The sequence below is a fragment of the Urocitellus parryii genome, chromosome 12 (assembly GCF_045843805.1).
Source record: "Urocitellus parryii isolate mUroPar1 chromosome 12, mUroPar1.hap1, whole genome shotgun sequence".
Taxonomy (NCBI): domain Eukaryota; kingdom Metazoa; phylum Chordata; class Mammalia; order Rodentia; family Sciuridae; genus Urocitellus; species Urocitellus parryii.
In genome coordinates this window covers 50,820,503-50,954,157 of record NC_135542.1, presented here as the reverse complement: position 1 = coordinate 50,954,157, position 133,655 = coordinate 50,820,503, and the positions used below count along the sequence as shown (strand labels likewise).

At 38.5% G+C, this 133,655-nt stretch overlaps 1 protein-coding gene, 1 long non-coding RNA gene and 1 other non-coding gene across 3 annotated transcripts; 1 reads left to right on the top strand and 2 right to left on the bottom strand.

The window, feature by feature from the left end:
• Positions 1-20,035: 20,035 nt before the first annotated feature.
• On the bottom strand, positions 20,036-106,716 carry Rab10 (RAB10, member RAS oncogene family). The gene is made up of 6 exons (XM_026391118.2): positions 106,048-106,716; positions 51,647-51,707; positions 34,512-34,650; positions 27,862-27,951; positions 26,578-26,679; positions 20,036-22,498 (listed from the first exon to the last, which is right to left on the bottom strand). The coding sequence occupies exons 1-6, from the start codon at positions 106,172-106,174 to the stop codon at positions 22,415-22,417; spliced, it is 603 nt and encodes a 200-aa protein (XP_026246903.1). The 5' UTR covers positions 106,175-106,716; the 3' UTR covers positions 20,036-22,414.
• On the bottom strand, positions 72,983-73,087 carry LOC113175531 (U6 spliceosomal RNA). The gene has a single exon (XR_003299989.1). It is a non-coding gene; the product is annotated as a U6 spliceosomal RNA (small nuclear RNA).
• A 239-nt stretch (positions 106,717-106,955) lies between the features above and the next one.
• LOC113192790 (uncharacterized) lies at positions 106,956-108,150 on the top strand. Its single transcript, XR_003302063.1, has 2 exons — positions 106,956-107,027; positions 107,901-108,150. It is a non-coding gene; the product is annotated as an uncharacterized LOC113192790 (long non-coding RNA).
• The last annotated feature ends 25,505 nt before the right edge of the window (positions 108,151-133,655 follow it).

Sequence of the window (133,655 nt, the reverse complement as noted above, 5' to 3'; positions counted from 1 at the left end):
TAGGGTGACCATATGTCATCCAAACTGGGATGCTTTAGAGAGTAAAGGAGGTACTCACTGCCTCCCTGCCCTGCCAGGACAACAGGCATAACCCAGACACCAGACAGCAGGTGTAAAAGGGAACTGGGCCATGTGGTCCCCTTATCGCTGAGCCCTAGATGGAGACACCATATCTGCAGTGGCCTCTATTACTATGTACTGCTGACTTAGTGATAGACCCCCAACTCCAGCTGTGTCCCTCACATCCCCCAAGACATTTGTAGGTATCTCCATCTCAACAGTCACACCTGAGCTGGGTCCTCTTATCTCCTATCCAACTAAGGTCATCACATTCTACGTGGTCCCCCAACCTGGAAACATTCTCCCTAGCCCTTACTTTCAACTAGTAATCAAGCCTTGGCAACTCTGCTTCTACCACTTGCCATGGGGCCCCGCCTCCAAAGCCGCTGTCTCAACCCAGCTCTGAGTCCTCCTCCATTCTTCTCTCTGTCAGGCCACCTTTCCTGTAATCCTAGACTTTGGCTAAAAGGGACAACAGAGATGTGAGCCATCAGGCAGATCCACCTAACTGGATGAACTCATTGCCTCAGTGTTGTAGAACATTCCAGTGCCTCTCCAGGGCTTTTTGTTGTTACTGGGATTGAACACAAGGATGCTTAACCACTGAGCTACATCTCCAGAACTTTTAAATTTTTATTTTGAGACAAGTTCTCGTTAAGTTGCCTAGAGCTTTGCTAATTGCTGAGACTGGCCTTGAACTTGCAATGCCTCAGCCTCCCAAGTATCTGGGATTACAAGCACATCCCACCATATTGAGCACCAGGGCTTCTTAATTGTTGGGGACCTCCAGGGCCCTGACACAGTGCCTAGACACATATGTCCCTTCATTTGCCCAAGATTCAGGAGCCCTGTAGGAAGCAACTTGACTTCATTTGGAATCAGAGATGAATCCGTCTTTACTGGAACTGTCAGGAAGGAGGGCCCGGAAGGCACTGTGGGGGTGGAAGATATTTGGAAGAAAAGCAGGACTGAGCCACTGGGTATAGCAGTGAGGGAGCTAAGGGCCTTGGTGGCTTATTCTGTGCTTGCCCTTAGGGAGGGTCTGTTAGGGACAGAGAGGGTCTGTTGGGGACAGAGAGGGTCCAAGGCCAAGGAAAGGGCTGGGCCACTGGTATCCTAGCTGCGCTACTGTGAGCTCCCTCTGATGTTCAACAGTGACAAGAACAAGGTGGTTCCCACTGGGAGAGGGGAGGAGGAGGCAAGAGTTGTCAGCCATCTGAGGAGGGACCAGGGAGGAGTGACCACCCTAGCAGAGCCCTCTGTTAGTCCAGAGGCTAGGCTGTGGCAGCGCTGGCCAAGTTCTTGTGTCTGCAACACTGTGGTCAATGGAAGGGGGGACAGTGAAAGCTGCCAGTGGACTCAGGTTATATGTCAAATACTTGCCACACCCTGGCTAGAGGACAGATGTTCCTTTCTGGGCACATGAACTGGGGGAGGCCAGGGAACTTTTGGGTGAGCACTTGGGAGCACTCTAGGAAATGTTATATTTAATTTTTATTTCAGAAAACACAAAATGTAAATAAATGGAGACAATAGCATTATGAATACAGACATAGTCATCTCCCACCTTCAACATTTAGCAAACCCACAACCAGTCTTATTTCCATATACCTGCTCACTCCCTCTCCTCATATTTGTTGTGTTTTTTCTTTATTTGCTGTTGTAGTGCTGAGAACTGAACCCATGGCCTCATGCATGCTAGGCCAGGGCTCTCCCACTGAACTACACCCCCAGCCTTCCTCTTAGAATTTTTTAGAAATAACTTTAGCCGTGGCACATGCCTGTGATCCCAGAGGCTCAGGAGGCGAGACAGGAGGATTGGAATTTCAAAGCCAGCCTCGGCAACAGCGGCAACAGCGAGGTGCTAAGCAACTCAGTGAGAATCTGTCTCTAAATAAAATACAAAATAGAACTGAGGATGTTTCTCAGTGATCGAGTGCCCCTGAGTTCATTCCTGGTACCCAAATAAATAAATAAATAAATAGCTTTAGTGAACTATAATCCAGAGCATGCAATTCATCCATTTAAAGTGTACAATTCAGTTCTTTTAGTATACTCCTCATATTGTGCAAACTCCACCCCAGTTCAAGTTTTAAATATGTTCATCCCCCCCAAAGAAAACCCATGCTCAAGAGCAGTCAGCTTTGTCCCATCCTCTCCCCCACGCCCTAAGCAATCACTGATCTACTTCCTACTTCTATGAATTTGCTGAATCCATACATTTTCATATAAAAGGGGTAACAAAATATGCAGTGTTTTGTGGCTAGCTTCTTTCACTTAGCATAAGTATCTTCAAGGTTCATCTAGGTATCAGTATTTCACTTCTTTATAGTAACAAAAAGCATCCCATAATATGGATATATCAAATTTTATCTGTTCATTAGTTGATGGACATTCGGATTGTTTCCACTTTTCTAGCTATCATGAATAACGCTTTTGTGAACATTTGTGCAATAGTTTTGGTGTGAACAAGTTTTCATTTCTCTATCTAGGGGTCTTCTAAGAGTTTCATAGTTTTAGATCTTATATTTAGATCTATAATTCATTTTGAGTTTTTTTGTAATATGGCCGTGAGGTAAAAACCCAACTTATTCTTTTGCCTGTGGATATCCAGTTATACGGTACTATTTGTTCTTTCTCCCATTTAGTTGTCTTTCATTTCCTTGTCAAAGGGCAATTGAAGCAGAGTATGGTGGCTCTCACCTGTAATCCCAGCTACTTTGGAGGAGGATTGCAAGTTCAAGGCCAGCCAGACAATTTATTAAAACTCTGTGTCAAAATTAAAATTTTAAAACTGTGCTCAGTATGTAGTTCAGAGGTAGAACATTCCTAGGTTCAATCCCCAGTACCACAAGAATAAATGAATAAATAATAAAAAATTACAAATAAACAAACCATATTAAACAACCAAAATAAGAACTCAAAATTCATTATTACATCTTACTATTCTATGCTCTTGAGATTATTTGTGTTTTATATTTGTATGAAAGAAAACCTATATAATTGTATGCTACTGTGCATCTTTTACTAACTCTGTGTTCAGTGATGTGATGTTGACAGCTTGAAATAGATCTTGGTGGGAGAATTTAAACCATAAACATTGGCAAACATTACGAATTATCACCTTTACCAGCACATACTGTTGCTCCTTGTAAAATCAGAATAAAAATAGCACCCATTTCATGTAGGTTGTTGTAAAGCACTCAGCTCACAGTCTGGTATACAGAAAATTGTAGCTATTATTATTTGTCTCCTCATCTCTAGTCTGGGTAGCAGAAGCCCGAGATTACTGTCATTACTGTTACTGTCATTAAACATTTCTAAGATATGGGCTGGGGTTGTGGCTCAGTGGTAGAGCACTTGCCTCACATGTATGAGGCCCTGGGTTCGATCCTCAGCACCACATAAAAATAAATAAATAACGGTATTGTGTCCATCTACAACTAAAAGTATTTTTAAAAAAGCATATTTCTGGGCTGGAGATGTGGCTCAGCGGCAGCGCGCTCGCCTGGCATGCGTGCGGCCCGGGTTCGATCCTCAGCACCACATACCAACAAAGATGTTGTGTCTGCCGAGAACTAAAAAATAAATATTAAAAATTCTCTCTCTCTCTCTCTCTCCTCTCTCACTCTCTCTTTAAAAAAAAAAAGAATTTTTTAATAGTGAGACTCTGTCTCTAAATAATATACAAAAAAGGATAGGGGATGTGGCTCTGTGATCCAGTGCCTCTGAGTTCAATCCCTGATCAAAATAAAAATTTTTTTAAAATGTGCTCAGTATGTAGCTCAGAGGTAGGACATTCCTGGGTTCCATCCCCAGTACCACAAAAATAAATGAATAAATAATAAAAAGTTATAAATAAACAAACCATATAAAACAACCAAAATAAAAACTCAAAATTCATGCCTTCATTATTACATTTTACTATCCTCTGCTTTAAAAAAAAAGGTGAGGGGGGCAGAGCAAACAAGGGAATGAGACCTGGAGGTACCTGAGGCCCTGCCCAGCTCTAGCATTCTGAAATTTGAATATTCTCCAAGCAGGTGTTTCACTGCCCAGCAAAAGGACAGTGGGGCCGCCACAGCAAACCGGTCCCCACTGGGGCAAAGGCCTCTGGACACACTCCTGGGGAAACCGGGTCAAGATGATGGTTTGAGAGGATCATAGGTCCTTCATTGCTGGGCACAGCCAGCTTTTCCTCCTCAAAGGGTACCTGTGGAGGTGACTACCCTGTGCCCTCATTCGACTTAAGTTTCTTTGATAATTTTTTTTTTTTTTTTTTTTTTTTTTTTTTTTTTGGTACCAGGGATTGAACCCAGGGGCACTTAACCACTGAGCCATATCCCTAGCCTTTTTTTTTTTTTTTTTTTTTTTGAGACAGGGTCTCACTAAGTTGCTTAAGGGCCTCACTAAGTTGCTCAGGCTGGCCTTGAATTGCAATCCTCCTGCCTCAGCTCCTGAGCCACTGGGATTACAGGTATGTGCCACTATACCTGACATAATGAATTCTTTCACTACCTCTTTATTTCAAATTTAGGCATCTATGGAAGGCACCTGTAGTTTTATTAGACATTTCTAAGGCAAATATTCTATGGAGTATTACACATTCATTAAAAATGACACAAGGCTGGGCTTGGTGGCGCATGCCTATAATCCCAATGGCTCTGGAGGCTGAGGCAGGAGGATCATGAGTTCAAAGCCAGCCTAGGCAAAATTGAGGCACTAAGCAACTCAGTGAGAACGCTGTCTCTAAATAAAATAGAAAATAGGGCTGGGGGATGTGGCTCAGTGGTTGAGTGCCCCTGGAGTCAATCCCTAGAACAACAAAACACATAAAACTTGCATTAAATGTGCATAACTTTTGATTTGTTTGAAGTTCTTTCATTTCATTCACAATAGCTAAGTCATTTCAATGGATATAGTTTCAACATTTGTTCCAACTATGTTTTCTATTTTCCTTCAGGTTCTCTTTTACGAGATTAAAGATCAGACAATTTATGGGGCATATGAATTAGGCGATAGTTATGCCATTTAGCAGCACCCGTTGTGTTAAACAGAACTGTGACTGTGTCCTCTGACGTGTGTCAGCTGGACACCCTGCGGGTGGGCAGCAGGGTTGTAGGCATGTCACTCCCGCTGCAATGGGTATACAAAAGGAATCATGTATGGACACTCAGGTTAAGTGGCATTGTGGCGCTTATTTATTCCTGTGATGTTTAAGTGCCTACATATAGAGTACTATCTATGTATTTATTTATTATTGAGCAACATGATAATGTATATCAGTGGCCTTAAAAACGTGTTTATCCTTCAAAATGGGCTATGATGTTAGCTGAAGGTTTTGGTAGGTGACCTTTATTGAAAATGATCTTGACTGAGGGTGGTATAGAGATCAGGGAAGTTCCCTGGAATTCCCACTATTTATTATTGTTTTGCCTCTGTTTTTTTTTTTTTTTTTTTTCTCTTTGATCTTCCTTGACAGAAGATCTTTTGTGGTACTGGGGATTGAACCCAGGGGGTGCTTTACACTGAGCTACATTCCCAACCGCAATGATGGTGGTGGTGGTGGTGGTGGTGGTGCCTCCCTAAATTGCCCAAGATGGCCTTGTACTTGAGATACTTCCCCCTCAGTCTCCTGGGCAGCTGGGATTTACAGGCATGAGCCTGGCCTCATTTTTTTTTTTTTTTCCTTGATACTGGGGATTAAACCCAGGGCCACTTTACCGCTGGGCCACATCCCAGCCCTTTTTATTTTTTATTTTGAGACAGGCTCTCACTAAGTTGCTTAGGGTCTCACTAAGTTGCTGAGACTGGCCTCAAACTTGCAATCCCTCATGGCTCAACCTTCTAAGAGGCACTGGGATTACAGGCGTGCATCACTGCACTGGCTTTTTAAAAAATTCCATTTTATTTATTTTTTATATTGGCTTTTTAGCTCTACTTCTTTTCTGCTATGTTTTTAGTGATTGCTCTAGCGATTACATTACTCATTCTTAAATTTTCAGTTTCTGTAGAGTTAAATGTTGTGGGCCAGGCAGAGTGGTGTACACCTGTAATCCCAGCAACTCTGAGGTTGAGGCAGGAGGAATGCAAGTTCAAGTTCAACTTCAGCAACTTAGTGAGACCCTATCTTAAAAAAAAAAAAAAAAGAAAAAAGAAAAAGAAAAAATAGGCTGGGGAGGCTAAGGCAAGGGGATCATAAATTTGAAGCCAGCCTCAGCAAAAGCAAGGCACTAAGCAACTCAGTGAGACCCTGTCACTAAATAAAATACACAATAGGGCTGGAGATGTGGCCCAGTGTTCACATGCCCCTGAGTTCAATCCCCGGTACCAAAAAAAATAAAAAATAAACAAACTCCACCAGGTACTGTGTCACATGCCTAGTGTCCCAGAAACTAGGAGGCTGAGGCAGGACGATTTCAAATTTGAGGCCAGCCTGGGCAATTTAGCTAGATCCTTTTTCAAAAAATAAAATAAATAGAGCTGAGGATGTAGCTCAGTGGTAGAGCACCCCAGGGTTCAATCCCCAGTACCCAAATAATAATAATAATAATTTTAAAAATAAAAGTTAATGAACAATAGATAGAATCCGGGTAGTATTTATGGCTCTGGGAGGTTGTTTAGCTTCCTTCTTCAGATTTAAGACCTGACATTCTGAAGAAGGCTGAAAATCCTAGGAGCTGACGTACTGGAAAACCATTTGAATCAGGGGAGCAAAAGGAGAGGGCAGCCCCATTTTCCGGGAAGGAAATTGTTCCCAGAGCAAAACCACAACATGGTTGAAACGTACATTCAGTCAGACCAACAACAAATTTGCTCTCACCACCCACTCTGCATCTGTTAGTACCAACCTCGTCACCACCAAGCAGCCAAACCTGGCAGAAGGGACAGTGGTCAACAACACAGAGCCCTGGGCTTGCTGCTTTCCTCATGCCAAGAAGTGTCCAGGACTTACAGGAGAGTCCCCACCCAGTTGCCTTCACAGTGACTGGACAGCTGTCAGGAACACCTTCACATTATGGTCCTGGCCTGACAAGTCTATCCAGTGTGCAAACTCAAAATAAATTCTCTGAAATCACTGGTTGTTACATGGCCTGAGAATTTCTAATGTAGTTGTCTTTTTTTTTTTTTATACTAGGGATTGAACTCAGGGGCACTTGACCACTGAGCCACATCCTCAGCCCTATTTTGTATTTGATTTAGAGACAGGGTCTCACTGAGTTGCTTAGCACCTCGCCATTGCTTAAGGCTGGCTTTGAACTTGGAATCCTCCTGCCTCAGCCTCCTGAGTGGCTGGGATTACAGGTGTGCATCACTGCACCTGGATATTTATTATTATTATTATTTTGTGGTTCTGGAGACTGAACCCAGGGCCTCACACTTGCTAGGCAAGTGCTCCTTCACTGAGCTCCACCTTCAGACCAGAAACAACTGGTTTTTGAGTGTTGGTTGTATATCCTGCAACTTTACTGAATTTATTTATTTTTAAGTTTTTTATACCTTTATTTTATTTATTTATTTTTATGTGGTGCTGAGGATAGAACCCAGGACCTCGAATGTGCTAGACGAGCGCTCTACCACAGAGCTACAAACCCATTATTTATTAGATATATTATTTATTATTTATTAACTCTAACAGTTACTCTGTGATCTTTAGGGTTAACTTCATATGAGACTGTCACCTATGATTAAAAGTAATCTTACTTCTTCCTTTCCACTTTGGATGATTTTTATTTATTTTTCTTGCCTAATGAATCTGGCTAGAAATTTCTAGTGCTATGTTGAAAAGATCTTAGAGGGAAAACTCTGTTTTTCACCAATAAGTATGATATTGGCTGTGGGATTTTCATATATGACCTTTACTATCTGGAGATAATTTCCTTATATTTCTAATTTGCTGAGTATTTATATCATTAAATGATGTCAAATATTGTCAAGTGCTTTTCTTCTGCATCCTCTGTGATGATCGTGTGATTTTTGTCCTTTGTTTTGTTCATGTGGTGCATTTATTTATTGATTTTAGTATGCTAAAGCATTCCCAGGGATAAATCCCACCTGGTCATGGTATATGATCCCTTTTCTTCTTAAGGTACTGAGGATTGAACCAAGGGATGCTCTATCACTGAGATAGCTCTAGCCTGTTTTTGTTTTTTGTTTTGTTTTGAGATAGGGTCTTACTGAAATGCCCAGGCTCCAACTTTCCATCTTCCTGCTTTGGCCTCTGGAGTATAACTGGGATTACAGGTGTGTAGCACCAAGCCCGGTGGTGGACAATCCTTTGATGTACTGTGGAATTCTGATTGCTAATATTTTGCAGAGGGTTTTGGCTCTGATATTCTTCAGGGATATGTCTGTAGTTTTCTTTTCTTGTGGTATCTTCCCTGGCTTTAGTTCAGGGTAATGCTGGCCTCCTGAAATGAGTTTGAAGGTTTTCCCTCTCCTTTCAATTTTTGGAAAGAATTTAGGATCGCGGTTAATTCTTTTTATAAATGTTTGGTAGGATTCTCCAGTGAGGCCACATGGTCCTAGGCTTTCTCTTTGGGGAGGTTTTTGATTACTGATTCAATCTCCTTTCTAGTTGAAGTTCTATTCAACTTTTCTATGTTTCCAGGAAGTTAGCCATTTCTTCTAGGTTACCCAATCTGTTGGTGTATAACTTCAATAGTCTCTTACAATCCTTTTTGTTTCTGAGGCATCCATTGTAAGGTCTTCTTTTATTTCTGATTCTAGTTATTTTAGTTTTCATCCACCTATGGGACTTGGGTGGGTATTGGGGCTTGTGTGTAGTATGTTATGTTATAGTTTTCATTTACCTCAAGAAAAGTCTAATGTTCCTGTGATTTTTTTTGTCTTTGATTCATGAATCATTTAGGAGTATGTGTCTAATTTCCATGTACTTGTAAAATTTTCAGTTTCCCTTCTGTTATTGTTTTGTAGTTTCATTTTATTATGTTCAAAAAGATACTCTATTTTTCCTGGTGCTAGGGATTGAACCCATGGCCTTGAACATGTTAGGCACATGCTCTACCACTGAGCTACAATCCCAGCCCCAGAGGAGATACTTTATATGTTTTCAGTATTTTTAAATTTATTGAGCTGGGCATGGTGTTACACAAAACTGTAATCCCAGTGATTTGGGAGGCGGAGGTAGGAGGATTGCAAGTTTGAGCCAGCCTCAGTAACTTAGTGAGGCCCTGAGCAACTTGGTGAAACTCTGTCTCAAAATAAAAAATAAAAAGGGATGAGGATGTAGCTCAGTGGTAAAACGTTCAATCCTCCGTATCAAAAACAAACAAACAAAAAACTTATTGAAACTTGTTTTATAGAAAGCTATTTTATAAATGACAATAGTCTTTTTTTTTTTAACTCCCATAGTAAGTGAAACTATCATAGTACACACACTTCTTTTTTTTTTTTGTACAGAGGCTTGAACTCGAGGGTGTTTAACCACTGAGCCACATCCCCAGCCCTTTTTTGTATTTTATTTAGAGACAGGTTCTCACTGAGTTGCTTAGGGCCTCACGAAGTTGCTGAGGCTGGCTTTGAACTCATGAGCTCCTGCCTTAGCCTCCCAAATTGTTAGGATTACGGGCATGCACCACCGGGCCCAGTACACATACTTCTTATATCCTAAAGTATTGCTTTATACTTATTACAAATGTTGCCAGGTGCAGTGGCACATGCCTATTATCCCAGGCATGTTATCCCAGGGAGGATGAAGCAGGAGGATCGAAAGTTTGAGGACAGGGCTGGGGATGTGGCTCAAGCGGTAGCGCGCTCGCCTGGCATGCATGCGGCCCAGGTTCAATCCTCAGCACCACATACAAACAAAGATGTTGGGTCCGCCAAAAAATAAATAAATATTAAAAAAAATAAAATAAAAAAAAGAAAGTTTGAGGACAGTCTGGGAAACTTAGTGAGACTTTGTCTTAAAATAAAATGGACCAAGGAGGTAGCTCAGTGGTAAAGTAAGTGTCCCTGGGTTTGTGAAAAATAGAAAGTCCTGTGATCCATTTGCAGGATACAGTATTTAGTCTTAAATGTAAAATTACTGAGGATGTAAGAAAAAATCTGCTGAAGAGGAAACAGAACAAATGGTTACCAGCAGTTAATACGTGAATGTGACAGATTCACAGCCCCTCGACAAACAGTGGGTCAGGGGAGGGGGCCAGCCTGACCAACAAGATAAACTGCAAAATGCACTCAATCCCAGAAGGGCCTCCTACCACCAGAGAACAAAGGGAGGCGGGAACCACTAAAGGTATATTTCTTTAAATAACCCAATGGAGACAGTGAAACCTAGGCGACATTCTTCAAGAAGATTGTGCACCCAACAATCTCAGTACTCAGCCAATGAGGAACAAGGGCAGGACCTTGCGCTCTAGGGGATAAAATTTTGATTTTAACGGGGGGGGGGGGGGGGGTGTGCCTGCTCCCCTAGACACCTGACCTTGCAAGACTATCAGTGAAGCCTCCCTTTTTGCTCTGTGTGTGTCTCCTAGTCCATACTTTGGGTTTGTACAGGTGAGCTGTGTTTTCCACAGGTTCAATTCCCAGTACCCCCACAAAAACAAAATAACCAATGTCAAGGAGTGAGAGCAGCCCTTCCTAAGGAGAGGTGAATGCCCAGGCCTGGACTCGGGCCATCTGGGGTTAAATCTGTTTTTTCCTTCCAGCTAGTCCTATGATCCTGGCAAGTAATATACCTTTGCTAAGCTGCTATTTATTCATTTGCAAAATGAGGACACTAACACATACCTCCTGGGGTATATATGCTAAATCAGGATTAGCTGAAGTCTGATTATAAAGTGTTGTCTGGGCTCTTCAATTTGAAGGTTCAGGCAAACATCTCTGGGAACACTAGGAAGCCTTCCATCACCCTGAGAAAATGCTGCAAAAGCTGGGCATGGTGGCACACTTTAATCCCAGCAATTTGGGAGGCTGAAGCAGGAGGACTGAAAATTTGAGGCCAGTCTCACCAATGTGGTAAGACCCTTCTGAAGCAAATTAAAAAAAAAAAAAAAAAAGAAAGAAAGGGCTGGAGATGTAGTTTAGTGGTGAAGCACCCCTAGGTTTAATCCTCCCCCCTCAAAAAAAAAAAAAAGAGAGAGAAAGAAAGAAAGAAAATGTCTTCTTTCCTCCTTGTGGATTTCCCAGTAAGGAGGTAGGGAAGGGCAGGAGAGATCAGGTTCATTCATTCAACAAGTACTTAAGGAGTACCTTCCAAGCCCCAGGTATCATTCTGGGTGCTGGAGACAGCAGTAAACAAGACAGAGCTCCTGCGCACCGCACGGAACCTCTATCCTAGTAGGAAGGCAGGCAGTAAACAAGGGAACAAATTGTTGTTGCTGTTGTATTATTTTGCAGTTCTGGAATGGGCCTTGTGCGTGCTAGGCAAGCACCTACCACTGGGCTTCATCCCCGCCCTGAACAAGTAATTTTTAATGTTAGCTGGTGGTAAGAGCTATGAAGGGGGAAAAAGAGAGCCAGGTAGAAATGATAGGGAATCCAGAGCTGGGGAGTGTCACTCCTATTCTATTTGGAGTGGCCAGGGAAGGCCTTGACACTAAGGGGCCATTTGGGTGAGACCCAGAAGGAAGTGAGAATGAGCAGTCTGTTATAAGGAGGGTGAGCATTGCAGACAGAAGGCCCACGAGGGCAGAGGTTCTGCAGCAGAGCGTGTTTGGTTAGAGTCAGAATAGCAAAGGAGGAGACAAGAGCAGTTTAGGACTTCAGATTTCATTGAGATAGATTTCAGTGTGTCCCCCAGAATTGTTACATAATCTAAATGTTTTCGGGTTTTGGTACTGAGGCTTGAACCAGGGGCACTTTACCAGTGAGCTATACCCCTAGCCCTTTTTATATTTTTCTTTTAGACAAGGTCTTGCTAAGTTGCCCAGACTGGGCTGGAACTTGTGATCCTCCTGATGCCTCAGCTTCCTGATAATTATTTTCTATATTAGTCTGTTTTGTATTGCTATCACAGAATGCCATAGCCTGGGTAACTTATGAAGAACATAAGTCTATTTCCTCACACTTCTGGAGGTTGGGACTTCCAAGTTCATGATGAAGGCTTTCCAGCTGCAGCATCAACTGGGGAGGAACATCAACATGGCAGAAGGGTAAGAGAGAGAGCAAGAGAGACCTCTCCTTCCAACTTGAGCCCTTTCATAAAATGCCTAATCCTACCCATGTAGGTTGCTGCCTCATGACCTGAGCCCCTCTTAAACCTGGGCTCCCCTCTAGTGCTTGTTTAGCATGCATCAGGCTCTGGATTCAATCTCCAGTTCTGAAAAAAAAAAAAAATGGCCACCCTTAATAACATCATTTCAGTGACCAGGTTCCCATACATAAATTTCTGGGACATGTTCAGGTGGCAACACTTTCCTTCCGCTTTCCAATTTTTAGCTTATTTCCACATGCCCCACATGCCTGGATTTTTCACATCACCAGGACCTACAAATACTGAAACTTATGGGATCCTTCAGGGCTTTTTTTTTTTTTTTTTTTTTTTTTTTTGTACCAGAGATTAAACCCAGGGGTGCTTTACCACTGAGCTACACTTCCGGCCTACCCCCAACCTCTTTTTTTCTTTTGAGATAGGGTCAGGGACTTGCTAAGTTGCTGAGGCTGGCCTGAAACTTGTGATCCTCCTGCTTCAGCCTCCTGTGTTGCTGGGATTATAGGTGTGTGCCACCATGCCTGGCTTCCATTTTTCCTAAATACAAAAATATAAAAATTATTAAAAATTATAAAAATTCTAATTATCACCTGCAGATGTCTCTGCCCTCTTCCTCCTTCTCTTTCTTCTTTTTCTTTTTTTCTTTGTAGGCTTATACTTATTTAGGGCTGGAGATGTAGCTCAGTGATATAGTGCTTGCCTAGCATGTGAGGCCCTGGATTCAATTCCAAGTACTGAACAAAAAACGCCCTCTACTGCAGTTTTAGTGGTGGTTGGGGGAGAGTATTCAATTTCGTGTGGCTGTTTATCATAAATTCTTAATAGGTTTACAGCAAGTCTCTCTCCAAATATTGAAAAATGCAGTCCCTAGTAAAGGCCACAAGGAGGCAGATTGGCCCTATATTTAAGAGCTGGAGTTTGTGTCCTGGTTAATCCAGTAAGGGGAACCACTGAATTGGAGAATATTTCCATTGGACTGAGTCTTGAAGGGCTTTCTAGTCCGCTTTTTTGGGTATCTGTGTATGGAGCTGGGAATTGAATCTAGGACCATGTGCATGCAAGGCAAGCACTCAACCAACTGAGCTCTCTCCAGCCCCTCTCTAGTTCACTTTATGGAAACAAAGAATCAACCTAGCACAGTGGTTTACACTTGCAATCCCAGCAACACTGGAGGTTGAGACTGGATAATGGAAAGTTCAAGGCCAGCCTCCCTAATCTACAGAGACCCTGTCTCAAACATAAAAAGGGATGGGATTAGGGGATGTAGCTCAATGGTAAAGCACCCCTGGGTTAATCCCACCTACAGGGGAAAGAAAAAAAGTGTAGGCAGCCCTACTCAAACTGTAATATGAGTAGGATTCACCTGGGTTCCTGTTTAAATGCAAATTATAATTGTGCTGAGATTCTGCATTCTAACAATTTCCCAGGTGATCCCAATGCAGGTGATCTGGGGAACCCTCCTTGAGCAGGAAGGGTGTAGGCCCTAGTTCACTAATGTGGCTGCACATGAGAATCACATAATATGTTAAAAACAACATTGGAATCTCATCAGAAACTCTGTTTTGGTTACAATGGGGTGTAATTTTGGCATTGTTTTTAAAAGCATCTCCAGCTGACTCTAACGTGCAGTAAAATTTGAGAACAACTGGCTTTGGGGACACTTATCACTCTTTTTGTCCACTCAGCACCTAAATCCTGCCATTTTAGGCGAGAGCCCACCTCCCACTATTAACAGGAAAGTCCAGAGTCTCCCTTTCTCCACTCCCCTGGGCACAGCAGCATGCAGTTGGGGCTTCACCAATCAACAAAACCATAAGTCACTGAAATAAAGAAGTGGAGGACACACTGTGTGCACTTTCACAGAGTTCTGGCACTGGTGGCAGCCACATGGCTTTCAGGGGCAGTAGAATCAGTTCCCAGAGCCTGTTGTCTCTGCCCATCAGCAGTGACTGGCTTCAGACCTCTGAGCATTGGTCCTAGCTGCACAGCTTTTAAAACCAGTGCTGAGCCCCGGGCAGTGGCGCATGTCTGTAATCCCAGTGATTGGGAAAGCTGAGCAAGGAGAATCAGAGTTCAAGGCCAGCCTCAGAAATTTAGTGAGGGCCCTAGGCAACTTAGTGAGGCCCTGTCTCAAAATAAAAAAGTAAAAACTCTGGGAATGTAACTCAGTGGTAAAGCACCCCTGGGTTCAATCCCCAGTACTAAAAAACAAAAACAAATACAAAAGAATGGTTCTGGAGATTGGAAGTTACTTGATATAATTGTGGACACATGCTCATGGCCCTTTGGTTACATTCATAATAGAAAATTTAAAACTCACATAAGCTGGGTGTGATGGCACATGCCTGAAATCCCAGCGACTCAGGAGGCTGAGGGTGGGGGATCAAAAGTTTGAGGCCAGCCTGGGCAATTTAGTGAGAACCCTAACTCTAAATAAATAAATAAAAAGTGCTATGGATTTAGCTCAGAGGTAAGTGCCTCTGGGTTCAATCCCCAGTAACATAAAATAACAATGACGAAAAACTAAAAAATAAGCGTATAGATCAATGAATTGTTATTCGTCAAACACCCTTATAACCAATACCAGTAACCAGAAGATAGGATTTGGCATCCTGGGGACCCTCCATATGACCCTTCCAATTATAATGCTCCCTCTCTGGAAAGAAGATCCTCCTGCTTTTAGGGCAAACATTTCCTTAATTTAAAAAATAATAATAATATATGACCTATGTACCTTCCTAAACACACTATAGTTTTGTTTGCTTTTCTCTGTCTCTCCCATTGAAATTTAACTGTTGAAAAGACTGGATCAATTGTCCCATGAATTTTACCAGTCTGGATTTTGTTGATTGATGTAGTTAAATATGTTTCTCTGTCCTTGGATTTTTTATAAATTGACACTTGGATTCAGACTACAGATTTGATTCCTTTTTTTTTTTTTGCATGGCCTCATTATAAGGAGTATTGTGTTCCTGGTATTTCCATGTATATTTTGTTAGATTTCTCTTTTTGTGATGTTAATAGCTATTGACTTTGACTAAATCCATTAATTCGTTAGAGGTTACAAAATAATAAGATTCTATCATCTCTTCTTTCTTTGTTGGAATACTTCTCTATATAGAAATTTCATCTAGTTTACTATTTAGTTACCTAGTAGTTCATATAAGGAGGGCAAGATAAATTCTTGATTCTTTACTCACAGGGGAGGGTATGTGGGGAGAACATTTCTCTGACATCCTGTGATAGTGATTAATTAGATGTGTGTATGTGGGAGGGCTCATTAATTTGTGGGTCTAAAAAAATTTTTTATAGCAATTCTGGAATTGAACCCAGGACCACTGAGCTATATCCACAGCCCTTATATTTTTCGAGACATGGTTTCATAAAATTGCTGGCACACACCCTGTGATTTAAACACATTTAATATGGTCTAACTGTCTGTCTTTGGCCAAAGTGGGCATCTTCAAGGTAGTTCCCAAGCCCTATTTTTATGTCCTTACATTCTGAGTTTCTTTGTCGTCTGATGTGACAAGTTATTTTGGGCCCAGCTTACACATTTCCTATCACAAACTTGGAATCTGCCATTTCAAGCAACTCCGGATTCTTATAGTGGGAAAAGGAATTTCCTATTGCTCAGAATGCTACATCCTTCATAGTTTATTGCAGTTGCCTTGCACTCACTTACATGGGGTTGCAAACCTTGCCCAGTTCCAGCGCCTGCTCAGTTGGCCTGCAGAGTGTGGAGCAGCAGCAGGCTGTTGCGGATGCCCCACGGATGTTTCCCTTTGCTTTTCCCTGTGTACATGCTGACTCTGAGCAGCCTTTGTTTGTATCCAGGTTTTGGCCCTGCTTGTATTTGGGGCTTTGTGGGAATACCTTGTCACTCACTACTTTTGCTGCACACTGCCCATGTTATCCTAGTTGCTGTGTTTTTATGCAAGGACTTGAGGAAAATGGAACATTATGCCATTGTTGCCAACTTTTTACTGAAATCCCACCTTACTATCCTTTTAAGAAATGTCCTCCACTGCCTACATTAGCTGAAATTGGTTTTTACTGTTGGCAGCTGTGAAAAAAAAATGATACTGACAGATCTTAAGTTAAGCTAATAGGTGGCAGAAGAAAAGATTTTGTTGTGTGATCTGTTTTAAGACCTATAAATTGGGGCTGGGGATGTGACTCAAGCAGTAACGTGCTCGCCTGGTGTGCGTGGGGCACTGGGTTCGATCGTCAGCACCACATAAAAAAATAAAATAAAGATGTTGGGTCCACCGAAAACTGAAAAATAAATATTAAAAAATAAGAAGACCTATAAGTTGCCGAGTGGATATATAGCACTTTGGTCAAAGTTAAGGCTGTTATGTGCTGGGACCTCAAGAAGGACCCAGCTGCTGGATCAATTCACTGCTATTTCCCTGGAAATGCACAGTGACTAACTATGACAGATTCTTGCTAGAGGCCATGGGGCCATTGTGGATTCATGAGGAAAGTTGTATCAGGAAGATCACCCTTCTGATCTGTGCAAGATGGACTCGGGGTGTGGTGGGTAATCAGTTAGAAAATCAGTGGTGGTCCAGGAGAGAGGACAATTACCAAACCTGAGCTGTGAGCATGTGGGGGAAGACATGAATAACATACAGAAACTCGGGGCCAGGTGAACGAGGCGGGAAGACTCATCAGCAGTGCGACTTCAAGGCTGGGTAATCAGAAAACAAGAGAAACAAACGAGAAAAGAAAATTTAACTTCCCATGTGTGCAATCTAGAGTTTAAACTGAGAAAGTAATCCCTATCCCAGGAACTTATTCCTTAAACAATTCTTACCAAATATTTATTTCCCAGGTAATATTTCAGTAGTCTGTTGAGAGAAAAGTGAAGTTCAGTCTGTGTTCAGGGGAGAGTCCTTGCTCCAGTGTAAATGCGGGGACACAATAGCCAGGCTTTGGGGTTACTTCAGCTTTGTCCCTGACATGCCAGTCAGCTCACCTGCAGAGGGCGCTCGCCATGCAGCATATTCACCGTCTGGTGTTTTGTGGCAAGTCAGCCTTCAACATTTCCAGGCCCAGGACGTTTATGATTGACTATGTAACACTTCATCAGTCTTTAACGGAATCTACTACAGGGCCTTCCCAAGAAGCACAGGTGGAAAGGCCTCTCCAAGTCTTGCTGTTGTCAAAGTAACATCAGCTTTGCTTCCTGTATGTCTGGTGTCTAAGCAAATGGATCTTTTTCATTTAACATAAAAACCCTGCATTTCAGACTGGGGTTGTGGCTCATGGTAGAGGGCTCGCCTAGCACATGCAAGGCCCTGGGTTCAGTCCTCAGCACCACATAAAATAAAGATATTGTGTCCATCTACAACTAAAAATATTTTTTAAAAAGCCCTACATTTCAATGTAATATAACATTTTAAGCAATAAATTCTCTTACACCTGTACAAACACTGCTGATTTATAATCTACTCCTGCATTTCACTGGCATTCAATAAATTACAAAGGGATACAAGCAAACATGTTTGGTAAATCTCATTGGATACAGTTCACTTTGTAGTTCAAAGAGTTTTGTGCCAGATTTTTTCTTAGCTTCTATATCATAATCATAATCTTTTTTTTTTTTTTTAATATTTATTTCTTAGTTCTCGGCGGACACAACATCTTTGTTGGTATGTGGTGCTGAGGATCGAACCCGGGCCGCACGCATGCCAGGCGAGCGCGCTACCGCTGAGCCACATCTCCAGCCCCCATAATCATAATCTTAACTTTTAGGCTAATCATGTGATGGTAAGACAAGGGCTCTCTCTTCATCTTGGTGCTGCAAGTCTGACATTTAAATTCAGCATCCTGGCAAGTGCTTTGCTTGCACCCCACTCCTTCCTACAGGCTCCTTGATCTTATTTCAGGTCACACTAGTCTTCTATTACAGATCACCTCAAGTCTATCTAGGAAGCTGTCATAAACATATTCAACTGCCCTCTTTCCCTGACCTCTATTTTATCATTAGTAGTCACTGTTCTAGCCATTACCTAACAATGAAGTTCCCTCTCAAAGGATAGTTTCAAAAGCCCATTGAGAAGTGGGGTTGTGGCTCAGTGGTAGAGCGCTAGCCAAGCACAGGTGAGGCAGTGGGTTCCATCCCCGGCACCACATAAAAATAAAGATGTCGTGTCCATCCACATTTTTTTTTTAAAAGCCAATTGAGAGATTTGTGAAAAACCCCAGGCTTATTACTTTCAGTCAAGGGATGGTTTCTATTAGAAAATAAAATTGCCAAAAGCCAAGCTGGTGTGTGTGATGTGGTAAAGATACTGGGGCTTGAACCCAGTGTCATTTTACCACTGAACTATATCTCCAGCCCTTATTTTTGGAGATGGGTTTCACAAAGTTGCCCAGAAGAGTCTGGTATTTGCAATCGTCCTGTCCTAGCCCAGCCTCCTGAGTTCCTGGGATTATTCTTGGGCTGCAGCCCAAGATCATGCCTCATATGTCTATCTCTGCCTAGGCAGTCTTGGCATGTAGGCACCAATTCATTTATTCCCTTTTTCAAAAAAGTCATTTCAGCTGTTCTCCCCAACTGAACTTACTAATAATACATTTACAATCAGATCACAACTATTTGGCTCTTACATATGCTTACCTAATTACTTACTTTTGCTTTCTAAGCCAGATCATATATCTGAAGGCAAAGACCACATCCTATTTTTCCTATACCAAAGGCAGGATTATATGCCTCACCCTAGACACACAACAAACACATGGGGGGTAGGTACAAGACACCATGAAAAACATTCTAGGTTTTGTTTGGGCGGGAATTGAACCCAGGAGCACTTTACCACTGAGTTACATCCCCATCCCTTTTTAGTTTCTATTTTGACACAGGAGCTTGCCAAATCGCTCAGGCTGAACTTGAACGTGTGATCCTCCCAACTTGGCCTCTCAAGTTGCTGGGATAACAGGTGTAAGCCATCACTCCCAGATCTAGGTGATTCTTATAAGGTGGTGCACTTATAATTTCAGCAACTCAAGAAGCTGAGGCAAAAGGACTTCAAATTTGAGACCTGGAAAACCTAGCGAAGCCTGTCTCAAAAGACAAAAAGTGTTGTGAATGTAACTCAATGGTTACATTCACCATTGGGTTAAATCCTCCAGTACCACCAAAATAAATACTGTTTAAGAAAACATCTAAGTGTCATCCTTCCAGCAGAGATGATTCAACAAATATCAACTGAGGGAGCCTTAATATAGAATTAAATATTTCTTTTGCCAATATATACAGTCAAAGCTGTTGCTTTGGATCACAAAGTATGAAAAACTTCCCATTTTCATAAAAAGAAAAAAGAAAAAAAAAAACAAAAAAAAACTTCCCATTTTCAGATAAGAGGACAGTCACTGCTAAAATAAGGATGCAATTTCTCTCTAGTATGGTGAACTAACCTTGGTGTCCTGGGTTATCTACCAACTGACTTCTGCAGCTGGCCTCTGGCACATTCAACTAGACTTAATTGGAAGTGCTTAGGACTACACAGCATCTGCTACTTTATACCAGATATTGGGCTTTACTGTCCTGGAGATCCTTCTGTTTTTTAAAATAGTTCTTCACAAAGACAATTCTTGAAATTACCTTCCCATTTTCCATAAGTTGCAAAAATTTCCCTTCTATTTTTGTCCCTCAATATTTAGTTTGCTATTTTGCATTGTTTTCAGAAGAAATCTTCCATCTCCACCTCCATAAATAAATGAAAACCAAACCACACAGTTGGAAATCAAGTTTTGTTTTTATATGAACAGAAGTAGGCCATCTAGAAATATTTCAGTTTATTTAAATTGTTAAGTAGAATATGAAACCGAATTTGTAGCTAGTACCAGAGAATGGACTTAACTGTTGGGTGTTTAATGAGAACAGCTTCTACATAGGATCCCAAGAGACTTACAGAAAAGGGGCAAAGCCCTAATATTAAGCAAATAAACTCATGTTTCAAACAGATTATACAAAAATTGATTTATACTCCATTTCCCTTTTTTTTGATATTTAGAAAGTGCAGATTTAACAAAAGGTAGCCATATCCTTTCTATGTACAATGCCAAATATAATTATGCAAACAATAAACTGTCAGTCTGTTACCCAAAAATCCCAGTGTTTAGCTCTCAAACCTTAAGTCACTGAATTGAATAAAGATTAAAGAGGGTTAAAAGTAAAAAAGCTACTGCCACATTCCAGATAAAGGGAAGCAACCAATACATTAACCTAACAACAACAGGTTTAACCTAAAACTTTTCAAAAAAGCTGTAACATCATTTCATTATTTTTAAGTGAAAAATTAGGGATTATTTGGCAATGCTGCTTTTTACTAGTAAACAATGATAAAGTCAAGTGAGGGGAAAAACCTAACAACAACAACCAACGAATGAGGCATATAAAATTGTTTTTAGGGCACTATCTGAAAAATTCATGGATTTTCATTGCAGATAAGTCCCTATGTTGTTGTTTATGTGAGCCAAGAGGTCATTAAAATGCGTGTCATGACACAGAAAGACTTTCAATGGAAGCTGCTGTCCTAAACTCAGCCTCTGCTCGAAATGAATCATGCTATTCACAATTATTCCAACAAAGGTATCATCTTAGGATGCTAGCAGCATAGCAAACTTAACCTACCCTATCCTAATGATAAGCAATGAAGCCAAACTAGAAAAGATGAAGAAAGGACAGGGTTAGAAACAGCTAGAGATCTTATCTTTACACGAGAAGCCTTTTGTTGTCCTTTTTCTAAACCATGGTAATATAAGTTTTCTAAGAGGATGTGACCATAGGACTCAAATTAATAATATTCTAAAGTATTTCTAAATCTTAAGGTAAAGACAACTTAACACTGAAAAAGTGTTCTTCAGAGGCCAAATCTCAACACATTTGGCAAACATGTTAATAAAATCCACTCCTCTTTCCTTTTTTAAAAATCTTTACTGGGCTACCAAACTGCCAGAGGAGTTGCCAAAATGGAGACTACTCAAATTTAGATTAAGAGAGTTATTCTAGGAAAGTGAATAGGATATACACCTAATTAGACAAACCACAACACCCTCCAAACACTAGTGCATGCAATTAACTCTTCCATTTCATAAACTCAATGGACAGACAGGAAGAGAACAATGGAAGAAGAGGTACATAGAAGTAAAACAGCCAATGAAGAAATCTGGGACAGAGGTTTTAGGGAAGAGTATATGAGAGGAAGACAGCAATTAAGTGATCTTTGATAGTAGGCAGTTAGAATTTATCTTTCAGTTTACTTAGCAAGTTACATCAGTGCTTTATGTAAAACTTGACAAACCTACTAGTTTGCCCCTTTCATTTTTAAATAACTCATACCATGAGGTGGTAGGGGAGGAAAAGCAAATAAAGCAGCATGCAGGAAGATGAGACACAAGGAAAAAAGTGGCCAAGGAGAAGAATTGGCGGCAGGAAAAGTTTTAAATAACAAGGCCACTGAAAATGAGACTCAGCAAACCAAAGCTATCATTTCTGCATTACCCTTTGTCCTCAATTAACTACTGTGAAAATTATAGCCAAGCAAACCACAAACATCTTAATGGTTTATATTTGGATGATATGTCTCCTGCACATGCTTCCACCAAAACAAAAAAAGGAAAAACCAAATAAGTTCCTTTCCACATAAGGCACAGGACAAAATTAACCCCATTTACATATTCAAGGCGAAAATGAGTGTTTTCCTGGCTTTTGTTTCTTTTGCTATCACATGTCTATAGATTATAGGGACTCAAGCACATTATCCATGACAGAAAATTCCACTGTTGTACAAAATAAAATTGTTAATTCTAACTTTTATTCTTATACAATTTGTAGAATAGAGTTGAAATGATTGCTATAGGTTTTAATGTTGATAAGAACTGGACTATAATACAACTGAAATGCAGTGGTGAGCTGAGCAAGTACATTTAAAAATGAAGTCACAGACATGATTTTTCTATACATTTTTTTGTTTAAAGAAAATTATAATAAAGTCAGCAAGCAGTCACAGATGAAAGAACAAATAAAATAGGTGGTTTGGATAGTTATGATGAGAACAAAAATATCTGTTTAACAGAGTTAAAAATGGACAGAGTGGTTTATTTTGCAGCAAGAAGAGAAACGGGTGGTGGATGGCAACGGGTAGAACAGGAGAACGCTCAGCAACATTTGCTCTTCCAGCCTGTCACACCTCCTCCACTGCTGATATCTACATTTTCACTGTTGGGCTCTTTTACCGGGGTCTGGAACAAACACACAAGAAAAGTAACCATGAATAAATATTGCCATGGAGAAATCAAGATTTAATGTCAATTCGTGCAACAAAAGGCAATTATACTAACATGAAATAGGTTTCTTCCCCTATGCAAAGTCAAGATTGGAGGCCATGATTTTTGGTCTTTATTTAATCTGCTTCCTCCAAGCTATAAAATCTTACAGATATTTCCTGGCAACTTTTACTATAGCTTCTGAAATCATCTCTGCTCTCTTTTTAATAAATTTTGTTATCTCCTAGTCCTACCTCAGTACATTTAGTAAATTTAGAGCCCCTCCAAAAAAAAAAAAAAAAAAAAAAAAAGCTTGGTGCAATGGCACACACCTGCAATCCCAGTGGCTCAGAAGGCTGAGGCAGGAGGATTATAAATTCAAAACCAATCTCAGCAAGCTAGGCCCTACACAATTCAGTGAGACCCCATCTCAAAATAGAAACTAAAAAAGGGCTGGGGTGTGGATCAGTAGTTAAGTGCCCTTGGGTTCATTCCCAGGTACAGGAAAAACACTCATTCACAAACCAAAAACAAACAAACAAACAAAATTACAAAGCAAATTGTATAAAACAATGTTGGATCACATTTAACTTTAGATATATGAAATGACTCTTTTCTGTTTAATTATTATTTGCCTTTTTTTTTCCTGGTGGCACTGGGAATTGAACCCATGGCCTTGTGCATGTGAGGCAAGCACTCTACTGACTGAGCTATATATATCCCTAGCTCCTATTATCATCTCTGCCTTTTTTAGGCTGCAGCCTATAGTACTGTATCATACACACAGTGCATTACAGGGGAGCTCAACAATTAAACTATACCCCCAGCCCTTTTTTATTTTTACGATAGGATCTTGATAAATTGCTCAGATGGGGGTCTTGAACTTGTGAACCTATGAGTTTTGGGATTAAAGTTATATACTACCACTTTTTACTTATTATTTTAAATGTTTGAACCTTGGAAATGAATCACCTATTCAAATAGTTAAGTTTAAAATATATTTTTAAAAAATATTTTTAGTTATAGATGGACATAATACCTTAGTCTTTTTATGTGGTACTGGGATCAAACCCAGTGCTTCACATATGGTAGGTGAGCGCTCTACCACTGAGCCACAACCCAGGTCCCAAGTTTAAATGGGGGGGGGGGTACTAGGGATTGAACTCTGGGGCACTCAGCCACTCAGCCTCACCCCCAGCCCTATTTCGTATTTTACTTAGAGACAGGGTCTCACTGAGTTATTTAGCCATTGCTGAGGCTGGCTCTAAACCAGTGATCCTTCTGTCTCAGCCTCCCAAATTGCAGAGATTTCAGGCATGTGCCATTGCACACCACAAGGTTAAAATACTTTAAATTGCTTTCAATCTAAACTTAATTCTAATGTGAAGCAAAATTACATTTGATGTTTTAACACATAACTTTATTGCAAAGAATATGTATGTGTATGAAATGAACAAAAACAGCAATTAGAGAAATGCAAATCAAAACTACTCTAAGATACCATCTCACTCCAGAATGGCAGCTATTATGAAGACAAACAATAATAAGCGTTGGCGAGGATGTGGGGGAAAAGGCACATTCATACATTGCTGGTGGGACTGCAAATTGGTGCAGCCAATATGGAAAGCAGTATGGATTCCTTGGAAAACTAGGAATGGAACCACCATTTGACCCAGCTATCCCTCTCCTTGGTTTATACCCAAAGGACTTAAAAACAGCATACTACAGAGACACAGCCACATCAATGTTTATAGCAGCACAATTCACAATAGCTAAACTATGGAACCAACCTAGATGCCCTTCAGTAGATGAGTGGATTAAAAAATGTGGCATATATACACAATGGAATATTACTCAGCAATAAAAGAGAATAAAATCATGGCATTTGCAGGTAAATGGATGTAGCTGGAGAAGATAATGCTAAGTGAAGTTAGCCAATCCCCTCCAAAAAAACAAATTGTGAATATTTTCTCTAATATAAGGTGACTGACTCATAGTGGGATAGGGAGAGGGAGCATGGGAAGAACAGATGAACTCTAGATAGGGCAGAGGGGTGGGAGGGGAAGGGAGGGTGCAGGGGGGTGGCAATGATGGGGGAATGTGACAGTCATCATTATCCAAAGTACATGTATAAAGACATTATAAATTGGTGTGAACATACTTCATATACAGAGATATGAAAAATTGTGTTTCTATATGTGTAATAAGAACTGTGATGCATTCCTCTGTCATGTATTTAAAAAATAAAAGAAAGAAAGAAAGAAAGAAAGAAAGAAAGAAAGAAAGAAAAGAAAAGAAAAGAAAAGAAAAGAAAAGAAAAGAAAAGAAAAGAAAAGAAAAGAAAAGAAAAGAAAAGAAGGAAAGAACAGAACAGAACAAAAAGCTACCTGATCCCCTATCCCCAACTGGGGACTGAATTCAGCAGTGCTTAACCACTGAGCCACATTCCCAACCCTTTTTGAGAGAGGGTCTTGCTAAGTTACCTAAGGCTTCACTAAGTTGCTGAGGTTGGTTTTGAGCTTGGGATCAGCTCCTGCCTTAGCTTTCCAAGTCACTAGGATTACAGGTGTGTGCTACTGTGCATGGCTAGTCTGAGATCTTTATGCCTCTATCTATACCTTAACTTTTATATGATAATAAGGAAGCTCTTCCAACAGAACACAAATTATATAATGATAATATAATACTATTCAAAGAAATGCCAAGAAGATCAAATTTCATAGCACAGACAGGAAGAAATTAGGAAGACCAAAATGCCCAGAAACAAGGGTATTCCAGTAACTTGTGTGATGACTCCTGTCAGTCACATTCTGCCTATCTAGCCTGGACTGTAATTTTTCATCCTTACCCATCAATCTCTGAAATACCAAGTTATCTTCCACTGATTAAGAAAAAACATTTTTCTGCTGCTTTTATTCTCTTTATTTTAAATATCTGTTTTCCCTAGCCAATATAGTATTTTTCTACTCTACTTTTTCGAATTTAATTTTCACCTTCAAGGAATTCTAACAGGTTTTATCTTTACCTACTTGTTAAATATTTTTTTTTTAGATTGTTTGATGAAAAAAAAATTGGACACAGGGGTGTTCCATCACTGAACTACATCCCCAGTCCTTTATAAAATTTTTGTTTTGAGACAGGTCTTACTACTTTGCTCAGACTGGCCTCAAACTTGCAATCCTCCCCTCAGCCTCCTGAGCTGTTGTGTATGTATCACTTTAGATTCACTTCTTATCTTGAATTATCAATGGCAATACAAAGGATCCATTAAGAGAAACAAATCCACTTGGGCATAGCTCCCATGCTTGTATTCCAGCTGGGTTAGTAGGATGCAAGTTTGAGGCCAGCCTGGGCAATTTAGTGAGACCCTGTCTCAAAATAGAAAATAAAAAGAGCTGGAGATGTAGCTGTGTGCTAAAAATTCCTGGGTTCAATCCCTAGTACTGGGGGAGATGAGAAAGTGAAAGAGGGTGCATATAAAAGAAAGAAACAAGTTCAAGAGTGAAAAAGTTGAATCAAGGGGCTAGGCTGGGGGTGTCGTTCAGTGGTAGTGCTTGCCTAGCAAACCCTGGGTTTGGTTTCCAGTGCACATGCACCTGTGCACACACACAAAGCTGGAAATATGAACCCCGGGGATTGGAGAGTAGCTATGAGAGCTCAGATAGCAACTGTTGGTTCTGACTAGATCTGTCACATTTCTAATGGCTTTTAGCAATCTAGCTAGAAATTCCTTACTTCCCTTCAGAGGATAATGGGTACAGAAAAAAACACCACCCAAACCCAAATTTCGCACATAAATCAGTATTTTTGAAAAGATAAGAGGGGCTGGGTTGTAGCTCAGTGGTAGAGTGCTTGCCTCGAATGCATGAGGCACTGGGTTTGATCCTCAGCACCACTTAAAATATAGGAACTTAGGGGCTGGAATTGTAGCTCAGAGGTAGAGTGCTTGTCTTGTACATGTGAGGCACTGCATTCGATTCCCAGCACCACATATAAATAATAAAATAAAGGACCATCAACAACTAAAAATAAATAGATAAATAAATAGAACTTACCTTTCGAAGGATATCTTCAGCTAATGTGAGGAAAGCCTTTTCAATGTTTATATTTGCTTTTGCACTAGTCTCAAAAAATCTAATACCATGCTCCCTTGCAATCTAAAATAGAAGCAAAATAGCACTGTAAAATTATCACATATGGGTTGTCAAGTGGTTACAACATCAACTGATGTAACATCTTAGAAAATACTAATTTTATTCTGAAGACAACAGTCTCAGATAGAGCATATAAAGCATCTGAGTCAAACTCTTTCAAAAAACAAACAAAATAGAAGTAATCAAAATAACCCTCTTCTTACCCCAAGAATTTATTTCAGATATTCTAAATCATATATTTCACTCTAGGAGCAAACTTAAATTAGAAAGTCTGTGTGACTTATCTAATTTCTGCTTGTTACATATAGGCTTTTATTTTTTGTTCTTTTTAGTTAATACATGACAGTAGAATCTATTCTGACATAATTATACAAACATGGAGTATATCTTATTCTAATTAGACTCCCAGTTTTGTGGATGTACACAATGTTCAGATTCACTGTAGTGTATTCATGTGTGTACATAGAAAAGGTAAGTCAGATTCATTCCACTGTCTTTCCTATTCCTATCCTTCCTCCCCTTCATTTCATTCCTGTCTAATCTCTTGAACTACTTTCCCCACACATACAGGGTTTTGATTTTCAAACTTTGGAATCACACTAATTGATACATTTCTTTAAAGTGCTAAGATGAAAAACTAAGAATTCTTGATTTGTATTTTTCCTTCTATAGCTTAAACAAAGTTAAAAATGCTATATAGACACAGATCTGATTATCCTATATATGTTGGATATGTACTGAAAAATATTCACTCAAAAGATAAGCTACTGTTTTCAACAAGCAGTTTAAAAACTATGTGACTAGCTTAGTGTACTCCATCACTACCAGAATCAAGACAATCAAATACAGAATTATATCCACAATGAAAGACCAGCACTGCTAAGCATGGTGGCGCATGCCTGTAATCCTAATGACTCAGGAGGCTGAAGCAAGAGGACCACAAGTTTGAGGCCAGCCTAGCCAACTTACAGAGACCCTATCTCAAAATAAAATAAAAGGGCTGGGATGTAACTTGCCTTCCATGCACAAAGTCCTGAGTTAATCCCCGGTTCCAAAAAGGAAAACACAAAACAAACAAGTAAATAAAGTGCTGGGTGTAGCTCAGTGGTAGATTACACCTGGGCTCAATCCACAGTATTGCAAAAAAATAAAAGAACAATATGTCAATTTCAATAAGACTCTTACCTGTTCTCCTTTGCCTTTAGGCACAACTCTTTTATCGTCCATATCACATTTATTTCCTAGTAACATTCTTTCCACATCTTCATTGGCGTGCTAAAATGAAATGAAATTCTACTTTTACACACTACATGAATCATGACTTGATATTTTCCAAACATGACTTTGTTTTTCTCAATTAGTGTCATTTTCATAATAAAAAAGTTTTAAAGAAATTACCCTAAAATTTGTTAAAAGCCTACACAAACTCTTAAAATTACCTAGCAAAAGAGATACAATTCCTAAGAAATATCCATGCCAAATGTTATTTCCCCCTAGAGGAGGCTGTCTACTTTCTAGATATAGTCTCAACAAAAAAGGTGACACAGGCAAAACTGTGTCACTGGAAATCCTATACATAATCTAAACCCAAGCTGGATCATGATATTAGATTTTATAATACATACTACCTTATAAAAGTTCTAATTTAAAATTTTATGGAGTCCTTAGACTGTCAAATAACTACCACTGCTAGATTACAAGAAGCTCCCACACAGTAAAATCAGTTAAAAACAAAAGGTCACCTCCATTGAAATCACAATGCTATTTCCCCCACAAAATAGAAAGATCCATCCTAAAATTCATATGGAATCTAAAAGGGCTTCAAATAGCCCACAACAAGAAAATATATATATATATATACACATGTATAAATTAAAATACTGTAAATATGCTACAATGAAACCCATTATTTTAAAACTGTAATAATTGTCAGAGTAATTTAAAGAGCCAATTTTTTTAACCTTAAAAAAATATATATATATATAGGGCTTCGATGAAACTCAGTGGCAGAGCATGTGCTCAGTGAGGCACTGGGTTCAATCCCCAACACACACACATACACACACACACACACACACACACACTCACACACTCTCTCTCTCCCTCTCTCTCTCACTAAATCCCCGATTTCAAGACTATGTGGTATTGGCACATAGCTTCGGCACAACAAAGTATCCATCAAGGCAGGGAAAAGACAACCAGTAAAAGGAGAAAATATTTGCAAATCATACATTTGATAAGAGATTAGTATCTAAAAAACTCAACAACAAAAACCAACCCGATTAAAAAAAATAAGCAAAGCTGGGCACAGTGGCAACACCTGCAATCCCAGCAGTTTGATAGTCTGAGGCAGGAGGACTGCGAGTTCAAAGTCAGCCTTAGCAACTTTAGTGAGGCACTAAGCAACTTGGCAAGATCCTCTGTCACTAAATAAAATACAAAAAACAGCTGAGAATGTGGCTCAGTAGTTAAGTGCCCCTAGGTTCATTCTGTAGTAGCAAATAAAATAAAATAAAACAAAACAAAATAAGCAAAAAACCTGCACAGATATTTCTTCAAAAAAGAGAAACAGCTTGAAGCGGTGGTATATGTCTGTAATCCCAGAGACTTGGGAGGCCTAGGAAAGGAGGATTGCAAGTTGAAGGCCAGCCTCAGAAATTTAGTAAGTCCCTGCTCAACTTAGTGAGACCCTGTCTGAAAATAAAACATAAAAAGGGCTCTGGAGGGGCTGGGATTGTGGCTCAGCTGTAGAGCTCTCCCCTAGCACGGGCAGGACCCGGGTTCGATCCTCAGCACCACATAAAAATAAAAAGGCATTGTGTTGTGTCCATCTACACCTAAAATATATATATATATATATATATATATATATATATATATATTTTTTTTTCCCCCCCTAAAAAAGGGGCTCTGGATGTGGCTCAGTGGTAAAGCACTTCTTTTTAATCCCAAGTACAGGGGGGCGGTGGGGGGATAAGGCTGAGGTTGTGGCTCAGTGGTAAAGCACTTGCCTAGCATGTGTGAGGCACTGGGTTCAATTCTCAGTACCACATATAAATAAATCAATAAAATAAAGGTCCATCAATGTCTAAAACAAAATTAAAGAAAAAAAATGAACAATAAGCACATGAAAAGAGGCTTAAGAGGCTTAATATCAATAATCATTAGGCAAACGCAAACCAAAACCACAATGAGATGCCACTTAGTACAGTATTTAAAAAGAACAACAGAAATGAAGTGTTAATAATTAAAAAGAAAGAAAGAAAGAAAGGAAAAAAGAAAACAAGTGGTGACAGGGATGTGAAGAAATTAAAATCTATATTTAGTCTTTTTAAAAAATATATTTAGATGTTAAAAATATATATTTTAAAAATTATATTTTAGATATAAAAATTCATTTATTTATATGTGGTGCTAAGAAATCAAACCCAGTGCCTCACACATGCTAGGCAAGTGCTCTACCTCTGAGCCACAACCCATCCCCTAAAATCTATATTCATTCTGGGTGGGGAATATAAAATACTACTGGCAGTTCCTCAAAAGTTTAAACGAAGAATCACCAAATGATCCAGCAATTCCACGTCTAGGTATATAACCAAAAGAATTTAAAGCAGGGACCAAAGCAGAGATGTGTACACCAATGTTCATAGTAGCATTATTCACAAAAGTGAAAGAGTAGAAATGATCCAAGTATTCAAAGATGAATGAATAAACAAAATGTGACACACACACACACACACATACAATGGAATATTGAATTCTGACACATATCACAATATAGATGAACCTTCAAGGCTTTATGGTAAATAAAATTAACTGGTTACAAAAGAATAAATGCTGTAGGACTCCACTTATATGAGGTACCTGTAATAGTTGAGGCAGAAAAGAGAATGACAGGGGCTGAGAGAAAGGGGAAACAGGAGTTATTGTTTAACAGATATCAGTTTAGGAAGATGAAAAAATTCTAGAGAAGATGTTGATAGCTGAACAACAGTAAAATCTATTGTTAATACCAATGAACTTGTTACCAAAAAATGATTATATATATCAACCACAATAAAAGTAGGTTGTGTGGTTGGTTGTTTTTATGGTTCTGAGGATTGAAGGTAGGGCCTTGTACATGTAAGCATGTGGTCTACCGTTGAGCTCCATTCCCAGGCCTAAAAAAAGTGTTTAAAAACAAACAAAAAAACACCAAATGACTGCAGTTCAGTTACTTCATAACATAAAACAGCATATCTAAGGTTAGAAAGAAATTAATAATACAAAATATTATAAAGAAATGATCTAGGGATTCTATGGTCTTATCTTAACTCAGTATCTCCTAATTCATATTACTGCTAAAACAAAGGCAACTTGGCAAATGTCCACTAACAACCAACAATACACCAAGTGCAATGTGCTAAAATTGTTAAGAGGCACTCTTCATTTGGAATCTGTGGATGTACTTCAGGGGCTTCAAGAATTCTAAATAAACACATCACCTGAAATAATCAATAACTGATCACTTCAAAGAGTCGAGTTTCCAAGACATTAATGTGAACTTCCACTAAAACAGAAGACAGTTTCATTACGTATAGATTTAAAGGCTATTCTACTAAGGACACTCTTAAGTTAAGGCATAAGCAAGCCAATGGAAGGAAGCCAATAAATGATCAATAAAGGTCAAAAAGGGTAAAATTCCATTAAATGTAAACAGAAGAGTTAAGGTATTTTGAGCCTGGTTTAAAAAAAAATAACAAAGCTTTGGTAACTTGACCACCAATTTATAGCATAACATATCTCCATAACCATATACGTTACTATTCTGAGGATAATGAAGAAATGGTAAAATTCTACAGTGTAAATGTTTAGGAGCTTAAAAACATATTTGAAAGTAAACCTGAAAAAAATTAGACCTTAGAGCCCTAAACTGTCAACGTCAGTCCCAGAGCAGCACCATTCCATAAAAGACAGTGGTGATCACATCGTGGGATCAGGGTGAGTTTCCTTCAGGTTTTAGCGCAAATTAAAATGGACTAGCCTATGTACAAGTTCCTTTTCAACCACTTATTCATTAGCCTTGCTTCCTGATGAGGTTAGGAACCTCTTACCAAAAGAGGCCATGGGGGGAAAGTTCAAATTAGGTCCAATTCAGTTGTCATTAAAACCATTAGCAATGATCTGGAAGACTTCTAAACCATTCCTTTCTCTTTAGAATTGGTGCATATGCTTCCCGCCCCCCCCCCCCAGGAAATTTGGAATTGCATTTGTACTGACTCATGGTAGGCTGTACTTATTTATTATTTTTTTTTTAAATTCACAATACCTTTATTTCACTCATTTATTTTTTACATTGTGCTGAGGATCAAACCCAGGGTCCTGCGCGTGCAAAATGAGTGTTCTATCGATGAGACTCGCCCCTCCCCCATACTTATTGTTAAAAATTTCACTAGGAAGTTAAAAAGCTTCTGTTGCATTAATGGTGTTCATTCTTAGTATGACTAGCAACCTATATAAGCAAGGCACTGAATTTTATATAACATGTTATGACTTAGCTAGATGTTGTAATTATCAGAAATTCTTTTCAAAGTATTATATTTTAGTAACAGAACTTACTTATTAGTTCTTGGCTCCTTAACTACTTTTTTTGGTACTGGGGATTGAACCCAGGGGCACTTTTATCACTGAGCCATATCCCCGGGCTTTTTTATTTACTTATTTTTAGCTTGAGAAAGGGTTTCACTAAAGGGCTGACCTTGAACTTGCCATCCTATTGCCTTAGTCTCCTATGTCACTGGGATTATAGGTGTGTGCCAGCATGCCCATCCCCATCTTTTTAAAAAAGGTTATGTTTTCAAATTCAGAAATGAAAAACTATTAACATTATCCAAGAAAGATATATTTCTGAGTTCATTAAATAATAACACATTCCTACTAGTCTAGGAAACTAAGTATTTTCTTGGCTCATATTTTTTCCCCGAATTATTATTGTTCCTTTTACATAGTAAAAAAAAAGAGATCTATAGTGGGGCTAAGAAAAAACCTAAGGGGCTGGGATTGTGGCTCAGCGGTGGAGCACCCGTCTAGCACGGGCGGGACCCGGGTTCTATCCTCAGCACCACATAAAATTAAAGGCATTGTGCTGTGTCCATCTACACCTAAAAAAAAAGAAAAGAAAAAACCTAAAAAACAGCTGGAATATTCTTCTCTAAATAACAAACACAAGAACTTAAAAGTTCAAAACAGCATTGAACAAACCTTTACAGCTAAGATTACAGCAATACTAATGCATCAAGCACCGTGAGGTTAATGTAGGCTTCACTGCCAAACTGGGAACCATATCATTCAGGCTATACAGGACTTTTTTCATACGTTTCTTATGCCAATAAGCATTTAAATCTTTTTCATTGAAATGCACAAAACCTCTACAATCATATCAGGCAAAACCACACAAAGACAAATTGGTAGATGCACCACATAGACACATCCACAGAGACATGTTTATGAGGAGCACAAACATGTCTATTTATATATATTACACAACCAGACTATAACTAGCTTAAAAATCAACTTATTTCCTAAGATAATAATACAAAGAGACGAGTTTAGATATCAGGGGGTCTCTCAATTTCAGTACAACTGACATTCTGGGCCAGATAATTCAAGAGGTTTGTTCTGTCCGTTGTAGGATGTTTAGCAGCATCCCTGGCTTCTACCTATTTGATTCAAGTAACATTCTTCTTGTGCCCCAATTGTGGCAGCCAAAAATATCATCAAGTGTTCTCTTAAAGGTAAAACTGCCCCTAATTTGAATAGAAAACACTGTCCATCGCTATTAAATAAATTAGAGGTGCCAAGTAATTTCAAAGGATATTTAAATGCAGTAATTAACCATGAAAACATTAAAAAAAACCAACGTATGTTTACAAACATAAACCTCAAAGTTGTTTTAATATGCAAATAGTAACAAGACCCCGTCAAAAGAAAATTTTAAAGCATATGTTATAAAAATTGGAGCTAAAACATGAAACTTAAGTTTCCTAAAGAGTTGTCTAAAGCTGAGGCCTTTAGTTCAAAGCACCTCTTTGTGAACATCTCTATAGCCAAAGTAGTTATGGTAATTGAGAATTCAGTCCAAGTGTGCTTTAAAGAGTTATTTATAGTGAAATTCAAATACTAGGAGGCAGCAATAATTCCAAAAAGAAGCCATCTAAGCTGTAGAATGAACAGATATGCTTTTATAAATTTACTAAGTATCTTCACATGCAATAAAATGGCATTATTTTCTGTAAGATTTTTACAGTATTAGTACTCTGTGTATTTTTAAATGCCTAGAAACAATATAACATTTCCACAACTTAAAAGTAATTTTTAAAATTGCTAGGGCTGGGAATCTAGTTCAGTGGCAGAGAACTTTGCCTGGCATACATGAAGCCTGGGATTGATCCCCACTATTACAAAAAAAAAAAAATTGAAGCCAGGTATGGTGGCACATGCTTGTAATTCCAGCTGCTCAGAAAGATGAGGCTGGAGGATGCAAGTTTGACACCAGATGGGCAACTTAGCAAGACAGTATTAAAAGGTTTAAAAACAAACAAACAAAAAAAAGTGCTAAAGTGCCCCTGGGTTTAATATCCCCAGTACTGAGAGAAGTGTGTGTGGGGGTAATCACTGGAAAAATTTTCATTCAGAGACAAGCATTGTAGAACAGCACTGGCTGTTTCTATTTGGGGCCATCTTATAAGATAGCCGAACAGTATCTGGATAAACTAGTAATTTTGCCTTGGATGGGGTTTTAGATAGAATGGCCAAAAGTTTAAGATGGAAGCATTTATACGATTTCTAGGTCTTACCTCATCTATGTTTCTAAGCCATTTGCTGATGTTTTCAAAACTTTTACCATTGGTGATGTCATATACTAGCATGATACCCATTGCTCCTCTGTAGTAGGAGGTTGTGATGGTGTGAAATCGCTCCTGGCCTGCTGTATCCCTGAAATAAACAGTCAATAATTTTATTAAGCATTTTGATATTACTATATTACAGATAAAGGACAAACAGTAGAATAGTTTGGTAAAATAGAGATTAAAATACTCTATCTAGTCAGGCACAATTGAATGTGCTTGTAAGTCCTAGCTACTCTGGTTCCGGGAGGCAGGAAGATGGCTGGAGTCCAGAAGTCTGAGATAGCAGCCTGGGCACAGGGAAACCCCTGCTCAAAACGAAACACACACACATACAAAACAAAAACAAACAAGCAAGCAAGCAAAAAAAAAAAAAAAAACAAAAAAACAAAACAAAAAAACCCCTGAAAATCCATGATCTACCACAAAGCCAAAACAGAACAAACATTCATTTAAGTCTTAACTGGCAAACAATACGGTTCTTCATTATATATATATATATAAACAAACATCTTTTAATTGAAGGAAGTTAACGAGTTAACCATAGTGAATGAAAATCTAGAAGGGAAAACAGTAGAAAGAGATAAATAAAACTCTGGAAGTTATTTAATATATACCAGCAAGCACCATAAAAATTCTTGGAATTCCATCTTATTTAACCATTTACTTTTATAATGTAATACAAAAGCATGTGGAATTTTAGGAACATTTAAGGACAACAACATGACATTTAGGATCATTTACAAAAAGTTGTAAAGATAACTTCATTTATAAATAGTGAAAGATATAGGTAAATAACATTTTCATTATTATTTAATGCCTTCATGTCAAAGGTTTAATATATGTTTTGCTCCAGTTATGATGCCCTCTCATTTTCATTACCAAATTCTTTCTCTTCTATGGATCATCATTCTTACCACCAATCACTCTTCATCACTGAGCCACCTCTCCAGTCCTTTTTATTTGAGACATGGAATTGTTAAATTGCTGAGGATGGCCTCAAACTTGTGATCCTCCTGCCTCAGCCTGCTGAGTGGCTGGGACTACAGGTATGCATCAGAATGCCCAGCAGTCTTTTATTAAAAAGCAAAAATAAACTCTACCCACAACTCCACATCTCTCCCACTAACAATTTCTCTGTTGTTTCCAACTAACATTTTTTTAACTTTAATTTTAAAATATAATCATAGTCTTAGAGGAAGTTATAAAAGTAAGTAGAGAAAGGTCCTGAGCATCTTACCCAGCTTTTCCCAATGGATTATACACACACACACACACACACACACATAAAATAATATTTTAAATATATGACAGCAGAATGCATTACAATTCTTATTTCACATATAAAGCACAATTTTTTGTATCTCTGGTTGTATACATAGTATATTCACCCCAATGATAATATTTTATAAAATCCTAGCAGAATAGCAAAACCAGGAAATTAACACTAGTACAATCTACAGAATTATTCGGACTTTGTTTTTTCTTCACTATGAACTTACTTGTGTATGTGTGCATACATAGTTCTCTGCAATTTTATCACTTAAGAGATTTTCAATATCACCATCAACAAGCAGAGAACTGCAAATCATCACCACTCCCACAGTCCCTGAACTAGGGCCAATTACCAGTTTTTCATGTCTAAAATGTTATCATTCTTCAGAATGTTATATAAATAGAAATGACATAGTACTCTACCTTTTGAAATTGGCATTTATCTTTATTCAGCATAATATCCTAGAGATCCTATCCAAGTTGTTCATGTAATATGAGTGTGTCACATTTAATTGCTGAGCAGTATTCTGTGGTGTAGATATGCCACAATTCATTTAATTATTTCCCAATGTAAAGACACTTGAGTTGTTTCCAGTTCTTGGCAATTACAGATAAGTTCTATGAACATTCATGTACAGATTTCTGGTTGGACATGTTTTCATTTCTCTGAGATAAATATCCAGGAATGTTATTTTTGAGCCATATCTTTTTTAAAAATATTTTTATTAGTTGTTGATGGACCTTTATTTTATTTATTTATTTATATGCAGTGCTGAGAATCGAACCCAGTGCTCCACACAAGCTAGGCAAGTGCTCTACCACTGAGCCACATCTCCAGCCCTGAGTTACATCTTAAGTGTGTATAATCATTAAACTTTTCCAGAGTAGCTGCTATGTACTACCTTCACTAGCGAAGTATGAGATATAGTTTCTCTATATCCTCAGGAGCATTTGATGTTGGCATTAGTTTTTGCTTTTGTTACTTAGTTGTTTTCATCAGGTACATGCAAACGATGATAACTCATCATTATTTTATTTGTTATTTCTTTATGGCTAAGATGTTGAATATTTTTTCATGTGCTTAATTACTTGTCTTTCATATATCCTCTGTTTCTTATCTTTTGCCCATTTTCTGAAAGATGGGTTTTTGTTGTTGTTATTTCTGTGGTGATGGGAGTCAAATCTAGGGCCTTGCACGTGTCAGGCAAGTACTCCACCACTGAGCTACACTCCCATCCTTTTTAAAATTTTGAGTCAGAGTATGGTTAGATTGCCCAGGATGGCCTTGAACTTGCAATCCTCCTGCCTCAGCCCAGAGTAGCTGGGATGTGTAACCCGGCTGCTTGTTTGCCTTTTTACTGGTGACTTTTCAAAGTTCTTTTCATATATAAGCCATTTGTTAGATATGTAGTTTCTCCAGGTCTGTAACTAGTCTTTTTATTCTTCTGAACAGGTATTTTGTTGATGCTCAATTTACTGATTTTTAAAAATGAATCAAGTTTTTAATGTCATGTCTAAGAACTCTTTCTTCATCTAGTCTTTGTTAAAAATATTTTTTAGTTGTCAATGGACCTTTATTTTATTTATTTATATATATGCGGTGCTGAGAATCAAACCTAGTGCCTCACACGTGCTAGGCAAGTGCTCTACCACTAAGACACAACCCCAGACCTCTCTTAGTCTTATTTCCAAAAGATTTCTCACATTTGTATCTAAAAGTCTAAGGTTTATTAAATAGAGCACATATTTTGATTTAACTTCAATACAAAATGGTTTCACACCATACTTCTGCACTTTTGCCAAAAATCTAGAGCCCTAGTTTAGTCTAATTTTGGGTTCTTTATTCTGTTGCAATGCCTACTGTGTCCATGCCTTCCCCCCTTACCATGTTTTGGTTTTCTGTAGCTAAATAAAATGTTTTAAAGCCAGATGAATGATTTTCCTCACTCATTTTACTTTGTCAAAATTGTTTTAGCCTATGCTACTCTTTCCATACAAATTTTAAGATAAGCTTGTCAACATTTACAATAAAAGCTTCACAGTGTTGATTACTGAACCCAGGGACTTTTGCATGCTAGGCAAATGTCATCACTCAGTTATACCCTCAGTTCTCCAGCAACTTTCTAGAATACTTGTAGCTGCTGCTTCCCCATACTCATTCCTCAACCAATTCTTCTTTTTGGTGTTGAGGACTGAACTCAAGGCTTTGTCCTTGGCTAAGCACATGCTCTGTGAACTGAGAGCTGTATCCCCAGGCCCCCTCAATCAACTTTAAACAAACTCCTCTTACTAAATACCCTACACCAAGACTGCTCTTCAAAAAGTCTCCAATATCTTTCTGCTTGACAAATCCAAGAGTTACTAAGTATGATTCCACATAGTTGACCTCTTTTTCTTCTCAAAACACTTTATACTCATGACTTTCGAGAAACACATTTTTGTTCTCTGTTCTGTTACTGGCTGCTCCTTTTCAGAATTTTTGGCTGGCATTTTAAGATTCTGAGATGTAAGGCTCACATAGTAGACGAATAATTTTCTTTAAACATATTTGATCACATCATTTTTCTGCTTAAAAACTTCAAATAGTTTCAATGGGGGAAAGAATATACCTTTTTCAACAATGATGCTGGAACAAATTAACATACCCATGCAAAAAGTGAAGTTGGATCTCTACCTCTTACCACATAGAAAAATCAACTTAAAACATATTCTAAGCTAGGCATGGTGGCACATGCTTATAATCCCAGCAATTTAGGAGGAAGATCACAAGCTTGAGACCTGTCTTGGCAACTTAGTGAGACCCTATCAAAATTAAAGAAGGGTAAAGCATCCCTGGGTTCAATCTTCAATATCCACCCACCCACCCCCCCAAAAAAAACCCCCGACATAATTTAAGATCTAAATGCAAAAGCTATTAAAACTCTTAGAAGAAAACAAAGGGAGAATATTTATTCATGATTTTGAATCTAACAACTGTTTCTTAGATATGTCAAAGTAAAAAAAGAGAAATTGAGCTTCAGCAAATTAAAAATCTGTACTTCAATGGACACTATTACCAAGAAAATAAAGACAACTCAGAAAATAGAAGAAAATGTTTACAATATTTGATAAGGGACATATATACAGATATGCAGAAAATTTTTACAGTTCAACAAAAGAACAAATGAGAAAAGTTAAAAATGAGTAAAGGAAACCAGGTGTGGTGGCACATGCCTGTAATCCCAGTGAGTGGGGAGGCTGAGGCAGGAGGATCGCAAGTTCAAAGCCAGCCTCAGCAATTTAAAGAAGCCGTAAGAAATTCAGCAAGATACTGTCTCTAAATAAAATATTAAAAGGGCTATAGCCCAGTGGTTAAGTGCCTCTGGGTTCAATCCCAGGTACATCCCCCACAAAAAAAGGCAAAGGAGGCCAGGCACAGTGGCGCACGCCTGTAATCCCACGTAATCAAGAAACTGAGGGGGGCCACAAATTGGAGGCCAGAAATTTAGAAGGACCCTGACCTAATAATAAAAAGGATCAGAGGTAGAGTGCTTGCCTAGAATGTGAAAGGCCCAGGGTTCAATCCCCAGTAAGAAAGAAAAAAAAAAAGGAAAGAAAGAATAGACATTTCTCCAAAAAAAAGATATATGAACGTCCAGTAAACATATAAGATGTTAACATCATTAGTCTTAAGTTAAAAGCAAATCAAAACTACAATGAAATACCACTTCAGTTAGTCTAAGATGGCTATAAACAACAGTAACACATTAGTAAGGACGGACAGAACTTAGTACCCTTATATATTACTGGTGACAATGTAGAATGATGCAGTCATCATGGAAGTCTGGCATTTACTCAAAACACAAACAAAACTGCCATACAATACAGCAATTTTTGGTTCTAAGTATAATGAGAGAAATAAAACCATGTTCACACAAAAACTTATATATGAATATTCACAGCAACATAATTTCTAACAAAATATAGAAACAACCCATGTCTGTCAACTGATAAAGGCCCAACATGTACAAGGCCCTATATGTGACCCACAGCATCAAAAAAAATTAAAAATAAAATTAAGTACTGATACAAAGGCAATATGGACTAACCTTGACAACATTATGCTAAGTGATAGTAGTCAGTCACAAAAAATCATACACTATGTTTTCATGTGTAAAAGATGACCAAAATAGGAACATCTATACAGACAAAAAGTAGACCAATAGGTACCCTGACAAAGAGATTGGGAGAACTGAGTGTGAAAGGTATAAGGTTTCTTTTCTGGGGTGATAAAATTGTTATGATAGTTGCATAACCTTACAAATAAACTGAAACCCACTGAATTACACATTGTAAATGGGTAAAATATGTGCATGTGAAGTATGTCTTAATAAATACATTACAAAGCCAACAAACTAAAAATATAACAGGCTTAAAAACAAAAAACTTGAGCTGGGGATGTGGCTCAAGCGGTAGCACGCTTGCCTGGCATGCGCAGGGCATTGGGTTCGTCCTCAGCACCACATAAAAATAAAGAAGTTGTGTCCACCAAAAACTAAAAAATAAATATTAAAAAAATTCTCTCCCAATCTCTTAAAAAAAAAAAAAAACTTCTAATGACAACACGGCAACACATTACGAGTAGAATCAATTACAAACTCCTCACTCCAGGGTTTATAAGTCCATATAGAATCTATACCTTTCTTCAGCTCCCTTTATTTTGGGCATCCTTTACCCCAACCATAAGAGCTACATTTTTTCCCTAAATACATAAGCATGTATTTTTGCCTTTATTCCCCCCCTTGGTGCTGGTAACTGAACCCAGGGTCTTGCATTTTGCTCAACCACTGAGCTATACCCTCAGCTTTCTGCACAAGCTGTTCCCACTGCCTGTACATGACAGGCTCCTGCCCATCTTTCACATTTTAAATGGACTTAATGCATTTCATTTATCAATTTTACTCATCAACTCAAATATTCAGTATGTCTATGTGATAAGCATTATGTAAAGATACAAGCATGAGTTCAAGTTTATCCTTAGATTCCACCCCTTTTGGCTGTGTGGTCTTGAAGGTACTTAAATGCCTTTTATTAGGAAGCATATTTTCCATAAAAATAGACAAAGAGGCAATAATGTCATTATATGAGACTCAAAATTTAATTCTGTGTTTTAAAGATGTCCTAATAATATTCTAGGTCAGTTACCTCTGCACATGTTTTATTGCATTAAGAGTTCTCTAATGGGGCTGGGGTTGTAGCCCAGTGGTAGAGCGCTTGCCTAGCATGTGCAAGGCCGTGGGTTCGATCCTCAGCACCCCATAAAAAATAAATAAAATAAAGGTATTGTGGGGGAAAAAAAGAGTTTTCTAACCTGTAATCCCAATGAACTGGGAGGCTGAGGCAGGAGGATCTCAAGATTTGTTTGAAATATTTTTTTTAAGTTGTAGATGAACACAATATTTTTATTTACTTATTTATTTTTATGTGGTGCTAAGGATCGAATCCAGTACCTCACACATGTGAGGCAAGCACTCTACCACTGAGCTACAGCCCCAGCCCAAGGAGGATCTCAAGTTTGGGGCCAGCTTCAACAATTTAGCAGGACCCTGTCCCAAAACAAAACACAAAGCAGGGCATGGTGGTGGATTTCTGATATAATTCCACCACCACCAGAGGCTGAGCTAGGAGGACTGTGAGTTCAAAGCCAGCCTCAGCAAAAGCAAGGCACTAAGCATCAGTGAGACCCTGTCTCTAAATAAAATAAAAAGAGGGAGAAAGACAAAGCCTATATGCACATGCTATAGATCTTGAAGAGTAACAAAATTGGGGATATCCTCAAGAATGAAGTTTTTAAAATTAGCCAGTCAAAAGCAGAACCACCCTGTCCAGTGGACCAGGGCTGGGGAATGTGGCTCAGTGGCCAAGTGCCCCTGAGTTCAACTGGTCCAACCCACCCCAAAAAAGGAAAGAAAGCTCCAAGGCTGGGGATGTGGCAGTGGTAAAGGGTCCCTGGGTTCAACCTCCAGTACCCAAAAAACAAATAAATAAATAAAGAGTGCTCTAAAGTTAATACTTATCTGTGTCTAAGCTTCACAGGGAAAGCCCAGGCTTTGTTTGCAGTTTATTTTTATTTCAGTATTAAAGGTAAGAAAATTGTTTTCATTTAGCCACATGAAAGACCTGGCTGTACTTTTCCATATTCCTAAGAAAATATCAGCTGTCAAATGCTCATTTCATCTCAAAATATATGGGTCTACTCTTTTTTTTTTTTTTAAAGAGAGAGTGAGAGAGGGGGGAGAGAGAGAGAGAGAGAGAGAGAGAGAGAGAGAGATACAGAGAGAGAATGAATGAATTTTTAATATTTATTTTCTAGTTCTCGGCGGACACAACATCTTTGTTGGTATGTGGTGCTGAGGATCGAACCCGGGCCGCACGCATGCCAGGCGAGAGCGCTACCGCTTGAGCCACATCCCCAGCCCTGGGTCTACTCTTTAAGACAAACAGAAATCCCACTGATTCATTCTACAAGTATTTGTTGAGCATATATTATATGCCAGACACTATTCTAGGCAATGAAGATAAAGCAGTAAACAAAACAAAAATTGTTGCCTTAATGTTATTTATTCTATTGCAAGTAGACAACAAGTTAAAAAAAAACATGGAATATCAGAGAATGATTGATAAATGCCAATAAGACAAAAATACAGCAAGAAAAGAAAAAAGTTTTCTTTGCGGAAACACCAAATGGCTGATGATGCCAGTGCTGTGGAAGACCCTAGAGGAAATGAGTGGGTAAGTGGAGTCTCAATTCCGAGGCTTTAGCCTCAGTAAGCAGGCTGAGACTGCAGCTAAGGCCACAGAACTCATAGAGGAAAGGTCAAGGACAAGGAGTTCCCAGTGACTAAACCTGAGTCAAGGATATGAAGACCAAGTCAAGATCAAGTCCTTGGTGGAGAGCTATCACTTTTTCCCATCCACCAAGAGTCTTGAGATTATTCACTTTTTCCTGGGGATATCCTCAAGAATGGGGTTTTAAAACCTATGCTAGCCAAAAGCAGACCCAAACTGGCCAGTGGACTAGGTTTCAAGGTTTTTGTCACCATCAAGGACCTGGGACAGGGCTGGGGCTGTAGCTCAGTGGTAGAGCACACGCCTCGCACATGTGAGGTACTGGGTTTAATCCTCAGCACCACATAAAAAATAAAAATATTGTGCCCAACTACAACTAAAAAAAATTAGAAAAAAAAAAAAAGGTCCTGGGACATAGTTGAGGAATAAGTTAAGCAGGTCAACACAAGAGACTAATATGAGATGAGACAGATGTGGAAGTGAAACAGGGAATGCTAACTGTATAGGCTTCTGCAAGGACTCGGCTCTTCCCCAGAGAGAGATGGGAAGTCTATAGAGGGTTCTGTGAAAACAAATATATTAATGTCTTTGCGTGTGTGTTGTGGAGGATTTACCTGGGATTGAACCCAGGGTGCTTAACCACTGGGCCACATCCCCAGCCCTTTTTTATATTTTATTTAGAGACAGGGTCTCACTAAGTTGCTGAGGCTTTGAACTCATGATCTTCCTGCCTCAGCTTTCCAGGGTTGCTGGGATTAGAGGCAAACATGCACCACAGCACCTGGCTTTAAGGTCTAAATCTGGTTTTAAAACATCATTCTGTGGAGGATAGGGATGTAGCTCAGTATTAGGGTCCTAGATTTGGTCCCAGTATCACTCACTCAAACACAGCCATTTTGTGTGCTATGCTGAAAATGTGTGTGGGGCCATGGGTATGCAGAAGCAGTTAGGATAGTATTTATCCAAAAAACTGAGAAGAGAAATGTCACTTCAAAAAATTAAACATCTCAGAAGCATGCGATCAATTCTTCTAGGTATGACTCTTAAATCAGGTTAAGCCATCAAGAGACTCACATTCACACTTACATGTCTATGTTTGTATTTGCATATTTATATGCAAACCATAATTTTTATCCCATTAACTTTTAAATTTTGTCTGCTTATTACAACAAACAGTTTTTACTGATTGTTTGGGCTGGGTTGTAGCTCAGTGGTAGAGTAATTGCCGAGTATGTGTAAGGCATGGGGCTGATTCTCAGTACCCCATATATAAAAAAAAAGTCCATTTATAACTATAACTATGTATAACTATTATATATATATATATATTTTTTTTTTTTAAGTGGGGGCTCAGGTTGTGGCTCAGCGGTAGAGCGTTTGCCTAGCACGTACGAGGACCTGGGTTCAATCCTCAGCATCACATAAAAAAAAAAAAAGATATTGTGTCCACCTATAACTAAAAATAAAATATTAAGTGCCTTAAATCAAGTGTGATAGTAGGTGCAGTAGCACGCACCTGTAATCCGAGTGGCTCAGGAGGAGGTGGTAGGAGTACTAGGGAAGCAGAGACAGGAGGGTGGCAAGTTCAAGGTCAGCCTCAGCAACTTAGTGAGACCTTATCTCAACAACAACAAAAAAAAGTTAAAAGGTCTGGGGGATGTGGCTCAGTAGTAAAATGCTCCTGGGTTAAATCTTCATCACACACACAAAAAAAACCAGGTGTTGTGGTGCACACCTGTAATCCCAGTGACTCAGGAGGCTGAGACAGGAGGATCCCAAGTTCGAGGCCAGTCTCTACAACTTAACATGACCCTCAGCAACTTAGCAATAACCTTTCTCAAAATAAAAAATAAAAAGGACTGTGGATGTAGCTCAATGGCAAAGTGCTCCTGGTTCAATCTCCAATATATATTCATACATAAGTAGAATCTGATAAAACAAAGGTCAGTTTCATCACAGTAGAAATAACTTAAGTTCTTTCTGAACTGGTTTTAAAAAAATATACATATAAATCAATAATTCTTATCTTCCTCTCCCCATTTAGGAGGGGGGTGTAAAATCTCCTACTTAAAATGCAGGCTGGAAGTATACTTATCTAAGATAATTCCAGTAGTGTCTAACAGCTGTAGTGTAGGAAGCATAAGAAACATTTTAATTATTTAGAGGAATCTTCCATTGCACTCTATGAACACCACCCCCACACTTTCTGGCTATTATAGGCTTCCTTTTTGCCATTCATCACATTATACAATAAGCAAAATTATAAATACACTTCAGAGTCAAATCTATGACTAAATTCTACACTAAGAAAGAACTCACTTTAAAAGAAGCTACTTCTATTTAGCTAAACTTGTATCAACAGCACTTAAAGAAGGGCTTTTATATTAAAATGCTGGTTAGTTATAAAATACAACATAAAAGATGTTGAAATTTTTTTTTTTAAAGAGAGAGTGAGAGAGAGAGGGGGACAGAGAGAGAGAGAGAGAATTTTAACATTTATTTATTTTTTCTTAGTTCTCGGCGGACACAACATCTTCATTTGTATGTGGTGCTGAGGATCCAACCCGGGCCGCACGCATGCCAGGTGAGCGCGCTACCGCTTGAGCCACATCCCCAGCCCCCTGTTGAAATATTAATGACCCCTCCAAAAGAAAGGTAATCACTACTTTGTGTTAAAAAATAAGTTTCTTTTGATCCATGGCATATTACTCCCTCGGTTCTTTTGAGTTTTGTCTCCTTTATCTTCCAGAATCTCTTATACCTAGTTATCTTCCCTCTTTTTATTTATGATCCATATGTTAGACATTTTTAGCTTTATGTATCCTATTTCATCTATACTTTTTCAACATCTGCCCCACAACATGGCCTGGAATCCTTCATCTCAAAATTATCCGTTCCCTCAGTCCTGCCTGGATTCTCACTATACCAGTCCCTACCAACTGTTAAGTCTATCAACAATCTATTTCAAACCAAGGAATAGGGTCCTTGCCTCTCTCTTAGTTAATTGGCAACTTCTTGCCCAGGGCTAAAAATAGCCACAGATGTTTGTTCACTGGTCAAATTATTTTTAGGTTGGCATACACACTTATGTCGAAGTCTAATCCAATCAAGTAAGCAAAAGCAGGTGCTGAATATCTAAATAGTAAACATTATACATGTTCACAATTTCTTTATGTCACCATAATACAGATCTCTAAGCTTGTTTTCAAAACTATTTAGTTTTTCTGGCTATTACGTGTTGTGAAATACTCTCTTTTTCAGTGACATGTTATAAAAGGAGTGATGTGTTCCTGGGAATTAAAATAGCTTATTTTCTTAATTGCCGAAGTCCCACAAGTGGGGTCAGTGAAGCTGCTCTCATTGACAGTTATTTTTAGCTAAGCACTGATAGTGTTAGAATAGTCCTGAGGCAATATCAATCTGCTCTTCAAAGTAGAGACCCCATATTCCACAACTTTTTAAAAAATATTTTTTAGTTATGCATGGACCCAATATCTTTATTTTGTTTATTTATTTTTATGTGGTGCTGAGGATCGAACCCAATGCCTCCCATGAGCAAGGCAAGTGATCTACCACTGAGCCACAATCCTAGCCCATATATTCCATAATTTTGTGTGTGTGTGTTTTCAAATTGTATACTTTTTTTTTGAGTTGTTGATGGACCCTCATTTTATTTAATATGTGGTGTTGAGAATCAAACCCAGTGCTCACTCTCACACATGCTAGGCAAATGCTCTACCACTGAGCCAACCCCAGCCCTGTGTGTGTTTTTTTTTTTTTTTTTTTTGGTAACACAATGAAGTTATTACCTACTTTATAAATTAGGATGTCAAATTTCACATGTTGAGTATTATTTTACAAGATTTGGATTTCCTCAAAGAACTATAATTTCTCTATGCCCCAAATATCTTTGAGCTTAAATTATGCTTACCTTCATCCAAAATATAATAGTGTATTTTTTTTTCTTTTGTTTCTTTTTCTTTTTTTTTGAAAAATAAAAAGCCTGCCCTATCAGAGATTACACCAGTAGGGGCAGGAAAAAAAATAAGTAATTATAAACTGATAAAATGCTAACAAGGTAAACAGGGAGGAGTGACAGAGAATGGAGTAAGAGATTAGGATGGTCAGTGAGACTCTCACTATAGAAGTGATGCTTAAGGTGAGAAATGAAGTATGAACAGAAACCAACCAAAGTCATTCAGCCAACAAATATTCACTAAATATCTGTATTTGTCTAGCTCTGTTCTAAGTGATGGGGATATAAGCATAGAATAGACAGATGGGATCCCCAACCTTAAAAAACTTACATTCTAGTAGGAGAATAATAGCAAACACATTTTAAATATAGTAATTTCAGATACTGAAAACTACTATGACAAAAATAAACTAATCTAAATGGGATAGTACCTGGAAGGAGTAGGTTTCTATAGCTAATCATCACAAGCCTTTCTGAGGGTAATGCTGAATTGAAATCTAAATGAGAGAAGGCCTCTGAATGATGAGAAGCATTCTACGCCAAAATAACAGTCAAAGTACAAAGGTCCTGAAATGGGAACATACTTGACACGCTCAAGGTAGTACAAAAAACCATAGTGGCTAGAGCAAAATAGTGAATGATGAGTTAAAGTCTAGCTATGGGCAGGGGATGAGGGTTGGGAAGGTCCACAAGGCATAGAAATTGGGAGAGAGAAAAAAAAAACTTGTCATTTTTATGAAACTAAAAGAAAACCAGTTGGGGCTGGAAACTATACACAAGGGAAAGTGACTGGCACAAAAAGATGAAGCCAGAAAGGTGGGTGGTAAGGAATATAGATTTGGACCTTGGACTTTCATTTAAATGCAAAGTCAAAGAGACTATAAATGGGGGGATCAGAAACATGATCAGATTTATATTTGAAAAAAGGTCACTTTGATTGTTGTGTGGAAAGAGATTAGAAGAAGGCAAAGGGAAAGAACCTGTTAAGCCTACTAGAAGAGGTAATCGTGGCATGAAGTAGAGAGGTAACATTAGAGATGGAAAACCATATATGGATTCTAGATGCTTTGGAGAGAGAAACAATAAATAGGGCTTCATAATTAATTGGATATGGGGACTAAGGAAATAAGAGTCACAGATGAATATCAAGCATCTGGTACCTTAGGTAAATGGTTAATTCTACAAAACAAAACTACTGGTTTAGGATGACTATGTAAATGTAAAATCTGCTACTTGTACAACATACATTGATAGTGACATTCTTTTTTTTTTTTATACTTATTTTTTAGGTGTAGATGGACACAACACAATGCCTTTATTTTTATGTGGCACTGAGGATCAAAACTGGGTCGTGCCCGTGCTAGGCGAGCGCTCTACCACTGAGCCACAATCCCAGCCCGGACAGATATTCTTGATGGGTCACCCATTCAAAACTAAAAACAAAGAGCTGGTAGACTTGAAGTTATTTACTATGGTGATTTTTTTGGCAGGACCACTCACCATGGAAAAATCTAACAATATAGGTATATTGTGGTGAAAACTATAGATCTGGGATTTTAAAAGACACAGCTCTTCTCTGTTGGTCAAAAAACTATTTTGGCCTAGATACAAATGCCCTGGCCAAGGGAAACACATCTATCTTTACACAACAGACAGGTTGGGAGATTTCTGTTTGGAAAGAAAGCAAGACAAGAAGATAATTCAAAGAAGGAAGAAAAAGATATAAGCTCTAGCACAGACTAAAGGAAATTTTCAAGATTAATATTCAGTTACAGAACAGGCATTTTCATGATGGAACAAAAATCAAAATATATGTACCTGAATTAGGGAAATATAAAAACCACCATGCTTTCTAATAACAACGAAAAGCACTAAGGGTAAGAACAAAATTTTAAATTTCAAAGTATTTTAAGTTGTGAGTAATGGAGCTTTTCATGCTAAAAGCCTTCTTGAATTACCATAGATAGCTCTAAGATCTCTTATCTTGGATTCTTTCTCCTTGGAATGTAAACATGCACAATGTTTTATCTCAGGAATTATTAAAAATGTCTAGCTGGGGAGGCTGCAGTTGTAGCTCATTGGTAGAGTGCTTGCCTACCATTTGTGAGGCACTGGGTTTGATCCTCAGCACTACATAAAAATAAATAAAATAAAGATAAAAAAAAAAAAAAAACAAGAAAATACTTTAAAAGTCTAGCTGGGTGAAGTAGTGCAGACCTCTAATCTTTACAACTTGGGAGGTTATGGCTGGAGGATCACAAGTTCAAGGCCAGACTGGGTGACTCAGCAAGCCCGTTTAAAAAATAAATTAAAAAGCCAGGCATGGTGGTGCACACCTTGTAATACCAGCAACTAGGGAGGCTGAGACAGGGGGATCATGAGTTCAAAGCCAGCCTCAGTAATTTAGTGAGGCCCTAAGCAACCCAGTGAGACCCTGTTTCTAAATACAGTATAAAAAAGGGCTGGGCGGCTGGGGCTATACTTCAGTAGTAGAGTGCTTGCCTAGCACATGTGAGGCACTGGGTTACCCTTGGCATCACATATAAAAATAAAGTAATTAAATTAAGGTATTGTATACATCTACTACTAAAAAAAGTTAAAAAGAAAAAAGGGCAGGGGATGTGGCTGGGCACCTCTGGGTTCAATCCCTAGTGGGAGGGAGGAAGGAAGGAAGGAAAGAAAACAAACAGAAAGGGTGGGGGATGTAGCTCAGTGGTAGAGCCCCTATTTAACATGTTTGAGGCTCTAGGTTCAATTCCTAGCACTATGAAACAAAAAAGTCTAAAGCTTTAAATTAGAAATATTATACTTAATAAGCTATGCTTGCATATTAAGCAGTACAGTAGAAATCTTTTATATATTAATCTTGAAGGCCATACTGGAGGACTTACTGTTCCTAAAGGCCACCTTTAAAGGAAGATACTTCTTTTTTAAAAGAAGGGCTAGCTGTTTGTTACTGTTTACTTGCAAAAGTTACATAAAAACTAAAAAGATAAAGGGGGAGAAATATATAAATCTACAAGATCAAGGATCAGAAGAGAAAGTCTGTAGAAGGTAAGTGGATGGGGGAAAATGAGGTCAGAGTTACGACAAAAGTTTTACATATTCTACAAAACAAAATATATATGAAAAAATTGCTCTGTGAACTTTCATTTCAGTTGTATACATAAGTACATTTATACCAAGGCACATGAGTATTTAATAGTTTAATAACCCAAATACAAATAATATCCACTAAAAAATACTACTAAATTTAGTCCATGAGTCCAGGAGTGGTGGCCCTTGCCTGCAATCCAAAATTACTTAGGAGGCTGAAGCAGGAGGATGGCAAGTTTAAGGCCAGCCTGAACTATTTAGAGAGATTCTGTCTCAATTTATTTTAAAATATTTATTTTTTAGTTTTAGTTGGACACAATACCTTTATTTTATTTATTTTTATGTGTGCTGAAGATTGAATCCAGGGCCTCGCACCTGTTAGGCAAACGCTCTACCACTGAGCCACAACCCCAGCCCCCTCTCTCAAATTTTTAAAAACGGGGAGGGGAGACCACTAGGGGTGTAGCCCAGTGGCAGAGCACTTACATAGCATGAACAAAGCTCTGGGTTCAAAGCCCATTAAAAAAAAAAATAAAATAGTTGGGCATAGTGGAACACACCTGTAATCCCAGTGTCTCAGGAAGCTGAAACCGGAGGACCACAATTCAAGGCCAGCTCAGCAATTTAGGGAGGCCCGAAGTAACTTAGTGAGACCCTGTCTTTAAAAAAAAAAAAAAAAAAAAATCGGGGCGAGCAGCTGGGGACATATCTCAGTGGTAAAATGCCCTAAGTTAAATTTCCAGTTTAAAAAAAAAAGAATAAAATAAAGGCTAGGGATACAGCTCAGTGCTTGCCTAACATACAAAAGTAATGGGTCCAATCCCCAGTACCCTCACCAAAAGTTCATGATTCAGAATGAATATAAATTTAAAGAATTATATTGAATGTTTGCAGGCAAACTATAAACAGTTAATTAAAAATAATGCCTATATGGGACTGGAGTTGTGACTCAGTGGTAGAGCACTTGCCTAGCATGCGTGAGGCCCTGGGTTCGATTCTCAGCACCGCATTTATTTATTTATTTATTTGAGGATTTTTTAATATTTATTTTTTAGTTATCGGCGGACACAACATCTTTGTATGTGGTGCCGAGAATCGAACCTGGGCTGCACGCATGCCAGGTGAGCGCGCTACCGCTTGAGCCACATCCCCAGCCCCTCAGCACCGCATTTAAATAAATGAATAAAATAAAATAAAATCCATCAACATCTAAAAAAAATATTTAAAAAATTAATAATGCCTATAATATCCTTTTCTTTTTGTGGTGCTGGGGATCAAACCCAGAGCACATATGCGAAGCAAGAACTATACCCCGAGCTAAGTTCCCAACTCCCCAACTTCTTTTGTTGGGTACCAGGGACTGAACCCAGGGGTGCTTAACCACTGAGCCACATCCCCAAACCCCACTTCCCTTTTTTAAATTTTGAGTCAGGGTCTCGCTAAGTTGCTGAAGCTAGCTTTGAATTTGAGATCTTCCTGCTTCAGGAGCCAATTGGATTTCATGTGTTAGCACTGCACCCAGCTTAAAACACATTGAGAAAAATGAATAATTTAGTTTAAAATTCTCAAAGCAACAAAAGAATTAAAAAATTAACTTTTCATATTAGATGTCTGTGAGCAAAGCATAGTGCTGAAGCCTCTTCATAAATTATTTCATGTGACCCTTATAATGATCCTTTGAGAAAAGCCTTAATGGTGACTATGTAACTTGCAAGTTCATACAAGTGGAAAAAATTATACAGCCAGATCTCACAGACAACAAAGTCCTTGTTAATAATCTTTCTACTACACTGATTGTCTGTTTTAGAAAGGGAAGTCTAAAAGAATCTAAACAAGTAAGAATTTCACCACCAAACTTTAAGGAACTTGTTATTCTGCTATATAAAGTGAGTAAATTAGCATCACTTACCATATCTGTAGCTTGATCTTCTTTCCTTGTAATTCAACTGTTTTGATCTTAAAGTCTATTCCTATAACATAGGAGGAAAAAAGCATAAGTCATAATTGTGGCTTTGTGTTTGCTACAATAAAATTCACTGAAGTAAAAATGTTTACACTTGGCTAGAGATGTAAGCTCAGAGGTAGACTGCTTAATATGTGCAAGATCCTGTGTCTGATCACCAGACCACTCAAAGAAGGAAAAAAAAAAGCTTACATTTTTTAAGCTTGTTTGTGTGATTCTAGATATACAGATTATGCAAATCTTAGCAAATGGGGTCCACTATTTTAAGCCCAAGTAATATAAAATCCAGGATAACAATATAAACTATACTGAAATTTTGGCTTTTTATAAATTAGGAATAAGTAGAATTGAAAATATCAAATATAACAGTTTGAGGTTTTAACACCCCCTTTCTCAGTAACTGATTTTAAAATGTGGGCAGAAATTCAGTAATAAGAACTGGTTCATACTTTACCAACCAATTTTATTTAATTGACATAAAAAACCTATATCCAACACTAGAAAATACACTTTTAAGATGTTGGAGAATGAACATCTTTAAAAAAAAAAATATATATACACACACACACACACACACACACACACACATAATAGGCAAGTGTTCTACCACTAAGCTACATCTCCAATCCCACACTCTTTAAAACATAAGGGCCATAAAAGAAGTTTCACTATATATATTTAAAAGTACTAGAATCATACAATGTTTTCTTATCATGACAAATTAAACTGGAAATTATTAACAAAACAAATCTGGAAAATTTTCCAAATATTTGGAAATTCACAGGTCAAAAAAGAAATTACAATAAAAATTAGAAAAACTCTGTAGAAATTATAATGGAAACATAACATCAAAATCTGTGGGATACAGTCAGGCACAGCAGCACACACCTGTAATTTCAACTACTCTGGAGTATGAGGCAGGATGATATCAAGTTCAAAGCCAGCCTCAGCAACTTAGGGAGACCCTGTACTGAAATTTAAAGACAGACAGGCTGGGGGATGGGGGGTGGGTGAGATGCAGCTCAAAGTAGGGTTTATGGAGGAATTTACAGCATTAAAAGTTTATGCTAAGAGGGAACACTTATTCTGTTTTATGCAATGAAGTGTTGCCTGATTCAAGAATTGAAAATAAAGTAAATTAAGATCTTATCATAAAAGGTTTACATCAGGAAATAAAACTATAGTGAGTATTTCTTCAGAAGAATACCAAAGGAATAGTCATTTAACTCCTAAAATATACGCCAAAGATCAGAACTACCAAATTTCTAAAAGTACACCCATCCAGGCTTTACTTTGCAGAGTGAAAAAAAAATTACTAAAGAAGATAAAAGTGTGAGCTACAAATTAAACATTATCATAAGATTAAAGACACAAAAATAATATTAAAATTATGGTACACATATTTATCCTTTCTATATGAAAACTCTGAAGCTGCTCCATTGAATATGTCATCTGGCCAATGACAGTAAAATATCCCATGTATCCTGCAGGTGATAAACTAAATAATAAACAGCTAGGAAAAAGTAAAGTGGAAAGAAGGGCTAATATCTCCATTGAGAAAATACAAAGTAAGTAAATTTGTAAAGATCAAGTCATCCAATCCTGACAACAGAACAGAGTTAATAAGCTGAAATTTATTCCACTACAAAACATCTGCAAATTCTTCATATTATCAAACACATTTTCAAAAAACAAGAGAAATTCTTTGAGAAACAGAATGCTGGAACTAAGACCTTTGCCTGAAACCTAGAAAGGACTAAAGTCTTAATGAGAATCACCTAGGAAACAGAATATGCTCATTGGCAAAAAGTGATCCTAAGGAAGTTTCTCACAGCTTGTCTTGTGCATCATTCAGCTTTGAGGATGTATCTGTATTTACATAAAAAGTGGTCATGGGGGCTGGGGATGTGGCTCAAGCGGTAGCGTTTGCCTGGTATGCGTGCGGCCCAGGTTCGATCCTCAGCACCACATACAAACAAAGATGTTGTGTCCGCCGAAAAGATTAAAATAAATAAATAAATAAATATTAAAATTCTTTTAAAAAAAGTGATCATGGGTTACTAACAACAATTGTAATAACTCAAGGTATAAAATCCTTCACCAGACCTTAAGAATGCCCACAGAAGCCCTACTGAATATTAGTAATTCTAAATAAAGAACAAATAGCTGGATGCAGTGGTGCATGTCTATAAATCCCCGAAGCTCAGGAGGCTGAGGTAGGAGGATCTCAAGCTCATAGCCAGCCTGAGCAATTGAGCAAGGCTCTAACAACTTAGTGAGACCCTGCCTCTAAATAAAATATAAAAAGGGCTGGGGATGTGGCTCAGTGGTTGAGTGCCCCTGGGTTCAAGCCCCACTTCCCCTCATCCCCACCCCTAAAGAAGACACAAATAATTAATAAAAAACATTAGGGCAGGAGTAGTGGCTCTGGGGTAGAGTGTTCACTAGCAGGTGCAAAGCCCTGAGTTCAATCCTCAGCACCACATAAAAATAAATAAATAAGGTATTGTGTCCAACCTACAACTAAAAAATAAATATTTTTTTAAAAAGGAACATTAAATAACATGAAAATTATCCACCTTAAATAAGAGTTAACAGACACAAAGCAAAATTGAATTTACAAATTTTCAGAATACAATATAATTATCTGACAGGATTTAAATTACTCAAGTTTTTTGGTGTGGTGGGGGGAGCGGGGAACGAGGCTTGAACTCAGGGGCACTCAGCCACTAAGCCACATCCCCAGCCCTATTTTATATTTTATTTAAAGACAGGGTCTCACTTGAGTTGCTTAGCGCCTCACTTTTTGCGGGGGGTGGGGGGGGCTTTTTTTTTTAAGTTGTAGATGAACACAATACCTTTATTTTTATGTGGTGCTGAGCACTGAACCCAGTGCTTCACACATACTAGGTAAGTGTTCTACTACTGAGCCATAACCCCAGCCCACGAGGCTGGCTTTGAACCATCCTCCTGCCTCAGCCTCCCAAACCACTGGGATTACAGACTTGCTGTTTTGTTGTTGTTGTTGTTTTTTTAAACAAGAAAAAGTACAGTTACCATAAGTACAAAAGTACAGTTACCAAGGATCAAAAGTCTGAGATAACATTTTTACCAGTAAAAGGGTGAGAAAAACAAAACAAAGTTGCAAATTTTAAGCCTGACTTCAAAATTTATCCTTTTATTACAGGAGCTGCGGTTGTAGCTCAGCAGTAGAGCACTCACCTAGCACATGTGAGGCCCTGGGTTTGATCCTCAGCACCACATATAAATAAATAAAATAGATTGTGGCCAACTACAACTAAAAAAAAAAAAAAATGCTTTAGTGCTTTAAAAAAAAAAAAAAGATTTCAGTCACAGGGCTGGGATTGTGGCTCAGTGGTAGAGTACTTGCCTGGCATGTGTGAGGCACTGGGTTCAATCCTCAGCACCACATAAAAATAAATAAAATAAAGGTATTGTGTCCATCTACAACTAAAATTTTTTTTAAAAAATAACAATGAGGGCTGGGGATGTGGCTCAAGCGGTAGCGCGCTCGCCTGGCATGCGTGCGGCCCGGGTTCGATCCTCAGCACCACATACAAACAAAGATGTTGTGTCCGCTGAGAACTAAAGAATAAATATTAAGAAAAAAAATTCTCTCTCTCTCTCTCTCTCTCTCTCTCCCCCCCCCAAAAAAAAAATAACAATGATTTTTTTCTAAAGTGAAAAGCAGATTTACTTTCTCAATGCTTTCAGGATAAAAGTCTCTAGTGTACATGACATACCGCTGCACATCATTTTTTCATACCTCTGACTTAACATATGCTATTTATTTAAAACCTCTTTGATACCAATTTTCTTTTTCTGGTAAATCTCCATTTATCTTTTTTTTTTTTTTTTAAGAGAGAGTGATAGAGGGAGAGAGAGAGAATTGTTTAATATTTATTTTTTTTTTAGTTATCGGCAGACACAACATCGTTGTTTGTATGTGGTGCTGAGGATCGAACCCGGGCCACACGCATGCCAGACGAGCGCGCTACCGCTTGAGCCACATCCCCAGCCCTCCATTTATCTTTCAAGCCTTAGTTTCATTCCTATGGACCAAATACAAAAGAAATTTTTCTATTTGAGCCTCGATTGATAGTGAAAATTTAATGCAAAAAAAATCGTATAAAGCATATAAAGAGATGTAAAGGATACCAAGCTTCAGAAGAAAACATGTGCTACAATCTTATCTCCTCCCCTTCTCTTCCTTTATAGTAAAACTCCTTGAAAATTTACTATACATGTTGCCTCTAGGTTTTTCTTTCTCCCATCTCTTGAAGAGTTAGATAAGGGGTTGAAAATATAGCTCAGTGGTAAAGGGCTTGCCTAATATGCACAAAGCCCTAGGTCTGATCCCCCAGCACAAAGTGGGGATGGGGGAAGTGGAGACTAACAGACAAAACTGTTATAAGATTCCAGTGAATACTAGTTTGATCTGTAGTGCTAATATCATTTTTCCATGAAAAGCAGATGGGTGATAGTATGCTCCATTAATAAAAGCTTTAAACATTTAAAGGTTTCACAGCTTTTTTCAGGGACGGAATTTTTTTTCCCCTCCAAATATTTTGGGAATCTGGGAAAGAAGGGGAAAGGAAAATGACTTGAAGGGATTCTGTGGTGGAAAATGTATACCATGAAAAAGGAAGAAATGGTTTTTCTACCCATACCTTCCAAGCCCAAATCACATGGCTCCTACCTATTTCTGAACCTCTTTTACACACACACACCTTAATTGTCAAAGGACCTTTATTTTATGTATTTATTTTTATGTGATGCCGAGAATCGAATCCAGTGCCTCACACACGCCAGGCAAGTGCTCTCTACCACTGGGTCACATCCCCAATCCTTCTGTATCTCATTTTCAATAAATAATTTCTCACCAAGAAATACCTAAAACCGACACTCAAGAAAATAACACTGGCTACTTCTTTTTGGTTCAAGCCAGCCTGGGCAGCTTAGGAAGACCCTGTTTCAAAAAATAAAAAGGTCTATGGATGTAGTTCAGTGGTAAAACACCCTTGGGTTCAAACCCCAGCACCAAAAACAGCAACAACAAACTACCTAGTCCCAGAAAAGACATTCATCTTCCTCCCTTTTATCAGTTTCTCTCCCCTCCTTATTCCTATCCTCTCTCTGTAACTCCTCAACTTCATGGAGTAAAAAAGCTCATTTGTGAGCAAAGTTCCTGCTTCTCAATACTTTGGCCACTGAACAAAAACTTTTTTTTTTTTTTTCTCTCGTCACTCTGTTTCAAATCATTGGCTTTATCAAGCAGCATCAGAACCATACTTTTTGTCAGTTACATTCCTAATAAAACTCTTAAGCTTATTCTGGAGACTACCAGTCTCTCCCCTCTCCCTTTATAGTAGAAATTCTTGAAAATTTAATATACATGTTGCTTTTAGGTTCTTCTCCCATCTCTTGAATAACTATAAACAGGTTTTGTTGCTGTCAGCAATCTCCATGTTCCTAAATCTAAGAGACACTTTCATTGGGGCAGAAGAGTGCCGGGGATTGAATCCAGGGCCAAATGAATGCTGCTTAAGCATGCACTCCACCACTAAGCTACATCCCAAGACACCAATGGTCATTTTTATTGTCGTTTGGTTTTGAGGTACTTGAGGTTGAAAGGAGTCCTTTACCACTGAGCTATAATTCTACCCCCCTCTTTTTTCTCTCTCTCTGTTTTTTTTCTTTTTTTTTTTTTTTTTGGTATGGGGATTGAACTCAGGGGCATTTGACCACTAAGCCACATCCCCAGTCCTATTTTGTATTGAGACAGGGTCTCACTGAGTTGATTAGTGCCTCACTTTTGCTGAGGCTGGCTTTGAACTTGGGATCCTCTTGCCTCAGCCTGCCAAGCTGCTGGGATCACAGGCAGGTACAATGGGGCCAGGCCCTTTATTATCTTTTATTTTGAGAAAGGGTCTAACCAAGTGGCAGAGACTGGCCTTGAACTACAATTTTCTTGCTTCAGTCTTCACAGTAATTGGCACTGTAGTAATTTTTAAGACCTCATCTGAGTCAACATAATTAGCAGTAACTGAAGCTGTTCTTCATTCCTTTTTGAACACTCTTCTGGTTTTCCTACTTTTCACGCCATTCATTCTTCAATATTAACTGCTGATTTCCCTTCATCTCTGATCCCTAAAAATTGGAAATGAATTTCTCTGTCCTATCTTCACTTCCCTAGTCTTCCTGGTAGTGGTTTTCCCTACTTTCATAGAGTTTTTTATTTTTTAATTTTTTACATGTAGATGGATACAACACAATGCCTTTATTTTTATGTGGTGCTAAGGATTGAACCCGGGTCCTGCCTGTGCTAGGCGAGCCCTCTACCTCTGAGCCACAATCCCAGCCCATATAGATTTTAATTCCACATCTCTCAGCCCAGATCTTTCCCCTAAACTCCAAACTCAAGACACTCAAGTACTTACATATCCACATCCCATCTCTCACAAAGACTAAAAGCAAAAATATTTTTTTAAAGGCCCAGAAGGTACTAACACATTCTTCTCTTTTCCCGCTTTCTACACTGTCACTATACTGGCTTCCTTCTTATTGTTCCACACTTTGGGCAGCCTGCCATCTCAGGACCTGCACATACTATTCATGGCGTGGAATATTCTTCTTTTATATTATGGCTCTTTCCCCCTAGTTACAGGATCCTAAATTGCAACATTTCTCCATGTTCTCTGCTTATTGTCCATTAACACTCCCTGTCCCTGCTCTTTAAGTTTTAACATTTCCTCATTTCTTTTCAAGCATCTTCTCTTTTTTTAGTTACAGAGGGACACAATACCTTTATTTATTTATTTTTATGTGGTACTGAGGTTTGAATCCAGTGCCACACACATGCTAGGCAACTGCTCTACCACTGAGCTACAACTCCAGCCCACATTTTCTTATTTATGAAACCAGTCTCTCTTGACAAAGTTTAAGACCTACAAGATTAGGGGTTTTCTTTTTTTCTTTTTAAATCTATTTAAGTCATTCAAATTCCCAGCCCCAGAGCTATGTCTGACATATAACATGTATTCAAAAGAATATCTGTTGAGCCGTGCTCATTGGTGCATATTTATAACCCCAGCAACTCTGGAGCCTGAGGCAAGAGGATCCAGGTCAGCCTGCACAGTTTAGAGGTATCCTGTCTCAAAATTAAAAATACAAATCTTTTCTAATGAAAGTGAAAGGATCCCTGAAAAAAAACAAACATGGAATTTCACCAATAAGTGAAACTCACCATTTGATAAGCGCCCTCATCCACTTTGCTTCCAATCAGTTTTTTAGAGCCTTGGGCCAGAGACTCCAATGAGATACCAAAATACAGAAAAGCAAAAACAAGAAACAGGGTCAATAAAGTATACTATTTCTCATCTTTTCAGAATAAGATGGTATTTTTTAATGGAGGGGGGTGACAAAAAGGAAAAAAAAAAAAAGCTGAACCAGAAAACTCCTAAATATTTTTTTAAATGGCAGAGATATCTTAAGTCAACAGAAAGGTTACAAGGAAAAAATTAGCTCTCGAAGAAAATATGATAAAGTGACAAGGAACAGAATATTTCTGAGATGAAACATATTAGAAGATTAAACCAGGAGGTCTGACATCAAACACAAAAACCGAGAAACAGAAAAAAATGACACAGAAAGTAATCAAAGTTGTTATGCACAAAAACTTAATAAATCCAATCTGTTTTTGAACTAAAAGACCCACTAAGCACCTAGTATAATGAATAAAATAAAGCCTATACCAAGACACATCAGAGTGAAATTTCAGAACACCAAGAAAAGGTATAAAAGCTTTCAGAGAAACAAACTAAGTCATATTAAAGAATCAAGAATGACAACATCATCTTAATATCACCAATAAAATCCAAAGACAAAAAATGCTTTCAATCTATATCCAGTCAGTACCAAATGAAAGGCATTTTCAGAAATTAAAATCTCAAAAATCTTTAGCTACCATGTGTTGAGGCACAGAAAACAATACCCCAAAAGGTGGCACCTTAACATGCTGAGACAGATCAAGTCTCAGAATCTTTCCTGTTTCTCTGCCCACATGCAGGAAAGGGCTCTCTTTGAAGTTACCTGAGGGAACTAAAAGCAGCTCTGCCAAAAGAAATGCAACAGCCTTCAGCCCCTCTTCCCATAGGAATGGCATGGAAAGACTGACAAGGAAAAGGAGAGTAACATCTCTACCCAGACTTCTTATCTATTCTTCTGAGGGTGGTTTCCAAAGTATGACCTGAGAGATTTTATTTGCATAACAAGACAGCCTCTCAATTTCACCCCCACCCCCACCTCACCCCCACACACCCCCACACCCCTATCCCCGCCAGAGAGGTACCTTATGCCAAGCTATTGTCTGTTTTTCCAGGCACGTTCTTTATCCTAAAAAGCATTCACCGTACCTCTAAAATTGCTTATATTCCCCTCCTCCATGTCCTTCCCCCTGTGAAGAAAGTATTTAAACTTAAACCACCTACCCTTGAATCTGTATGCCTTTCTCCTGTTAGTCTACTGTCAGTTTGCTTCAGCAGACTCAAGTACTGAACCTTTGGGGGCAAAGGGCCAACTTTTGTACACATGCATCCTTTCTAAGATACCTACTTAGGAGATTGCTTTTCCAAACCAAGAAAGAGAAAGATCTGAAACATATCAAACAGAGTGATGTATAGAGTAATCTACCCTGGAGAATGATAAGAAGTTAAATTCCAAGCCAGGAGCATGCCTGTAATCCCAGTGACTTGGGGGGCTGGGGCTATAAGCAACTTAGCAAGACCATGTCTCAAAACAAAAGGGCTGTGGATATGGTTCAGCGATAAGCACCTTGGGTTCAATCCCTAGTATGGCGGGGTGGGGGGGTGGGGGGGTTGTTAGTTCCTAGACGTATGTCTCCTGGGACTAGAGGTGGATTGGGGAAGAGGAAATAGTATTAATAGAATTTGTATGAAAAACAGAAGTGTCTGATGATTCTGAGATAAACACAAGATAGGTAAATGTGGGCTGGCGTTGTGGCTCAGTAGTAGAGCGCTTGCCTAGCATGTGAGAAGCACTGGGTTAGATTCTCAGCACCATATATAAACAAATAAATAAATAAAGGTCCATCAATAACCAATAAAACTTTTTTTTTCAAGGCAAATGTAACAGTGAAGAAACTGCAAAATACAGTCAAAACAAATGGTGGTCCAAGAAAGAAAATGTAATTATAGTATACTGCTTGGCTCGGCAATTACCAAAACAACTATCATTACTATTTGAGAAGATGAAGGGAGAGGTGCCAGGAACATTTGCTGGTGTAAAAAAAAACTAAATTCTTATTTTCTATAACAAGAGAAAATTTCCATAAGGGTTTTTTTGTTTTATTTTGTTTTAAGTTATAAGCAAAAAAGTAGGGAATACAGAATTGAATAACAGAAGGAAAAAAAAAAACAGGAAAGGTAATCACAGATGGGCATGGGACAAGGACTCACTGTTGCAGCTGGTGTTGCTGTAGTCACAGCCTTGAAGTACTACCTGACCTCCAAAAATGTTACCTGTTAAACTAATAGAACTAAAAATCAGGCTAACAGAGAAGGAAATATGTTTACAAATTGATTTTCTCCGCTACTTAGATACGTCATGGCCTCAGGTTTCCTCTCCAGAATCATTCCTCCAGTTTTCCTTCTGGAGCCACAAACACAGCTTTTACAGCTCTAACTTTTTAAATAAGTAAACAGCTTTTTTTAACATGCACTTGCCTTACCCCCCACACCTACATATGGAAATTTTTTAGTTAAAGACAAAATAGAAAAGCTTATGATAAAATTTAGGGGGATCAACTGAGTGTGGTCATGCATGACTATAATCCCAGCCACTCATGAAGTGGAGGCAGAAAAACTACACGTTCGAAACCAACCTCAGGCTGGGGACATAGCTCAGTTAATAAAGTACTTCCCTCCCATGCATAAGGCCCTGGGTTCAATTCCTGGTACCTGCCCCCAGCTTCAAAAAAAAAAAAAAAACAAACCTAGCCTCAGCAACTTAGTGAGGCCTTGTCCCAGAAAAAATAAAGAACTGGGGATGTAGCTCAATGGTTAAGCATCTCTGGGTTCAATCCCTAGTTTTAGGAGAAAAAAAAATATAGGGTCAGAGCAAAATTAAAAACTCAGCTGCTCAGAGAAGCCAGGAAAACCTTAAGACTGTGATGGAATAATCAGGTTATTCAGCAACAGTACCATTTGTTAAGTTACTGCAGACAATCACAGGATTTGATCCACCGTGATTTTTTTTTCAAGGTTTTGCTTGTGTAAAAACACACTAGATAAATTCTCACCTTTGACAGATTTCTGGGATTCAAAGCTCAAGATTATTTCAATTACCACAGCCAAATCATTTATCAATTTTCAATTACTCTCTAAACTGTATTAGGCAACATATCTGACTTAATGTTGCACAAGCACCATCCAGTGGCAAGAGGAGTTAACTGCAACCTCTATCCTATAAACAGGTGTTTGAGAAAGTTTGACTCCTGAGTAACACATGAGTAACCTAATAATTAATGCAGGCAAAACAAACCATATGAAATACTCAAGACAACCAAAGGTTAACAATTTATAATGAAATAATTAGTATCTATGATTTTTACCAAGCATGGCCCTCAGTTAATCAACAGTAGCCCTCATATACACATACAGAAGATTAACATTTACTAAATAATTAGTATGCTAAACATTTCTTGAATTTCACATAGTCATAAAACATTCTCCTTTATGACTAATAATACACTGTATGTATATACAATAATTTGATTACTCACTCATCTACTATGGACATTTGGACTGTTTCCCCTTTTTGTCTCCCCCCCCCCCCCCATGGCAATACTGGGATTGAACCTAAAGACACTCTGCCATGGAGTGACATCCCAACACTTTTTACTTTTAGACAGGGTTTCACAAAGTTTCCAAGGAAGGACTTTTGTGATCCTCTTGCATCATGATCTCCACATGACTAGGATTACAAACATGCACACCATACCTGGCAGTGTTTATTTGTTTGTTTTAAATAGTCATACTAGTAGGTATGAAATTATATCAACACAGTTTTCTTTTAATTTCCTGTTTAGATGTTCAGCACTCTTTATGTGTTTATAGACCATATGTATATCGTCTCTAATAAAAGTTTATTCAAATCCTTTATCCATTTCTTAATCAGGTTGTCTTGTTGAATCATTAGATTGTATACTTAAGACACTTGGTACCCCTTATTAGTTATGTTATTTGCAAATATTTTCTTCCATTCTATAGGCTGTCTTTTTACTTTCTTGATAATGTCTTATGAAGCATTATTATTTTGACAAAGTCCAATTAGTTATCCTTCCTTTTGCTATATGCCAAAACTCCAATGATTTTCATTTTTTAAATGCCTGCGGTGGAAGAAGTTCTTGGATATTAACAAATTCCTGACAATAGAACCAAAGCTAAATTTAAATTTTGCCAACTACAACTAAGATATGTAATAGAGGGATAATACAGGCATTTCTAGTACAATATAATATGTTCTAAACAACTTAAAAAAATTTTTTTTAGTTGTAGATGGACACAATACTCTTATTTATATATATGCAGTGCTGATAATCGAACTCAGTGCCTCACACAAGCTAAGCAAGTGCTCTAACACTGGGCCACCACCCCAGCTCTAAACAACTCTTTTGTTCTGTAAAATTCACACATTAAAAATAACAAAGCTGGGGGCCCTCGCCTCACACATTCGAGACCCTGGGTTCCATCCTCAGCATACAAAAATAAACAAGTGAAATAAAGGTGTTGTATCCAACTACAACTAAAAATAAATTTAAAAAAGCTTATGAGAAAAATTAGGGTTGAGGTACACCACTCAAGTAATTTTGTTCAGGACATTAAAAAATACTAGCACTGGGGCTGGGGATATGGCTCAAGTGGTAGAGCGCTCCCCTGGCGTGTGTGCGGCCCAGGTTTGATCCTCAGCACCACATACAAACAAAGATGTTGTGTCCGTCGAAAACTAAAAAATAAATATTAAAAATTCTCTCTCTCTCTCAAAAGAAAATCTAAAACAAAAATACTAGCACTATTAAAAAGTCGTGTTCATTTCTTAATAAAGAAACAATCACAGTAAAGTGTCAAATTTTTTATGCTTAAGAAAAGTGAAGGTTGGGCTGGGGATGTGGCTCAAGCGGTAGCGCGATCGCCTGGCATGCGTGCGGCCCGGGTTCGATCCTCAGCACCACATACTAACAAGATGTTGTGTCCGCCGAGAACTAAAAAATAAATATTTAAAAAAGAAAAAAAAAAGAAAAGTGAAGGTACATTCATGAAAAGGGATATAAGGAAGGTCTGAAACTGCAGGATTATGAAAAGAGGGGTAAAATGTACAAAGATAATATATTTTAGAACTTCACAAGCTTTCTTTGGCCAAACTGCCAAGGGCAAGAGTGAAGAGTGAGGTTAGATTCTGCACACTTCTATATTCCTGTGGAGTACACTGTACTTAGCTGGGTCAGTGTACTTAACATAATGTGCTAAAGGGAAGCACATATGACCCAATAAATGGCTTCTCCATTATTCTGATAATCATTCTCTTATAATAACAAGTGGCTGGAAGCTAATTCACATTAATGTATTTCAGCAGAATATACCACACTTACTATACACATCAAATAGTAGACAAAATTCTTCTGTTGAGGGAACGTACATTGAAGTGAAGGCCCCTCCCCAGAAAATAAAATGTCAATATCAGTGGTGATAAATGCTATAACAGAACTGAAGGGAGAGCTTATTTTATATAAGAAAAATAGGAGGTAAGGAATTTAAGATGTATTGGTATTTGGGAAAAAGTATTCCAGGCAGAGAAAACATCAAGTATAAGAGGCTGAGGCAAACATATGCTTAGCACAGTCAAGACATTCACAAGGGGGCCAGGGATATAGCTCATTAGTAGAGTGATTGCTTACCATGCAAGAAGGCCTAAGGTTAATCTCCACCATGAGGGGTGAAGGAGAACACAAACATGAGGATTTTAAGCAGAGTGATGAATGCATTCTACTCCATGAACCTGATATAGCTTTACTTGAGTCATGTTTCATTCTCTCAGCAATATTTTGTAATTTTTAGAATCTAGGTCTTGCACGTGTTTTGTTAACTTTAGCCCTATTATATTTTCATTTTTTGGATGCAGTTCTAAAGGATTTTCTTTTTGAAGTTTCATTCTATAGTTGCTGAATATAAAAATGTAATTGATTTTTTAATACGACCATGTATCCTGAAACCTTTCTATAGTCACTGATTTATTCTAATTGACCCTTTTAAGCAGAGAGAGAGATTTCTTTAGATTTTCTACATATATAATCACATAGCCTATAAATATACTTTACCCTCCTTTTGAACTTTTGTGACATTCTATTTTTTAAAAATAATTTTACTGAAATATTATTTACTTGCCACAGCTTCAAGTATTTAAAGTATACAATTGAATGGTTTTTAGTATATGTTTTTAAATTGATAGCATACCTTTGCTTATTTTTATGTGGTACTAAAGATAGAACCCAGTGCCTCACACATACTAGGCAAGTGCTCTGCCACTGAGCCACAACTCCAGTCCTTGTGACATTTCTTTCTTATTTACTAGCTACAACCCCTAATGTTATTTTCTGTTTGATCTTAGTGTTAATCTGGAAGTTTTACAACTACCATATTGACTATACAACATTTAGCAGGCTAGAAAATGTCCTTTGGTTTCTAGTTTCTCCAATTATCACGAGTTGTATTTATGTTTTTTACTATACCTACCAAGATTATCATCTGATTTTTCTTCCTTATTTCTTTAAAATAGTCAATTACATTGATGTTAAATGTGGAATTAACCTTGCACCTGGTCATGATATATATTATTTTTTAAATAAGTTCCTGGATATAATTTGAAGTTATTTAGTCAAGGATTCTTACGTACATTTTCATATCTCTATGTTCTCTAGGGATGTCACACCTTTGTCTGATTATAGTATCCAAAATAAGACTGGTCCCATAAAAAGACTTGCAGAGTACCCTTCTGTATTTACTGAAAGTGTTTAAGATTGGTATTATTTCTTCCTTAAACATTTTTTAGAATTCACCAGTGAGGCCACCTGGACCTTAAAATTTCCTTCACAAAGGTTTCTAATTGACTCAATTTACATAATGTATGTCTACTTATTATTACTAAAAGAGAAAAGTTGAAATATCCAACTATATAATTATGGACTATTTCTCCTTCCAGTTCTGTCAGTTTCTGGTTTAAGTTTTTGAAATTCTGTTACTAGACATGTAAATATGACAAATTGATTATTCGTTTTGAAAAGACCCTCTTTATTTCTGGAAACATATACCTTGTTCTGAAACCTACTTTGTTTAATATATTTTAGGTTTTTGTTTTATGATGCTGGGGATTGAACCTAGAGCCTTATACACATGCTCTACCAATGAATTATACCTCCACATGATCTAACATTAATATAACCAACCACCCTCATTTATTTATCAGTACCTTTAGATATACCTAATTTGCATTAGTAGTTGCTTGAAAGTTTATGACATATATCTTTAACTAGCTGTCCACCATCAAGTGGTATTATACTAATTCTTGCATAACGTAAGAAAAAATCATAAGAGTATACATCCATTTTCTTCCTCTAGTTATCAACCTATTTTTCTCCTACAGGTAATACATCTATATTTTACTGCTAAATGCTATAAATCCTATCAAACACTAATTTTTATTTCGTTAGTTTTAAACAATCATTTTTAAACAAACTAAAAACTGGGGGAAAAGTATATAGTTCCCCATATAGTCACCCACTTTCAATCCTCTTTATTCCTTTGTGTAGGTCTGTTTCCATCTGAAAGAATTTTCTACAGGCTGAAAAACTTCCTTTAACATTTATCAAGAACACAGATTAAAAAAAAAAAAACTTACCTCAGCATTTGTTTTGTCTAGAAAATGTATTTATTTATTTAGGTAAGACATTTTAGGATTTTTTTTTTCCCTTTCAGAAGATAAAATGTTGTTCCATTGTCTTCTCGCCTGCATTGTTTTTTTCTTTTTCTTTCTTTTTTTTTTTTTTTGGTGGGGGGTGCTGGGGATTGAACTCAGGGCCTTGTGCATGCGACACAAGCATTCTACCAAATGGGCTATGTCCCCAGCACACACCCCTTTTTAATATATATATTATATATATATATATATAATATAATATATATATATATATATAGTTTGTTGCTTTGTTTTTGTTGTAGATGGACACACCACCTTTATTTTATTTACTTATTTTTATGATAAACTGAGGATTGAACCCAGTGCCTCATATGTGCTAGGCAAATACTCTACCACTGAACTACAACCCAGCCCTCTTTTATTCTTTCTGAGAATAGATTAAAGACAGTTTCTTTTTTGCAGTACTTTTACAGAAAAGTTATAAAAACAGAACAGAGTTCAGATACACCTTTTGTTCAACTTCTAATGTTAACTCATAAACAGAAAAATAACATTGGTTCAGTGCAACTAAAAATCACATTAATTCATAATTCACCAGCTTTCCCATCCCCGCCCCCATCCAATTTAGGTTCCCACTGTGCTTTTAGTTATCAAATCTCCCGAGTCTCCTCCAATTTAAATCTAAGATGGTCCCTTATTCTTTCCTTGTATAACCTTGATACATATGAAGAATACTGGTCCAAGGACTGGGGTTGTGGCTCAGAGGTAGAGGGCTTACTTAGCATGCATGGGGCACTGGGTTTGATCTTCAGCACCACATAAATGTAAAATAAAGATATTGAGTCCACCTATAACTAAAAAATAACATTTTTTAAAAAGAAGAATACTGGTCCAGCATTTTGTTTTAATTTTCCTCAGTTTGGGTTCTATCTGATGCTTTCTCATAATCAGATTAAGCTTTTGATGCAGTGTGTCAGAGGGGCTCCTCACAAATGTTATGCTTTGCCTTTCTCAGTGCACTAGATATTGCCTGCAAAAGTTATCAGTATACTATATTTCTCATTCATTTTACATTAATAATTAAAATTCTTTTGAGATTGTCCCTTATAAAGCAAAATGCAAGCCAGGCAATCCATTCAGTGGCTCAGGAGGTCTCACTTCACTAAGTTGCTTAGCGCCTTGCTGTTGCTGAGGCTGGCTTTGAACCACTCTCCTGCCTCAGCCTCCCGAGCCTCGTGTGCCACCATGCCCAGCTGACACTAATCTCTTTGCTTTTAGATGTAGATGGACACAATATCTTTATTTTACTTGTTTGTTTTTATGTGGTCCTGAGGATCAAACCCAGTGCCTCACCTGCTAGGCAAGTGCTCTACCACTGAGCAACAATCCAAGTCCCTATCACTAATCTTTTTTTTTAATATTTATTTTTTAATTGTAGGTGGGCACAATATTTTATTCCTATGTGGTGCTTAGGATCGAACCCAGTGCCTCACGAATACTAAGCAAGCACTCTACCTCTGAGCTACAACCCCAGCCCCCATCACTAATCTTATGTTCTGTAATATTAGATGTAATGATCTGCTATTAAGCCTGCTGGCTAAAAAATTCGCTTCAGATTCTCTATTTTTCATTTCCAAAAGTTCTGCTGGGTTTTCGTTTTTATTTATTGACTTTTTAAATCTTACTTGGTCTCCCCTGATTACATTTTCCTTTCAATACTTCAATGCTTTCCTGTCTTTTAAATACATCATCTGTGAGTATTCCAACTTTGTACTTATTTTTCATGGTTGTTTTTGTTGTTCTGGTTCTCTGCACTTCTACTGTCAATTTCTGCAAACAAGCTGCTAGGATTTTGTTAGAAATCAAACTGTAAGTCAATTTGAGTAGTACTGCCATCTCGACAATATTGTTTTCAGATCCATGAACACAGGGTATCTATTTACTTAGATATTTTAAAATTTCTTTCAACAATCTTTAAATTTTTATGATGCAAGTCATATTTCTTTTGTAAAATATATTCTTAAGTATGGATTTTTTTGATATTACTGTAAATGAAACTGTTACATAATTAAACAATTTCTTGCTAGTGTACAGAATCACAATTGACATATGAATATTGTTTTTATAATCCATGTACAAATTTTTAAAAATCAAACTATTCTAAAATATTTTTCTAAATGTTACACATTGTGTTGTATTAAAATTATACCACAAATTACAAGAAAAGTCAATTCTAATAAAAAATTACATGCCTGTAATCCCAGCCTCTTGGGAGGCTGAGACAGGAGGATCACAAGTTCAAAGCCAGCCTCAGCAACAGCAAGGCGCTAAGCAACTGAGACCCTGTCTCTAAACAAAATATAAAATAGGGATGGGGATGCGACTCAGTGGTTGAGTGCCCCTGGGTTCAATACCAGTACCAAAAAAAAAAAAAAAAAAAAAAAAAATCATCCCAGTAGAAGAAAAGAAGCTGATATTACATATTAATATAAAGACTTAGCCAGGTACACTGGCACACACCTATAATCCCTGCTATTCTAGAGAATGAGGCAAAAGGATCAGGGGCGGAGGGGAAAGCTGGGGATGTACATAAGAGAGAACATTCCTGAGTTCAATCCCCAATATAAAAGTGTCTCCCTACCCAGTCTTCATACCCTAGAACTGCTAAATTCAGATATAGCTAGAATCAAGAAAAGTTTTGGACTAGGGATGTAGTTCAGTAGTTGAGCACTTGCCTAGCATTGTGAAGACCTGGGTTTGGCCTCCAGAATGGGGATGAGGAAATTACTCGTTATACACTATTTTTTAATATACTAACAATGAACACATGGATGCTGAAATTAAAAATGCAATACCATTTACATAACTCTAAAAATGAGGTACAGTAATTAGATGTGAATCTATCAAAACATGTATAGGACTTACATGTTCATATTATACAATGCTAATGAAATATATCAAGCTGGTAGGTATACCACGATAATGGATTAGTAGATTCAATAAAGATGCTAATGTTCCTCAAATTGATATACAAGTTTATTATATAAAAATTCCTATAAGAAAATATAAATTATTCTAAAATTTACAAATAAAAGCAAAGAAGCTAGAAGAGCTAAACAGTTTTGAAAGTAATCAAGACTACTCAATTACCCAGCTATAGAAACCAAGACTGTGATGGGAATGAATGCATATGTAAATGTAATTTTAATGTAATTTTAATAAAGTTGCTAAGATTTTCAGAAGTAATAGAGTCATAGAAGACAACTGGGAAATGATTTGGGAAATCTGATTAATTCCACAGTATCAGTTAATAGACAATAATGGAAAAAGCAAGAGAAGCAACATTATAAGAACAGAAAATTAACATGTTTTAGATACAAAAGATGTAATGCCTTTCTCCCCATGCCAGAATAAGAAATTTTCCTATCTGAAAATTTAAATCTCCTTTATACCTATATTTTTAACAAACAAATAGCATTTTAAATATTTGGCATTTGCTATCTACCCAATTTGAAACAAGTGGAAAAAGTAACCAATTAACAACTATTTCACAAGAATTTTGAAACCCCAAAGCTCTGAAAAAGTAAAACACATCACACTTACTATGTCTGAATTACCCTGAATTCAAAATTAGCGTAATAGAAACCAATGCAGCTTTACTTCACAAAAGTCTTAAGACCTCCAGTTTCTTATGTTTCCGGTGGTAGTTTTAAATTTGGCATGCATAGTTAATTCCTTGAATTACTCATGAATTTTCTCCATTTCCACTGAACCATAAGATACTATGCCACTCTTTCTCCGTAAGTTGCTGAGGTCTGAAGCGGCTTCAAAACTTGCAAACCTCCTGGGGCTGGGGCTGGAGCTCAGTGGTAAAGCGCTTGCTTTGAATATGTGAGACACTGGGTTTGGTCCTCAGCACCACATAAAAATAAAGATCCTGTGTTCATCTACAACTAAAAAGTATTTAAAAAAAAAAAAACAAAAAACTGCTTGCAATTCTGTTCCAGCCTCCTGATTAGCTGATTTTATGTGTGCACAGCATCCAACTAAAAAAGAGAAACATTTTAGTGTAAAAGAACTGATGAAGCAGATTCTGTTGTAAAACAACACTGTGCTGACTTTTGCTGTTATTTTCACTATGCAAAACCTGAACAGTTGCGGGTATGCTCAAGAGTTGGTACATGTACACAAAAAAGCCATGGACTCAATAACCAGGACCCTCAAAAAGGAAAAAAATAAAAATAAAAACTTTGAGAACAGCTTCAAGAACCAAGCATTTTCCAGAACATGGCAGTATTTTAAGTCCTTATTTGGTAGCTCAGCATCAAGAGTAAACCTTGATGCAGGTGCATGCCTGTAATCCCAGCGGCTCAGGAGGCTGAGGCAAGATGATCACCAGTTCAAAGCCAGTCTTAACAAATGCTAGGCACTAAGTAACTCAGTGAGATCCTGTCTCTACATAAAATACAAAACAGGGCTGGAGATGTGACTCAGTGGCTGAGTGCCCTCAAGTTTAATCCCTGGTACCCCCTCACCAAAAAAAAAAAAAAAAAAAAGAGTAACCCTGCTTTAAGTAACTATTATCTCGATTCTTTGACAAAGCTACTCCAATTAGATTTTTTAAAAATGCTTTTAGGGGCTGGGGATGTGGCTCAAGCGGTAGCGCGCTCGCCTGGCATGCGTGTGGCCCGGGTTCGATCCTCAGCACCACATACAAACTAGGATGTTGTGTCCACCGAGAACTAAAAAAAAAATTAAATGCTTTTAGTTGTAGATGGACACAATACCTTTATTTTATTCATTTACATGTGGTGCAGAGGATTGAACCCAGTGCTTCATATGTGCTAGGCAAGCGCTCTACCATTGAGCTACAACCCTTGTCCTACTCCAATTAAATGTTGATGATCCGTTATGTTCTCACTACACATCAGTTTGTTCTAACTACACGTCAACAAGCAAATACTACAAGTATAATGTTGATAGTAAATTCATGTTAGAATTAGGTAACATAAAGCTTAGTGATTTAGAAGATACAGGCAAACTTAAGCTTTGACTTTGCCACATGTGGCATTAGGTGAAATTTTAACCTCTCCATGCCTCTGTTTCCCCTACCTACAGTGAGTATTATACCTTTACCTTCAAGTTGTAAAACTAAATCATGTGTAGAAAGCCTAAGATAGGGGCTGGGGATGTGGCTCAAGCGGTAGCACGCTCACCTGGCATGCGTGCGACCCGGGTTCGATCCTCAGCACCACATACAAACAAAGATGTTGTGTCCGCTGAAAACTAAAATAAATAAATAAATAAATAAAAAGCAAGAAAGCCTAAGATAGTGTTTGGTATATTACAAGCCCTCAATTAAGTTATTTGAGCTTTGGAACTAAACTAAAATTCTCTTGGTTATAGGTGCTACCCAGTTAGCTACTCAATTTCAGCCTTCTCCCAGACCTATCCTTTACCATTAGTGATTCCTAGGTAGCAACAAGATTCTCGGGTCTCCATGTTTGTCCTCAATTTACTCAGAACTTGCTTATCTTTTTAACACTTTGCTTGCCTTCACCCCTCCGCATTTTAAGGACATTCAGAACTTTTCACATTTTTCTACATCATTAAAAAATGAGGCTGTGGGGGCTGCAGTTGTGGCTCAGTAGTAGAGCACTTGCCTAGCATGTGTGAGGCACCGGGTTCAATTCTCAGCACCGCATATAAATGAATAAAGAAAATAAAAGGGTCCACCAACAACTAAAAAATATTTTTTAAAAAGGCGGGGGCTGGGATTGTGGCTCAGCGGTAGAGTGCTCACCTAGCACGGGCAGGACCCAGGTTCAATCCTCAGCACCACATAAAAAAAAATAAATAAAGACATTAAAAAAATAATGAGGCTGTGGTGTAGTGGCTCTGAAGTGGCAGAGCACTTGCCTAGCATTCACGAGGCCCTTGTTTAGATCCCAGCACTGCAAAAATAAAAAAAAAATAAAAAAAAAAAATCTGAGTTCAGGTTCTATCTCTAAAGGCCACTAAATCTTCATAATCCATAACTTGATAACTGTTTCAGCTTTATTAAGTGTTTAATGCTTACTTCCCAGATGTCATGACAATTTGTTATTATCACTATACTTCTGTATCAAACTAATACCTTGTATTATTATTTTATTTATAAAATTTACAGCCATTTTAAATTTCTGCTTCTTTACTTGACTTCCCCCAAACTTTTACCTCTTCCTCCTCCTTTCTAGCTTTTTAGCTCAGATTTTGTTTTCTCCTGTTATAATGCTTAATATGGAATGCTTCCATGAATTTGTGTGTCATCCTTATACAGGGGCCATGCTAATCTCTGTATCATTCCAATTTTAGCATATGAGCTGTCAAAGCAAGCACCCCCTTTACAAAACTTTTTAAACCTTTCAAGCAACCTATTCTTAAGCTTGTCAAAGAGACAAACATCTGCTTTCAATAAGTAAAGCCTATTCTTATCCATTCAGAACACCAATAAGAACACAAAATCATTTCATTGCAACACAGTGAAAGAGAGTAAATAAGAAGGATTTTCAAGTGGCATCAGACAATAAATGACTTTTCTCCCTCTACTTTTGGCACTAAAGAATTTGGAGGATAATGGTTTACTAAAGAAATATCAAATGTGGGGGAAAGGAGACAGAAAAGGTACTAGCAAAAACTGAACGATTTTCTCTAATTCCTTACCAATATTTGACCTTCAATTGATACCGTTTTACTGTCTTTATCCTTCAGCTTTCCAGGACCTGTGTTCTCATACAACTACATCTAGAAGCTCCAAAATTTAGAGCCAGCCCTGCCTCTCGAAGAGTTGCAAATTAATATTAGTGTATACTCACTCCCATTATACATGGGAAATGAATCTCTTTTTCCCAACTTCCTTTTTCTTTTATTTGTTCTTTTTAGATACACATGACGGTAGAATGTATTTTTACAAATTATATATACATGGAATATAACTTCCCATTCTTGTGGATGTATATGATGCGGAGTTACACTGGTTGTGTATTCATTCATACATGAACATAGGAAAGTTATATCAGATTCATTCTATCTTTCCTATTCCCATCTCCCCTCCCTTCCCTTCATTCCCCTTTGTCTAATCCAATGAACTTCTGTTCTGCCCCCAACCCCCGCCTTTACTGTGTGTATATCAGAGAGAATACTGGACCTTTGGTTTGTTGGAACTGGCTTATTTCACTTAGCATGATAGTCTCCAGTTAACATCCATATACTGGCAAATGCCATAATTTCATTCTTCTTTATGGCTGAGTAATATTTCATTGTTTATATTGCCCACATTTTCTTTATCCATTCATCTGTTGAAGCGTACTCCACAGCTTAGCTATTGTGAACTAAGCTGCTATAAACATCAATGTGTCTGTGTCACTATAGTATGTTGATTTTAACTTCTTTGGGTATATGCTAAGAAATGGGATAACTGAATGAGATGATGGTTCCATTTCAAGTTTTCAAGGAAAGATTCCAAGGAATCTCCATACTGCTTTCCAGAGTGCTTACACCAATTTGCAATCCCATAAGCAATATATGAGTGTAGTTTTTCCCAACTTCTTATCTCTCCCAGAGGTCCCCGGCTTTTGTTACTGTTTTATTAATGAACTTTATATAGTGCATATTGTACATTAGATATGTTCCCAAGATTTTACAAACATTAACTCACTTCATCCTCATAGTACTCCTTAAGAGTTCTATGGATGACACTAAGGCACAAGGCTAAGCAAATAAATAGAAGCTCTTTTATGGATGAGACTAAGTCCTTTGGTTAATAACTTACCTGGGATACACAGCTAATAAGTAACAGGACTTGCATTTTAACTCCATAAGCTGACTCCAAAGCCCATGTTCATAGTTGCAAATGCTGCTTCTCCCTTCTTTTAATATTAAAACAAGTCTGTAGCTTATAGAATGCTCATAAAACAATTTAGAGAAAAGTTTTCCTTTCTTTACAAGACAAATCCTAAATTGTTTTATAGAAGATAAAATGAGAAAGTCAAAAAGATTTAAAGGAAAGAGCTGGAAGTAGGTGAGTTGGCACACTCCTGTAATCCCGGTTATAAGAGACTGAAGCAAGAATCACAAATTTGAGGCTAGCCTGTCTCAATTTTTTTTTTTTTTAAAGGTAGGGAGGCTATGGATGTAACTCAGTGATACAGCATTTGCCTAGCATAGCATGTGTGAGGCACTGTGTTCAATCCATAGTACCACATACATTAAAAGATAGATGGGTAGACAGGAAGATAGGAAGGAAAGAAAAGGGGTTGGAGAGTCATGAGGATCCAATCTATCATTACCAGTGCTACCACACCCTTTCACTTTACTAGTCCTTCTAAAACGCCCAAGTTAAAAAACATCATTTCTGGGTGGCTCAAGCGGTAGCGCGCTCGCCTGGCATGCGTGCAGCCCGGGTTCGATCCTCAGCACCACATACAAAGATGTTGTGTCCGCCAAAAACTGAAAGATAAATATTGAAATTCTCTCTCTCTCTCTCTAAAAAAAAAAAACACAAATAAATAAATAAAATTAAAAAAAAAAACATCATTTCTGAAGTCAACTTTTCTTCCAAATCTCTTAAAGGAAAGAAAGGCTCTCTTCCCTCATCCCAAAGACCTTACTGCTGGTACACATCACTTCTCCATACACAAAATTTATAAACCATCTCTTAAATTGTGATGATACAGCAACTACATTAGCCTATTGAGAGGAAAGAAAAATTACTATTAACAAACATAGTTTTATTTCTCTAATCCAAGGTTCTGTCTAGCATTTACACTACCAAAAGGTTGCTACAGAGCTAGGTACAATGGCACACTCCTGTAATCCCAGCAACCTGGAAGACTGAAGTAGGAGGGTCACAAGTTCAAGACCAGACTAGGCAATTTAGGGAGATTATTATCTCAAAAAAATATATTTTTTTAAAGTGGTAGAGTGCCCCTGGGTTCAATCCCCATTACCGTGTGTGTGTGTGTGTGTGTGTGTGTGTGTGTGTAAAATCACTACAGAATAGAATAAAAAAATAATACATTCCAATTTATATCCTCTGAGATTGGTTTTTAAAACTAATGGTTCAGTCACTACACCCGTAATCTCTTTATCCCATAACTTTCACCACAAACCTGCTGTCTCTTTTCTACTCTTTGTGCTAACAGGATGATGATGAAAGACAAATCTGACAAGTCCAGGCCCTTTTCCAACTCATTGATTTATATCAACTTCCCTCCAGTAATCTTACTTTACAAACCTAGAATAGGGAATTGTTTTTCCACATGATAGGGGTCTTAAACAGCTTTTAAAAACAAAACTATTTATATAAAAAAATTTAAAGTTAGCTTGATTCCTAATAAAACAGAATTATAACAATATTTTAGTCAGGTCGACAAAAAAACTGACAAAAACATCCACTTTCCAACGAGTTCTTTCTTAATGCTAAATAATAAAAAGAATTAGGATTTTAACCTAAATGTTTTAGCTATGATAAAATAAATGTTTTTATAAGTATTAATTTATTCTCAACTTTTATTTTCCATTAATTTGCTAGAAAAATTTATTTACTATTTCAATGCATTCCCTTTCAGTGACTTTTTTTGGTACCATCATTTCATATATTACCTTTTCATTTTGTGTTGGTCTTTCCTGTTGGATTATAAACTGAGTTAATAGGTACCAGTGTCTGTCTATTTGTCACCTTCTCCTAAAAGTATACATAACCATGAACAAAATGATTTTAAGCCTGTCATTAAGTTTTCCATCTTATACTTTAAAAGTTTACTTCTTGCTTTCAATTTCACAATCATTTGCTTTCATAATTTGTCTACATAATTTGGTAAGAGATGAGCAAATTTAAAGTTCTAAATCATCTCTGATTTGCCTTCCATTCCACCATTCATGATCTAGCCAGTCCTCAAATCTTCATTCAAAATAAACCATATAACAAGTCTTCTCCACTGCATGCCATCATTTCATGCTCAGATTACCAATGACCTCCAAAGCAGTCTTCCTGATACTTCTCCTTCTGTTTCATCCTGCATCCTCTCACCATGCTGAACATCCTAATAGTGTATAATGTATAATCTTGTTTAAACTTCTACTAAACAAGGCCCAAATTTCTTTGCCAGTTCTTCACAGCACTCTCCTCATCTGCATATTCAACCTGACTTCTCAGTACTCTCAGAGTATAGTATTCTATCAATTTCCCCACTGAAAATTCAGCTTCGTGGCGCACACCTATAATCCCAGCAAATTGGGAGGATGAGGCAGGAGAATCACAAGTTCAAAGCCAGCCTCAGCAACTTAATGAGGATCTAAGTAACTTAGTGAGACCATCTCAAAATAAATAAGGGCTGGAGAGATGGCTCAGTGGTTAAGTGCCCACAAGGTTTGAAATCAAATTGGCAACTTAGTGAGGCCCTTAGAAACACAGCAAGACCATGTCTCAAAATAAAAAATAAAAAGGGCTAGGAATGTGACTCTGTGGTTAAGTGCCTCTGGGTTCAATCCCTGGTACCAAAACTAAATAAAAATAAACAACTTATTGCTAAATCGAACCTAGAATGCTTTCTGTTTTTCTAAAAGGATACTAACAATACAATCAATCTTCTTCTCTCAGGCTTATCTCGTGACTAAACCATGTCATCAAACCTATTATTTAGAAACAAAATATGTATATACCATTGATTTTCAAACCTTTTGTTTTGTTCATGTACTCTCAAAATTATTGAGGATCCCAATAAGCTTTTGTTTGTGTGGGTTATGTCAATTTATGTTTTACCATATTAGAAATTACAACAAGAAAAAAATTAAGTATTTGTTAACATACTTAAAAATAGTAAATTCAAGGGCTGGGGTTGTAGCTCAGCAGTAGATTAGTAAGTAGATTGCTTGCCTAGCACGGGCGGGGTGCTAGGTTCAATCCTCAGCACCACAGAAAAATAAAATAATGGTATTGTGTCCAACTACAACTAAGACAAAATATTTTTTAAAAAAAGTAAATTTAAGGATGAACATGGTAGTACATACCTGTAATCCCTGCTATTTGGGAGGCTGATACAGGACTGCCAAATTCAAGGCTGGCCTCAGCAAGACCCTGTTTCAAAAATAAAAGGGCTGGCAGGGCTAAGGTTATAGCTCAGTGATGAGTTCAATCCTCAGCATCACATAAACATAAATAAATAAGTAAAATAAAGGTATGGGGGGGGCGCTAGGAATGTTCCTCAGTGGTATAATGCTTACCTAATGTGTGTGAAGCTCTGGGTTTGATCTCCAGTACTTCAAATAAGAAAGAAAATAAATACAGAAATCTGCATGTTAACATAAAGATTTTATTTAAAAAACCCATGTATTTTCCAAAACAGAAATAAACTTAGAAGAGTAGCATGATTTCTTAGTTTTGCAAGTTTAATGTTTAGCTTAATAGATGAAACTTGGCTTATATACCCTTTTGCTTTCAGTTCACTGCAATATGCTCTTTTGGCTGAAACACAAAGAATATAGTGTTAATGAAGAAAATCTACTTGCATACAGGTATGTAGCTGGAAAAGTGAGGACTATTTTAAGAGTATTTGAATAATACTAAATATTAATTGATACTTCAAATTCAGTGACTACTTCTTAAAGATTAGATCAATATGAAACCTAAAACCCTATCAATGAACTTTTCACTATTTATTCTATTAATACTCATCAATTATTTGCATCATGAATGGATCTTATTATAGACATGTATTTTTTTTTTAAGAGAGAGTGAGAGAGGAGAGAGAGAGAATTTTTAATATTCATTTTTTAGTTCTCGGTGGACACAACATCTTTGTTGGTATGTGGTGCTGAGGATCGAACCCGGGCCGCACGCATGCCAGGCGAGCGCGCTACCGCTTGAGCCACATCCCCAGCCCTAGACATGTATTTTTATTTTATTTTATTTTTTTGGTGGTACTGGATTTGAGCCCAGGAGCACTTTACCACTGAGCTACATTCTTTTATTTCTATCACCTTTTACTTTTTGAGAGAGAGTCTAAGTTACTGAGAGTCTGGCTAAATTGTTTAGGCTGGTCTCAAACTTTTTTTTAGTGTTTTTTTTTTAATTGCACATAGATAATTTTATGTGGTGCTGAGGATGGAACCCAATGCTTTGTGCATGCCAGGAAAGCACTCACCACTGAGCTACAACCCCTTACCTCAAAACTTTTGATCCTCCTGCCTCAGTCTCCCAAGCTGCTGGAATTACAGGCATGTCCCACTGTGCTTGGCCTATGCAGGATTTTATAACATCGGGTATCGGTCCTCGTGTATCGGTCAGCTGGAATTACTGGTTCACTGAGTTACATGGTTCTTCCAAGTGTTGACACACTTCGTTATACAACATGAAAAGAGTTGTATTTTTTAATCACCATGAACCTCATCAGGAAAAACTTTTAAGTACTGGAAAGCTGTCACGTTTATGGAGGCAGACATAGGTTTGCCAAAATTCTAATTTTAAAAGCCATGAATTTTATCACTGGCAACAAACACTATCACTTCATTCATTTGAAAAAGTACATGCCAAGTATTTAAGTATGAATAATCATAGTTTGCCAGTTGTTCTTTCAAGAATAAATGGTGTTCCATGAAAAATGAGGCCAAATCAAATAATTTCACAAGTGCTTTTCCTTGAGACAACCATTACTGTCTCATAATGAGGAAGATATATTTCATATCTACTTCTTATTTTGTCATGAAACAAAAGACATATAATGTGCTCAAGAGTCAGAATTTAATAAAAATTAATTCTGCTTCAGGGAGAACATTTTCTCTAATTTGCAGTGATAGGGATTGAACCCAGGGCCTTGATTATGCTAGGTAAGTACTCTATCACCGAAAACCAAATCCCTTCAATCAAGGACACTCTTGAATAAAATTAGTTTTTTCCTGTGAATTCATGATGGCGAATATTACCCACTAGTCCAGCTTAGTGCCATTATCTTGATTCATGCTAACACCAGCAATCTACAAACTACTTCTTCTGCACCCTGTTCAAGTGCCAACACATGGTGAAAAAAAGCAAATAATATCTTGGATTATGAAACGTTTTGGCCTCCTGATCAAAAAGAGCCTCAGGTGGGAACCTGTGAGGATCCATCTATAAAAAAAAACCACCAAGACATGAGAGCGGGAAAGATGATAGAATGAGATGAACATCATCACCCTAGATACAGGTATGACTGCACATATGATTTGACACTTCAACATGTACAATCAGAGAAATGAAGTTGTGCTGCAATTGTGTACAATGAATCAAAATGCATTCTGCTGTTAGGTACATCTAATTAAAATAAATTAATAAATAAAAAAAACCACCATGATACACTAACGTTTGAGAATTCACATGTCATACTAATTTTAAAAGCATGAATTTACACTGGATGTTTTCATTATGAATTTAATTTGATCCTTACAATAATCTTAAAAACATTTCTTAAACAGAAGAAAGCACAGAGTAAACCCAATGTTTCTAATCCCAAAGATTTCCATCATTATATTTAAGACCTGATTGATATATCTGTCATGTTACCAAGGATAGGTCACTAAACTCCACTTCCTTACCTGAAAATAATGACAATTATCTACTTTGCTCTCTTTACCACACTGTACAAAATCTATAAGGAGGAAAGGAGAAGTACTCTAAATTTTTCCTAAATGTTATTAAGTATTCTGAAATGAAAATCAATTGAAGTAGAAGAAATAATCCTTGGGGTTCAAAACAACAGTCACTTAAGTGATTATGACGTTTTACATACATCTGTTTAAAACAGGTGAAAAACATATAAAACCAGATTTAATATTATTTTACTCAACATACAATTTATTATTTTCCCACTGTTTCCTATTCACTCTTAAGTCTATCATCCTTTAACAAGCTCTGATTTCTTTTTTTTTTTCCTTTTCTTTTTGCTGCTATGGATTGTGAGGCAAGCACTCTACCATCTGAGCTATATCCCAAGCTACAAGGTCTAATTTCCGAATTTAAAAAATCAAGTCCTCTACTCTGAAAAATCCAGGAAGTCAATTGTAAGAATGGGAAACTTGAGGCCGAGAAGGCCAAATCCTACGATAAAGCCAAGGATGCATACCTTCAACTTCAGGAGCACTGGCAATATATATGCAGCTTGTACATTCATTATAGTTCAAAGTAATACACAAAGTAAAGATAAATCTAAACCTGATAAACAACTACCCTCATAGACTATTATCATCAAAAATATCTAAGCAGTCCAAGTTTTTTAAATATCGTGCTATTATCCTCTAGATAGTTCTCAAAAACAATTATAAAAAAAAAAATCTGTAAGCCCTGAAGATCACCATGAACACCACTACCCATCATTATTCCTGGGACAGTTAAAAAAAAAAAAAATTCTAACTACAGAGACAGAGATGCAGTTGTACTGATGCAATAGTCAGGGACCTACTACTGTCAATGAGAACACTAGTCTCAACCACGGCTCTATTGCAGAAATTAAAACCAATCAACTTTTTAGGCATAAAGATTCCAAAGCATCTCAATGCTGTTTAGTGGACAAAGAGGCTGTATTATTAGGCACTAAGTAGGATCATGGCTCAGGAGGCTGAGGCAAGAGGATCATGAGTTCAAAGATAGCCTCAGCAAAAGTGAGGCACTAATATAGAACTCAGCGAGACCCTGTCTCTAAATAAAATACTAAACAGGGCTAGGGATGTGGGTCAGTGGTCAAGTGCCCCCGAGTTCAATCCCTGGTACCAACCCCCTCCCCCCAAAAAGAAAGTAGGATCAACTGAAAATTTTAAAACACATGAGCCAGGCCCTGGATTCAATCCCTAACATCACACACACACACACACACACACACACACACACAAAAAAAAAAAAGAGACAGACAGACAGACAGATGGTCTTGCTGTGTTCAAGCTGGCCTGAAACTGCTGGATTCAAGCCATTCTCCTCCATCAGCCTCCTCAGTAGTTGGGACCATAGGTGTGCACTACCATGCCTGACCACAAAGTTTTAAATTCAAACTGGCAATAAAATCCAAGAAAGTGCATCAGTAGTTCCTGATATATAGTATGTTCTCTCTTCTGAATAAGGAATCTGCTTAAAATAATACACTATGAAAAACTTTTATTAAACACAATAAATAAAACATATGAAACAATTATTTGCTCTGACTTCTACAGAAGAGGCATGAGGTGTCAAATATGCTTAGTTTTTAATTAAGCCTCACCCACACAGGCTGAGAAAATGACTCAGCAAAGACTCAGCCCATATGTTAACTAGAGTTAAGCGATTAACACAATTAATGTTAAACACATGTTTCTTGAACTTGCCCAATTTACAGATAAAAAAGAGGCTCAAAGGTTAAATGACTGGCTCAAGCTCAAAAGCAAAGTAACCACTATTAAAACTGTCTCCTGGCTCAACAATCTGTCTAATGTATTAAGCACTAAAAGATTATTTAAAACAAAGCTTCACTATCATAGTCACTGTGGTCACATACTCTTTCATAATCCTTAAAGGGTAAGTCATTCAATATACAATTAAGAATTTAAACACATCTTTTATAAATCTTAACTAGAAAATTCCAACTCCAATTCATTCTGCACACTGTCTAGGATGCCATCTTTTTAAAAATGAATCTAACCACTTCATATCCTTGCTCAAACTTTCAATGGAATTCAAATCCTTAGCATGAATTACCAGGTTCTGCATGACTGGGCCCACACCTATTTCAACATCTACTGCTTCTGCTTGCCTCATTCCAGTCACCACTTCAACACACAGCATCTTTCAATTTTCTGGTCTCATAAATTTCCTTATTGACTTTTTGTTTAAATATTTCCTCCTTTCTGAATGTTCTTTCTCCTCTCCCCTCCTTTCTCTTATCTTCTACTTAATTTCTAACAAATATATAACACTAAAGATAGAAACTTTAGTTTTGGCAGTAAGAATACAAATTCTGATGAAGTAGTTTCATGATAAAAAGAATTATACTTGGGGGCTGAGGTTGTAGCTCAGTAGTGAAGCGCTTGCCCACACATATGAGGGACTGGGTTCGATCCTCAGCACCTCATAAAAATAAATAAAGTCTAAATAAATAGACATGGTCAATAAATAAATAAAGCCAATAAATAAATAAAATCAATAAAGTGTCTATCTACAACTAAAAATATATTTTAAAATAAAAGAATGTGAAATACACATTATTCATAATTACATGCAAAAGGCTACAATATTCTACCAACTGAAAGATACTTTTGGATGTCAAATTGTAGAAATACACAGTAAATAAAATTTGTGATCAACCTGATGATTCATATGCATACCATAAATAACATATGAATATTATATCTACATATATGTGAATGGCAGCATGTGATTTGTGTTACATGTTAAAAATTATTTTTAAAATGTACACATACACACACAGGTTTTTTGGTGGTGCTGGGGATTGAATCCAGGGCCTTGTGCATTCTAGGCAAGCACTCTACCAACAGAGCTATATCCCAGCACTTAAAAATGTACCTTTAAAGAACATTTCATAAACCAACTTAAGTGTCCTACAAAGGTATTGAACTTTTTCATAAATGAGTTTTCTGAATTCTAGCTGCATCTTTTTTAAATTAGAAATATTTAATCAAGCACTCAGTGAATCAAAATTTTTAAAAAGCTTAATTTTTGAAGTCTAGCAAAATGCAGTTCTTAAAAATAAAAGCTAAAATAAGGAATAGAGATGTAACTCAGTGATAGAGAGCTTGCCCAATATGCGCAAGGCCCTGGGTTCAGCCCTGAATAAGGTAAAGAAAATATAATAATAATTCTGCACAGGTCATTTAAAAAAAAAAAAACTTCCATTTTTTAAAAAAAGTTTTGCTTTAACGAATACAGGCGTGTGTGTGTGTGTTTTGCACTGCTGGGGACTGAACCCAGGGTTTCACACATGGCAGACAAGCACTATACCACTATGCTACATTCTCATCCCCAAACATTTATTTCTAGGATATAGCTATTCTTCAAAGTAGTTACTGACTAGATAAAAACAAATCAAATATTTCAATAAATTATGTAACTATTTTTAGTACTCCTTTCACTCTCAATAGTATTTTAGTTTGAATGAAACTACAAGGTCACTCCAGCCATTAGACATACTAAGTTTTGATCATTGTCTTCCCAGGACCTAGAACAATGACCACAGTAGACATAGATACATCTGACAACTGACTGAATAGCTCATCCCTTTAACCTTTTCAACAGGGTCATAGAAATGAATACAGACTTCACATGGATGAATTTACACATCAAGGGGAAAAAAATCCCCACTTCATTCTGTCTCTCACCCACTATCAACAATTTCAGTTAAAGATTATCATCAGTGACTAGTTGTCCAAGTTGGAAACCTAACTCATTTCTTGCTTTCACCAATCTTGTTCCCAACATATAATCATACTAAATGAAGTTTACTTCTTCAGTATTCTTTTTTTTTTTTTTTTTTTAGAGAGAGTGAGAGAGGAGAGAGAGAGAGAGAGAGAGAGAGAGAGAGAGAGAGAGAGAGAGAGAGAGAGAATTTTTAATATTTATTTCTTAGTTCTCGGCGGACACAACATCTTCCTTGGTATGTGGTGCTGAGGATCGAACCCGGGCCGCACGCATGCCAGGCGAGCGCGCCACCGCTGAGCCACATCCCCAGCCCTCAGTATTCTTAATTCTTGCCTTTCTAGAGCAAACATTCATATCTCTATATATCCTCTTCCCCTGCTCTTCTACCTAGTGTTTTCCTTATTTGTCTGCTTCCATTAAATTCCATGTTAATAGTTTGGTATGTAGCTCTTCAATGTTCTTTTCTAACACACACACAAAAAAAACATAGATAATCACAACTTTTAAACAGGATAAGAAGGTCATATTAAATTTGAAGTCACTGTTGACATTTAAGAAAACCCAAACTCTTTAAATAGGACTTTAATGCCTTTCTACAATCTCCCTATCTTATTTCCTGCAACACTGCCCTTTCCAGCCACTATGTAATACCTGCAGTCTCCACAAACACCATGTACCAATGACTCCATTCTTATGCATTTCCCTCTACCTGAAGATGTCCTCCAATCCCCTGAACCTTATTCGTTATGCTTTAAAGATCAATCTGCTTACAGGAGGTCTATATTTCCAGTCAAAATTTACAAGTCCTTCCCTTATGGTTCCCACACACATATCCTCCATACATTTTATTAAACAGTTATTTTTTGAGTGACTGGAACACCAAAGTGTGAACCCTTAAAAAAAAAAGTTTCATATTTTTTCTTTCATCTCTATATAAACTATTATGTTCTTTACACACGTCCAGTAAGTACTTATTGAGAAAATCAAAATCCCACATGCCACTGATTGAAAAAGTCTATTTTTCACCATAATTCAGATTTCAACTAGCATAACTCACCCATTTTCTACACGCAACAATTTCCTTTCTTCAATATACCATTCAAACAGTGTAATAAGCCATTAAATAAAGTTTCCAGGCCATGCCCATAATACCAGGAACTCAAAAGGCTGGTGCAGGAGGATCTCAAGTTTGAAGCCAGCCTCAGCAACTTAGTGTCTCAAAATAAAAAATAAAAATAACTTGGATGCAGCTCAGTGTTAGAGCATCCCTAAGTTCAACTGAACTCCAGCACAAAAAAAAAAAAAAAAAAAAATTCCAGGAATAAGAATATAGCTCAGTGCCAGAGGAACCTTGGGTTCAATCCTTAGTACCCCCAATTTTAAAAAATTTAAACTCAGCTTAAAATGTTAATATCATTATTTGACTTATTACAAATCAAAGAAAGTAAAGAGGACAATTAAATCCAGTACATGAACCTGAACTGGATGTACCCTGGACACACCCTCCACTACCACCATTACCCTAAACACACAAGAGTTGAGGAAGTTTGAATAAAGACCATAAAGCATATTTTTTAAAATATTTATTCTTAAGTTTTAGGTGGACACAATATCTTTATTTTACATTTTATGTGGTGCTGAGGATCGAACTCGGTACCTTGTGCATGCTAGGCGAGCGCTATGCCACTGAGCCACAACCCCAGTCCCCACAAAGCATATATTACTAATTTTACATTTCTTGAGTGTAAAATGATATGGTAGAGCACTTGCCTACCATCCACAAGGCCCTGATTTCGATCCCCAAAACATCAAAAGAAAAATGGCATTTTTTGGTACCAGGAATTGAACTCGGGGATGCTTAACCACTGAGCTACATTCTCAGCCCTTTTTATTATGAAACAGGGTCTCACTAAGATCCTTACATAGGGCCTCACAAAGTTGCTGAGGCTGGCTCTGAACTTGTGATTTTCCTGCCTCAGCCTCCAGAGCCCCTGGGATTACAGGTGTGCACCACCACACCCAGCTGAGAGTTCTTGTTTTGAAGTGATATTATGCTGGAATGTTTAGGGATCAAGTTTCATATAACATCTGCAGCTTATTTTCGAATTTTTAAAAGGTCTAGTAAAAAGAAAAAGGAAGAAGGGAGACCACTTAAAAAATTACAACAATCCAGCCAACATAATAATGTCAGAGACCCAGATTGATAGCAGGGAGAAAGTGAGAAGTAGGAAAATTCTGAAGGTAAAGCCAAAAGAATATGCTCTTTATGGGACATGAATTAAGAAAAATCGGGGCTGGAGTTGTAGTTCATTGGTAGAATACTTGCCTAGCATGTGTGAGGCACCAGGTTCGATTCTCAGCACCACATATAAATAAATAAATAATAAAGGTCCATCGACAACTAAAAAAATAAAATAAAAGAAAAGAAAGAAAGAAAAATCATGGACAACTGCAAGTTTTTAGTTTTTAACATCTGAGTATCTACTATGGTCCAGGTCCTGTACTACTTGTTACATTATTCCATTTAATGAAATAATTTAATCCTATTCTTTTCTTTGCATTATTCCCCCACCACTCTATTGCTTCTTAATTTCCTTGCAGAATTTCTAACTTGTCTACACCTTAAATGTTGGTCTTTGGGAGATCTCCTCACTCCATACTCCAGTTGACAGAACTCCATACTCACTGAAGCAACTAAGACCTCAAGTTATTTTTGTTTCCCAGGACGAGATTCTACTCTTTACCTCTTGGACATGATATATTAACACCTATTGTATGTGCTAACTTAGATATCCTACAGGAACATGTTGCAATCCCAAAAGTTCATTATCACACTTCTTTTTTTTTTTTAATATTTATTCTTTAGTTCTCGGCGGACACAACATCTTTGTTGGTATGTGGTGCTGAGGATCGAACCCGGGCTGCACACATGCCAGGCGAGCGGGCTACCGCTTGAGCCACATCCGCAGCCCATCACACTTCTAAAGATCTGTTCCTACTCACTTATTCCTAAGCTAATGGCACCAATTCACCAGGAAGTGATGATACCAAAAATATATGGCAGAGATCTGATTCTACAACTCACTATACACTTCTGTAAAATGAAATAAAAGATCAGACAGGGTCCTTTCAGTTGACAGAACACAATTTCTAAACACCTGATGCTAAACTCAGCTCCAGATCCAAATGCTGATTCACAGAGGACTGGTTTTGAATACTGGTTATGATACATCCAATGGAACACTATAAAACAGTTTTTTAAATGAAAGAACTATTTAATACTGATAAAGAATGATCTCCAAAATAACTTATATAAAAACAAAGAATAGAACAGTGTAAAAATATCCTACAATTTGTATGATGAAAGAGGGAAGAGAACTATGCCTATTTATTTTCATACATGTAGGATACCCTTGGAAGAACATAAATAGTAACTTTTTGCCTCCAGCAAGGTAATGAAGAATAATTCCAAATTTTTTGACCTTTGAACCCCTTCCCAACTTATCCAGTCAAAAAACAAACAGGATGGTGTGTGTGTGTGTGTGTGTGTGTTTTGTACTGGGGATTAAACCTAGGAGTGCTCTACCACTGAGCTTACATCTCCAGATCTTTTTATTTTGAGAAAGGGTCTCCCTAAATAGCTGAGGATCCTGCTAAATTAAGACAGGCCATGAACTAGCAATTCTCCTACCTCAGCCTCAGAGTCACTAGGAAGACAGGCTTATTCCACCATGCCAAGGTACCAAGAAGATTCTAATGACTCGTCAGAGGAAAAACTATAAGAACAGCAAAGGAACTGAGCAATAGGTACATCTCCAGGAGAACAAAATTCTAGAAGTTATGTCCAGACAATAAATTAAAGGGGTGATGAGGGCTGAGTGTGTAGCTCAAGAGGCAGAGCACTTACCTAACATAGGGTTAAATCCCCATGCAAAAGGGAAAAAAACAAAAACAAAATATACACACACACACACACAGTATGGCTAGGGGTGTGGCTCAGTGGTAGACTCCATATTCTGGGTTCAATCCCCAGCACTGCATAGCAAAAACAAACAAAAATGTGACCAAGGGCTGGGGATGTGGCTCAAGCGGTAGCGCACTCGCCTGGCATGCGTGCGGCCCGGGTTCGATCCTCAGCACCACATACCAACAAAGATGTTGTGTCCGCCGAAAACTAAAAAATAAATATTAAAAATTCTCTCTCTCTCTCCTCTCTCACTCTCTCTTTAAAAAAAAAAAAAATGTGACCAAAAAAAAAAGTGACAAGGATCAAGGAAAACAATGACACAGAATCAATTTTTAGGTTTTTTTCAAACCCCTAAACTTAAAATGTTAACTAGTGATGTTTATTACAACATTATTTATAAGAATATCTTTAGGGGCTGGGGATATAGCTCAGTTGGCAGAGTGCTTGCCTCACATGCACAAGGCCCTGGGTTCAATCCCCAACACCAAAAAAAAAAAGAATAAGAGGGCTGGGGATGTGGCTCAAGTGGTAGCACGCTCACCTGGCATGCGTGCAGCCCGGGTTCGATCCTCAGCACCACATACAAACAAAGATGTTGTGTCCGCCGAAAACTAAAAAATAAAGATTAAAAAATTCTCTGTCTCTCACTCTCTCTTTAAAAAAAAAAAAAGAATAAGAATATTTTTACAAGAAACTACATGTTCGGCATCAAGTTTTCCTTAGTACTAACTATTTATGTGACACATTTAATAGTTCTCAATCTTTAATTTTGTATCAAATCACCTGGAGAGCTTGAAAGAAACAGATGGGTATAACCAGGCATGATGGGGCATGCCTGTAATCCCAGTGGCTCGGGTGGCCACTCATCACCAATGACTTAAAAATGGTATCTACTAAAAAGCATAACCTAGAAAAATCAAAATCAGCTACACAAAGTGTTGGGGGCTAAAGAAAGTTTAAGTCAGCTGTGGTGGCATACGCCTGTAATCCCGTCTACTCAACAGGGTTAGGCAGGGAGATTGCAAGTTGGAGGCCAGTCTGGACAATTTAGCAAGACCTCGTCTCAAAATAAAAGAACTAGGAAGATAGCTCAGTTTCAAAGCACTTGCCTAGCATGGGCCAAGGCCCTGGGTTAAATCCCCAGTATCAGGGGAATAAAAAGTAAGTTTAATATGACTTATTTAAAACAAAAAAAAAAAATCTGTTAATTTGTGGCACTTACATGGAAGAACTTTTTTCTTTTTGCCCCCCATCCTGCCACCTGCATAATACTGGGGATCAAACCAAGGTCCTCTTGCATGTATAGGTGAGTACTCTACACACAAACATCTCCCACCAACCGCCCCAGAAAAACATCTTAAGGAAAATTATTCCAAAGAAAAGCTGCAGAAAAAAATAAAAAATGGAATGTCATGACATTACAGTCTACAGTTTAGTTACACTGGAATATCAAATTAACATTGAAATTATTTTTATTCTCATAAGCATACACTAACCTTTAGCCATAAATATTCCCACAAAGTAAAGTCCACATGTTGCTTAATTTATAATTATTTTTATAAGATGCTGCTATTTAATATTTTTATTAGAATATCTTACCAGATAAGTACAAACTGCTAAGCCCTGACAAGAACTACAAAAAGCCCACTCTTCTGAGGGAGGCATATTAAGTAAGAGCATGGCTGAGTTCCTGGAAGTCCATTTTAAAGGTTAGGTATAAGCAAGTTTCATTAAGGTGCTATCTATGTCTCTGAAATTGATACATATGTGCAGACTCTTTTGGAATCCATTTAATAGAGAAATTATTCCTTTAAATGTATTATTCAATAAAATCTTTTCTCTCCAAAACTAGTTCACTCAAATTTCAAAGAATAACCTTCTAGCAATCCTAGTTCTTAATACATATTAGCCAAGATAGTGGTGCACACCTGTTACCCACCAACTCAAGAGGCTGAGGCAGAAGAATACAAGACTAAGGCAGAAGTTCAAGTCCATCTCAACAACTTTGGGAAACCCTGTCTCAAAATAAAAAATAAAAAGTGCTGAGGATGTGGCTAAGTGCCTCTGAATTCAATCCCTGGTTTAACCTCCCCCTCAGGAAAAAAAAAAAAAAGGGAAAAAAAATCAAATGTAGCAAAATGTTGACAACTGGTTAATCTAGCAGAAGATTGCAGGAGATTTATTGCTGGTACCTGAATTTTTCTGTAGGTTTAAAAATTTTCAAAGGGAAAAAATTTTTATAACTTTTGAGGATCAAACCCAGTGCCTCACAAATGCTAGGCAACATTCTACCATTGAGCTACAACCACAGCCCCTTAAAGGGAAAAAAATGTTAAGCTCTTATTTAAACAAAGAGTTAATGTTTGAACAAATATACTGATACTTACCTTCCATAACACTCTTACCTGTTTATTATGCTGAACATCTATCCCAAGAAATATAAAAAGATACTACTGGGTTTTCAAAAAGTAACAATGGGTAATTTCAAGAAAACAAATCACTTTACTGAGACAAAGAATATACAGAAGCAACTGGGTGTAGTGGCACATACCAGTAATCCCAGCTACTGGGGAGGCTGAGACCAGAGAGGATTACAAATTCAAAGCCAGCACTGACAACTTAATGACACTGTCTCAAAACAAAAACAAACAAACAAAAAAACCTAGAAAGGTTTAGCAATAGGAAATTATCAGACATCAGGCATAAAGTGAGGGCCTAACAAAAGGTCTATATAAAGACACCCTAAGACTCAGCTTTCATCTCACATAGCCATTTCACTATCCATCAAGACCAAGCATGAGTCTAAAGGTTTATTCTTCAGAGTATCTGAAATAGACACACTATGAATTCAGAAACACTAGGTTTAATGGGGTATGGGATAAGACTAAAAATGGGGAGTTTCTGTTTTTTGGGTTTTTTCTCAGAAATAAGGAGATTAAATATAATGAAATTAAAGCAAACCCCATACCCAGCCACCCAACTGTCTTTAACTGCTCAGATTCAAGAACTCAGGCATCCAAAATTATACCTTCCTGCCCATGCCCCAGACAGGTTACCTGAAGGATCTATCTTTAGAGAAACTGAACTGCTCCAGAAACAAGACTTACAGATATTAGAGCTTAGATGGTTTATCATTTTTTTTAAAGTTCACTGTTCATCATCCTATAACAGAGTCCATCCTGTGAAATGTCTGACTCATGATTTCAGAGCTTGCAAATATCTTTTTTCTTTTACTTTTTTTTATTTTATTATAATTTAATATATATTACAGTAGAATGCATTATAATTCACATTACACATATACAGCATAATTTTTTATTTCTGGTTGTACACAAAGTATACCATTCATGTCTTCATACATATACTTAGGGTAATGAGGTCCATCTCATTCCACCATCTGTAAATATCTTTTTTATGATTCATTCTTATTTATGAATGTACAGCCTGAAATCACCAATCATTTGAAAAAGGTCTCTATAGTACAGACTAAAAAAAAAAAAGAGGGAAAAGAATGAAGCCTCAGTACTCAAGGAAAGAGACAGCAAGAAAAAGAAGAAAACAAACTATCCCCCAAGAAGAAATGATACCGTGACCATGAAACAAACTGAAATTTTTTTTAAGGTGCTGTGGAGAGAACCAAGGGCATCTTTGCACATGTTTAGGGAAGTGATCTACTACTAAGCCACACCCCGCCCAAGAATAGTATTTAAGAAACAAATTTCAAAGTACAGACATGAAAAAGCTGTTCGAAATTAAAAATGACAAACTGTAATAAAAACTTAAACAAAAAGGTTAAAAAATGAAATTAATCTGTTGGGCGTGGTGACACATGCCTGTAATCCCAGAGGCTCAGGAGGCTGAGGCAGGAGTATGGCAAATTCAAAGCCAGACTCAGCAATTTAGCCAGGCTCTAAGCAACTTAGCAAGACCTCCGTCTCAAAATAAAAAATGAAAAAAGGGCTGGAGATGTGGCTCAATGGTCAAGTACCTCTGGATTCAAACTCTGGTACCAAAAAAAAAAAAAAGATAAAGTTGCAGAAATCCCCCAGAAGTTAGAACAAATTTACAAAGCTGGAAAATAGGAAATAAGATAATCAGTCCAGGAATCCAATTAAAAAGAAAACAGAAAATCAAGGGGAAAAAAAATTACAAGAATACACACACACAGGAAAACTTCAAGAATTAAGGGATCTACAAAGGCCTACCAAGTAACTAAAACAGTGGATTTATTTAAAAAGACTCACCCAATAATGTATATTATTACAAAATTTGTTACTAGAAATTTAAAAAATTAAAATGGGTAATGCTTTCAAAATTCTAAGGGGAAAATTGTTTTCAACCTAGAATTCTATGCCCTGTCACTAAACTGAATGAATGAAAGGGAAGAATTAAAACACTGTCAAGAGGTAGGGGAACGGGGCTGGGGATGTGGCTCAAGCGGTAGCGCGCTCGCCTGGCATGCGTGCGGCCCGGGTTCGATCCTCAGCACCACATACCAACAAAGATGTTGTGTCCGCCGACAACTAAAAAATAAATATTAAAAATTCTCTCTCTCTCTCTCTCCTCTCTCACTCTCTCTTTAAAAAAAAAAAAAAAAAAAAAAAAAAAAGAGGTAGGGGAAGTAGCTCAGAGGCAGAACACTCGCTTTGATCAAATCCAGGGTCTTGTGCATGTGATGCAAGCATTCTACCAACTGAGCTACATCCCCAGCCCCTATGTTGTTAATTTTTTTAAAAGGACAATCAATCTTGAAAAACTTTCCTTTACCACCACCCTTTCTGCAAAAAGCTAGGGTATGATATTCTGGAAGGAAGTAAGCCAACAAAGATGACAAAAAACAGTATTAAACACAGAAGATAATACCTAGGAATTCCCAAGACAACATCTATGCAACAGGCCTAATTATTACCAGATGTTACTAAAGCCAAGAAGAAAATGTCTAGAAGAGATGTCGAGAAAAACAAAAGATTCTCTCTCTGATGGTTTGTGCAAAAACTCATTTTGAAAGGTTATTAAAGGATTAGGAAGATGAGACACGGGTAAAAGGAAATTAATAAAATAAAGAGACTTTTTAAGGATGGGTGGGAGAATTTTTAGGCCTAGCATGTGTGAGGCCCTGAATTTGATTCCTATTACACCAAAAATAAACAGATAAATAAATTCCTTTTTTTTACTTAGAAAATATAGTAGGTTACTTAGCTATCTAGGAAATATTCACAAGGGCATACTAATTCAACCACTGATATCAATTTAATGAAGAACTAGAACAGAGTGAGATGAGATTATAAAAGGTTCAAAATTCTTATTCAGTGTTAATGACTCAAGAGATACCTATAGGGCTGGAGATGTGGCTCAAGCGGTAGCGCGCTCGCCTGGCATGTGTGCAGCCCCAGGTTCGATCTTCAGCACCACATACAAAAACAAAGATGTTGTGTCCGCCAAAAACTAAAAAATAAATATTAAAAAAAAATACACACTCTCTCTCTCAAAAAAAAAAGAGATACCTGTAGCTGGGCGCTGTAATACACACCTGTAATCCCTCCCACATGGGAGGCTGAGGCAGAAGAATTGCAAGTTCAACCTGCACAATTTAGCAAGACCCTGTCTCAAAATAAAAAATAGAGTTTGGGTAGTTTAGTGGTAGAGTGCCCCAGGATTCAATTCCTAGTACAAAAAATAAAAAAGAAGAGATAATTGTATAAGCACCTCTTTTGAAAATACAAACATACAACAGAACAAAGAGCTAAAAGATGTCTCTTCTACACACACACACACACACACACACACACACACACTTTAAGGTGCTTGGGATCAAAACCAGGGCCTTGCTGGGCACGGTGGGGCACGCCTGTAATCCCTACAGCTCAGGAGGCTGAGGAGGAGGATCGTGGGTTCAAAGCCAGCCTCAGCAACAGTGAGGTGCTAAACAACTTGGTGAGACCCTGTATCTATTTTTTTTTTTTTAAGAGAGAGTGAGAGAGGAGAGAGAGAGAGAATTTTTAATATTTATTTTTTAGTTCTCAGCGGACACAACATCTTTGTTGGTATGTGGTGCTGAGGATCGAACCCGGGCCGCACGCATGCCAGACGAGCTCGCAACCGCCTGAGCCACATTCCCAGCCCGAGACCCTGTATCTAAATAAAATACAAAATAGGGCTGGGGATGTGACTTAGTGGTTGAGTGTCCCTGAGTTCAATCCCTGGTATCTCCTCCCACCCCCCCCAAAAAAAGAAACAGGCCTTGCACATGCCAGGCAAGCGCTCTATAATTGAGCTATATCCCACAGTCCTATTACTATATATCTTTCAGTAATATTTATTTCAAATATGAGTATCGCTGGTAAGAATAAGCAATTCTATGATGAGTCAATCACTAAATCCATTTTTCATTCTTAGGTCATAAAGAATATCTGAATCCTTTAGAATATTTGCATCATCAGATTAACTATATGTTATAGGGGCTGCTTATTAAATGATACTGTAGTCCCTGGACATCCCTTTCATAGGCCAACAAAAACTCTCAACCCTAAACTCCAACCCAGAAACAAAAATTAACTCAAATTATATATAAGTTCATATGTAAAATATAAAGCCATTTAAAAAACAAACAAGCCAGAGAAAAAAATGGTTAACCAAACTGTGGTGCACGCATACCATGAAATGCTATTAATCAACAACAACAAAAAAGAACTAGTGATACATACATACAAAAACTTGGATGAATCTCCAAGTCCTCATGCTGAGCCAATGGATTCCAAAAGGTTACACTGTGTATACAAGTTCATTCATATAACATTTGTGAAATGACAGAATTTTAGATATGAAGGACAGATTCACAGTTACCAAGGTTTGGAGGGGAGAAATTTGCAGGGCAAGGGGCCAATAAAAGAACATGAAAGATGCATGTTCCTTGGAACAATTCAGCATCTTGACCGTGGAGATGGATACATGAAACACTCCAAGTGATAAAAGTATACAGAATTTAATTTTCTCTTCTTCCCTTTTTGTCCTACCGTCTCTCTCTTTGGGATCGTGAATGTCCCCCCAAAAATCCCTGTGTTGAAAGCCTTAGGCACACTGGAAGGTAATAGAAACTTTTACAGGGTAGGGCCTATCTAGATGGAAGAAACTGGGGGTGGGGGATGGATATGCCCTTCACAGTGATATTGGAATACCAGCCACCCACCCCATTTCTGGCTATCATGAAATTAGCAAGCCTCCTACACCACAGTTCCTGCCATGAGATGTACTGTCCCACTCAGGCATAAAGCAATAGGGTCAAGCAACCATGAACTGAAACTATGAAGCAAATGAACCAAAGTATACAAGCAATTATTATCTTTAATAATTGTATTATACAGATAACTGTATTATCTTTCATAACTATATGTGAATCTACAATTTTCTTAATAAAAATTTCAGTTAAATAAGGGCTGCATAAGCAAGGCTATTGACATGAAACAAATCAACACTGTCCTCGGTTCTGACTTTGATACAATGTACATTTTTTGGGTCTCCAAAATAATATTTTTTTTCCATTTTCTGTCTTATAACCTTGGATGCTTTTTCTGGGTCACACTGGAAAATGTAGCATTCCTTTACCATTTGCTATTTTCCTCAAAAATATATCATTTTTTTATCTCTGGAAAGAAAGACAATATCAAGCAATCGTTTATGCATGGCAACTCAAAATGAATGGCACTGTCTTCAAAAACATCATTTCTGCAGGATGCAGTGGCTCATGCCTGTAATCCCAGAAACTAGGGAGGCTGAGACAGGAGGATCAGCCTGGGCAACTTAGTGAAGCCCTAAGCAACTAAGTGAGATCCTGTCTCAAAAAAAAAAAAAAAAAAAAAAGGGATGGGGATGCATGCTCAGTGGTAAAACACACCAGGTTCAATTCCCAGAACCAAAAAATAAAAAGATCAAAAATTTTGTTTCTCTTTACAATGAGTTTATTCACCAGAATTTTATTCTAATCATCTTCAAATTCCTTTCCTTATAACCAAAATTTAAAGAAATTATTCCACTATTTATCAATTATTTATCTATTTCTTTTTTTAAAAATATTTTTCTTTTTTTTAAAGAGAGAGTGAGAGAGAGAGAAAGAATTTTAATATTTATTTTTTAGTTCTCGGCGGACACAACATCTTTGTTTGTATGTGGTGCTGAGGATCAAACCCGGGCCGCATGCATGCCAGGCGAGCGCACTACCGCTTGAGCCACATCCCCAGCCCCAACGACAATCTTTTTAAAAAAAAATAATTGTCTCTAACATTATCAATTGTGCCCTATTATGCACTAAATTTGCAAAGGCAAGTAAACCAAACAAAATACTTGATATTTGATATGAGGCTTCTCATTTCCCAATCTTGTGTCACCTCCCCCCCCAGAAAAAAAGCAACTCTACTTTTTAAAATTAAATTGATTAGAACTATACTATCATTGTTATTTTAATATTACCAACAAAATTCTCAGAATGGAAAACATGGTCCCAAAGGAATCAAAACTCCACACCTGTAATCCCATTGGCTCAGGAGACTGAGACAATAGGATAGCAAGTTCAAAGTCAGCCTCGGCAACAGCAAGGTGCTAAACAACTCAGTGAGACCCTGTCTCTAAATAAAATACAAAATATGGCTGGGGATGTGGCTCAGTGGTCAGATGCCCCTGAGTTCAATCCTCGGTATTAAAAAAAAAAAAAAAAAAAAAAAAAAACACCTCCATCACTAGCTGAGCACAGGGGTACACAACTGTAATCCCAGCTACTGAAGGCACTGAAGCAAGATCACAAGTTAGAGATGAGCCTGAGCAATTTAGCAAGACCCTGTCTCAAAAAGTAAAAAAGGGTTGTTGGGATTTTGGCTCAGCAGTAGAGCGCTTGCCTCGCACATGTGAAGCACTGGGTTCAATTCTCAGCACCACATAAAAAATAAAGATATCATGTCCATCTACAACTAAAAGTATTTAAAAACAAAACAAAAGGTAAAAAAGGGCTTAGAATGTAGCTCAGAGGTAGGTCTAGGTTCAATCCCAAGTAGGCAGAGCAGGAAAGAAAGGTCAGATTCTTTAATTAGCCATATGACCTTTGGGAAGTTACTCCACCTCTCTGAAAATTTAATGTAGGATTCTCTCTGGCATTAACATTCTGTGATTCCAAGGAGGTCTATGCACAATAAAAAGACAATACCACCAGGAATGGTGGAATATGCCAGTAATCTCAGCAACTCAGGAGGCTAAGACAGGAGGATCACAAGCTCAAGGCCGGCCTCAGCAACTCAGGGAGGCTTTAAGAAACTCAGCAAGACCCTGTCTCAAAATAAAAAATAAAAAGGGCAGAGGATGAGGCTCAGTGGTAAAGCATCCTTGGGTTAAATTACAAACCTGTGTTCAATACCTGAAAGTATAGACCAATGATCCTAAAGCATGGGAAACTATGATAAAGGATCCTCCTGACTCACTGACCACTGGTTAATAGTAGCTATCACCTGGAACAGAAGGGACTATTGGTGATTAAATGCTCTTTTAGAAAGCCAAATGAAATGTTAAATAGTTTTGTGGTTTGTTTGTTAAGGGGTATAAAATACTCTTAACGGAAACTTACCACTAAACCATCAACTGTGGTAAAAAACACAACATTAAATTTACCATCTTAGGGGCTGGAGATGTGGCTCAAGCGGTAGCACGCTCGCCTGGCATGCGTGCGGCCCGGGTTCGATCCTCAGCACCACATACAAACAAAGATGTTGTGTCCGCTGAAAATAAATATTAAAAAATTCTCTCTCTCAAAAAAAAATTTAAAAAAAAAATTTACCATCTTAACTATTTGAAGTGAGGGGGTTGCTGGAGATTGAACTCAGGGCCCTTCACATACTAGGCATTCACTCTACTACCAAGCTACATTTTGACCCTTTTTAAGTATAAAATTCAGTAGTGTTAAATACAACCTACCCTCACATCACTAGGTTCAGCATCAGCAGATATTGCATTATAGACTGCCTATCATTCAGTTCAACCAACCACAAATAAAAATATTTGGGAAGGGCTGGGGTGGAGAGCTTGCCTCATATATGTGAGGCACAGGGTTTGAGTCTCAGCACCACATAAAAATAAATAAGGTAAAGGTATTGTGCCCATCAACAAGTTAAAAAATAATAATTATAAATATATTTACACACACACACACACACATAAACATTTGGGGGAAAAAATTGCTTCCAGTGTACAGATTTTTCCCTAAACAATACAAAATAACTATTCACACAACATTTACATAGTATTGGGTACTAAAGGCAATCTAAAAGCTGGGATACTTGTAACTCAGTGTTAGAGGCTTGCCTAGCATGCCCAAGACCCTGGGTTCAATCCCCAGCACCATAAAATGGAAAAAAAAAAAAAAAAGTAATCTTAAAGATTACTTAAAATGTATGACTGGGATCCTAATTAGAATAACATTTGTATAAATACATCAAAATAGACTCTATTGTATTACTAAAAAGAATTTTTAAAAATTTAACTCACACCAGTAGTTGGGTGTAGTGGCGCATAGTCCCTGCATAGTCCCCGAAGGCTCAGGAGGCTGAGGCAGGAGAATTTCAAGTTCAAAGCCAACCTCAGCAACTTATTGAGGCCCTAAGTAACTCAGTAAGATCCTCTCTCTAAATAAAATACAAAAAAGGGCTGGGGATGTGGCTCAGAGGTTGAGAATCCCTGGATTCACTCCCCAGTGAATTCTGTGCCCATTAAATATATATAAAATTCTGTGCCCATTAAATATATGTCACACTAGCAAAATAATAATAAAGTTATGGGAAGATGTGCATACTTTATATTATATATACTTTTGGGGGAGGGAGCACTAGGGATTTGAACCCAAAATGTTCCACCACTGGGCTAAACCCAGATTCCTTTTTACTTTTTATTTTAAGATAGGGTCTTATCTTGCTGAATTGCCCAATCTGGTCTTGAACTTGTGATTCTCCTGCCTTAGACTCCCGAATCACTGGGATTACAGTTGTGCACCATTCCATCCAGCACAAATACTATACAATTTTGTACAGTGACTTGATCCACAGATTTTGGCACAGGGGCCTGGAACCATTTCCATTTCTACACAGTGGGAGAAGGGTATATATAACATCGTTGTGCAATACAACTTTTTCATCTTGTCAAACTGAAATGAATTGTTTTGAACCTAATTAAACAACTTTCTATTTCCCCCTCAGGCTGTGGCCCATGGGAAATCATCATTCTACTTTCTGTTTCTACCAGTCTGACTTTAGATACCTCATGTAAGTGAAATTATACAGTTTTTATCTTTTTTGTGCATTTTAACCAGTTTTAAATACATTTTTAAGTACAATTCAGTGGCATTAAACACATTCTAATGTTATACAACCCCATCACCATGACCTACCTCCAGAACTTTTTCATCCTCTCAAACTAAAATTCTGTGCCCATTAAAAAATAAATCCCTCTAACATTGTCTTCCACAACCCAGAAATCACTGTTTTCCTATTTCTATGTATTTGCATATTCTAGACACCTCACACAACATTTGTTCTTTTGTGTCTGGCTTATTTCACTTCATAGCATGTTTTCAAGTATTGTACCTCTTATCAGAATTTTTCTAAGGCTGAATAATGCTCACTGTGCAAATACAACATATTTTGTTTATTAATCATCCATTCCCTGATTAGCATTTGTTTCCATCTTTTGGCTATTGTAAATAATATGCTTATGAACACTAGTATACAAACATCTGGTTCAAGTCCCTGCTTTTAATTCTTTTGGATATAACTTGGAAGCATAATTACTGGATCATATTCTTAATTTTTAGAAAAAGTGCCATACTGTTTCCCACAACAGGTATACCATTTCATACTCTTACAAGCAATGCACCAGAGCTCCAATTTCTACATATCCTCACCAACACTTGTATGTTATCTGTTTTTGATATCAGCCATCCTAATGGGTATAAAGTAACATCTCACTATGATTTTTTACTTGTATTTTACTAATTATTAGTTATGTTGAGTATATTCCCATGTTCTTATTGGCCATTTGTACATGTGCTTTGGAGAAAAGTCTAGATAAGTTTTTTTTTTAGTTGCAGTTAGACACAATATCTTTATTTTTTTATTTATTTTTATGTGGTCCTGAGGATTGAACCCAGTGCCTTGAATGTGCTAGGTGAGCGCTCTTCCACTGAGCCCCAGCCTCATCCTTAGATTTTTTTTTTTAGTTGTTGATAGACATAATACCTTTTTTTACTTATTTTTATGTAATGCTGAGGATTAAACACAGTGTCTCACACATGCTAGGCAAGCTCTATACCTCTGAGTTACAATCCCAGCCCTAAACAGTTTTTAATCAATACTAAAGTACATGTTCAACAGAGAAAAATTCCTTAGGCACTGTGACATTCCTATTGCATGAGCTGCTGCCTGAGTATCACAGGAGAGCCCAGACACGTTTAATATGACAAAGGTTTGGCTCATTTCTCCAAAAGAGCAGCCACTCTACAGAAAATGGACTTGGCTCAATTTAATCAACTGGTTCCTAAATGCAAATTAGTAGACTCAACTTATTCTTCCAAAGCTAGTGAAAACACTCCAGACGAGAAAAAGGATGCATTATACCTCTCCCGGGGGGAAAATCTTCTACCCACTTAATTTTTTTTTAACTCATACAGAGTCCAGAGGCTCCATTTCCCAATGGAAGATATTGCCTGTGGAAAAAGTAATCATAAATCTGGGGTGGGTGGAGGATTAGCAACATCAAAAGATGGCATATCCAAAGGAAACACCCTACTAAAAATTTGTGCTTTTGAGACAAGTTTACGTGACTCTCAAATCACTAATCCTGAGCTCATACTGCCAAAAGAGTTATAACCAAATCAGCCACTGAAATCTGTTATCCAACAAAAAGCAACTTTCTTAAACAACTTTTACAATCTTTCAATTGCAAAGACCAAGTTTGCCGTAAAATTATATTAGCTAATAGTCTTAACTAAAATCTGATCCCAAACTACTTCACTTAATATTCAGGAAGTAGGTGAAAAGAAAAACATTAAACTAGTCCCAATCCTATATTAAAAGAATCCTGATTGTATGTATCTGCCTGCCTTTATTTATTATGCACCCATTAAATACAGAGATTCTTCTAGGTACTTCATACTTATCAGTCAAACAAATACCAAGATCTCTGCCCTTGTGCAACTTATATCCCAGTGTCTTCAATTTGCTTTGAGATTGGTTTAGTGCAGAACATACCAGGAACTTGTTTTTGCAATTATTTCTGTCCGAATATTTCTGACCACAAATATCTTACATAATTTCTAATTACAAATATGTGAGAATTGAAAGAACACAGAAAAATTTATAAATTCAAGTCTTTGTAACTACAATAAACACTATATATCTACAAAAATTATTTCTTCAAAGAACCGATCCTCTCAAATGTATGAAATATGATGTTAAGAGCTTTGTAATGTTTTGAACAACCAATAAAAAAAATGAAAAAAAAAAAAAAAGAACCAATCCTCATTAAGAAAAACAACTGGGGCTGGGGATGTGGCTCAAGCGGTAGCTCGCTCGCCTGGCATGCGTGCGGCCCGGGTTCGATCCTCAGCACCACATACCAACAAAGATGTTGTGTCCACCGAGAACTAAAAAATAAATATTAAAAATTCATTTAAAAAAAAAAAGAAAAACAACTGTAGGGGCTGGGGTTGTGGCTCAGTAGTAGAATGCTCGCCTAGCACGGGTGAGGCACTGTCCTCATCACGACATAAAAATAAATAAAAATAAAGGTATTGTATCCAAATACAACTAGAAAAAAAATATTAAAAAAAAAATAATGAAAGAAAAACAACTGTAGCTGGGGGCAATGGCTGAGACAGGAGAACTGCAAATTCAAAGCCAGCCTCAGCAATGGTAAGGCACTAAGCTAAGCAATTCAGTGAGACCCTGTCTCTAAATAAAATACAAAATAGGGCTGGGGATGTGACTCAGTGGTGAAGTGCCCCCCCCCCAGTTCAATCCCCAGTTCCAAAAAGAAAAAAAGAAAGGAAAACTGTGCCTGAAATAATGAGTACCTACCTTATTTTGAGAGTCTGGGCTTTCTGAACACAAGTAAATAATTAATAATCTACTTCTATAACAAACCTCAGCCAAGTGTGGTGGTACATGCCTGTAATCCCAGCAGCTGGGAGGCTAAAGTCAGGAGAATCACAAGTTCAAAGCCAACATAAGCCACTCAATGAGACCCTGTCTCTAAATAAAATACAAAAAAGAGCTGGGGATGTGGCTCAGTGCCTCTGGGTTCAATCCCCAAATCCCCAGTACCCAAAAAAAAACCAAAAACACCACCAAATCTCAGATGCTGGATTTGGAGGTGTAGCTCAGTTATACAGCCCATGATTAGCAAGCACAAGATTCTGAGTTCAATTCCCAGCACCAAAAACAAATAAACAATAAAAATTAAATGATAACTCACAAACATCTCTAACATTTATACTTAAAGAATGCTGTAAGTGAAAAAACAATGGCTGGGTTATAGCTCATTGGCAGAGTTCCTGTCTGGTTGCACAAGGTTCTGGGTTCAATCCCCAGCACCTCAAAACAAACAAACAAATAAATAAATAAAATTACCCACTCAACTAATATTTTAAATATCCTAAAAAGTAGTATACATTCAGAGTACTTCTAGTTATCTGCACATTAATCAATTGGCTTTGGATTGTCTAGACGTGAACTATTGGTAATTACTGCCATATGTGGCTACTAAGCATTTGAAATATGCCCAATCTAAATTGAGGTGAGCTGTAAGTATAGATTACACTGGAGAAGAACAGTGTAACATAACTCAATTGTTTAAAATTGACTACACAATAAAATAACATCTTAGATGTGAGTTAAAACATTATTTAGCCAGGAGCAGTGGTACAGACCTGTAATCCCAATCACTTGAGAGGCTGAAGCAAGAGGATCAAAAGTTTGAGGACAACCTGGGCAAGTTAACCAGACCTAGTATCAAAATTAAAAATAAAAAGAGCTGGGGGTGTAGCTTAGTAGTGTAGCACCCCTGAGTTCCAACCATAGCACTACCAAAAAAAAAAAAAAGAAAGTGAAATCATGTATGCAGCTCACATTTCTTTTGAACAGCACTGGTTAAGATAATAGTAAACTACCAAATCTATGCACAGAGCTCATATGTGTTGAAGCTGTACTCAGCCTACACTAGTCAATATCTTTTATCAAAATACATAAACATCAGAGACTAAAATGAAATTGTTTAAAAGAACACAAACAAGGGCTGGGGTTGTGGCTCAGAGGTAGCGCACTTGCCTAGCATGTGTGAGGCACTGGGTTCGATTCTCAGCACCACATACATATAAGTAAAGGTCCATCAATAACTAATAAAAATATTAAAAAAAAAAGAACACAAACATTTGAGGGACTACCAAGTGTGGGACATTCAATCGATAAAGTAACATTGTGTAACTTTCTGTCTCACAGCAGAAGACTCACATATTCTATATATAGCTATTGTATACTGCGCCCTGAGCTCCTACAAAAAAATGCCTGGCACCACCCAAAGTACTTTACTTTCATTTATAAAATCCTAACAACTATCTATGTAGTAGATATTATTATTAATGTTATTTCTAAAGAAGCTGGGCATGTTGAATGTGCCTGTAGTATCAGTGACTTGGGAGGCTGAGGCAGGAGATCAAAAGTTGGAGGCCAGCCTGGAGAACTAGGTGGAGATTGTCTCAAAAAAAAAAAAAAAAAAAGTGCTAGCTCAGTGGTAGAATACCCCTGGGTTCAATCCAAAGGAAGGAATGATCAAAAGAATGAACTGAAGCAGAGAAAGGTTAAGTAACTTGCCAAAGTTGCAGAGCTATAACCTGTGGAACTAGGATTCCTACCCAGCAGGCCTGATGCAAAACCACTACACATTTCCCAAGTAAAAGGACTATACACAAAAATTATGCCATTTTCTCACAGGATTGGGTTTTCAAAAAAAAAAACTAGAGTTGATGAAGATATTGCTCTGCTGCCTTCTCTCTATGCCATCCTTCTCAAAGGCTGGTTAAAACTGATCACATGAATTAAATCCTCCCTCTCCAGAAAGACTATCTCATCCCTGTGGCCCAATTCTTAATTGTCCTTCAGACTTCATTTTATTGTTTTTTTGTTTGTTTGTTTGTTCTTTCTTTCTTTCCTTTTTCTTTTGCAATACTGGGAATTGAACCCAGGGGCACTCTATCCCTCAGCTACACTTCCAGCCCTTTCTATTTTTTTTATTTTGAGACAGGGTCTAGCTAAGTTGCCTACATGGGCCTCAAACTTGCAATTCTCCTGCCTTGGCCTAGCAAGTCACTGGGACTACACCATGCCTGGCCAGAATGCATTTAAGACATCATGTCCATGCAAGACTACTCAGACTCTTCACAATTCAGACTAGTCCCCTCCTCCCTGTGCTTACTACTCTAGCACTGTCCACACTGCTGATTGTCCTCACCAGAATGCTCAAGGGGTCTACAACGTCCACCACTTCTCCACAGTGCCTATGAAAGTGCCTAGCATTAGGTATTTGCTGATTGACCCACCCAGCTACAGCTAAAAGCAAACTTTGTGCTAAGAAGTGCTAACAAGTTCTAAGTATCATGATACTCTCAACAGTATGGTACCCAGGGAATGATGATGAAAAGCCCCCTTCCCCAAGAAGGTGATTTAAATAAAAAACATATTTAATTACTTGTCCAATTTTATTTCAATATAACTTGTTTTATGAGAATGACTTAAATTGCTGATAAATTTCATAAGAAATCCCAACCAGCTATAATGCTATTAATTGGCTGAAACCAATTTAATTCTGACAACTCCCAGAGTTCAAAGACTACAGCAGTTACCTCCCTAAATAATCTCATTATAAAATGAGTTACATTTTAAAAAGGGTTTTATTCCACTGACCCAAAGCAGAAGCTGGGCTCCCAATGACAGACAACCAGGTGTTCTTCAAGGATTGTGGGAGGTAGAAAGTGAACTTCATGCACAATTACTTTAGCACACAAGTCATGTTAGTGCCAGAGTCAAAAGGGACTTTCTTAGCCTTCCCTTTTCTTTTCCTAAACGGGAAACCGATTAAAAGGTCAACCTTTAGCTCTTACTTTCACAACAAGTAATTCTGAAACATGTGGTCAAAGTGTTTTAGGAGTCCTTAAGGCTGTGAACAACAACACACTTTACTGTAAATTCTAGCATCAAATAAACCAGAAAAGAAAACTCCATTCTGTCAAGTTGAGGACAGAAGCTGATCATGTTTCTCAGATTACTGTTTCTGTTGATGTCTTGAAAAACACTATGAGGCAAACATGCCATAGATTCCCACCCCAAGCACGAAGAGCCTCCGATTGTTTGACACATCAATGGATTAGTCAACGCGGCCAACTCACTTTTCCCCTCTAATTTGCCTTAATTATTCTTCACACAAACCCTCAAGTTCACTCCAAGTTGTGACCATATGCAATCTTCTTTTTGCCCCCAAGTATAAATTAGGGCCTTTACCACCTAGCTAGTATTGCTTCAACCCGAAACACTAAAATCTCTCTCTTAAAAATGTCACACACGTAGCAATTCTACACAAATATGAAAAAAGCCAGTCAAGTCACTTAAAGAAACAGGCAGGATTCTGGAACGTTGTAAACTGCTGCATATTTTGTGTCAGCGGGCAGAGCAAAGGGGGAGACCTTGAAAGCAGAAGACCGGATGGGAAGCATGGGAAGACCCCGCCCCAGTCAGCTCAAAGCCGATTCAAACAGTAACTTGGGTCTGTCGTTTGGAATCGGAATCACTGAAACAAAGGCGTATATTACAAGAAGCAAGATGTCTGGAGTAAGAGAACACGGCTCGCCGCTACAGAGGCCGTCCGCCACCCTCCCACAGGTCTTACCTATGGTGGAAATAAAGGTGGTATTGAAGGCATCATCCGAAAAACGAAAAAGGACGCAGGTCTTCCCCACTCCCGAGTCCCCGATCAGGAGCAGCTTGAAAAGCAGGTCGTACGTCTTCTTCGCCATTGGGAGGAGCGGCTCGGGCTCTCGCCGCCGGCGGCCCCAAGGGATCGGTCCTTCTCACCACGGCCAACTCCTCACCCGGGCGTTCTTGGGCCGGAGGACCGGGGAAGCGTGGGAAAAAAGGAGGGCTCGAGAGGATGCGGGCGACCAAGGAACGGCCTCCTCAAGAAAGCCTCGACGGTGGCGGCGTCCCGTGCCTCCGAGGGCGGCGACCGCAGCTCCGTAGCCTCTCCCAGCCGCTCCGCCCGGTTCCGGGGAGTCGGTCGGGACAAAATGGCCTCCCCTCCCCCCTCAGAGCTGCTCGGCCGGGACGCTCCCACAGGCGAGCGAGTGAGCTCTGCCGTCGAGAGAGCTCGGCGGGCGGGAGGACAGCCCCTCCGGGGCAGAAACTTGGCGATGGGACGCGGCGAGGACAGCAAAGGAAGACCGCGAGCGGACGAACCCAGCTACATAGCCCCAGGAAGGCGAGCCGCCCCAACCAGAGCCACCTTTTCCCCGTGCCCTCTCACGCCGACGTGCGCGCTGCCTGAGACGCACGCAAGGACGTACGCCCGCCCTTCCCTCGCGCCCTCGCCCTGCGGTCCGCCTCTGCGCACGCGCGCAAGAGAGTGTTGCGGGCACGTGGGGGCGGAGACAGGAGCGAAGGATCTCAATCTGAAGCCGGGCCGAGAGGGGCCAGAGGCGGGGCCAGAGAGGGCGAGGCCGCGGGCGCGCACCCTGTGGCCGCCTGATAGGGTGCGCGGCGGTACGAGCACGCCCCGCGAGAGGCGCTGCCTAGTGACTGCGCAGGCGCAGCACGGTGGCTAGTCCCTGCTTCCCTCTCGCATTCTCGGGGTCTCCCAGCGAACTACTCCGGGTAACCTCTGCGTGGAATTTGTTGGGAGTGGGGCGCTAGAGAATCTTGGCTCAGCGACGGGCGTAGGTGGTCATGTTTTCTTGTGTAGCTACAGCTCGTAGACATATATAAAATAAAGGCCAGCGTCTTTTAATAGGTTCTTTGTAAAACTTGAAAGCCTCCTGGAGTGCTCGCTTTAGTGGGCCGGCCATGACAAGAGAAATATTACTGCTGCATCCCAGTTTCTTTAAGCAGGAAAAATTGGCGTTAGAGCAGGAGTTCGAAATGGAAAAGCTGTCCAAGCTACTCGGGTTGGAATGATGTAATCGTCCTTCCGGGGCTAGAAAAGGAAGGGTGAGGAACACCTGGGCGCAGAGAGAATCTCCCCGCGAATGGAAGGTTCGCTGCTGTGCTCTGCGCGTAGAACCTGCTCCTGGCCTTTGCGGTCCTTGGGAATCCTGGAGACTCCAAGAACTCTTTGCACAGGAGGCGGGGCCCCTCCCTGCCGCCAAGTCTACCACCTTGTCGAAAATCCAAAGATGGTGAACCCCACCTGAACCTTGCATATTCTTTTCATTTGCCTTATCCTTTTTCTTCTTCTACCCGCAACAGTGTTTCTCTTTTTGGAGGAGAGGGGTGCGGGGGCGGGTACTGGAGATTGAACCCGGGAGAGCTTAACCACTGAGCCACATCCCCAGCCCTTTTTATTTTGAGTCAGGATCCCACTGAATTATTTAGGGCCTCGCAAAATTACTGAGGCTGGCTCTGAACTTGCGATCCTCTTGCCTCAGCTTCTAGAGTCACTGAGATTACAGGTATGTGCCACCTCACCCAGCTCCCCATCAATCTTATTTACACTTACCCTTCCCCCCCTTTTTTTCTTTTTTTCCATAGTTGGAAAATACGTGCTTCTGACCTCAGTATGCTCCATCACTACAGCATGCCTAGGATGTGATCTCAAAGTGGTTGAACCTGGTGAGCTGGTTCAGCTTGAAAAAGTATTAAACTCTGGGACATCTGGAAAGCAAGAAACAAGGATTCAGAGAGAATTTGAAGCCACAGTTTTACACACAACCCCACCGTCACCAGAATGTTGGTTTATTTGATATGTAATTAAAATGAGTCTTTGGGGAAGTTCCAGTCATCATGTTTCAGTGTCAAATTCTTCAAAGACTTGTCTTGCCCAGTGTGGTCTCTCACACCTGTAATCCCAGCTACTCAGGAAGCTGAGGCAGAAAAATGGCAAGTTCCAGACCATTTAATGAGACCCTGTCTCAAAAAAAGGAGCTGTGGGTGCAGCTTCTTAATACAGCACCCTTGAGTTCAATCTCCAGTGCAAAAAAAAAAAAAAAAACTATAGCATGGGAGGCTGGCGGTTTAGCTAAGTGGCAGAGCCCGCACTTAACATGTTCCATCCTTAGAACAAAAATAAAGACTTGTCTTACATTGTTTTTCCTTCCCAAACACTCCTAAACTTCATGACTTAAGATGCTTGTCTTCTCTAATGTATCTCCCTCTTAGATTGGATTCTCTGATTGTTTTTCATAGTCTTATCTCTTAAACCTACTTATCCCCTGAATCATTTCTTATTCAGCTGGGAATGTCTTATGATAAAATCAACAATTCTAAAATAGGCTAGCTATGCAAATCACAAAGCCAGCTATGAGCAGTGCTTCACAAATTTGTCATCAATTCAAGAGTTATAACCCTTGAGTACCTCAAAATTTTCAGTGTTAGCTTGATTATTCCCTCCAAAATAAATCTGATAAACTCAACCCCCAATATTGTAAAGCATCTTGAAAGTTGTTTTTGTTTTTTGGTGCTGGGGATTGAACCCAGGGCTTATGCATATGCCAGGCAAATGCTCTACCACTGAGCTACCTCCCCATCCCAAAAGTATTATGATTTTTTGATGTAGAAAGCTTAATTTGGAGAGTAATACTATTATGTAAATTTAGGAAATAATGAGCAGCTAAATAAAACAAAATTCTTTAAACTTCATTCTATATCCCAGTTATAACCAATAATTTTATCAGTTAGAACCTTTTCCCCAATGAACCCATGTTCTAAAACTTCAGAAATTATATTTATTAGAAATTTTTACTTATTATTGATTCAGGAGCATAGAATTCTAGAACTGTCATATCTTTGATGTAATTCAACCCCTGGACATAATTGACAGATGGGAAGTCTAAGAAGAAGAAAGTTTACACTATTAGTGGTGGAACCAGGACTATATCCAAAAAAGTAAAGGGAAGAAAAACCTCCAAATAACAGCATAAAGGTAAGAATTGGAAGGCTCAGCCAGTACTTAGTATTTGGTACTTAGTATTAATTTAGTAAAATTAATTAAAAGTTTCACAGTATGGGAGGCTGAGACAAGAGGATCACAAGTTCAAAGCCAGTCTCAGCAACTTAGTGAGGCCCCAAGCAATTTAGCAAGACTCTGTTAAAATAAAATATAAAACCAGCTAGGAATGTGGTTCAGTGGTTAAGTGCCTCTGGCTGGGTTCAATCCTGGTACCACCACCACCACCCCCCAAAAAAGTTTTACTGGTATGAGGCACAAGCATCCATTTATATCTGCCACTGAAGCCAACAAAAGTGATCAAGACAAGGGAGACCTGTGACTCTAGAAAAAGAATAAAACAAGGGCTGGGGCTGGGGCTCAGCAGCAGAGTGCTTGCCTAGCATGTGTGAAGCACTGGGTTCGATCCTCAGCACCACATGAAGAATAAACAAAAGTACTGTGTCCATCTACAAGACTGTTTGCAACAGTCCCCTCCCGCTGCCGCCTCAGCCAGGGCCCTTCTCTGGCAAGCAGGAGTTTGGGCGAAGTTGGTCGCCCACTTTCGTCCACTTGGGAGCCCGCTCGCTGTGGCTCCAGCGCTCCCCAGTCTCACAGTTTCCTGACACAGGACATCAGCATGGCGTCTCCCTTCAGCCTCTCTCTGGTGGCTCTGGAGGTGGGGTGAGGCGTAACCATCCGCCACTGTGCTCTGCTACATTTAAAAAAAAAAAAAAAATTTTTTTTATTTTTGGTGACAGGGTCTTTCTAAGAGAACCAAGAGAGCAAGGGTGTGTTGTGGGAGGCAAAAGAGCTTCCCAAGCTAGCTTTGAAGTTGGCCTACTGCCTCGGCCTCCAGAGCTGCTGGGCTTAGAGTACCACTCCAGGGAGTGGCTAAGACAAGAGAATTTCAAGTTCCAGGTCAGCTTCAGCAATTAGCAAGACTCTAAGCAACTTAGTGAGACCCTACCTCAAAAAATAATAATAAGTGGTGCACATCTGTAATCCCAGCAGTTTGGGAAGCTGAGGCAGAGGATCAAGAGTTCAAAGCCAGCCTCAGCAAAAGCAAGGTGGTAAGCAACTCTGAATAACAAATACAAAACAGGGTTGGGTATATATATGGCTCAGTGGTTGAGTGCACCTGAATTCAATCCCCCGTACCAAAATAAAAACAATAATAAATGAGGATTTAGACCTAAAAGATAAACCTAGAGTCACAAAGTAATACTTGATAAAAAGCACAAGCAATGAAAAAAATGCCTAACTAATACTAGTTTACTATTTATGCCTTTTTCAAAGTTTCTTTGTAATAAATCTAGTCCAAATATTTGCAAAGCCCAAAAAGAAAATGAGACTAGGGCCCAGTGGCCTGTGCCTATAAGCCCAGCAAGTCAAGAAGCTGAGACAGGAGGATTAGATGTTCAAGATCAGCCCTAGAATTTAGTGAGACCCTGTCTCAAAATAAAAAATAAGGATTGTGGGTGCAGCTCAGTGATAAAGAGCCCCTGGGTTCAATCCCTAATACCAAAAGGAAAAAAAAAAAAAGTTAGGGGAGAAAGAAAGAAAATGAGTATATTTATATATCTACATTGTGAAAGTATTGTGTTTATTGTTTTTTTCAAAACAAAAACAAAAAACTGGGCTGAACAAGTCCTGGTTCCAGCCTTCAGCTTAAGCTTTTAGGACCTGCCTATATGGCTTATAAGAAATTCCTGTCTCAAAAGATTTTGACTCAGGAACATCTTTATCATTATTCTCTTGCACTATTGTTTAATCTCTGTACCTGATTTCTTGCTCTTTTGCTTCCCACAACATACCCTTGCTCTCTTGGTTCTTAAGTGTGGAATCTTCCCTGGAAGGGCAAGCCCTGCTGTGTCATTCATTACCTTCTATAAAACCAAATCCTCCAGTCTCTGTGACTTTGCCTATTTACTGCTGCCTATTTCCTGTGTTCACACCCACAGACTTCCAAGAGGAAGGTTAGACTGTCCTGAGGCTAAGTACTAGTTGCCTAATGTCTACTCTTATCACCAGAGCCTGCCAAAATTCTGTTCTGCCTACTTTTTTTTTTGTGTGTGTGTGTGTGTGTAGTTGTAGATGGATAGAATGCCTTTTATTTTATTTGTTGATTTTTTAATGTGGTGCTGAGGATCGAACCCAGTGCCTCCTGCATGCTAGGCAAGTGCTCTGCCACTGAGCTATAGCCCCAGCCCATACTTTCTTTTTTTTTTTTAACTGGATTCTGGCCATGTGATCCAGGCTGGTCCCAAACTCCTGGGCTCAAGCAGTCCTCCAGCCTTCTGAAACAGTAGGTTGCTCTACCATGCAATCTGAGCCCCCATGCCTGACTGCCTGAATATCTTGATTTAGACCCCTTCTATTTTTTTTTTTTTTTTTGTATGTGGTGCTGAGGATGGAACCTGGGCCGCACGCATGCCAGGCGAGCGCGCTACCACTTGAGCCACATCCCCAGCTCCAGACTCCCCCTATTTAAAAAAAAAAAAATGCGTTGCCCCAGCAGGGTACCACCACATACACCTGTAATCCCAGTGTTTCAGGAGGCTGAGGCAGGAGGATCACAAGTTCAAAGTCAGCTTCAGCAATTTAGCGAGGCCCTAAGCCAATTTAAGAAGACCCTGTCACAAAATAAGAATAGAAGCTGGCGGGGTGGGGGGGGTGTTGCTCAGTGGTTAAGACCCCTGGATTCAATCCCTGGTACCAAAAAAAAAAAAAAAAAAAGAGTATTGTCCAAAGTCTTCCCCTGTTCATTGGTTGTATGTGTACTAGTTCCACTGTCAAGGATGTCTCAATTCTGAAATGCTGGCCTTGGCATTTAAGGGGCTCCAGGCCCTAGTCAACCTTTCTTCCCTACTTACCTTCCACACAGTCTGCTCCAGAAAAAAATATTTTCTTTCCCACAGTTACTATATATCTTCCTGATTCCAAGTTACTTTAACACAGTTCTCTGCTTATGAGATGCACCTTCTCCTCAGGCCACCTAACATTCCTTTAGCCTTCAGCTTAAATGCTTTCACCACGGCTGTCTCCCCTCTCTCTCTCTCTATCTCTCTTTAATATATATATTATATATATATATAATATATATATATATATTTAATATATATTAAATGTATATATATATTTTAGGGTACTAAAGTCAACTATAAATATATATATATATATATATATATATATATATATTTATTTTTTTTTTTTTTTAGTTGACTTTAGTACCCTGCCTGGCTTATTAATTTTATTAAATAAATAAATGTGAGAAACAAGCTCACCTGCCCAAACCCAAAGAAATGACTAAGAAACACAGGTATAGCAAAAAGCAAGGCTCTTACTGACTGACAGTCTTGCAAGATTGGGTGTCTGGGGGAACAGGCACACCCAGAGCAGTTTCAATCAGCATTTTACTCCCTAGTGTTCAGGGCTTCTTCCCTGGTTCCTCATTGTCTGAGTAGATCCTCAGGGCTGGTCACTCCTCCCAGATCTCTCCTTCTCTGGGTTTTACTGTCTCCTATTGGGTTACTTAAAAACTGGTAACCTTAAATTGTACCCACCTCCCTTTGTTCTCTTGGGATGAGAAGGCCTTTCTGCAATGATTGAGTGCATTTTGGCACTATGAATATGAAGTTTATCTTGTTGGTCAGGCCAGCCCACTTCAGCCCACTTCCTGTCACCTCCTGTTTGTGAAGGGCTGTGAATCTCTCACACTCAGGTGTTAACTGCTGGTAACCATTTGTTTTATTTTCTCTTCAGCTGCTTTTCTTACATCCTCAGTAATTTTACATTAAAAGCTAAATACTGTAGTCTGAAAATGGATCATTGGGCTTTCTATTTCTTGTAAATATAGCTCCATTATAGAGTTTATTTCTATGAACAAGAAATACTGTTAAGGCTAACAGGGCAACTGTGTTAGAGTAGAATACACTAAACTTGGAGTCAGACAATATAGCTTCAAGAATTGGCTCTGCTTGGGGGCTGGGGATATAGCTCATTTGGTAGAGTGTTTGTTGTATGCACAAGGCCCTGGGTTCAATCCCCAGCACCACAAAAAAAAAAAAAAAAAAAAGAATCAGCTCAGCTGGTGACTGTTCACAACAATAAATGATTCTTTTAGCCTCACTATTTTCCTCACATCAAGCTGATACCAGAGGAATAGAATTTCCCAGGATTGTTTTAAAAATTAAATAAGATAATATGTAAATGTACTTTAATATAGAGCAAACACTATGCAAATGTAAGTTATTACTATTAAGAAAGAATGAATTATACCATAAGAACAATGAGAGCAGAAAAGTTAAAAATAAATTTAGAACAGATAAATTATCAAAGCAACAGTCATCTTGGAGGAAAAACATGGTACAGAAATAAGTCAAAAGAGGGAGAATAAAAAATTAGAACAGGAAAAAGCAAGAAGCAGATCTGACTTGAGTTGCAAATATTTAATAATATCATCAGGAGTAAGGAAAACAAAAGAAAGAAATCCAATGGTTGAAAGCAGCAGATTTTACACACACACACACACACACACACACACACACACACACACACACAATTAAAAAATTCTGCACCCTGGACTCCTGTCAAGGAATGCCAACTCTTCCACCTGCGTCAGAGGGAGCAACTGGTGTAGCACAATGGCTAAAAGCATGGGCCTTGAGTCTGCCAGACCTAAGTTCCATATGCTTCATTTTATTGAAAGAAAACCTTGGATAAATTGCCTAACCTCCTAAAGGTGTTTTTTTTCTGTGAAGTGGGAACAAAATAGAAATGACCGTAGGGTTGTGTGAGGATTAAATGAGACATGGTGCTTGGCTTTCAGTTAATTTTCAGAAACATTGTTATCATCACCACAAGAACTTAAAAAAAAAAATCTATTTGGGGACCATTGTTTGAAAAATGCTAATCTAGAGGAGCACAAGTTTTTTCAAAATCATTTGGTTTTCTGTTGTTTTGGGAGTTGTTGTTTTATTTTGTTTTGGTACCAGGGATTGAACCAGGAGCATTTAACCCCTGAGCCACATCCCCAGGTTGTTGTTTTTTTATTTTGAGACAGAGTCTCACTAACTTTCTAGGGCTCTGAGAAGTTGCTAGGCTAGCCTTGAACTTGTGATCCTCCTGCCTCTGCCTCTGGAGTCACTGGGGTTACAGGTATGCACCACATGATTTTTTTTAAATATTTATTTTTTAATTTTAGGTGGACACAATATCTTTATTTTATTTTTATGTGGTGCTGAGGATCCAACCCAGTGCCTCACGGCAGGATAGGCAAGCACTCTTCCTCTGAGCCACAACCCCAGCCCCACCACATGATTTTTTTTTAATATTTTATTTTTTAGTTTTTTAGGTGGACATAATATCTTTATTTTGTTTTTACATGGTGCTGAGAATCGAACCCAGTGCCTCACGCATGCCAGGCAAGTGCGCTACCACTTGAGCCACATCCCCAGCCCCCCGCGACATGATTTTTAGCATCCAGTTAAAAATCACTTGTTTTGAGACATGGAAAACATTCTGTTATTCCATGGGAACATCCTATAAGGAAAGAACTTCTAAATCCATTTTTGCAACTTTATGCTTCTTCTAAAAGTGATTGTGCATCAGGTAGGAATCTTAAGGATTCGGGGGACTACATATATACATTATATTCATTGTAAATAGATGTAAATGTATATTTTTTTTCTCAACTCTTATTTTTTTTCAGTAGTAGGGATCGAACCTAGGGTCTTGCACATGCTAGGCAAGCTCTCTACCACTGTGCTACATTTCCAACCCATAATCTCTTTTTTAATGTATAAATAAAAATAAAAATATCATCTGAATAAAAAGATAATTATGTTTTCTAATATTTGGCTATCAAAGTAATAACTACTCAGTTCATGCCAAAGAATGGAGAACACCAAATAATACATAAACATAGTAGTTTTTCTTTGAACATGAAACTTTGCATAGTAAACCCCCTGGATGGGACAACACAAAACAGGGCTATGAGGCACACTTCAGGGAATTTAGGATATTTATGGAGGCATATACTTTTTTTACCCTTAATCGCTACATAGCATAATAATAGCTATGCAAATTTTTTAATGTGACGGATTTAATCAAGGTAGGCCAGGCTTTATGGGCTTCTGTTCCTGAAGCTTGGTACTGACTGGCAGCTGGCAGCTGGCAGGTCTTGCCCTGCCCTGTCTGGTTCCAAGTCTTTGCAATAAGCACCCAGTTATTTGCAGGCTGCCCCACCTCTTTCCTGGAGCCAGAAAGGGTAGAAGCCCAGGGTATCAACGCCCTCATATTACATATGAGTTAGACACTGCCAAAATAATATCTGAAAGTAGACATCTCTCTCGTGCTAAATACCCACAAAGGGGAAGCCAGGTCCTTGACCATGCTTATGCATTCAGGGTTCCACTATTTTTTGTCCTACTTTTTAGGGCACTGGTGTCCACAGGGCAAATCTGCCTAGTGGACAAATAGGGACACTGTTTCTTTGCCTTGTTCCTACTAGTGCCATTCCTCCATCCTCACCCATGTTCACACTCATTTTCTTCTGTATTAGACGTTTGTCAGGACTTTAGCTATTTGGCATCGAACCCACTTTCTCTCACTAGGAAACTCTCCACCATGAGTTTTCAGTATATAGAGCTCTTCTCCCTCTTTACTTCTCAGCACCACTCCCCATCCTCACCCCACCTCTGTGCTCTGTCAATCAGAAGCAGTAGCCAAGCTGGCTGCTGTGGTCCCAGCTACTTGGGAAGCTAAAGCAAGAAAATTGCTTGAGGGCTGGGGATGTGGCTCAAGTGGTAGCGCGCTCGCCTGGCATGCGTGTGGCCCGGGTTCGATCCTCAGCACCACATACCAACAAAGATGTTGTGTCTGCCGAGAACTAAAAAAAAAAAATAAATAAATATTAAAAATTCTCTCTCCTCTCTCACTCTCTTAAAAAAAAAAAAAAAGAAAAAAGAAAATTGCTTGAGCCTAGGAGGTTGAGGCCGGCATGGGCAACATAGCAAGACCCAATTTTTATAAAATGAAAGAAGGAAAAGCCAGCCATAGTGGCACACACCTAGAGGCTGAAGCAGGAGGATCTCAAATTCAAGGCCAGCCTTTGAAACATAGCAAAACCCTGTCTCAAAATAATAACAATAATAATAATAATAATAAGGGTGAAGGAAAACAAGTGTAGATTAAACAAGAGTAACCACAGGTTAAGAATTATTGAAGCTGCATCTGAATTTATGGAAGTTCACCATACTAACAGATATAATTTGTGTATATTCAAACTTTTCCTTAATTGAAAGTCTTTAAAAAATTGATCAAAATCCTATAAATAATAAGTGATAAAGTTAGGTTTTGAGGCCAGGCTCTCCTAAGTTGAGTGCCTGCTCTCTTCACTTCTGCACTAGATTCCTGACATGGCACCTAAAAAGATCTAAGCAAAAGAAGATAAGGGACTTTCAGAGAATTTAAAAGGAATTTGTAAGACTCAACTAATTTCTGCTTTTGTTTTCCAAATTCATCATTCAAAAGATCAACACAACATAGCTAGATGGAAGCCCCCTCACCCAGACCTTGTCATAAAGAATATTCCCTCCTTTTTCCAGCCTGCTTCTGAGGAGGTGCAGAAGCAGCCCATGAGAGCTGTTGTCACTCAAAACTTTTCTAAAAACACCCAGGCAACAGCTGTCCTTGCCTTGTCACCTGACTCAGGCAGGCCCTGAGTCAGCACCACACCCCTCCCTTTCTAGCCTCCCCTGGGAGCCAGATCTGGCTTGTCCTTTCCTGGCCGGGATAAACCAGTTGGGCTAGCCCCACCCTGCCCTGTCCCAGCATCCTCCTCAGTGGACAGTTTCTTGCTGCCTGCCTCTCACCATTGAGTCCCACTTGTCATCCAGAGCAGCAACCTCATGCCTGAAACTTTATCTCTGAAGGGAGCTAAAATATCACTGCCAAGCCCTTACAGACATGGACAGGGCCCTGGAATCTGTCCCTGTGTGGGAAGGATGAGCCAGGCACCAGCATCTCCTACTATCTGCCTAAGTCTTTCTTCTCCAGAGAAGATGCCCAGACATCTCTAGGATTTGCTTTAGGAGAAAGACAGAATTAAATATAAAGACACCCCCCGCAAACACTCCTGTAGAGCAGGATGCCGCCCCTAAACCCAATCCCAGAAGACCCAGGGCTAGAGCAACATGGAGACCAAATTCTTGGTCTGCACCTGTGAGGAGAAACTCTCCGGGTCCTCACATCACCCCTTTCCTGGGTCTAGTAAGTCCTGACGTGGCACACTCTCCAGGTGCTGGTGGGGCCAAGCCTGGCACTGAGGCTGGAGGACACAGGCGCTGAGCTCATTGCTAAGTCACCAAGGTCAGCCTCCTTCCTGGCACTGCTTCCTCCCTCACTATTCCAGGCCAGCCTGATGTGTGTGACTGGAAACTCACTTTTCAGAGCCTCAGATTTTTGTCTTTTGTAAAATAGGAATACAAAACCTACATTCCAGGGTTGTCGTGAGGGTCAAAGTATTGTATATGAAGCGATTTGTGGGTGCAAAATAAACAGCAGTGTCCTTCACCTTGCTTTGGGATGGACTCTTGCTTCATGCTTTCAAGCCCAAGACCAAGCACCACCCCTCTCTCCTGTGATTCTTGGCAATCTCATCATTTTCCCATTGATTCCCACATGGTGTAGTTGGTTTTTGGTCATCTACAGGCACAGACCACACCATACCACCCTACTTAATTTTAATTTGGGTCTGTCCCCTTGGCAACATATCACCTGTTTTTGGTCCCATAACTTCCTTCAATCTAGTAAACATGGTTTCTCTGTCTGTATTAAATAGTTAATAAGCAAGTCAACCAAGTCAGGATTAAGAGCAGATCTCTGTGGCTCACCAGCATTTAGTAAGTTGATCCATTATCAGTCAGTCTTTGGAAATGGCTGGCCAATGAACTATGACTCCACCCAACTCAATTATCCAGTCTTTACAAGAATATCATGAAAGACTTGTGTAGTGCCTTGCAAAAATTAAATGCAAAATCCCAAGCATTATTATCCTGATCTGTCACTTTTGCAATCTATTTTATTATTTATTAGTTTTGGGGCAGTGCTTAAGATTGAAACTAGGACCTCATGCTAGGGAAGCTATCTACCTCTGAGATACTCTACTCATGGTCCTATTTGTGTGTGTGTGTGTGTGTGTGTGTGTGTGTGTGTGAGTGTGTGTGTATTACTGGGGACTGAAACTAGCTCTTTTTATTTATTTATTTATTTTAATTTTTTTTTAAAGAGAGAGTGAGAGAGAGAGAGAGAGAATTTTTAAATATTTATTATTTAGTTTTCAGTGGACACAACATCTTTGTTTGTATGTGGTGCTGAGGATCGAACCCTGGGCTGCACGCATGCCAGGCGAGCTCGCTACCGCTTGAGCCACATCCCCAGCCCCTTATTTTTTGTTTTGACACAGTGTCTTACTAAGTTGCCCAGTTTGTCCTGAAAATTGAGATCCTCCTGCCTCAGTCTTCCAAGGAGCTGGGATTACAGGTGTGTACCACCTCACCCAGCTAGTTAAGACTTTTTTATTTTACTTTTTTTAAAATTTTGGTGCTGGGAATCAAACCCATGGCCTTGTACATGCTAGGCAAGCATTCTATTACTGTTCTACACTACCAGCCCTAGTAGAAAGTTTTGAACTATTTTTTCTAAGTGAGTCAATGTTAGTTCTAAGTATCCATGTTTCTTTTTCAAAACACCGTAAGCTCACATTATCTTTTGTTTTGGTTTGGTTTGGTTTATTCCTCCCAGCCCCCTGAACTGGGGATTGAATCCAGGAAGGCTCTACTCCTGAGCTATACCTTCAGCCCTTTTCATTTTTTATGTTTTCATTTTGAGGCAGGGTCTTACTAAGATGCCAAGGCTGGCCTCATCATAGGCATGTGTGACCATACAAGCTTCACACATTTTAAATAACCCAATTTTACATTATAACATCAACACTCACTCAGTATGGTTTGTACCCTACTATAATGTCAATAAGAGTATCACACCCCTCTGGACACACACATGACTCAGGTCAGGGAATCAAAGTCTAATCTTGGATTTTTATTGGGAAAGACTTTTTTTTTAAGCTTCCAAATTGGCCGGATTACATCCTGCTAGACAATGCTGGCCATCTTGCCCCCACTTGGGGAGAGTAGACCTGAGAATGAAGTTGACACAGAATAAATCAGGTCTGAGGGACAGGAAGAAATGCATGTTTAAATTACATCATTTGAGCCTCTAGATTTAGCTCTACCTAAAACCAACAACCCCTGTAAGTTTTGGCAATGTGAGGCAATACATTCTATTCTCTGCTTAAACCACTTCAATCTGGATTTCTGTTACTTGCAAAAAAAAAAAAAAAAATCCTGACTAATACTATGTGTGTTTTTGGTTAAGCAATAAAAAGCAGAATCTAAAATGTTCTATTTTGTGTAGGAATGTTTTGTGGGATCATATTGTGTACACAACTTTTTTTTTTCTTATGGTATTGGGGATTTATCCCAGGTCTTTGTACATGCTGGGCAAGTATTCTACTGCTGAACTAAACCCCCAGCCCTTTAAATTTTATTTTGAGACAAAATCTTGCTAAATTGTCTAGGTTGTCCTTAAACTTGTGATCATCCTGCCTCAGCCTTTCAAGTAACTGGAATTACAGGTATGCATCACCACACCCTGTAAATTTTTTATAACAGCTTTTTTGTTTGTTTCAATTCTAGGGGGTTGAACGGAGGACTGGGGAAGTACCACTAAGCTACATCCCCAGTTCTTTCTGTTTTCTATTTTGAAACAGGGTCTTACTAAGTTACTTAAGGTCTTGCAGGAGAATTTCGAGTTCAAGGTCAGCCTGGGCAATTAACAAGATCCTGTCTCAAAATTTAAATAAATAAATAAATAAAGGACTTGGGATGTAACTCAGTGGTAGAGCAAAAAAAGAAAGAAAGAAAAGAAAAAAAGATTATGTATGGCCATTATATACAAGTCTTTGAGTGGACCTATGTTTCAGTTCTCTTGAATAGATACTCAGGAATGGAATTACTGGAGCACATAATAGCTTCATGTTTTAACTTTTTGAGGAACCTCCAAATCATTTTCCAAAGTGCCTGAACCTGGTGGTGGGAAATATTATCTCATTTTTTTTTTAATTTCCAAAATTCATTCTAATTAGTTCATTGTGAGTTTTTTTTTAATGGTCCTGAAGGCAGTTCACAGTTACTTTTTTTTTAATTGTTGATGGACCTTTATTTTATTCATTTATTTTTATGCAGTGCTAAGAATCAAACCCAGTGCCTCACACATGCTAGGCAAGCACTCTATCACTGAGCCACAACCCTGGCCCCTTGGTTTGGTTTTGATATTGGGGATTTAACCCAGGGGTGCTTTACCACTGAGCCACATTTCTAGCACATTTTATTTTTTTATTTTGAAACAGGGTCTCACTAAGTTGTTGAGGGCTTGACAAAGTTACTGAAGCTGGCCTCAAACTTGTGATCCTCCTGCCTCAGTCTCCCAAGTCACTGGGATTACAGGCATGAGGCACCACCCTCTGGCTACCTCATTATGGTTTTAATTTTCATTTTCTGAATGATTAATGATGCTGATCATCTTTCATGAGCTACTGGCCATTTGTACATCTTCTTTGGATAAATATATATTCAAATCTATTGCTCAGTTTTTAAATTGGATTGGGGTTTTTCTTAATTTATAAGAGTTGTTTATGTATTCTGGATACAAGTTCTTATTCAGTCCATGATTTGTAAATATTTTCTCCTATTCTATGAGTCATGTTTTTACTTTCTTTGGTTTTTGTCTTTTCTAGTATCATGGTTTAAACAGGGATACTTTGTCACTGAGCTACATCCCCATTACTTTTTTTTTAAAGACAGGGTCAGGGTCTTGCTAAGTTGTTGAGTGTCTTACTATATTGCTGGGGCTGGCCTCTAACTTGCAATCCTCCTGCCTCAACCTCCTGAGTTGCTGGGATTACAGGTGTGCACCATCATGCCCAGTCCAAAACATTATTTTTTGTAAACATGTTTAACTTAAAATAATATTAATGTGAGTTTACATTATCTGAGTATACCCTAACTGCTGTTGTCATTAACATTGCAAGTTAGGAAGGGTGATTTTTCTGTGGGTAATTAAAACTTGCTATAGAAAATGATGATGGGGTTGGGGATGTGGCTCAAGGGGTAGCGCACTCGCCTGGCATTCGCGGGGCGCTGGGTTAGATCCTCAGCACCACATAAAAATAAAAAAAATAAAGATTTTGTGTCCACCGAAAACTAAAAAATAAATATTAAAAAAAAATTCAAAAAAAAATTCTCTCTCTCTCTCTCTCTCTCTCTCTCTCTCTCTCTAGGGATGGAAGAGCCCATAAACCTTACTTAATTCACCTCCTCAGTTTTAAATTGATAATATAACCAGAAGATGGTTGGTCTTTGCTCTCATTCCCTACACACCTCCAGGCCAGACTGAGCACTTTGTTTACATCCTCAAGTTCATACATTCAAGTTCAAATTCAAAAGTATTTTTGTGACTAATGAGATTTTACTCAAGTCTTCTTGGGAAATGGAAAAGAGGATTACATTACACCCCACAGAGCAAAACTTAATTAGATCCTTCCCATTTGACTAGTTAGACCAGTTCTCTCTCTCTCAGTTTTCTCTTTGTCACCACATTGCTATCTCCTCTCTCTTTATCTCTTCCACTAAACAACCTCTGAAACTCTTTGCTGCCAAACTATTCAGCTACGACCCCCACATTTTCATATTGCATTCAATAAAACAAAAATCACAATATTTCCCTAAAAATCAACTATTTTTCCTGAGGCATGCTCCCTGGGAAAGTGGAGAGGTGTCTCAGTTCATCCCACGGCAATCCCCGAGCAATTGAACCATATCAATAGTAAATATTTCTTGAGTGTTTATTAAAAACATGACACGTATCTGACAAAATGACTTAATGTTACATATTTTACTAGTGGCAATTCTAGCATAGAACTTTATGAGTTAAATCACAACTTTTTTGTGGGGTAGAACCCAGGGCCTGCCTCAAGCATGCTAAGCATGTGTTCTAACACTGAGCCATATCCCTAGCTCTCAACCTTTAAGCCATTCATGTTCAATTTCTTGGGCTTATTTTGCTTAACAGCCCTGGCCCTGTGGGTTAGAAGGAAAAGGTGTTATTATTTCATTTCCTAGAGACAGGGAAACTGAGGTATAATGACTGAGGGACTTTACAACTTAGTGGAAGGTCTTCCTCTATGGTCTAGCATGGGTTATCTTTAGCAGGCTTTGTGAGATTCTGACCCAAATCTCATTGAGAAGCCACAGTGGGAAATGTAACCAATGAGGGACACTGTGCAATACTGGACACTGTAATGTGAAGTCAAACCAAAAGGTCTGAAGCATCGTGACTGATAAGAGCTCGGGGAAGGCAAGTGGGAGAGGACAGACCATCAGTGTTTCTCCCCTAGTGATAGAGAAGAGATGCCAGCACTGGACAAGGCAGGCTCCTGTTTGCCAAGGGACGTCATGGGAAAGCATGACTCATCTGGGTGCCACGGCTCAGTCTCAGTCTCTTAAGATCTTCCAAATCCCCTTGGCCTGACTGTGTATTTACCAAGCAACACTTGAATCTGCGTTAGTCTTCCGAAGTAGGACTTCCCACAGAGCAAAGAATGTGCTGATTGGCGTTTCTTTGGGCCTATTGTCAATTATATTTTACAGAATGAATGAATAATGCTGCATCTGGGTTTTCCCTTGTGGGTTCAGTTTGAGTGAGTTTATTCAACAAATATTTACTGAGTGCTGTCTACGCCAGGCATTGGTCAGAATGCTTATGACATAGATAAGATCCCTGTCCTCACAGTACACACACTGGTCAGGGGTTACACGTAAACAAGTGAACAAATCAGTACATAAATTCAAACCACGTTAGCCTACGCCTGGGGTTACTGAATTCAAGCTGTATGTGAGGTTGTGGGACCCTCCTGGTCTCATTGTAACTGGGAAGATTTAAGAAGCTGTAGCCCAATCTCTGTGGATTCACCATTGAATTTCACTCTGGTCTGACCTGATCCTTGAGAAGCTGTGTGCCTCAGTAACCAGAACTAAGATCCCCCCCACAACTCACCTCCCTTGTGACTGCCTGTCTAGACCCTGGATCAGGACTTTTTTTTGGCAAGGGATGGGCAGTACTAGGAATTGAACCCAAGGATACTCTAATGCTGAGCTATATCCTAGCCTTTCTCTTAAATTTTATTCTGAGACAGTCTTGCCAAGTTGCAAACTTGCAATCCTCCTGCCTCAGCCTCCCAAATGCCTAGGTTTATAGACGTGTGCCTCACGGCGCCAGGCTCTGGACCTGGATCTTGTTTCCCAGGACTGCATCCAAGACTTGATAATCTTATCTGTTCATTCATTCCACAGAAACTTCCTGAAGTTCTAATGTGAGCCAAGCATTGTTTTAGAGCCTGGAATTCAGAAATGATATGATGGACCTTGTCCCCTAATTCACAGGCTGGAAGAGGAACACACATTACCCATTTCTGTGCTCATTTCATGGGCTAAAAGAGTATGTGCAGAGTGCTTGTGTGTATGTACATCAGAGAGATCCCTAGGTCATATTGAAGAGAGGGGCAGTCATGAAAAATTTCCTTGAGAAGAGGATGTCTGAACTGAATTTTTTTTTCTTTTTTTTTGTTTGTTTTTTTGGTGGGGGGAGGGTTGGGGAGGATTGAACCTAGGCAGGACTGCAGTTGTAGCTCAGTTATAGAGTGCTCACCTGGCATGTGTGAGACACTGGGTTCTATCCTCAGCACCATATAAAAGTAAATAAATACAATAAAGGTATTCTGTCCCTCTATGACTAAAAAAAAGGAAGAGAGAGAGAGCTCATGTATAATGGCATAATTTGGCATGAGCATACTTTATATACAGAGTTACGAAAAATTGTGCTATGAATGGATAATTATGAATGTAATGCATTCCACTATTGTCATGTATGTAAGAAATAAATAATAAATTTTAAAAAAAGGAATTGAACTTAGGGGTACTTTGCACTGAGTCATATCCCCAGCCCTCCCCCCCCCTTTTTTCCCCCCAATGTGATACAGGGTGTCATTAAGTTGCTTAGGACCTTGCTAAGTTGCTGAGACTGGCTCTGAGTTTGCTATCTTGCTGCCTCAACCTCCCAAACCGCTGGTATTACAGGTGTGTGCCACTGCTCCTGGCTCAAAGGTCAACTTCTAACACCCATCCCTCCCCATCTCTAAGCCTGATGTAATTCAGTAGGAGACTGGGGTTAGGGTGACATTGTGGTGGGCTCACAGTGGCCTCTAGGTTATGTGTGGGAGAGCAAGAGTGTGAATGTGGTTTTCTTATGCTAGGACCCAGCAGTCTCTCTAGGCCAAGATCGATGGGGATCAGATCCAGGAACTCACATATGCTAGGCAAGTGCTACCACTGAGTTACACCTCTAGCCCTCCTGTTTTTGTTTAGAAATGCAATAAACAAACTTTAGCAAAAGTAACAGGTAAAGTCAAACAGGCACGAAATTAAGAGAAAAAATGTCTAGGAGAGGGGCTGGGATTATAGCTCAGCAATAGAGTGCTTGCCTCTCATGTGTGAGATACTGGGTTCGATCCTCAGCACCACATAAAAAAATAAAAATAAAGATATTTAAAAATGTCTAGGAGAAATTTTAAACACCTTACAATAATTACTTGCAGTTTCAATTAACAGGCTTGTTGCTGTAATGTGGCTTATGCAGAGGTGTCCATGATTGACTTGTACATTTTTCAAGTATTCACTCAATACTACCCTGTATACATGTATACATTAAAACTGAAAAAGATTTAGTTGACAATCCCCAGCCATACTTCATTTTTGTTGACTTTTTGGAAGAGGTTGTCTAAAGAGAAGAATATAAATTTTTGGCTCGGGAGTCATACAATAAACTCAGCCTAGACTCGGTTGGACACCAAGACTCCTCCACTCCTCTTCAGACATCAGGCGGGTTTGAGATACTTGTTTGGGAGGTTCTCTGGGTAACAGGACATACTGGTATTTGTAGTGGTTTTGAAATACTTGGTTCCTGTAGTAGATCTGCTCGTGAGCCACAAACAGATGCAGTGGGCTGCATGTCCTCTTCTGGACAGTTTAGGGCAATGACTGAACTCTTCTCCCCTCTTTTTTTTTTTGTTATTGTTGCAAGGATGGAATCTGAGACCTTGCAAGTGCCAGGCATCATGTGCTCCACCACTGAGCTATATATACTCTCAGCTCCCACTCTTTTTGATACTTTAACAAGTCACACAACTTCTGTTTCCTCTTGGGTTCCAAGAAGAGAAGTTCTAAAAGGCAAATTCTTATGCTTCCAAGTCTCAGCTAGTATAACACATTAAACAATGAATTAAAAAAAACATGTTTTGTCTATACAAAAAAATATACTATGTTTTGTATAGAGTATATTTTGTCTATATAAAACATAGAATACTAAGAAGGGATTATAAATGTATGCCTGCTAGATTCAGAAAGGAGCTATGCAGTTAACCTACAGGTGTAAAGTGAGTTTTTTTTTTTTTTTAAGAGAGAGTGAGAGAGGAGAGAGAGAGAGAGAGAGAGAGAGAGAGAGAGAGAGAGAGAGAGAGAATTTTTAATATTTATTTTTTTTTAGTTCTCGGCAGACACAACATCTTTGTTGGTATGTGGTGCTGAGGATCGAACCCGGGCCGCACGCATGCCAAGCGAGCGCACTACCGCTTGAGCCACATCCCCAGCCCTAAAGTGAGTTTTTTAAAAAAATTTTGATCACTTATTTTTAGGCATATTTTTATATAATAAACTGTATAAGTGTGTATCTGTAGTCCCAGCAACTTGGAAGGCTGAAGCAAGAGGACACAACTATGAGGCCAGCCTTAGCAATTTATCAAGTCCCAGTCTCAAAAAAATTTTAAAAAGGGCAGAAAATAGATTAGTGGTATAGTGTCCCTGGGTTTAATCTCCAGTACCACCAAAAGGGTGGGGGGACTATCAACTTTAAGCTAACAAGTTTTTTTTTAATATTTATTTTTTAGTTATAGGTGAACACAATATATTTTTTTTAATTTTTATGTAGTGCTGAGAATCGAACCCAGTGCCTCATGTGTGCTAGGCAAGCACTCTACCTCTGAACCACAATCGCAGCCCAGTTAACAAGTTTTTGGCAAATATAGACAGGAATACAACCACCACCACAATCATGATATAAAATATTTCCATTACCCTCGAAAGTTCCCTCATGGCCCTCTCCAATTTCTAGCCCCTGGCAACTCCCCACCTGCTTTTACCACTCTGCCTTTTCCAGAATTTCATGTAAGTGGAACCATACTTCTGTAGTATTTTCCTTCTGGTTTCTTCCATTTAGCATAATGCTTTTTATTTTAGTTGTTGCTGTACTGGCGATTGAACCCTGATAACTGAGCTACATCCTCAGCTCCCCTCATCTTTTCTTTTCTTTTTCCTTTTTTTTTTTTGAGACAGGGTCTCATTCGTAGTTGCCAAGGTTGGCCTCTAACTTGCAATCCTCCTGCTTCAGCCTCCTGAGTTGCTGGGAATACAGACATCTGCCACCGTGCCTGGCAGCATAATGCATTTAGGTTTCTCCATAGTGTGCCTGTATCAGTGATCTGTCCCTTTTCATTTCTTTGCTGAATACAATTCTACTGAATGGACCTAACTCAAATTGTTGATCCATTCATCAGTTGATAGACACTTTAGGTTGTTTCTGGAGCTTAGATTTTGTTGTTATTGTTTGTTTGTTTCTGGTACTGGGACTTGAACTCAAGGGTTTCTACCATTGAGCTACATTGCCAGCCCTTTTGATTTTTTATTTTGAGAAAGGGTAGCTCAGTCATAAGGGTTCAAGGGTTAAATTGCTGAGGCTGCCTTTGAATTTACAATCCTGAGTCAGCCTGCTGAGTCACTGGGATTATGTCACATGCCACTATGCCTGGCTTTTCATCTTTCTGGTAGGTAGGTAGTGTCGTTGTTGTAGCGGGCACTAGGAATTGAACCCAGGCTTCATGCTCACTCATGAAGTTCTCTACCACTGAGCTATATCCCCAGTCCTCACTGGGATTTTTGGTTTTAATTTATATATCCCTAAGGACTCATGATGTCGAGTATCTTTTTGAAGGCTTATTGGCCTCCATAATCCTCTTTTGCAAAATATCTGCTCAAATATTTTGCCCATTTTATTTTGCACTATTTATTTTCTTATAATTGCATTATAAGATTTATTAACATATTCTGCATTCGAATCATTGGTTGACTATGTGTTATAATATTTTTCACAGTCCATGGCTTGTCTAATTTTATTAAACATGTCTTGTGAAGAGTAAATGTTTTTTAATCTATATAAAATCCATCAAAATTTTTTCTTTTGAAGTTTGTGGTTTTGGTGTTCTATTTATTGTCTAATCTATTACAAAATTTCATCCCATATATTCTAAATGTTTAATGGTTTTAGTTTTTTTGTTTTGTTTTGTTTTGTTTTTTCATCACTGAGGATCAAACGAAGAGCCTTGTACATGCTAAACAGATGAAGTAGGGCTGAGGTTGTGGCTCAGAGGTAGAGCATGCACCTAGCTTGCATGAGGCACTAAGTTCAATCCTCAGCACCACATAAAGTAGAATAAAGACACTGTGTCCACCTAGAACTAAACAATAAATATTTAAAAAAAAATGTACTACTGAACTACATCCCCAACACCTATGATCTTTGTTTAGTTAAATTTTGCTTATGATATGAAGATGAGTCAAGGTTCATTTTTCTTTTCATCCAATTGTTAATAGCACCATAAATTGAAAAGACCATTCTTTCTTTACCAAATTATACTGGCACCTTTCTCAAAAATCAGTTAATCTAGCTGATTGTGGTGGTGCACACCTGTAATCACAGTGACTAAGCAGACTGAGGCAGGAGGATCACAAGTTCAAAGTCAGCTTCAGACACATATTGAGGCCCTAAGCAACTAACTTAGTGAGACTGTGTCTCAAAATAAAATATAAAGTGCTGGGTTGGGGCTGTGGCTCAGTGATTAAGCACTTGCCTCACATGCGTGAGCTGGGTTAGATCCTCGGCACCACATACAAAAAATAAATAAATAAAATAAAGATACTGTGTCCATCTACAACTAAAAAAATATTAAATGTATATATATATATATATATATATATATATATATATATATATATAAAGTGCTGGGGTTGTGGCTCAGTGGTAGAGTGCTTGCCTAGCATGCATGAGGCACTGGATTTGATCCTCAGCACCACATAAAAATGAAGATATTGTGTCCACCTAAAACTAAAAAAAATAAATACTTTTTAAAAACAAAATAAAATATTAAAACAGCTATGGATGCGGCTCAGTGGATAAGTGCCCCAGGTTCAACCCCGATACCAAATAAAATAAAACAAAGTCTGTTAATCTTATGAATGAGTGAGAATGTATACACTTCTTTTTTTAATATTTATTTTTTAGTTGTAGTTGGACACAATACCTTTATTTACTTTTATGTGGTGCTGAGGATTGCACCCAGGACTTCGCATGTGCTAGGTGAGTGTTCTGCTGAGCCACAACCCCAGCACCCGTCCCCGCTCCCCGCCCTGAGAATATATACATTTCTATAGGCCATTCTGTATCCTTAACCTATATAAGGAGACAGCAAATATTACCTATTTCTGTAAACAAAATTTTATTAGAATACAACCAGGCTCATCCATTTTTGTATTATCTGTAGTTACTCTCACTTTACAATGGCAGAACTAAGTAGCTATGACAGAAATTTTATTGCTACAAAACCTAAAATGATATCCAGCCCTTTAAAGAAAAAATTTGCTGAACTATGATCCATATATCCATTAATTCCTGGGCTCTGGAGGCTGAGGCAGGAGGATCACAAGTTCAAAGCCAGCTTCAGCAATGGCAAGGAACTAAGCAACTCAGTGAGACCCTGTTTCTAAAGAACATTCAAAATTGGGCTGGGGATATGACTCCGTGGTTGAGTGCCCCTGAGTAGTTCAATCTCTGGTTCAAAAAATAAAAAAATACCACACTCTTTTTTTTTCTTTTTATTAATGCATTATAGTTACACAAAACAGTGGGGCTCATTTTCACATATCCACAAATGAGTATAACATAGTTTGCACCATTTTAATTTTCCATACTTCCTCTTTTCCTCCTGCACATTTTCTTAATTACTGAAGCTTTAGAGTAAGTAAATCTTTTTTTTTTTTTTCTTTTCTTTTTTCCCAGTACTGGCAGGGATTGAACCCAGTGGTGCAGACATTGCCTGCCTTCCTGCCTCTTTTTCCTTATTTCTTTTTGTTTTGGGTGCTGGAGATCCATCCCCGGGCCTTGCACAGACTGAGTGCATGCTCTACTACTAGACTACAACCCCATCCCTGTCTGTTGTCTGACTGTCTCTCTCTGTTCTTTTTTTTTTTCTTTTCCCTCCTGTTTATTGCACAGGCTGGCCCCAAACTCCTGGGCTCAAGCAATCCTCTTGCCTCAGCTTTCTAAGTACCTGGGACTACAAGTGACCACCACTGTGTCTGGACTATTCTTCTCATTCATAGAAGTGCACAGATTCTAAGTGTACAGCTCAAAATAAACTTTCACAAAACACATCTATGTGATTACCTCCACATTCATAAAAATTGAACACTACCAGCACCTGGAAATATCACATTCCTTTGCAATCACCGCCCATCATTTCAGGGCAACCATCATTATAATTTCTAATACAAAATTCTAATTTCTAACAGGCATAGTGCTTATTTTTGAACATGTGGTATGTATTCTTTTGTGTCTGTTTTTGTGTGTTGTGTGAAGGAATAATTAATTCATTTATATTGCTGTCAAACATTCCATTTTATGAATATATAACATTACTCATCTGTTCTATGATGGGTAGGCATTTGAGTTGTTTCTAATTTGGAACTATTATGAATAATGCTGCTATGAACATTTTTGCACATGTTTTTGTGTACATATGTATATATTTTTAGGAACTTCCTGATCATAGGCCAGGTATCTCTTCTTAGATATTACCAAACAGTTTCCAAAGTAGGTTTACAAAATTTATACTCCCACCAATGATGTATAAGGGTTCCAGTTGCTCTACGTCCATGTCAGCACTTGGTATTGTCTTTTTCATTTTAGCCTTTCTAATGGATTTTACTTACACTGCTTTTTAGAACACCCACAGGCATAATCAAATTACTAGGCTAAATGAACTGACAGTGTGCAAGTTTGAGACCCCAGTGTATATTGTGTTTCTTCTAAATGGCTTTGAACATTTCCAGAAATATTCAGTTGTCATATCTGTGTTCACAGTGTTAAACAGCTTTTTGTCACTGTGACAAAATACCTGAGATAATCAACTCATAAGGAGTAAATATTTATTTTGGCTTACACTTTCAGGGCATTCAGTTGGTGATTGCTTGACCCTATATTTTGGACCTGTGGCAGCACAGTACATCAGGGCAGGAGTGAGTTGCATTGAAGACCTATTCACCTCATGGTGGCTGAGAAGCAAAGACACAGAGAGAAAGGGACCAGGGACCCAATATCCCCTTCAAGGTCATGCCCCCTCAATGATCTAACTTCCTTCCATTCCACTAGACTCTACCCTTTTTAATTTTTGGTACTAGAGATTGGACACAGGGTGCTCACTGAGCCACATCCCAGCTTTAAAAAAAAAAAAAAAATTTAAGACAAGTTCTCACTAAGTTACTTAGGACTTCCCGTAGTTGCTGAGGCTGACCTTGAACTTGAAATCCTCCTGCGTCAGCCTCCCAAGCCACTGGATTACAAGTGTGTGCCAACACACTGGGTTTAGACTCCACCTTTTAAAGGTTTCACCATCTCCCAGTAGTGCCACAGGTTGAGGACCAACTCTTCAACACATGAGCCTTTGGGGGACATTTCACATCCAAAGTGTCGCATTCACCAACATTACATTTGAAGAAGTTTTGAAAGCTGAGTGTTAACTACCAAGTAAAGAGATGGTGGGAGAGAAGGCTACCAAGGGCAGAGGAGGAAGGAAGTCATAAAGGGCTTGGCTCAGGGAAGCCTGGTACAACTGAGCATGAGTCTTGGAGTTGCTATTTGCTCCTTCGTCTATGGGAATGGCCCCTCCTGAATGGTGCAGTGCACAGTCCATGAAGCTGTGCACAGCAGCCACGCCTGTCACATCAGGAATGATAAGAACTTTGGTGTGATTAGAAGGCAAGGTGAATAGGGTAGGAGAAGCCACATGCAGACATGGGGCAATATAACTGACTCAGCCTTCGTCAGAGGACTGCTGTGAGACTCCACCCCACGTCTGGCCCTCCCCTTGTGAATGAGGGATTGTACAAGCTTCCTCCTCTTGAATCCCTCACCCCTCTGAGCCCACGGGGTTGCCACTGAACTAGGGCTAAGGTGAAACCCAAGCCAGGAAGGAGAAACGCTGAGCACGCTGGGACTCGTCTTGCTACACAGCCCTGGTCTCAACAAGTGAAGGAACCAACACCCTGTCCTTCCTCTATCTCGGGCTTCCTCTCTTGCCTGCAGTCTCAGCACAGTCCTGGGCCTGGGAGAACTGGGTCAACCTGGATGGGGAGCTATGCCCTGCCCTCCTTATCCCTAGGATCATCACCAGGGGAGGCTTTCGAGGGCACCAGGAAATGAAAAGGAAACAGGGTTCCTAGGTGTCTTCCCCATGGCCTGCCAGAGAGCGGGGTATCCCTTGGGTGGTCACTTTTTGTCTCTAAGTCCTCATGACACTTGGTACGGATGTGTGTCTTATAAGCCTGTGAAAGGGATTCAGTGATTGAGTCGGGTTCCCTTTGGAGTTAGAAGGAACTCTGTGTCTGAGAAGGCAGGGTCTCTTCTGGAAAGTAAGGTTTGTGTTCAAGTTTTCTTTTTAAGTGTAGACACTTAAAGTAGACACTGGGAATGCTGGTAAGTTTCCAGAGAGTGGCAGAGTAAGACTCTTTCTTGCCTCTGACTACAAAGGAGTCAGAGAGAAACTACAAAGCAGTTTTGGAGAATTGGGTGGTAAGACGGTACTCCCCAAGGAGAACACAAAAGTCAGGACAAAGAGCCCAAGAAGGGTGCACCAGGACCCCGGGACTAGAGTGTATGTACTTCCCAAGACCAGTTATCCTGGAAATGTGTGTGCCCTGAGATTGTTAACTGTGGTTTGAGTAGAAACTTTTTCAAACTAGATGTGTGGCTTTTTTTCCTGCTGGTTTGGAAGCTCACTTTAAAATTAACCAACAGGTAGGGTGTGGTGGCATACACCTAGAATCTCAGACTTGGGAGGCTGAGGGAGGAGGATGACAAGTTTGAGGCCCTCCTGGGCAACTTAATGGGATCCTATCTCAAAACAATGAAAAGGCCTGAAGGTATAGCTTGGTGATAGAGCACCCTGGGCTTCCATCCCCAGTGCTGCAAACAAACACACAACAGGGCAGGGCTGGACATTTCAAGCATGATCTCCTGTGGTGGAGGCCCTTACAGAGTAGGGAACAGGTGAAAATTCTTCTTTTCAGGGGGATAGTAACTAACTAGAGAGAGAAGAAAAATCATATGAAACTCCCCAGGAACCATACAATTGATATGTTTGTTAGTTCTATTTCAAGCCAAAATTAAAATTAGCATAAACTCTCTGGGAGGATAGCAGCTAGGCCACAGTGAGAGTGTTCAGCATCCCAGAAGAAGAGGAAGAGATCCCCTGGGAGTCCAAGTTGTTTCTCGTTCAAACATAAGTGTTGAGAATCTGTATGAAAAATGACAAACTGTAAGACTCCTAAAAAATAAAAACAATGGAAGACGCACCTAATTAAATGCTAAATTATGTGGTCTAATCAAATGCTGGGGAGATCCACAGGTACACAAGAGACTCCAAAGTCCAATTCCTCCTGGAACGGGGACTATAGGAAGGGAGGCTTTGGATGAACAAACCAAGCACCTTTGGGTCAGATGAATGGTTGGAGGAAAAGGCAAACAAATCACATCCAAGACAACTTTCATTTCTATTGAACTTCAAAAGTTTTCAAGGAAACAGCACAGCCCTGATCTTTTTTCGTGTTCCCAGCAGCCTTGAGCATTTGGCAGAAGTGAGAGTCCCACGACAAGGAAAGTGAGAACTAAGAATATCTGCTGATTTTATTTGTTCAACATGGCTTCCCCCTTCCTTCTGCAATCAGCATCCTGGTTTTCCCTGGGAAATTATCTCTTCTCTCAGACCATCAGGGGTCTGACACCATCCTGAGTCCAGGAGA

What these genes read in the sequence shown, in the direction of transcription:
- Rab10 (XM_026391118.2), bottom strand. Translation starts at nt 106,174, where the DNA reads ATGGCGAAGAAGACGTACGACCTGCTTTTCAAGCTGCTCCTGATCGGG. An exon ending in CACCTTTATTTCCACCATAG is followed by an intron (nt 51,708 to 106,047) that starts GTAAGACCTGTG and finishes CCTATGTTATAG; the next exon opens with GAATAGACTTTAAGATCAAA. An exon ending in GGCTTAGAAACATAGATGAG is followed by an intron (nt 27,952 to 34,511) that starts GTAAGACCTAGA and finishes ATTTCATTTTAG; the next exon opens with CACGCCAATGAAGATGTGGA.